Source organism: Chanos chanos, chromosome 6, assembly GCF_902362185.1.
Source record: "Chanos chanos chromosome 6, fChaCha1.1, whole genome shotgun sequence".
NCBI classification, from domain to species: Eukaryota; Metazoa; Chordata; class Actinopteri; order Gonorynchiformes; family Chanidae; genus Chanos; species Chanos chanos.
The window spans coordinates 41,062,581-41,206,759 of NC_044500.1; the positions used below are offsets into that span (position 1 = coordinate 41,062,581).

At 41.0% G+C, this 144,179-nt stretch overlaps 5 protein-coding genes across 8 annotated transcripts in view; 4 read left to right on the forward strand and 1 right to left on the reverse strand.

Moving 5' to 3' along the window:
- Positions 1–18,479: 18,479 nt before the first annotated feature.
- uba3 (ubiquitin-like modifier activating enzyme 3) lies at positions 18,480–23,794 on the forward strand. 3 transcript variants are annotated; one of them, XM_030776990.1, is made up of 18 exons: positions 18,480–18,499; positions 18,635–18,673; positions 19,158–19,278; positions 19,377–19,457; positions 19,662–19,744; positions 20,235–20,315; positions 20,581–20,624; positions 20,885–20,949; positions 21,055–21,210; positions 21,363–21,465; positions 21,617–21,730; positions 22,064–22,117; positions 22,327–22,363; positions 22,466–22,547; positions 22,650–22,750; positions 22,938–23,001; positions 23,228–23,282; positions 23,422–23,794. In XM_030776990.1, the coding sequence occupies exons 1-18, from the start codon at positions 18,480–18,482 to the stop codon at positions 23,517–23,519; spliced, it is 1,398 nt and encodes a 465-aa protein (XP_030632850.1). In that variant the 3' UTR covers positions 23,520–23,794. The 3 variants fall into 3 exon arrangements, with proteins under 3 accessions (XP_030632850.1, XP_030632851.1, XP_030632852.1); XM_030776991.1 differs by lacking the exon at positions 18,635–18,673; XM_030776992.1 differs by lacking the exons at positions 18,635–18,673; positions 19,377–19,457.
- Positions 23,795–24,093: 299 nt separating this feature from the next.
- Positions 24,094–31,601, forward strand: tmf1 (TATA element modulatory factor 1). 2 transcript variants are annotated; one of them, XM_030777188.1, is made up of 17 exons: positions 24,094–24,602; positions 24,940–26,258; positions 26,439–26,542; positions 26,765–26,891; positions 27,054–27,159; positions 27,259–27,401; positions 27,510–27,676; positions 27,940–28,096; positions 28,198–28,290; positions 28,411–28,567; positions 28,765–28,957; positions 29,307–29,376; positions 29,488–29,580; positions 29,820–29,939; positions 30,084–30,242; positions 30,447–30,572; positions 30,666–31,601. In XM_030777188.1, exons 1-17 carry the CDS (start codon positions 24,467–24,469, stop codon positions 30,804–30,806), a joined length of 3,411 nt encoding a protein of 1,136 aa, XP_030633048.1. In that variant the 5' UTR covers positions 24,094–24,466; the 3' UTR covers positions 30,807–31,601. The 2 variants fall into 2 exon arrangements, with proteins under 2 accessions (XP_030633048.1, XP_030633047.1); XM_030777187.1 differs by having other exon boundaries at positions 30,087–30,242.
- A 1,490-nt stretch (positions 31,602–33,091) lies between these two features.
- Positions 33,092–40,275, forward strand: eogt (EGF domain-specific O-linked N-acetylglucosamine (GlcNAc) transferase). The gene is made up of 15 exons (XM_030777891.1): positions 33,092–33,286; positions 33,617–33,717; positions 33,914–34,022; positions 34,124–34,218; positions 34,374–34,478; positions 35,350–35,456; positions 35,575–35,678; positions 36,533–36,625; positions 36,731–36,802; positions 37,354–37,440; positions 38,610–38,678; positions 38,862–38,923; positions 39,070–39,189; positions 39,609–39,711; positions 40,129–40,275. Exons 1-15 carry the CDS (start codon positions 33,092–33,094, stop codon positions 40,273–40,275), a joined length of 1,569 nt encoding a protein of 522 aa, XP_030633751.1.
- Positions 40,276–58,260: 17,985 nt separating this feature from the next.
- Positions 58,261–74,265, forward strand: tafa4b (TAFA chemokine like family member 4b). The gene is made up of 4 exons (XM_030778378.1): positions 58,261–58,369; positions 65,765–65,920; positions 72,433–72,557; positions 74,254–74,265. The coding sequence occupies exons 1-4, from the start codon at positions 58,261–58,263 to the stop codon at positions 74,263–74,265; spliced, it is 402 nt and encodes a 133-aa protein (XP_030634238.1).
- A 29,332-nt stretch (positions 74,266–103,597) lies between these two features.
- tafa1b (TAFA chemokine like family member 1b) overlaps positions 103,598–144,179 on the reverse strand; it is an 82,589-nt gene continuing 42,007 nt past the window's right edge. The window contains exons 2-4 of the mRNA XM_030777791.1: positions 114,747–114,887; positions 105,075–105,199; positions 103,598–103,624 (exon numbers count right to left, since the gene is read on the reverse strand). Coding sequence (XP_030633651.1) covers positions 103,598–103,624; positions 105,075–105,199; positions 114,747–114,887 — 293 coding nt within the window. The remainder of the gene's footprint in view (positions 103,625–105,074; positions 105,200–114,746; positions 114,888–144,179) is intronic.

A 144,179-nucleotide genomic window follows, 5' to 3' on the forward strand; every position in this document is an offset into this window, starting at 1 on the left:
GACTCCTGCACTTAAATAAGTGTTAATGTTTTACTGTGACACCTCATGACACTGAAAAAGTGTCAAAGGGACATAGAGCATCAGCAGTCCCTAACTAATATCCAAGAACAAACAGAGGAACGCTGTTCACACCTTCCCCTGGTAGCAAAGCCAGAGGCTCCAAGCTGCAGTAAACAGGTGAAGCTGAGAAGTCAGCACTTCATCAAAAAAAAAAAAAAAAAAAGAAAAAAAAAAAAGAAAGAAAAGAAACAGCAAATAAAGACTTTTCCCACAGGGACCAAGGACCTCTGAAGCCAATCAATGCAACTGGCCTATATCACAGCAGTGTCCACTTTGGTCCCCGAAAGCACATGTAGCAATAAAGATGCACGCATTGCACTTAGTGAGGTAAGCCTCCATCCATATTTTCTGCCGGACTTTTCACGCGCTTGTATGGTCATGAGCTCTTTTATTAGTTTGTCTTGGGTGAACTAAAGAAATTAGTTCAATATGAATATTAAGTGCTCATTTGTGCCTTGTTAACAGTGAGAAATTGTTACTCTCTGGAAGAGAAAAAATGACTAAAGTGATTGTCAATGCACTTTTAATTAGAGTGAGATCATCTAGACTAGTATAATACACTATACTGTAGCGTGGGAAGGTGCAGATAATGATAACTAGCTTCTTAATTGTGCTTTTATTATCAGTTCATGGAGAGACAATCCTCATAGCTCTGCTATAATAACAGCAATTTACCAGCAAATTTCAAGGAAAGATCGTAAAAAGGTTGTACAAAGAGTAGTGCCTTTAAAATTCAGTACAATAGAGCAGTCGAACAGAGGCTGATAGCCTTTAGTGTAGTAGATTTATGAGCAGCTGTAGGAAAATGCTATGCATAGCTTCATCACCCTTTCCACACCAATTCATTTTCACATTCTGTTTGGCCTACTTTTGTTTACCATTACAATAAACCCCATAAACCCCATCATTTGAGGGGCTGAGTCCTTGTAAGCAGGTTAGCTGGACCCAGTAGCAGATCCTTCTCGTTTTTGGTCCTGAGGGAGGCAGCACGACTTGAGCAAAAGCCTTAACCTGAATTTACTGTGTCCTGTGACTGTTTTCACATCTTTCACACCAATGAGACCAAGGACGATGCAGATCGTGATAAATATCTTTATAAATATCTCCTTTTTCTCTAACCCCGTCATACCTCCATCTCCGCCTCTTTCTGACTCGGCCAACCAAAGCTCAGCTTCGTCGGCTTACTAATCACCGGTTCAAGCAGCTCACTCTCTAATTATCATGTGCACTTGTTCCGTGTTCACAGACTTATTTAGACATTAGTATTTATATGCCTTGTGCTCTCTCAGTTCTTTGTTAAATCTTTCAGTTCTTGAGGTTACTGAGCCTTGTTCATCCTGATTTGATCGTGTTCCTTTCCTGTGTTTGACCCTGCATTGGAACTTGTTTCTGATTCTAGCCTGTTCATGCTATTTGATTTTGAAGAACGTCTTAAATTAAGTTTTCTTAAGTTCTCTCAGCACACACGTCCTGGTTCTTCGTGGTCGTGAAAACCCCCTAATGGCATTTACTACTGACTGGCCATTTCATGTTTCGAAAGGTTTTGCTTTTAATGAATTCATTTCATGATAAAACCATACTCATACAATTAGAATAACATTTCTGCCCATATGCATTAAATATATAAGCACTCTTACTGCTGTAAGAGGTCATCTTGATTGTCACTAATGTCAAATGAACCATCCACCAGCCTGACACAGTGGTGAAATCCATACATGTGTCAGAACAGCTTAATCGGGTCTCTTTGGTGCTCCTGTAGCAGCAACACTGTGGTGTCAGCTGCCATTAGCCTCTGAGCCCAGGTTAAACTCAGCAGTGAAGAGGAATACACAGATGGCTGTTGTTTTTTGGGTCTTTTATCAAACCTGCTTGACCTTTACTCAAGCTTATAGAGCCAGTTCTTTATTTTCCCCCTTCCCATAAACAGAGTTCTTGGCAGTCTTAAAAGATCTCTTCCTGGGTGCTACAGAGAGCCTGATATGCAGTTGTTAGGAGTTTTGTTTTGTCCCTGGGTTTGCGTTCATTAATTATGTAGCTTTTAATCAAAGCAATGCACCAGCGGTCACAAAATTAAGGAATCTACGCTCAAACAGCAGTAGATAATAACAAGCAGTGGTTTAAATGCACCCAGTCATTGAGCTTTCCGGTGAGTAATCAAATGCTATGTGGCCTGCATTGCTGCTCCATACAGTAATATGTGGGTGTACCCAATAATATCAGTGAAATCTATAATAAGTGGCATTTCATGTAGAGATGTGCAGATTGCATGTAGAGGTTTTATAAACTGTGTTTTATTGTGCCGCACAGATCCAAGGTGCATGCTCTTCTTCAGGTTCTCCAGGCTTATCTACAGTATCAGGCTTTTATATACACAGCCGTCCAGTCTGCCTTCTATCTGCTCCCTACACAGATAAATGATGATATTGAAGAATGGGTTATACCACTCTCCAGCTGCAAAGAGCAAGACAACAGTGGTTCATTCTTACCAGTGGAAAACTTCAATATAGAAATCATGTTATGAGTCATTCCAATAACCCTGCCTTCTCCGTGAGTAATGCCATTATTTTTCTCTCTTGTTGTGTATCTTTCCACCTCTTTGCTGTCATTTCTGCTCCTTCTGAACAGTACGGGCCAGTTCCATCCTACTGGAGCAGGACACTCCATATTCATGTCACAGCATAAGGTCACTCCCCGTCTAAAGGAGATTCCTCACCTCCTGTGGGATTTCCCTAAGAATAAATGATAAGAGCCGTATGTCATCTCTGATTTGATCTTTCACATGTCTCTCCGGGCAGAAATGTGAGATAGGGACAATGTATGCTGAGGTCGTCTAAAAAAAAAAAAAAGAAAAAAAAAGAAAAAAGAAGAAAAAAAAAGAAATATGCTTCATTCACATGCAAGCAAACCCTTCAAGGATAAACAGCAAACAATTACAGATTGTCCGCTATGCACACACAGTGGCCAGATCAGCAAAATCATTGGGTTCAACTTTGTTCTATTATCAGGTGGTATCCAAGCAAATTCTAGCACAATTAACAACACTGGAAAATAACATCCAACCTTTCCGTTGGTATAACTTTCATCGGTGGAATTTTGCAGTAACCTGACATCATATTTCCGTCTCCCTCTGTGACTGGTTTCCTGCAGAACCTCACATCATCCACTGTCCATCACCTGTCACCTGGACAATGATGGATGTGTTAGGTTCAAGCCCTGTTGCTATGGCAACACGAAGTCATAAGTCAGCTCCTTCCAACAGTAGTCCTGTTCGGGGTTTTCATCATGTCTTAATAATAGATATAAGCTTAAACTTATTGCTGTTGGCATGCTTGTCTCCACACACACACACACACACACACACACACACCTTGACATGTGTAAAATTTAAGGATTCCTGTCCTCTAGCCCTTACTTCCATAACCTGACTCCGACCACAGGCTCTCCCATTATAGTCCACACTCTGGACAAATTGCAAGACCTCGGCTTTATTATGTCATTCATCTTCACAGAGTGTATTCCCACAGTGAAAGCATTCATGCAATAAACAGGATATTTAAACTTGGACAGACTGGGAAGCTTTTTCCTTGGCCAGCTATTAAAAAGTTTATATGATTACATTTGCTGAGAGTGCTTGCTGAAAAGTGCATGTATGGCACTTATGTGTATATTGTATGTATGCAAGTATGTATGTGTGCGTGTGTGTGTATGTGTGTGAGTGTGCACATACCACATACATGTAAGGAGGAGGTTCTCTCTCTCTCTCTCTTTCTTTCTCTCTCTCCATATATACACACACACATACACACATATATATATATACTGTATATCTATATCTATATCTATATCTATCTATCAATCTATCTATCTATCTATCTATCTATCTATCTATCTATCTATCTATCTATATATATATATGTGTGTGTGTGTGTGTGTATGTGTGTGTGTGTGTGTGTGTGTACATACGTGTAAGGAAATTCTCTCTCTATATATACATATGTGTGTGTGTGTGTGTGTGTGTGTGTATGAGTGTACTCTAACTGATTCTACATTGCTTTGTGATGATGTTTAGAGGCAAACAGAGGTGAAGGAGAATGTCCTGACCCAGGAGACTGAGCTAAAGCAGTGGAGCAAAGCTGTTTATCCATTTAGCTCCATTTGGCATTTTCTTTTGTTTTCATTCACTGAGCTATTTATTCATCTTCCTCTACAGCCTAATTCATTTAGGCCCCTTTGCATTATTAAAAGATGTGTGTGAAAGGGCAAGAACAATTTTCACAAATTTGATCAAGTATGGATGATTAGATGAGATGGATATAAATAAGGGGCATTTTGCACCCTGAAGTGAAATATTTTGTCATAAAGCTCAATTAGGATAGCCGCTGCCTCTCTCTGTTTGTGGGTCTTGTTTTCAGGCCATGTGATATAACATTCTCCGTTACGGCTTTGTCTAACCCAGTCTGACCTTTAAAAGCTGTATCTTTATACGACTGGGCACTGGTGAAATAAGAGATCACTATCTTAAAAACCAAAAAAAAAAAGAAATGAAACTGTAAATGAATGCTGCGTGTGTATTACACTGAATCACAAAATGAAGACCAGTTCATTCTCTCACATGAAACAGTGTTGCATGAATCAATAAATGAACTGTTCTGAAGGACAGTTTTCAATTTTACTGGCTAGACAAACTTACAGTAAAACATTTGCTCTTAATCGACTATCACAATCAATTTTCATTATGTGTCACCTCCCTAATAAAAATGATTGATTTCAAATACATTCCACAGCTAATTGAGTTGTTCATCCATGATTATATATGTGCTTGCTAAACAAAAAAGCATAGGATTAAGATAATGTGTTGGTCTGTCTTTGAAGCAGATGGATGTCAAGCACAGCAAGAAACAGAAAAACATCTCAGCTTTAACGAGAAAATTAATTATACCAAACTAAGTGGCTGATTGAAAATGACACGTATATGCAAACAGGCGTACATCAAATTTGAAATGAAGGACGTAAGGATTTCGGCATAGACGAGCCCGAACGGAATTTTACAACATTAAAAGAGCGACGGTGTGGATACTCTTTGTTGCTATATGTACAACATGCAAACAGCTTTTATTCCTCTGATGAAGTTCTCCTCAGTTCGGAATTGTCTACAAAATCAATACTTAAAGGTTAATAAACCAGCAGTTCAATATGGAGAGTCACAGAAAGTCATTATCAAATCATTCCCGTGTACCATGTTGTTAGTGCACAGGTCGTCCGCGTTGAGTCGCCCTATAAGCTATTCATGAGCTGAAAAATGTGTGAGTCTCTCAGTCGAAAGGTAATATAATTGAAAGCCAATCATTTACACACTCTCTATTGCCCTGCGCTCAGGGGAAATGCTCAGTGAACAGTTGGACTTCATCTCACATATGTTCCAGCAGGTTGCTGCAATGTTTTGAACTCCATTATTTTTCAACCTCTCCCCAACCTAAAATGTGTCTGCCTTTGATTTATGGGGCAGCTTTAACACTCAACCACTGGATGCTTATTCTCGGAGTAACTGCAATCCTAAAGTAATCTCACAGCATTGTGTGGTCGCGCGCGCGCGCGCGCGCGTGTGTGTGTGGCTGTGGTCGTGTGGTTGTGTGGTCATGTGGTTGTGTATCTTTGTGTCCCACACCAAACACAGCCTCTTCCAGCAGCTATAATGAAGTGAAATTATGCCTGATTGTAAGATCTGTATTCATCAGAATTATTCATAGAGGTAGTATATTCTCCCACAGTCCACCAACCACAAGCAAAATGTCGAGGACAAAAAAACATATGCCCAATACTTTATCTCAGTATTATCACAACATTATTAGTGCATTGAAAGACATTTTCCAGAGATATTTATTGTATTGATTTTGGGCAAAGATTCCTCAAAAGGATATTTTTGCAGTCCCAATAAATCCTTCTGACTGCTCTTTATGCGCAATATGACCAGAGAGCATCACCATATTTTGACAGCATATCAGAACTTTAAAAAAAAAAACCCATCATGTTTTGCAGATCGGAGGTCATTAAAAAGAGTAGGGGAGAAGAGGCATCAGGCAAAGTGTTGACTGCTATAGGTTTTCGCAGTGGGGAACTTCACCATTTTACAACAATAGATTTTATGAGTCTCATCATGTGTTTGTGCCACCACAGAGGGGAATGCACCATAAAATCTGATACATCATCCTGAGGGCACACCTTCCTTTGAAATCCTATTTTCTTCAGCTTGGACACACGTTTATCCTGCCATAAAAAAAATAAAAAAAAAACTCGCCCTGATCACATTTCACATATCAGCCATTATTTTCTTATTGCTGATGGTTTTGTTCGTATTAACGTCTGACTGTTTACACAATCATTTCTGTGTTATCTTCAGGTCAGGAGGATGACGCCACTGCAAACGAAGGAGTTAAATGCTACTATAGAACTAGCTGATCCAAAATGAAAAAAAAAAAAAAGAAGAAGTAGTAATAATATTCTAGCAAGCTTTTATCAAAACTCCTTATACGAATCAGAATGTCTAAAGGAGGAAATGAAAGCCTCAGCGGCTGAGGAGGAGAACAGGAGATGTCTCAGGGAGATACTGTAGCTTTAATTAAGTCCTCAAAGGGGAGAGAGAGCACAGGAACCTTCGAGGTGCTTCTGCAGTTTCAGACTAAAGAACCAAGGGCCTCATTGCCTCACTTTATTCTCTATAAACTCTAGCTAATGAATCTGGGATCATAACTCAATAAAACAGGTTTCAGAGGGAGAGAGGATATTATTAATAAACTGAGATGACTGTCCAGAGGCCAAAGTTAATGATGACCCCGCTTTGCACCAAAAGTCATAACTTATACTTTCTGTACTTGTTGACACTTGAATCAGATTCAATTAAAAATTGGTTTTAAATGAAATTATTATTATTATTATTTTTTTGGAAGTGAACTGCAGTTGACACTAACAATCATAAGAGGTGGAACATGACCAAACTGGAAGCGACTACACAGAGAGCTGTCTGGATGCGTGTGGACAATATGTGACCTTTATTGATCATAAAAAGACAGGTTCATCATCATTCTAAGCACACTCTCCTTCAGGACTGCAACCGGAGGAATTACAACCACCTGCCTCAAAAAAAAAAAAAGAAAAAAGAAAAAAAAAAAGGAGCTCGTAAAGCTAATCTATTATTGGTAAAATGTTTAGATATATGCGTTCCCGACATGCCATAAGTATTTACCTGGTTTTTTTTTTTTTTATGTCTTTACATTAACAAAGTAACATTATCCAAGTATAATAATATGTCACTGCTTCTGAATCTGAGATACTGAGCTATGAGGACAGACCAGAGTCTTTAAATCAGTGGATCTCTGCGGAGTGTCAGAATATTTCACATCCCTATCTCACACACCGCTCATAACTATAGCATGCCCAACCGTGATAACGCGGCAGCTTTTAATATTTAAAATGAAATAAAAATAAAGAAACATCTGAAAGGTCGCGACATTATTGATTATGCCATTAAAAGGCTAAGAAAATATGAGCTGCATTATGACTTAGTGTGTGATCAAGGGAGCATGTCAAACTGTGTGTGTACACAGTGTCAGTGGGGACTGGGTTCACCTCACAGTAATCTGCTGAGAACGGCGTTGATTCATATTCTGCTGTGATTAGCATTTCTTTTCTATTTTCACCTCTCGTATATGAGCAACTTCTCCTCTTCAATAAAATCCCCCCTTTTTTTCCCCTCTCTTTCTTAATACTGTCATCACCCTCTCTTCACCTACGGGGCTTTACAGTGTGTTTGCTTAAGCTGCTGCTGCTGTGTACTGTGGTCTTCCCCTGAAAATGAACAAAATCAAATGTCTCATAATACACTGCAGGGAAAAAAAAAAAAAAAGCACTCCTGTGAGAGACGATGTGTATACCGTTGCTTGCCTGACCTAATTGCTGACCATAGTGATAAAGCTTAGGGCAGCATGGTTTTTATTGCAAAAAGTTGATAGGTTTTGGTCAGTAGACCCTTCACTTCGTTTGTGTTGAGATCAATAGAGAATACCCGAGACGGAGCGGGCTCAAAGAATGAAGGAGTGGATGAAGTCTGTCAGACACTAATCAATCTGAAGTGGGACCCAGTGGATGACATTGACACTGGGGATCTGATACTACCGCCAGAGTTAAATCCACCAACTCTCTTCTCAACACAGTCGTGTCGCATGAATCATCCATTACAGGACTTATGGGACATTGCTTAAATCTAACTGCCTTAGAAAAGCCATACGTCTTTCCAAGGCGCATAAAGGAAACACAAAAATATTTGTACAGTTTCAGATTTATCACGTCCTGCACTTTTAAAAAGACCTTTTTGTAGCATAAAAGAATCTTGGATACTGAATAGCACAACAATATCCCACAGGCGTTGTTGGCTTGAAAATGAAGAACTGCATAATATTACAGATGAGATTTCTTTCCCATGTATATGGGATGAATATCTTTTCTTTTAAGCTGTAGCCTGTAATCATACACATCCCCGTCTGAAAGCTTACAGACAATATATCTAGAATTTTCCATGTGCATTTGAGGAATGGATTGAGAAGGCAAAACTGGGATTTGTATGAAGATTTAGTCTATGTTATGCGGTATGGCTGGCATATAGCTATATTTAACTACTGCAGTGGAACATGAAATATAATTTGAGATCATATACATTCACACACACATTATTTTAAATAATAGTTTTTCTGCTTGGAATTTCATCATCATCATCATCATCATCATCATCATCATCATCATTTTCAACCACTTATCTGGGACCGGGTTGTAGCGGTAGCAGGCTGAGGAGGTCAACCCAGACAGTCCTTTCCCTGGCAACATCCACCAGCTCCTCCTGGGGGATCCCCAGGCGTTCCCAGACCAGCCGAGATATATAATCCTCCCAGCGTGTCCTGGGTCTGCCCCGGGGTCTCCTCCCAGTTGGTCGTGCCCGGAACACCTCCGTAGGGAGGCGCCTAGGAGGCATCCTGACTAGATGCCCGAACCCCCTCAATTGCCTCCTTTCAATGCGCAAACTTGGAATTTGTTAAACTAAATATCAAGTAGTGTGTGGGCTGACCCACAGACAAATGGGACAGTCTCCACCATGAGTGGAAAAAATGAAGCTTGACATTTTTTCTATGAAAAGGATTATAGATAGGACTAAGGTACCAGTTGATTGTAAGATCCTAAAAAGCCTGTGAAGATTAAAATTCTGGATTGATCCAGTCCGTGCAGTGCCACATTATTTTTGAATGATGTGAAGATGTCCAGGGATCAAGAGTCCAACAACGTGTTGACGGCTCATCAGGAAACAACAGAGACTTTGGCAGCCTACAGTAGCTTCATCTTTGCACTGTCTCTGCACACATACAGATAATCTCTGTTGGCCAGGAAAAAATAAATTATACACAATATTTCACATCGAGGTCAATTTTCAGACATACACAGGCAACTTACACTGAAAATAAAAAGACAATGATTTGTGTTGTATTGTCAAACTGGGAGACAAACAAAGAATATAGAGGATGCCAGATGTCCCTGGCAAAACTGTACCACCTGAGTGCTGTTCAAGATGGTGGTATTTAAATACTTCTATTATTTCTCAAGATAGAAAGCTTTAGTGACATTAACTGCTTCAAAATATGAATTTTTGAGTAGTTACTTCATAAATGCTGCATTTTAAATGTTGCTTTGTGTTGTTAGTTCTTATTTTGTGAGCCATTATTTATCCCCAGAAATTGAAAATAGAAGAAATCCTGCCTGATTGGGTCTCTCATCCCATTATTTATTCATATAGCAACATCAGCATGAGAAGTATGCTAAGCATTTTTTTTTGTCAAATCAGTATAATTGTTACAGAAACAGTGCTGAGCTGTAGGACCATGGTCAGGATCCAATACTGCAGTAATTTCAATTTAACTGTTAACTAAAGCCCTGTTCTCTGATTTGTAATCTCTAAAGGCAAATTTTTGCACAAATTTCCTCTTAGCTCAAATCATTTTAAGCACAAAGAAAAAAAATACATTTTAGCAAATTTTTAACGACATTTCAATTCATACTTTCAACATTCACTTTCATTCTGTAGACAAAATGACACGGCTTCAGACATTCATGGGGAAGACTAAAATTAATGCTCTCATTGTAATACTTCTTGAATGGGTCCTCACTGAATGGGAATGGCAAGAGATTTTTTTAATGTGACTCTCCCACATGCACTGAGGAAAAGCCCCCCGCCCCCCCCCCCCCCCCCCCCCCCCCCAAGCTAATGAACAAGGCTGAAGAACATCTTTTGTATGGATAACACTGAAGTTTATTAGCCACATGCTAAAGTGTGGCTTTTCACCCCTCGTTCCTCGAACATTGTCTGAGTGTGTTCCACAGACAGACTGTTAACAGTTCTGAGCCAGTGATCTATGATTACAACCCATTAGTGGAGTATCTCTCCGTATTCCTGGGAGCTATCATATTTTACGGCTTTCTTTCCGAGTCCTTACCACTACAGACTACAGCCATTATTATTGGTATATTGGTGTATTTTATGATTTCATATTCCAGGATGAGAAAATTGATGTGGCCAGCTACAAAATTCAGAGTGAAGAGATCTACGATCATCTCTTCTCACCGACAGAGCTATATCATGTCTCACAAACACTGTGGAGGTGATTTAATGGGTATTGTAGTTTTCTCAAGTTAGTGATCTGTCAAGTCACAGCCTACATGTAGAAAGAAGCTAATGGAGAAGTGTGTGCTGTTAAATGGATGGCCTTGGGAACATCAGCAGCTATGTGTGTAATGGTATGTCATGATGCCAGTACATGGAGTGTGAAAAGCAATCTTCCTCTGCTGGATCATTAGTAAGCTCAATGGAGCCAATTGTAGGAAAAGCTTTAAATGTTGTCCAAATCACATCTGGTTTTAGTCAACAGGCACTGAGTTGTACAGGATGTTAACCCTGCCTGACCTTAGCAATGACTCCATAATTACACATTTGTGAGATGTAATAGATGACTGGAAGGCAAAAACTCCACCAAACCTGAGTGTGGCCCACAGTGAATCATACCCAGTATTTGCAGATGACATTAGAGTACTATGAAGTGTTAATGAAGATGAATATAAAGAGCTTAGAGTTCTTGAAAGAGCAATGTAGCTTTTGCAATACAAGTAAACAGTTCTTTTCATTTCTCTCTTTCATTTCTCTGTCCCTGACCTAAAACGTGGCTGGTGGCTGGTGTGACTTATGAGAGGGAGATTCAGCAGAGAGGACTGACAAATTGATAGAGCAAATGAACAATTGCTGATTTTCAAGTGAGTGGTCATGCTTTTGGCAAGAAAGAAAGGGTGTGTGTGTGTGAGAGAGGGAGAGAGAGAGGGAGGGAGAGAGAGAGAGAGAGAGAGAGAGAGAGAGAGAGAACTGACTTACTGGCCTTGGTGCTGCATCTTCAACAAGCGTGGAGGAAAGGCAATTTTTTACATCTGTTTAAACCCACAAGTTCTTTGTTTTGCATTAGACCATTGCAGTCAAGCTCAAGTGGCACCAAGGCAGTTTTTCCTACGCAGCACTGCAATTGCCAACAAATGCATGTTCTACTTTTCTCCTCAGTTAAGAAATTCAGACCTGCGCACTAATTCTACGACTCTACAGCATAGATTGTATGGTATTAAATAATGCACTGCATAGCACAGGGCTGCTGAGACTCTTTCTCCTCTGTCAAAGATAATATGGAGATAGCCATCTCTCTTTCCACCCCCTCAGTGGCCACAAGCTTGGGATTTACTCCCTTTATTACCTCAGTGGAGTGTTTAATTTCCTGGGCATTTAGGTGTTAGTGCTACACGCTGGCGTGTGTCAGCTCTGGCAATCACTCAAAGCAATGCCGCAAGACAGAGACACACGGCTGCATCATTAAGTCAGCCAGGACTCTCCTCGTGCTTCATTTGATCACAGCTGGACTGTTTAGCCTTGGTAACATGGTGTAAATAGGTTTGGCTGCACCGGTGTGTTGGTATGTATGAGCATAAATGTAAACAACATCTTGTGTGTGTGTGTGTGTGTGTGTGTGTGTATGTGTGTGTGTGTGTGTGTGAGCGCACGTGTGTGTGTGTGCATGTGTATGTGTGTGTCTGTGTGTGCATGTGTGTGTGTGTTTTAATCAAATTTTTCACACCTGTTCTGTAAGAAATAGTACATTATGTACTGCTGAGGAAATCCTCGACATTGAGTCTGTATTTATTCTTGACCCCAGGGGAGCCTGTGCAGATGATGTCTCTTTATACTGCTAATGACAAGTTGAATGGAGCCCTGCACGTATTAACTGATGGCACTGTGAATGATGGTATTGTATATTCTTTCCCATATTATCATACATAATATGAGATGAATTGAAAGTATGTGGCCCTTACATCTCAGCATCCAGATCAATTGCATGTCCCTACCCTATTAATTTGTTTCCATGCATGTTTAGACAGATTCATAGCACCATGACTCAGTTCCAGCTATTACTTATGTTGTGCTTGCTGTATATCATACATTTCCTGTTTGTTTTAGTTTCTTTTGAGCTGCATTTGTTTGTGTTTACAAATCACTGGTGAAAAGGTGTCATGGTTGGATAGTGGGAGAAGAGGAAGACCAGTAGTAAATAATGGATTCAGCTTGAATTTCTTCTGTAGTAATGAAAGTAGTTTGATTATGGAAACAGCCATTAAATAACTCAGCCACTCCCTTAGCTGAGTACATAAACAGCACCAGAACGCAGGTTAGCAACTAATGCAACTAAGCTAAAACTGAAATAATTCAAAAGCTCATTGCCGGCAGCCTGGACAACATCTTTTATACCTGCATGCTTGTAGGTCATGATCAGGCTATTGGACAATCACTCCACCCAAACTAAGATTTAAAAGCATTACCGGTGACTGTTGAATAATGGCTCTCAGCCACCTATTGAAGCTCCAACTGAAGTAAAATTCGGGTGGTTCATAGCAGAGCCCACTGTCTCAACTTCCATCACAAACTCAGGACCCAAACCCACCCATGCCCCCCCCCCACACACACACTCCCCCTCTGACATGTCCTCATCAGGGAGGAAGGATATACCCCACTTCCCAGGGCTCCACCCTGCCAAGCACAGGCAAAGGAAAGAGGAGAGAATGAAACCCCTGGCTCAAAGAGTCCCACAGGGACCAACCTAAGGGTGGGAACAGTAACTACTGACAACGCTGTGGATCCACCAGGTCCACATTCCTTCCAAACCCACCATATACATTCTCAGTGGTGTCAGCCTTCTCTGCCATGTGATGCTGCTGTTGAGTCATTAAACTTCCACTTAAGTCTCAGGTGTTACATTGTTTCTTTGTTTGGTTTTTTTCTTTTCTTTTTTTTTTTCTTCAAGTAGCTCTTATCTGTATCATGGAATGGAACACGTGCAGGAAAACTCAGGCTTAACTCAAGCTTTCACAATCCACATAGGCGCTTGGTCACAAAAAAAAAAAAACAAAAAACGAATGAGCATATTTTAAATGTAAAAATGCAAAAATGGGCAGTTTTTACTTTGGATATGAAAAGGAATGAATTACTGTACAGGGTTTTCAGGAATTCACACTGCCATAAGCAATGAAAATAATATGACCACAGCTGCCTTGGACAGGCAAGTGGGATGCAATAACAGGCTGTATAACTGCATGAACTCCAATGAGAATACCAGTAAATGCATGAGAAATTATTTTCTTAATCTTATTAGATTTGCAAGCACATATGAAGCTCGCGGTTTTAATTAAGCAGCGATATGTAATGTACAAATAAATCTAATGAATTGTCATGAAAATTTACCTCATGAACTGAAAATTTCCCCTTAAAGAGAACTGCATTACTCTTACAGGGCTAATAATTTCTGGGAAACAAACAAAGCTCAAAATTAAAGATGATATAAAGAATGTTAGTGATAAAACGGTGATTTTTCATATGATTTTCTTGGACTCAGACCCTTCGGATGCCAAACGTTCATATAATAGCATGGGCATTCCTAACAGCAAACAGGAAAGCAAAGAAAGGAGGGAGACAGGAGAATTCTCTATCCCCTGATAACACATGAACAGGGAGCTGCCCCTGAATAACACAGTAGTCTACAATGGAGAACATCCTGGGACTTACCACCTCTGATTCAGATGGTCCCATGTAAGGCTATAGATTCCTCTCAAAATTTAAAAAAGTGATGAGAAATATTGTCATTTAATAAATAGAAGTAAAAATGAGAATTTTTATTCACTAAGTGTAACACATCTATTTCATATTCTAAACTATAAACTATTAGCAGATCATTTTCTATTTGGGCATGATTTTCTCAAGATATAAATAGCTCATTTAAATAAATTCTGGACAAAATTTAGCAAAAAGAAAGTATCAGTCAAAATATGTGCACAGACATACTTCTGGTCCTTATCACTCACAGATTTTGTGAGATCAGTTTCTGGCTCAGAAAACACTGATGAATAGTGAAATGTTTCTTGTATTGTCCTTAAACACATATTCAACTAAATCTGGATATATGTGTGATTTGCGCATAAGGCCCAGTGTGTTATCCACAATCAGGATACATTTGTATGAGAACGGAAAGAAACCTGCCCCAAACCTCATTTTCTGCTTGCTGAACTTTTTGCGCCAGTTTATTCAAAATACTTAAGGAAAAGTAAAATAACTAACTTCTAAAAATACCCAAAAATACAATTGCATTAAATAGTTTCTCAGTTACTATAAGGACGACAAGCGTGCCTTACTACAGCCTGTGTGTAAACTGAACTTGTTGAGACGACCCTTGATTACAACAAGGCAGATATCCAGAAAAGCAAGAACCCAAGTCCAGGATATTAAACGCCAAAACAATTCATTACATGCAACTCTTTCTATTTCTTTAGGTTTCCTTCAATGTAAGAATGTTAACATGAGAAACGTCATTTTTGATTTGATCGGTGATGGCAGGGGAGGAAGAGTACAGAGAGAGACAGGAAGCAGGAGAAACAAGCAGGAATAAACGAGAGCTGAAATAGCCAAAGGGGAAATTTCCCCTCTTCAGTCAAGAGGTCTTCTAGAAGGAATAACACTAATGTGTCCTTGAAAGACACAGCAGGGGCCTCTCTCTGGGTTGAATGAAATTGATCGACAGGTTTCAAGGGATAGTACGTACAGCATCTGCTGTAATCATATCAAATATTTCTTTCATTTGTGAATCAATATCTTCCTCCGGAAAAACACAGAAATTTGATCTGCGGAGAGCACATCACATGTGAGTCTGTATTCCTGTATTTCTGTAGCACACTGAGAACCTCTGAGATCTTTCCCATTTGTAAAAGCCAGTGTCCTCAGCTATAATACACTAGGCATTTGAAGGCCTAAATGAACTCATCAGGTGTGTTCCACGTGATTGTTCCGTTAAACTTCAAGGGAATCTGGACCTCTTACGAGTCTATGAAGAGCGGGTTGTAATTAGCTGCTCCTCTGTTATCATATTGCGAGAGCGTTTGTCTGGTTCTGCTTTGGCCAAACTTTACGATGTCCCTTGTCCCCCCCCCCCACATCTTTTCCCCTTTTCCCGTGTGGACCGTGATCCACCTGGCTGTGAAGTGCTCCAGCCTCCATCTTAGAAAAGCTCCAGGGGAACAGACGAGTGGGAAAAACATGTGAGGCAAGGTCAGTATGCGCCCTCCACCCCTCTAAGCAGGAAGTACAGAGCACAAACTGCCTGTGGGGCCCTGCCCATCAGAGACAGGAAGTACAAAGTGCAAACCAGCAACAACGCCCCACCCCTCCAACCAGGAAGAATACGGCAATCTTACACCCAATCACATGCCAGAACAGGTCTTCCATAAAAAGCTTTAGGCTTGAGGTTCTGAAACAGAATGCATTTTGTTTAAATGTTTTATCATTACATTTTAGTGGCATGATGACACCATCACATAGCTTCGAGAGTAACTCACTCGATGGATTCAATAATAACATTGTGCGAATAAATTTTAAGCCAAAAGAGAGTTAACTACGTTTAAAATAATTAATATTGAAATACATAATGATTTGTTTAGGTTTGATAAACATAATAAATATGTTTGTAAATAATTAAATTATTTTTCTATTGAACTAAAAATCAAATCATAAACTAAAACTCAAGGAGTTTATAGTGTTTTACAATTTTATTTATTTTTTTTTGATAATGATATTGCTAACTATTTCAGAAAAAAAGAAAAAAGCAGAAAAACAGCATTAAAACTGCACTCAGCAGATTACAATGATGAAAAGCAGGGCCACCAGTAAAAATGCTGGGCCACGGATTACAAATATACTATGACCTTTCAGCCTGCCCTTTACACTGCTTTTCAGCACAAGGTGAGAGAAAAGCAATGTGAAAACAGAGTTCTGCTCTTCCTAAAACGCATATTAAAAGCACAAAAGCATTTTTGCCACTGATAAGAACATTTAGTGAGGTTCAATGAATACACCCCAGGGAATATCTGCTTTAAAGTAAACACATCCATCAAACATTAAATAATTTAATAAGTGTCTAATGCTCAACAGGGGATGATTCTTTTTTTAATACAAAGTGTCAGTGTAGCAAAAGTGTGTTTCTAATGTTATTTATTCTAAGACACTTGGCAGTCCTGGAGGTTTTACCTCAGCATTATGGACAAGATTCATTACACCTTTAAATAAACAGAGAGAGAGAGAGAGAGAGAGAGAGAGAGAGAGAGATACAGATATATATATAGGGAATTCTGTGTAGGGAGGAAACACATAGTTTAATGATACTCTGAGCAGGACAGATAAATCATACATGCTTTAATCAAACCACAAAGACAGAAGAGAATAATCAATCACTCAGTGCAGAGCATTCTGGGTAATCTGTCTCTTCCTCCCTTCACTGTAGGCATCACTGAGTGCACTCTATGGGTATTGGCAGTGTCATATCATTACTGAATTACCATAATCATTATACATTTGGCAGATTTTTAAATTAAACCATATCAACAGACTGAGTCATGAATAAAATCAATTTTAGAAAAATACATAACATTTTTTACATACAATATTGCCCTGGAAATGGAGAGTTGCCCTTCCCATATCTCGGACAAGTTTCTCAATTAGGTGCCTGACAGCTAAGGTTTTCTTCTCCTTTTTTTCCAAATTAACATTCTTCAAAAATACTTGAGAGTTACGCTTGTCCCACAGACTCATCCTTTACGTCAAGATAACATCCTCATAGCACCATCGAATGATGAAATTTTCCAGAAAAAAGTATGATTTTATTCCAGTCACAGTGGGCCCCCTGTTGTACAGTGTAAGATTGTGCTATGATGAATGACAAGAGGAAAGGTCATTTGAAAGGCAGTACATAACATTCACTGGGATCTTAGGAAGGAGAGTGTTTAAAATACTACCATCTGAGAAAAGAGTCGACACATTTTTGTAAAAAAAAAAAAAAGAAAAAAAAGAAGATGCATTTTGTTACAGCTGATTTGTTTGTGTTTGTTAAAATTTGTCATTTTGCATGCCCATTGCCCTGAAAACTATACAGTGCTACACCTTTTGGAAGAAACTGTAACAATAATAATAATAATAATAATAATAATAATAATAATAATAAAGTAAAAAATGCTGTGGCCTATTGTGAGGTTGTTAATTGCTGAGGGGCATCGAGGGTTAAAATGAGGGTCAAATTAGGATTTTGCAACAGCATGTTTTCCTGCTCTGAAATGTATCAGTCTTTGTATAGGCCTTGTTAAGAAACCATTACCACAGGATGTTCCCATTAAGTGCAAAAGTGAGAGACTCTCATAATAACAAGGAAATGGAAACGACATAATAGTTTAAAAAAAAAAATCAGCTCTGCATATCGTGATATTGATTAACCTTTCAGCCTTGAACAGTTCACCGTTGAGCAAGCCTTCAGCGCAAAGTGTGCACGCCATCTATTGGCAAAAAAGTGTAAGTTTTGACCGTTGCTTGCAGTTGGTTAAGAGGGCAGACAACTGCTTACAATTGGCTGAGAATGCTGATATAAGAAACTATTCCTTAAAGAGTGATAATGAAAATTAGAATCATTCGGGCATTTCGCCTGCTTTACATCTGGACTAACAAGCCCCATTTCAGGTCTTATTTCCAGTGGTAACGTTAATTTCTCCTATTTTGCGTTTAACTGATGAACTGAAGAATTGCTGACGAAACTTTATTTCCTTATTTTATCCAGGAACAGCTTAACTGAGACTTGCGTGCTTTTAAGTGCATTATTTTACAGCATCGATATATGAAAATAACTCGGTACTTTGACATCACTCATGATCCTTTTGATTGGGCTGGGACCTCTCGCTGTGCATTGTGGGACACTGTTCTCCATGCTCATAACAACATGGCGGAATTAGCAGAACCGTAAGTGAAATTTCCCCTGTTAATGTAGAATTCCTTCTCCCTTAACATTACTTTGAGGCCCATCAATCAGTGACGTTAACGGTAACTTACTGGTAGCCAAGCATGTATGAACCTTCTTTTATTCTCTCTTTTTAGGGAGAAGAAAAGAAGGAGAATAGAGGAGCTGACTAAGAAGTTAGTGAAGTGAATACGATGGGTGTCTAGAAGTGGCAGCAGGTTTGAGAGGTTACAAAGTCAGAGCAGGGAGAAACAGATTTGCAAGCAAACGATCACTGAAATTTTGTTATAGCTCAACATAAACATGACGGACGTGTAACCAAATATTGGCTACAATAATAGAGCTTATGAAGTAAACTAGCCCGCAGCTGTAACAATCTGACTTGAAAGTATTCTACGTCTAACCTGATAACGTGACATTCACGAACGCCTGTGGGCTAGTTTGCAACTAAGCTTGCTTACTAGGTCATAGATATTTCATCAACTTATTCACACGTATGATCAGTTAAGTATTTTATCAAACAGATATCCTTTAGGGTTTGTTACTAGTTCAGATTGCTCCTTGTAGGCAGTTGCATAAAATTTGACATATTTTGAAATACGTGTAATTGAATGACACACCCTGCTGAACTGATTTCTTTTTTTTTTTTTTTTTTCTCAGCATGGTTGTGGACGGAGGGAGTGGAGACCGGGGAACCTGGCAGGGACGATGGGACCATGTCAAGAAGTTTTTGGAGAGAGCTGGACCTTTCACACATCCTGACTTTGAACCTAGTACTGAGGTAATTGATGTAACCCGCACCTAAATAATCCCAGTTAAGTGTCTTACTATGGTGTTATGATCGTATTTCCATCGCTGTAAATGTGTATCTTTCCTCAGTCTCTTCAGTTTTTATTGGACACATGTAAAATTCTAGTCATTGGAGCAGGCGGACTTGGATGTGAACTTCTTAAAGATTTGGTAAGTTGTCTTTTCTGAATTATGACAGATATAGGTAATATTGATAAATTTGTGTCAGGCTGCATAAATTGTTAAGGATGTTCATTTTAACGATTTTCTCATCCCTTGTGCTTTCTTTTTTGTGCTTGATGATAATGAAAATCAGATGGCGTTGTTAATATTGTCAATGGAAATCATTCTCTTTGTTACTTCTCTTATGTTCAGGCTCTGTCAGGTTTTCGACATATACACGTGGTTGACATGGACGTTATTGATGTTTCCAACCTCAACAGGCAGTTTCTGTTCAGGTCAGTGCTCACTGATGAACACTCTGCGATTTCTCCTGATTCTTTAATGTCTACATTAGTCTACTTAAACTGGCCTGTGTGTTAGAACAGACATTACTTTTGTCCCTTTTTACTTCCATGTTTCAGGGGGTTTTATTGGCCTTATCTGAAAAGAGTGAAGGGTAACATAAGTGTCGTGCTAAAAAAAATATCAGGGAATTAAATGTGGAAGCATAACTTTATTTTGCTTAGGGCGCAAATGTAACTGTCCCTAAAAACTGAGACAGATAGAGTGTTTTGAGTGCAGTAAACTTTATCTTAAACATGGATCTTGATTCTGGAAGTAGATATTTAAAAAATCTAGGCATAAAGGACACAAAATTTTCTTCTCTGCGGTACTGTCTTTATAATTTCACTGTTTTGCTCTGTTACACATTTGCTGGTTTTTAAAAGTTTATGGATTTTTATGTCTTGCCAAGTTTTGCCTGATTCAGTGTTTTTGTGTGTGAAGACCAAAAGATGTGGGGCGGCCAAAGGCAGATGTCGCTGCAGATTTTGTGAACAGTCGGGTCCCTGGATGCCACGTTGTCCCGTATCCTTTGACAGAGGAAAACCTTTTTTTCCCCCCGCTCCATCATGATTTGTTTCTGTTTTTGTAAAGAGGTTAGGTCACACTATGATCATTTCAGCTATAACTAGAAACAGAAGCATCGTAGTTGCCATGGTGATGAGTGTGTTGGTGTGCTGGAATAGCATCTTCCTGTGCTTTTGTGTTCAGTAGGAACTGAACTCAAGATACCTTGTTATTCAAGACGTTAGATCGGCGTAATTCTTTTTGTCCTTAATTTCTTAACCAGACATTTCAAGAAAATCCAGGACTTGGACGAGACGTTTTATAGACGTAAATGTCACGATTTCATTATTTGTTTCTTTGTTAGTCAGATCATCAGCTGACTGTCAATTTATGATGTTTATTTTATACTTAATTTATTTTTATGTCACAGATTATTGTTTTAAGAAATGTTCCTTTAGCTCAGACACAAACAGTATTTTGTTACTGCTTAAATGACATATCTGATATGAGTGATAAAAATCATGTTTACCCTGTGCTGATATTTTCTGGATGTATCTTGATGGCTCCCCTTCTCTGTCACCACCCAGAGTTCCACATAGTAGTTTGCGGACTGGACTCAGTCATTGCCAGAAGATGGATGAATGGAATGCTAGTATGTGATTTTTTGTGACATCACAGATAATCTGACCACTGCTACAATGCTGTCATACCCAGTTCCCGAACACCCATATCTTACTGTTCTGTGTTCCTTTGTCAGCTGTCTCTTTTGATCTATGAGGATGGGATCTTGGACCCCAGTTCCATCATTCCCCTGATTGACGGCGGCACAGAGGGCTTTAAGGGCAACGCTCGTGTCATCTTACCTGGTATGACAGCCTGCATTGACTGCACCCTGGAGCTCTATCCGCCGCAGGTTCGAAACATTCCCCCGGCTTAAATGTGCTGCATGGAATTGTAACACCCATAAAGAAATACATCTTCTACCCATGAACTGAAAATAATTAAGATTAATTAAATAATTAATTTATTTCTCCCCTCTCTCTCTCTCTCTCTCTCTCTCTCTAGATAAATTTCCCTATGTGTACCATTGCCTCAATGCCAAGACTGCCAGAGCATTGCGTTGAGTATGTACGCATGCTGCTTTGGCCCAAAGAGAAGCCCTTTGGAGGTAAATCTGCACAGTTCACATAAGCTGTGGAGACCTGGCAGTATGGTTCTGACAGTGGTAGTGGAGTCAAATTAGGATATAGTAGTGCACTTGGTCTTAAGCATTAATGTTTCTCAATAATTCTCTTCTTGGTGTTGCTTGTTGCCCTCAGACGGCGTGGCTCTGGATGGGGACGATCCCGAGCACATTCAGTGGGTGTACCAGAAGTCTTTGGAGAGAGCGTCCGAATTTAACATTACGGGAGTGACCTACAGACTTACTCAAGGTGAGCTGAGACCTCCTTCGCTCACAGCAGTTGTTATATGGAACGGTTATTTTATTCTCATTCAGCATCCGTAGGGCTCTGACCTAGAAACGCAACCATGAGCTTGGAAGCTTATCTAACATACTTTATTACCACAGGCATCAATTATTTATGCATAGGGAGAAGAAGAACTTTATTACAATATGATGGACGAAGTAACCTTTAATTCCTTTTTTATTTTACTTTCCGTAGGACCCATATATATCTATATCTATGTATGTATGTATATATATTAGGAATATTTGTCTTTTGATGGAACAGTGATTGTTATATCTATTTTTGTTTGTGCTTTAGGTGTTGTGAAAAGAATCATCCCTGCTGTGGCCTCTACAAATGCTGTCATTGCTGGTATGCTGAGAGACAAAAGGCTACATGTGTTGATCTAAAAATGACAGCATGGCTTTAAAAATGTTTAATAACTCAACAAATCTAAATTAATAACCGAAATTGTGCACATTCAGCCGTCGCAAAAGAGATTAATAATAAATACTTCCTCTTTTTGGGGGCATATGGGGTTCGGCAGATCCGATCATATTTTTGTTGTATGTGTTTTTCAGCTGCTTGTGCCACAGAGGTTTTCAAAATTGCCTCGAGGTATGTTGAAAGTACAAGTGTGAATATATAAAGAGTATCTCTCGGATATGAAACAAAGCATTAGAGTCTCATAGAATGTACTTTTTTTTCCTGTCATGACAGTGCCTACCTTCCCCTGAACAACTACTTAGTGTTCAATGACGTTGATGGATTGTATACTTACACTTTTGAAGCAGAGCGGAAGGTCAGCCCTGAATACAACTCAGTCGTGACACATTTTCGTAATAAATACATGTGACATTCACTAACGTGTTCCTTCTTTGCCTATATGATTGTGTTTCTGCAGGAAAACTGCCCCGCCTGTAGTCAGATCCCTCAAGATCTCCACTTTTCTCCTTCTGCCAAACTGCAGGAGGTGCTGGATTACCTGAAAGAAAGTGCCTCTTTGTAAGTTGACCTGCTCAGCCTTTTCACGGCAGTGGAGAATGGTGGTAGACCGTGGTGTCTCTATAGCAGTATGCTTATCCTGCCAGCATTAAAATGGAAGTTCTTATATTTTGTATGATCAAAACGTAGGTTATAGGTTAATGCTAAAGGTTAATGCTAAAATGATATCCTCTCTTTATTTTACTAGACAAATGAAATCTCCTGCTATCACAACAACACTGGACGGGAAGAATAAAACACTCTACTTGCAGGTGAAGAACAGTGTTGTAATGTTTACATATTGTTTCCATTGTAGCTACATTTAGATTGCTTACGTTACAAATTAAACCTGTCTTACTGAAAGGTTTTTTTTTTTCAAGTTCTTTTTTTAATGTTAGATTAAGTCTCTAACATTAAAATTTGAAAAAACGCAGTACTTTCGAATTAATTAATGATCGGGTGACGTCTTTGATTTAATCTGTTCGGATTGCTTTTCAGACTGTTGCCTCTATTGAAGAAAGAACACGTCCGAATCTTTCCAAAACGCTGAAAGGTTAAGATATAACCATCTTCTAAATAAAGAGTATCATGCACCAGTACCAAAACATTTTGCTGCCGGTCATTTTTAGCCATACTCAAAGGCTGAATGTCATCTGCTGTCTTGTGTTATTGTTTGTTTGTTTTTTTTATAGAGCTTGGATTATCGGACGGCCAGGAGTTGGCAGTGGCTGATGTCACCACTCCACAGACAGTGCTTTTCAAACTCAACCTTACATCACAAGGCAGCTGATTTACTCAGACGTGATATCAGGTGTCCGTCTAACGCTGTGGCAGCATTATTGTCATCGGTGAAAATAATGAAAGTCATGGTTTTTTTCCGTGTCATGGGCCTTAAAGGCCATAGACTGTAGGTTTATGACGGTGGTTTTACTTTGTCTTCATGCACTGTAACTTGATCAGATCTGCATATGGGAAGAGGAGGCACTTACTCCTTGATAATGTCTTGTTTTGTGAATCTTTGGTAATTTATTTTATTATTAGTGTTATGTTGTGGCCTAATTCCTTGGATTTTTCATAAAAGCATATGTATATTGCCAGTAAATAAAAATATTGTTTTACCAAAAGAAGGGGCGTACCTTTTGTCTACATGTATTATATTAAAATTTACTATGTTAATTTAACTTTTTCTTTTCTAGTTCAATACAATATACAACAACTTACATACTCGAATCATTAATCAAGTATCATAATCAAAGTAGGTCATATGTGCTAGACGAGATCGTGACGTCAAACGTGGGGCTGGTTTGTGCTACGTGGAAAGGAAGTAACTTGGTAGTTGGGGCTTGAACGCTGGGAACATATTTGCCAAGTACCAAAACAAAACAGCATCTTTAGAGGCAGTTTATAGTAAAGTGAGGACTGTGCCAACCATGCCGTGAGGCAGTCCCGCTCTTCACTTGCCCGTCAGAAGACGGTATATAATTTTAGCACCAGATGACATCAACGTTTTAAACTGGCGACAGTGCTTTTCTGTGTTTCTCAGAGTTAGCTAGTCAGTGGCCTAGCAGGCTGGCTAACAGGCTAACTGACTCTGGCTAACATATTATAGCTTAAATTGAATGGCTGCGCAGGTTTATTAGCTATATTATGTTAGAAGTGAGCGCTAGATGTTTGTTATAAATATTTAACTTAATGACATCTAGATAACTGAATTATAGAACGAGAACGCGGAGCGCCATGAGTTGGTTTAATGCGTCCCAGTTGTCGAGTTTTGCTAAGCAAGCTTTGACAACTGCCCAGAAATCTATCGACCGAGTTTTGGACATTAAAGAAGAGGATCAATGGGGTGACACTGTTACACCTACTTACAATGGTAAGTTAAAAGGACCTCTCTTGTCAAAGTGTTCTAATGAGTCACGCTCAGTGTCTAATATGCAAATTCGACGACTGAGCAAATATGTAATGTATGCCTGTCAATGTTGACGGCTCGACAACTTGCTTGTGAATTAATCTCACAGTTAGCTAGTCAGGCCGATGCTTGTTTCATCCTTGTGGCATATGCATGACTATATTACGTTGCTGTGGTTGTACTCAGCACTTTGAATGTTTAACTTGACGAGCTTGCACTGAAGCGCCCATGTTTCAGAGTTATTTCTTTGCACGTGCAAGTGGCATTTTGTCTCATGAATAGCTTATGGTTTATGTCGTAGATTTACCGGGAAAGTCAGTATCAACAGGAGGATGGGGCATGAACCAGTGGGACGCCCCCTCAGAGGAATCCCCAAAGACCCTGCCCCCTTCCTCAGAGGCTATCACAAAACCTGTAACCCGGACTGTGGTGGATGAATCTGAGACTTTTTTCAGTGCCTTCCTGCCACCGGGAGAGTTGCAAGGCGTGAAGAAATCCCAGGTGGTGTCTGTGGCACCATCGAAGTCCTACCGAAGGCCACAGGAGAAAGATAAAAAGGAGGATGAGGTGAAGTCTAATGTGGACGTTCAAATACATGTTCAGAAAGACAGAGGGAGCAGTAAAAGTGCTGTGGAGAGTGAGCCTGATGTGGCTGAACCATCAAAACAGGACGTCACAGCACCTAGCATCCTGCTGCAACAAGAACCTGTGCCTCCTGATTCTTTAACCTTGCCAGAGCAAACAGTAGAACAAAAGGCTAGTGAAAGCAACACAGAGCCCGAAGGTTCAACAGACGTATCACAAATAACAGCAGCCGACAAACCCGAGGCCAGTTTAGAAGCTCAAGCAGTGGATGCTGTTGATAGCTCTGAACCTAAAAGTCCTTCAAAACCTCTGGCTGCTCCTCCTAAAGACATCCTTTTAGAATCCAAAGATGCAAAAACAGAGGACAGACAAAGTGATACTCCCTCCCCTCCTGTTAGCGCCTTCTCCTCTGGGACCTCCACCACCAGTGACATTGAGGTTCTGGATCATGAGAGTGTGCTGAGTGAGAGCTCGGCCAGCTCCAGGCAGGAGACGGCCGACGCCAAGGCAGGCCTCCACCTGATGCAGGGTTCCTTCCAGCTGCTCTCTGCTTCCACCTGTGGGGATTTCCCTCGCCTTGATGACTACCCAAAGTTGACCGAGAGCTGTGGCTCTTCTTCGGACGCCTTTGAGCGCATTGACTCTTTTAGCGTCCAGTCGCTCGACAGCCGTAGCGTTAGCGAAGTCAACTCGGACGACGAGATTCCGGGCAACCGGACGCTAGCCTCCGTCACTGCCGGACCCGCTCCCACCCCCGCCCTTCCAAAATCCCACACGGGAGACGAGGAAGAGGATGAGGGGTTGACTGACACCATGAAGGACCAATCTCTTGATGATAACGAAATGGAGGAAAGTGGGCGCAGTGCCACACCGGTAAACTGTGAACAGCCAGAAGAGCTGGCGGAGGTGGAACAAGAAGCTGAATCGCACCTTATGTTATCCAATCTAAAGACTGATGCTGATGAACCAGTACATCCACCCGTCACGGAGGAGAAAAGAGGAGCTTCAACCTTTCAGATCCTGGAGCTTCAGGAGGTTTGGAAGTTCTGCCATTTCAAAACTTTGAAACTATACATCAACAAAGCGTTCATTTAGTAAACTATTTTAGGGATCTGTTCAAGACAGCTAACTGGGCAAGAAAACATGAAATGCAAGAAGTGACAAATGTTTTCACAGGATTCTCCGTTTTGTAACTATCCCTGCACTTTTTTTCAGATTATCGATGAGCTCACGAGCAAACTTGAGAAGAGAGAAACGCAACTGTTAGTTGTCAGTAAAGACAAGGCCAGGCTTGAAGAGGAGTGTGATAATCTGAAAGAGTAAGTCCAAAAAAAAAAAACAGCACTGGAAGATGCATTTATCCGTTTGGTGCATGTCTACATGGGAAATTACGAAAATGGAATAGGTGGTGTAACCCTCTATTTTGTACAGTGAAAAAAAAAACACCAGTTATAGACTGGCAGTAGCCCTATGGTAACCTGTTTGTCAGGATTTGTGAGATGTCACTAAACAATGATGTGTTAATATAATGTGTCTCACAGCGAGGTAATAAGCCTAAAGGAGGAAAGTTCTAGTGTTCAGTCTCTGAAAGAAGAGTTTACCCAGCGTATTGCAGATGCCGAGAGGAAGGCTCAACTCGCCTGCAAGGAGAGGGACATCGCCAAGAAGGTAAGCCATGTAAACAGCACCACCTGTTTAATAATTTACTACCTTCTGTTCCAGAAGCAGCACATGCTTTTCTAAAGCAGATGTTTTATGAGGTTATTATGATCCATAAAAGTTGGTAAACACTGCATGCTGTGATTTTTTTTTTTTATGTTGTTGCCTTAGGAAATTAAGGGCTTAAGAGAGGAACTATCTATGAGGTTCAACTCAAATGAAACGCTGGAACTGATCAGAGAAAAGGAGGAACAGATCCGAGGTCTTCTGGAAGAAGGTGAGACTCTTGTCTACGGGTGTTGGCTTTCTAACACCTCCAACTTGTTAATGAAGTGAAAAGAGCAGCGGTTAACTGAGAGTTTTCTACCGCTCTTAGGTGAGAAACTATCCAAACAGCAGTTGCAACATTCCAACATCATCAAAAAGCTGCGTGCAAAGGAGAAGGAAAGTGATAACATGATCAGTAAACAAAGCAAGAAACTAAAGGAGCAAGAAGAGGAGCTCAAACATCTACAGCAGGTCTGTTAGTTTAACATACCTGAAATGTGATGACCAAAATGAAATCGACGCAGGTTTGGGGACGGCATTATCTCAAAGCTGTTAGTGAGAGAATCTCTCTGATTGAAGGTTCTTGATGGGAAAGAGGAGTTGGAGAAGCAACACAGAGAGAACATTAAGAAGCTGAATGCGGTTGTGGAAAGACAGGAGAAGGAGCTGACCACGCTACAGAGCGATGTGGAGGAGCTTCAGGAGAAGAACCGCAGCTTGCAGGCAGCCCTGGACAGCTCTTACAAGTACGCACATTTATTGAAAAAGAATCGCAGAACAGCACTAACAGTCTCCCTATGGGAATACACCCTAGGGACCCTCTCTTATTTGCAGTTACAGGATAACATATGGTTGGTTTGCTGTAACCTTTGGTTATGCTCCAGTGAACAATTTACCAAAACAAAGGAATGTGCTATTGCTATTAGAGAGGATTTATGGTTTCTGTATTAATCCCAAATGTGTGATAGAGTAAACCTGGCGTGGATTAAAAATCGGGCTGTTTGTTCAGGGAGCTGGCAGAGCTGCACAAGGCCAATGCCACCAAGGACAGCGAGGCCCAGGAAGCCGCTCTGAGCCGGGAGGTGCAGGCCAAGGAGGAGCTGAGCCTGGCCCTGGAGAAAGCCCAGGAGGAGGCTCGCATGCAGCAGGAGGCCCTGGCCAATCAGGCAAGTTTCAGTAGTCAACATGGCCTCATGACTTGAGTTCATCCGTCGTGTCCACAACGAACTGTTCATGTAGTCCTGTTAAGTAATCATGTTCTTTACAGGTCACGGATCTGAGACTGGCCTTACAGAGAGCTGAGCAGCAGCAGGCCAGGAAAGAGGACTACCTTAGAGAGGAGATCGGTGAACTCCAGCAGGTAAGACCTGTATTGTTAAGCCACAGAATGCTGTCCTCGTGAAGTGTTTGGAGACGTATGTGAGATATTGATTATGAAAAGGATCAAGGTACCAGCGATACATATTCGGCTCCCCTACAGAGACTGCAGGCGGCAGAGACTAGAAACCAGGAGCTGAGTCAGAGCGTGACCTCTGCCACACGACCTCTGCTCCGTCAGATAGAAAACCTGCAGGCCACACTGGGCGGTCAGACTGCATCATGGGAGAAGCTTGAAAAGAGCATCTCTGATCGATTAGGTGAGGACCGCATGAGAGTGTATCTCTTTTTTTTTTTTTTAACATTTCAGTGTGTATCAAGGAACTCCTCGTTGTGCTAGAGTTGCTTTGATTGTTCAAAGAACTATTATGCTCCCCAGCCAACCTTATTATTCTCCTGCAATAACCCCCCCCCCCCCCCCCCCCTCTCTGTCTCTACCTCCTCTCTGCTGGAACAGTGGAGGCGCAGGCCCAGCTTGCTGTTGCTGTTGAGAAGGAGCGGGCAGCCACAGAGGAGCTGCACACTATCAAGGCTCAGCTGGCATCGTTAGAGTCCCAGAATTCCCTGCTACGGCAGGAGAAGGGCCGTGTGCAGGGACAGCTGGAGGCTGAGAGGACTCGACGGGAGAAACTAGAGGACGACAGCAGCAGGTAGCAGAGTTTACTGGAAGAGTTTTCTGGAAGATATTAAAGCAAAGTCAACTTCCTTCTTCCTGTTTTCCAAGGTTACTTAGCACAGCAGAGACAAAGCCATCGAGGATGAGTGCCTTTAGGGCATGGTCTCGCTTGCTGTGAACATGTTTACATAATTTTTTTTTTTTATATTTTACAATCTCCTTTCTCAAAAAACCTGGACCTTTGCTCTGGGCATAATGTAGTAATAAAAGATTGCCTGCTGTCACTAGCTGTAAGTTCTCATTTATGAGAATCAAAGATGTGTGTGTGTGTGTGTTTGTGTGTATTACATGCATGTGGTTTGCCTGTTGCTGATTTTGTTTAGGGAACGTGTGGAGCTGGAGAATCTGAGACAGGAACATTCCCGAACTCTGGAGGAAGCCAGGAAGGAGAAGGTAGTGTGTGTGTGTGTGTGTGTGTGTGTGTGTGCTCCCTAACCACCATGCCACTGCCACAGGAATGTCAGTCAACAAATTAAAATGTCCTCTCTGTCTGTCCTCATCTAGCTGCTACTCACCAATCAGCTGGAGATGGAAAAAGTCAAGGTGGAACAAGAAAAGAAGAAATGCTACCTTGCTCAAGAGGCCTTAAAAGAGAAGGTAGGACCTCGCCTTGTACAAAACACAAAGACCCTTGTTGACCTACCGGGTTCCCTAAAATGTTTATTTCAGGCTGTGTTGGGTCTGTCTGAAATTTGTTACTCTCCAGTAATCTGAGGATCTTGCTGATAATGGTTATACAGTTAGTCATAATGAGTGCTGAAGGTCCGGTAGTATGTTATGAGTAGTATCTAAGTTGTAGTCCAACTAAAATGATAGATATTTGTGTTTGTCATTAGGAAAGGAAGGCGCTTAGCCTGTCTGTAAGTGAACCCCCTGCCTCCTCCACCCCAACCCTCTCCCGCTCAAGCTCCATCAGCGGAGCGGACCACGCGGGCCTGCACGCGTCTTTTTCACAGGTATGTCTACCAATTCTTTACCTCGTCAGTTCCTTATCTCACACAGTCTGTTCTACTTCTGCCTGCTTTCTGCCCAGTAAAATGGAAGAATTGCAGTACTAATGTTTTTTTTTTGTTTGTTTGTTTTTTCCCTTAACTGTTGAGCAGCAGGAGGATTCTCCGGATCACTCCTTTGGCACAATGACCATGTCTATCAGTGGGACCAACTTATACGAGGCCGCGCGCGTAGGGGGCGGCTCCAGCATTATTGAAAACCTCCAGTCTCAACTCAAACTCAGAGAAGGAGAGATCGCACAGCTACAGGTATCAGGCATTTTTACCATCCCGTCAACTAACAGCATTGCATACTCCTCATTGACATTTTGATTTGCCAAAGTATTCATGCTAGTGTTGCATGGTAACTCACTCACATATTTATTCTGGTGAGATTTGAGTTCATATCCGAAACACGGCGTTTTCAGCGTTATATAACGCTTCTGTCCGTCTCTGATTTTTCCATCCCTTCAGCTCGAGATCTCAAACCTAGAGAGGAGTCGCTCTGTCATGGCCGAGGAGTTAGTCCGACTGACCAATCAGAACGATGAGATGGAAGCCAAGGTTAAGGAGATTCCCAGGCTGAGAGTACAGCTCAAGGTGAGTCGTTCATCAGCGTGTCCTGTTAACACAGTCGCTTTGGTATTTGGCCGTGGTTACATCACTTTTGTATGGTTTTTTTTTTTGTCTCAGGACCTGGAACAGAGACACAACACTATTCTGCAGATGTACGGAGAGAAGGCGGAGGAGGCAGAGGAGCTGAGACTGGATCTCGAGGACGTGAAGAATATGTACAAAACGCAAATCGACGAGCTGCTGAAAAATCAAAAATAGACTCTGGCAATATGCTTGAAATAAACAGGCTTACAAGTGCATTTACTGTACAAGAGTACAAAATGGCAAATTTTCAGATTGCAGAACCTTGGTAATTTGAGAAAATCTTACCATGCTTTACAGAAGTAATTTTTTTTTTTTTTTATATATATTTTATTGATCCTGTCATATAGCTATTTAAGACTACTTTGGGAAGAGTGGGTTACAACATTTTAAACGTGATCTTATTGGTCTAATCAGTCTATTTAAATCTATTCAGATTTTATTAGTTCATTTGTGCAGGTTAAGGTATTCTAGGTTAATTAACACAATTTAAAAAAAAAAAAAATCTTACAACATTGCCTCTCATAAGCCTGGACAATGTAATAGACATCCCGTAAGTTAGGACCTCTCTCACTCAAGGAATCAATCTTGTGATTAAGAAAATATTTATTCCAGATAAATTTGTAGAATTTAATGGTTGTTCACTTGAAGGGTTACTTCTCAGTAATCCAGAAGAATGAGACACACGTGACGCATCCGAGGACATTTTACGCATCATTGGACTTGCAGTTTAATCAAAGCTGGATATTCAAGGCTAATTGTGACACCTGCACTATGATACCTTTTTGTTTGTTACATATGTAGATTGACTTTTGAGTTATTTAAGTAAATTACAGAACATTGCACAGTTCTTTTGTTTGTCATGAATTCATCACGTTGTTTGTCCAAATTTATCCTTGATACGAAGTAAACAGTATCTCCCGCTATTCTGGAATTGGGGAAAAAATGGATAAAATTGGGATGGTATGTATGTATAAATGTATAGATAACAAAATAAACATACTATTGAACGGAAAAAAAAATATATTGTTTTCAGTGGTGTCTTTCAAATGTTACATCATGCTAGAAGTTATTTCTTAATTTTTTGAACATTTGTGAACCATTTCTTGACCGTTTCGTTGTTTGGAATTTGTAACAAAGGAACACAACATAGATGAACAACTCCATCTTGTGACTAATAATATATTGCATGCCGGCTATTTGTTTCCGGTAGTATGGCGACTCGGACACCTAGTTCTTTTTAGTTTGTGCAAAGAGGTAAGTACTGATTAAGTAATTAGCTATCATGCGGTTTGTAAAAAGCTTGATGATTGTTGGGACGTTGTTTTTGCTATTATATCAGCTAGCCTAAGGTGCTCTTTCCAGGCGCCACGAAATGTTCCCAGAGAGCCATATGCAATGCTGTAGGCGTTTACTTTTAAGACTATGCGAGCAATGCAGCTGGCATCTTACCAAATCTCTCTTGCGCACTGCTATTCTCTCGCTAGTATCGTCAGTTCTTTCTTTCTTTTTTTTTTAATCATTATAGTTTAAACTACGCAAATGTTGTCATACGGAAACTACAAACCGTAAGCTACCTTTACTATGTGCACAATTCCAATACACCCACAAACACTATAATCACTTTATACTGCATTGCGATCCAACGGATAATTCCACGTTTACGGTTAATACATTAAACTACTAATATTTTGTAGGGCGCATAGAAAATGAGCCTATCAGGAATGTATACTGTCTGTAAAATAACTGCTGAAGCACAGTGCATTCTTTTGTTGAATAACTTCCACTATGTCTAGACCGACATCGCTCCAAACAGCGAAAGTCGGTAAGGAGAAGCTGGCAAAGGATTTCTGCTAAATACACTTTAGCACTAATTTGTTAGATTCAGTGTAAACAACAATGTTATGTTTTCCAGCACAACACAATTCTGTAATTAACCAAATTACAGCACTGTCTTATGCAAGTTGTTAAAGCGGATTTTTAGTCACTAAAAAGCTAGTGCTGTGACTTGTGATCAATTTACAGAACATTACAGCCACAAGCTGGCTACATTCCGTTCACCGCCCTGTGTAGTAAACTGCATGGGAGCGCAATGTAAGGTATGCGGTGTCATATTGTCTGTTGTGGTTTTACTGTGACTCCTGTGGGAAGCGATGTTCTCACGAGTCCAGCTCACTCCTGCTTCTCACTGAATGAACACTTGTTTTGATGACAGTTTCCCATATTCCAGTCCTGATTGCTTAAACAATAGTAGGAAAAAGGTCACTAATATTTCCTGCAACAGGAGCTCTATATGGAGTCAAATCCGTTCAGAGGCAGGTTCCCACACTATGTCCAGTCTCAGCATTGGTCTCTGTCTTGACATCTTACACTGGATTCATATGCCTTTGGCTCTCCCTCCGCAGTTTCTGGTTTGTGCTGTGAACAAGGGTGGCTGTCCCATGTGTTATGAATGAAGGACTATGCTGCTGTTGGTTGCACTGGGCATGGTCTTTACTTACACTGTGGTCACCACCGAGGAGGCTAAGAACATCAGCCACAAGCCACAAGTCAACTACAGCAGCCTTGGGCTGCCAGAAGAGCATATTCCCTACTTTCTACACAACAACAGAAAAGTAGCCAAACTGTGCAAAGAGGATCCGCTTTGCCCTTTTAAAGTAAGATATTTTACTCTTATTATTGACGTATTGCCTTTGGAATGTAGTGGGGTAAATGAAATGGATTTTTTTTTTTTTTAGGACATAGAGGTTGGGTTTTAGATCTACGTTTGGCCTTTAGCCTATCTTTGAATAATACAAGCTGATGTAATGTAATGCTACACTTTTTTTTTCTTTTGGTTATATTCAAACAAATGTAGATAAACGTTAGTAACGGCATTTTTATTTACACTGATAAAATGATAACGATGAACTAATATGGAGATGACCTCTGAGATTAAGTGTCTCTTGCTGCTGGATACTCCTGAATGCTGTTGTGCTCTGTGACAGGATGCTCTGCTGCATAAAGAGGCCTGCTGGGGCTATGAGAAGAACTGCTCTCCTGAACACCGGTACGGCTTCCCTGTCTGCACCTCCGTGGACTCTGGATGGTACGATCCCTCTGTGTCTTGTTTTTTTTTTTTTTTGGATGTGAGACTATGAGGAAAGCAAGAGAAATAAACATTCTGGTGAAATATTCTGCCCGGTCAGATCAATGGCCTGTTAAATTCACAGCCGTTTCAGCAGAAGTTGTAGGTGAATATCGATTGGATCTTTTCTTCTCTCCCTCCCTCTCCGCTTTCTCAGGGCGAGTTCACTGCAGACGGCTCAAGAGCTGTTTTGGAAGCAGGCCGACTTTGGCTACGTGAAGGAGCGTCGGAGTGAGATGAAGACACTCTGTAAGCCTTTAAGTCCAGTAAGCTTATCTTTTCCCCCTTCAGCGTCTCTTGGCACATTCACGTAGTCCTCGGTCTAAAATTAGTTTCAGATGAATAATCTTTCCTCATCTTTCTTTAGGGCGGCTCGTCCCTTAAATGTACCAGCCACACACGCTTTTGCAAAGCCACCGATCTTTATTTGGACCTGAGAAAGCCACGTAGAGGTCACGAGAGGTCAGTGCTGGTGGCCAACGTAAGGTTGGGAAAGGGTTAGGAAATGCTGAATGCCGCAGGGGGGTAGGAAATGCTTCATTATGTGGAATGGTGTCTTTTGATGCATAGTTGTGTCGCGGGTGCTTCCTGTTTAGCATTTGCGATTGTCTCTGCAGGTACAAAGAGGACTTCCTCCTGGAGGGTGAGATAGGTGGACACTGCAGGTTAAACAGCAAAGCACTGGCTGCAGAGGGACAGCATAAGAGTCCTCTACAGTCCTGGTAAGAGTCTTTGCATGAAGACTCAAAGATTTAAAACAAGCTACGAAGGACTCACAAGTTCCTTGCGTAGTTATAGTCTCATAGCATGATGCATTTTCAAGCTCTCAGAGTGCAATTCTGCTATTCTCGCTCTCATAAGAAAATGTGAAAAGGAGATGCCGCAACTTCAGGAATGATGTTCTCTCTGTTATGAATATGGAAGAAGTATGAAATCTTCAAGCAGTAGCGTAGTGAGTGTTCCCACATCCCATAGAGGTAAAATTGTTTACTTACGCTGATAAACAAAATAATTCTTTTCTCATAATGAATCCAAAACGGAATCACATTCAGCAACATCCCTTTAAAAAATTAATGTAGTGTCTTCTTTTGTCGACTGGTTGATTTTGTTTATTTAATTGTCTGTTAGATTTCTTTTTAGCCTGCAGTAATCAAATCAAATCCTAGATTAATTTCTTACAATTTCTGCTTGTCACTTGAAGTCATTTTAACAAAATTAATGACTTGACAAGTGTTTGAGCTGTGTTCGTGTATCAATTTGGGAACAAAAACATTGCATAATCATAGGAGTCACAGTCTAGCGCTTACTAAGAAAACTATAATCCTCTTTTATCTTTTAATCTTTATTTATTGTGTATTGCTCCTCTTCATATTTAATCTTTTACCTTCGATTTTCCCTTTAACCCTTCATTCCTTTAACTGTTGTTGGAAAAAGAAGATTCTCTGATCACGCACATTGCTCTTAAACCGTGCTAAACATTTGCCGTCCGGAATAAACCAATATGAAGGCGGATTCAATGAAACGCAATACATAGTCCTAAGATCTTTCAACACCGACCAACCCCTCGGAATTGGTTTTTTTTTTTCGTTCAAGGTTTGCGGAGTTGCAAACGTACACTGAGCTGGATTTCCACCCTGTGGATGATGGACACTGTGACCTCATCATTGAGAGACCCACCGTGTTTATGAAGCTGGATGCAGGTAAAGATCATCCTTCCCTAAACATCTCTTTTTTTTTTTTTTCTGAGCTTCTTTACTCATACAGAGCCCTTTATCTGACACAAAAACTGTTTTTTTTTTTTTTTTGTTTACCTTTCAGGGGTGAATATGTACCATCATTTCTGTGACTTTGTCAACCTTTACGTTTCCCAGCACCTGAACAACTCTTTCAGCACGGACATTAACATCGTCATGTGGGACACTGTAGGTATTCCTTTGTCACTTTGTCGCACTCAGTAATGAATCTTTCTTTTCTAGAGCTGACACCGCCCGATAATCGAGGCAGTGTGTGCTACCAAATTGAATTTTAATGAGAAACGAAGTCTGCGGCCAACCCTGGCTTCGCGGCGCTGGCTTCCACAGGCAAGCGCTTGTGATGAGACACGCCGTTTCTTGTCTGCAGACAAAACAAAAAAAAAAAAACGAAGCTTGGCATTTTAATCTGTGCCAAAACTCTCAGGTCAATGCCTCACAGCCCGTGGTGAACGGTGCCTCGTGTGTGCCCGCCGAAAAGATCAAGAATAAACACAGGGGCAAGAACCACAATGATTTCTGGGAAACCTTATCCTGTCCATTGTTCCTTCATCTGTTTTTCAAGGATTAGGAAGACGGGGAAGAACGAGAGGGTGTGGAGATGGAGGGAACTTTTTTTTTTTAATCGGGCAAACAATGAGAGACTGGGGTATGCCCAGTGGAAAAAAAAAACAAAAAAAAACATGGCAAAAATAGTATTCGTTTTTTTTTTTTTTTTTCTGGTCTTCTATGGTTTCATGTTATGAAAACAATCACAAAGAGGGGGATTTTGGAAATTAAAGACTGAGTGCTGAGTCTAAAGTTTGGTTAGAAAACCCCCTGCTGTTTTGGAGTTTCTGTAAAAAGATACCTTTATGTCTTTTGTGTCTGTTTTCTCTCTCTCTCTCTCTCTCTCTCTTTTTTTTTTTTAAATTGAATGAGAAACTGTTTTGACTACAAGCGCATAGCTAAGTAAAGATCGTGAAGCTGGTCTCATCTGTTCATCTGTTCTTTAATGTTTCTTTTTTTTTTCTTCTTCTCAAAAGAGTTTTTATGGCTACGGTGACTTGTTCAGTGAAACCTGGAAGGCCTTCTCGGATTATGACATCATTCATCTGAAGACCTATGACTCGAAAAGGGTAAAAAAAACCCCCAAAAAACACCATCTTATCTTTTCACCGTTGTTTTTATACCGTCGTACTCATGGTTACCAAGCCCTTTTTATGACTGGTGTATTTGAACAGGTGTGCTTCAGAGATGCCTTCTTCTCGTTACTGCCCAGAATGAGGTATGGCCTTTTCTACAACACTCCTTTGGTGAGTAATCCCTGAACCACAGTGGTTATATGAAGCCTGAGAAATACAGCATGACTCAAGAACATTGAATCTGAATTTCTGTCTGTGTATATTCCCTATCTGCTGCATTCCGGTATGATTCAACTGTTCCCTGTTTGTTTTTTCCGTATTCCGTTTGTGTCAATCTTGTTCGATATGTTCAATATATAAACATAGGCTCATAGAATTATTCTGTAAAATGACACTGGTATGTAGTTACAGGACGCCTTGATGTGAGAAATACTGATGTGTGTCCTTGGTATCTGATACCTTTGATTACTTTACTGCCTCTGAGACTTCAATACGCACCTCTACCTGCCACTCTTATCACTGTTATATTCATGTCCCCTGTGATCTCACTAACATGTGCAAAACAACCAGCTGCAGTATATTGCTCTGTCTATGTGCTTTCTGTGTGTATGCGTGTTCTATGTGTGTGTATGTATGTGTGTGTCTGTGTGTGTGGTGTGTGTACATATTTGTGTGTGAGAGAGCGATGTAACTGACAGATTCATACGGTGTGTAATCGACAGATCTCTGGCTGCCACAGTGAAGGGATGTTCAGAGCGTTCTCCCAGCACGTCCTTCATCGACTGAACATCCCACAGGAGGGACCTAAAGTAGATATCCCCACGCACACACACACGCACACGCACACACATACACACATGCGTACACACACGTACAGGTACACACACACACACACACACACACATGCGTACACACACGCACAGGTACACACACACACACATGCGTACACACACGCACACACACACACACACACACAGACACATGAGGGGAGGGAGAGATATTTAATTCTGGTAGTTCTTGCAGGCTGTTTTTATGGTCACTGTGGACAGTTGGGTAGGCCTGACTGATTTAATTTGGGGAGCGGCTGGTGGTAATATGCTAAGAACAGCTGGAGTTTTAGGATAGTGCGAACGCTAGCTCTCACCCCCTCACAGCCGATCACATTACGAGGCACTTCCAGTCTCTCATACTCTTACAGAACTACTTTCCACTCTACTGACAGCCTGCTTTACATCCTGGTGCCGTTTTCTCTGTATCTCTCCTGACTGTACTTAAAGTCAAAATGTTAATCACTGTTCTAGCTTTGGCATCTTCATTTTATTGGGCCGTTATAAGTGCAGATTATTTGGCCACTGAAGAGTGGACAAAGAGGAACTTCATTATTAGTTTTTTGTTCCTCTCCTGAAATATCACAAAGCCAGTCCTCTCAGTGAGTCAGTGCTCTCAGTGAGTCAGTGCTAAGTGTAGTCCTGGGCGCTATCTGATCAGAGTATCTGATGAAGTATCTGATCCAAACAGACACTAGATGGTGCTGTTGTGTAACTGATCTCTGTACATTTGTGCTTGTGACTCGCTTCAAAAAGATTCTTTTTTTATCACATTAAAAGCAAACAAACTAACTGAATATTTATGTGTGTGTGTCTACACACACACACACACACACACACACACACACACACACACAATTATTCAGTTACTTTGTTTGCTTTTAATGTGTGTATGTGTATGTGTATATACAGTGTATAAATATAAAATTTTCCAAGCAATAGTATATTCATCACAAAAACACATTTTAACAGCAATTTTATTTGAGCTCTCTTTAGGAAATATGTCACTTGATCAATGAGCCATTAAAACAGCACATCGGTGCATTAATTAAACAAACAAATTGCCCTAAGCGTAATATCTGTCTTTTTTTTCTTTTTTTTTGACACCGTCCTTTCTTTGGGCTTCCGCTGAGCGTGTGCTCTGATTACAGGAGGGCAAAATCCGTGTCACGGTCCTGGCGCGGAGCACAGAGTACCGTAGGATATTAAACCAGCAGGAGGTGAGTGTAGCTCTGCACACTCTCTTTTATTCTATTGATTTATCGCTTGGCTTTCTTAACTGGCTGTTTAAAATCTTATTTGCTCTAAACTCCTGTGAAGTAAAGAGTTGTGATTTATGCCGGTCTCCGTCCGTGTTTGTTTGAGCTCTCGTTAATCAAGGCTCTCTCCCGCACCGTTTGCAGCTTTTAAACGCTCTGAAGACGGTTCCCATGTTCGAGGTCAAACTGGTGGATTACAAATACAAGTGGGTGAACGCGTCTTTTGTGCGTAGTTGAACCGGGGCTCTGGAGATAAGTGCTGTTAAATGGTGCTTTGAGCTTTGTGTTTTAGGTTAGCGAAAACTTAACAGGAGTGTGCGTTTGTGTGTTGTGTGTGTGTGTGTGTGTGCAGGGAGGTCCCGTTTCTGGAGCAGCTCAGGGTGACCCATAACTCTGACATATTCATTGGAATGCATGGAGCTGGCCTCACACACCTGCTCTTCTTACCTGACTGGGCCGTCATCTTTGAACTGTATGTAAAACATTGTGTGTGTGTGTGTGTGTGTGTGTGTGTGTGTGTGTGTGTGTGCGTGCGTGTGTGTGTGTGTGTTTCGTGTCTGTCAGCATATTATTTATTTGGAAGTTTTCTACAAAGTATTACCTATACTATCTCATTTTCCAAAAGTCTCAACTGGTACATAAGATGAAGCCTTAAAGTGACCTGAACTTACTTTTGTATATGTGTGAAAAAGAGAACTGAACCCACTTTGTTCTGTGGTGCCATGTGTTTCCTTCTGTTGTATGTGTGTGTGTGTATATTTATGTGTGTGTGGGAAGTGACAGTGAAGTATGGTGTAATTAAATAGGCATGTATCAGGCCAGCACTCCTCAGACTGTGAGCCCTTGGTCACTGGGAACAGGAGATAAAGTGTTTGGCTCTGTTTTCCACAGATATAACTGTCAGGATGAGAGCTGCTATCGAGATCTGGCCCGCCTGCGGGGAATTCATTACATGACTTGGCAGAAAAGGGACAAAGTGCTCCCACAGGATAAGGTAGAGAAGGAGTCAGTGCCTCACATTACTCACTCTCACCTGTGAATTGGGGAACTTAAGTTCAACAGCTATTGATCAGCACCCCCTCATAAACAACTAAATTCGACTCAAAACAAATGTTATTCTGCACTCCCCAAATACCCACACAGGGAATGATTCACTCTCACTCTCTCTCTCTCTCTCTCTCTCTCTCTCTCTCTCTCTCTCTCTCTGCCCTCTTCCTCTCTCAGACACATACACGGTCACACTGTTATTTCCTGACATCCACTCCCTAAGATAATTATTTCTCTCATGTATTGAACTGAAATTGAAATACACTCCAGTAATCCCGTGATCTAACTTGCGGGAGGGCAGTGTGTTTTTTTCGCTAGGTCTCCTATTTTCGGAAAATGACCTATTTGCTCTCTCCGTCCACAGGGTCATCACCCTACTCTGGGTGACCATCCTAAATTTACTAACTACTCTTTTGACGTGGAAGAGTTTATGAGGATGGTCGTGCTGGCCGCTGACTATGTGCAACAGCATAGAAAGTGGCGATTAAAACAAAGACGCGATGAGCTTTGAGTCAAGAGGAAGAGAAAAAACGCTTCACGCGAGACAAACGTGTCACTCCTCTTTACCCAACTACTGAAAACACTCCATCAAACCGTCGGCACGCTGATGATGTCACGTGCGCGTAAGCTCACATCTGATCTGGTCAAAACGCGCACATTAACCCTCTGTAGAAATGAGAGGAAATCAATAGAGATTAGCGATCTCTGGTCTTGTTAGCTTGCCGTTTATTCTGCTGTTCCGTTGCACAGAGGTACTGTGTAGCCTTTTTGAATTTGACAATGCTTTAAGTATCTGATTGCTGAGGAGCTATCATGGGGTTATCCCTTGGCTTTTTTTTTTTTTTCTTCTGTTCATCGGCACGCTAGGGTGAGCTCTCCCTGCCCAATCACTCCAGGCTTTTATTAGAGCTTAATCAACAGTGAGAATCAACGTCACAGTTACTCCCTTTGTCCAGATGTTTATCAGGATCTGATGTGTTAACACGTTCATTTACTAGACATCCAGAAGGACTGATCCTCCTCTACACTTAACTCACACTCCTCACAGAATTGTGCTCGCTCGCATTTCACCAATGTGTGTGTGTGTGTGTGTGTGTGTGTGTGTGTGTGTGTGTGTGTGTGTGTGTGTGTGTGTGTCACATAAATAATCTTTTACCAAGCCATGTTTTTTTTTCATTGCGTGTAGGGAAATTACAGAGAAACACTAAGTCACCAATGTACTGTATTTATTGAGATGCCATGCTTTTTAATGTTTTTGCCTTTGATTGAAAAAGGAAAAAAAAAATCTTTCAGAGGAATATTGTATGAGTACTCTTATTGAATGTTATGAAACTTTTATTTCAACTGTATTTTTTTTAAATAAGATTTGGTTATATTAAATTGATTAAATAGAGTACTTTGGATGATACTGTCTCAGATGGTGAACCTATTCTAAAATAGTTGTTCCTAATCTCTGCATCAGTGCCCATAATAGTATTTGGTGGTCTAAACACCAATATTCATAATGTCTGTTTTTTTTAAGACAATGGATATGAAAGATCATATGAGCTTTGTTTTATTTAATACTGTACTCATTGTTTTTGTCTTACACTCCTGGGACCTTGCTTTGTATCTGTAAGAGAAAGATATTTTAAGGAATGTAATTTGGTGGGGGGCGATTTTTGCACGACTTTTTGTATTGGAGCAGCTTTGGAAAGAGAAATGAAATCACTTTAAAGGAATATTCTGTGTGCAAGTCTTTGTTCTGTCTGCTTGAGCACTTTTTTTGCAGTCATAGGCCATATGAACTACTTACAGGGAAATTTTTGAAAGTTGACCTTGAACCAAAAAAAAAAAAAAGAAAGAAAGAAAAAATCTCTTTGCCAAATTTCTGCTGAGATAAGACTTGGTCTTTTTTCTTAGAGTTCCATTACTTTAGCTGGATGTTGACTTTAAAAGTATTACTCCACACAAAAGGGCACTAGATCAGTTTTCACTGTCTCAACCATAAATCTGTTTGACCTCAAACCCCTCCAAATCCCTGGCTGTGCTGGCATATTTTATCCACTAGATGGCAGTACGGTACTATGCATATGAAGTCATTCTCCAGTAAAGGTCCGCAGTTCAAGTTCACACTAAAGCCATTATTCTTGATTCTTTGCGAGTATTTTGTCCGATGATATACACTGACTTCATCTTCCTCGTCGAATTTCATCGCCATTGATGTGTATGGTTGCTTTTTGTGCAACTATTTTGCTTGTGTTGTTTTATAACATGACATTTGGATGATTATAATGTATTTTTCTGTCAAAACACGAATGCCCCTAAATTGGACGACATATTTGAACACTTGGTTAGAAATGTGTTCAGTAAACCACTTTTCTTTACCGTGAACACTGAGTGTAAAAACAATCCTTCTGACTGAAAAACTCAGTGTGTAATATTCTGTTGGTCATACACACGCATAGAAGGTTCCATTATTAGTGATAAGGTTATTAGTGATACGTCCTGCTCTCTCTCTCTCTCTCTCTCTCTCTCTCTCTCTCTCTCTCTCTCTCTCTCTCTCTCTCTCTCTCTCTCTCTCTCTGTGTGGTGTATATGTTTGCCCTTATGTGGTGGGGGGGGGGGGGAGTGAGGGAACGGTAAGAACTCCTTTTCTTGTTTGGTAGAAGTAAATGAGTATGTGCTTGAGCACAGAGACAGTTTATTACTGGCGTCAGGAGCTCCACGCGGTGGGCAGTTTTGAGCTGCATTTGCCTCGTAATTGCCGCCTGTAATAGAAGAGTTATGGCAGTGCAGTGTATGCGAGATCGCGCGCTCTCATTCTTATTTAATGATGAGCCGCATGTACTGCTAATGATGACAACTTTTGAGTTCTTTCCCTGAATGTCTTATTCGGTGAATTAAAGCAACGTCTGTGGGTGGCCTTATTTTGTCACGTTAAAAGTAATGGGATACCTACCATGATAGTGTTGGGTAGAGTGCAATTACTCTCTCAATTTTGTGAAAAAAAAACAAAGCACACGCGTGTTCCTAAATCCTCACAATGCACTCAATCATTTAAATAAGCGCCTGTGGTGTGATAAATGTGCATGCTCGGAAAGACAGTAATAATGCTGGTTTCAGAATTTACATTTTAAGGTCCTGTCATTGCTGAGGCGCAATGTCATCTAGAGCGCATGCCCGTCAACTGCCAGTATCACACAATGTGCCTTTTCTGCCCCGAAACTGCAATGTGTCAGAAGTGGAGTACATGCATCTTCGCTCTTTTCTGATATTAGATGCTCAGGCACGCAATAATCTCAGCACTTTTTCACTTAGCTTTGTTTTCCGTGCTTGGCTCAGAATCTAGATTTAATTTTTTTTTCTCCCCCATCATCTACCACAGCATTGCTTTCGTCTTCATTTGTCTTTTTGTATAATATCCAACATCTCGTGAATCAACGTGGCCTAATCTAATTCATCTTGTAAAGAAAATATTTCTCACCGCCGAACAGAAATAAATCAATTACAACGAGCTCATCTTACATACTCACTACTTCAGGCGTCCCACAAAGCTAGAAAACATTCTCTTTCGGAGGATAAATGTGGAAATATTGATTGAGTTGGAAGAAATATTCCTCAAGTTATGAGCTGATATTTTCATAATGCTTTTTCTCTCAGAGGAAAAAAAATCACCGAGGGAAGTAGTCCCAATAGGGATAATATAACGCACGCTCTCTGATACATAAGACATCTTTGCCCTTTACTCAAATTCTACACCATCAGCAATAATATGTCTGCCCCCCCACACTATATACTAAGTGTTTTAAGATCATACATGGACCTCGTTGAAACTTCTGGAAACTTGAAGGCAATGGGCAAATTCTATACCATAGCTTTCTCAGAAAATGACCGTGCCAAACGTCTTTTAGTAGTCCAAATTTGATCATGTCATACAGATTCTATCAGTAGCCATAAAAGAAACAATTTGCTGAGAAATTACACTGTCAAAGCCTTCAAATACAGTATACCACATTTTACATTGGCAAAGGTCAGCTACACTGAACCTCCTACGAGCTCTCCAAGGTCCTGAAACGTTATTTCAGTGGCTGTGTTCGAAAGCCTGTTATACGGAAAGGTGTGTCTTCCATAAAATTACATCTCTCCAACCAAATAAATGTTCCGTATCTACTATTGCTTCCCCATTCCATTAATAGAGTTCATAGTGACTGTCCGTCACTTACAACCGCTATCAGAAATTACTGGCGTCACTGAAAGTGCAGACGTATCTAGACCTTTCCATTTTATGAACACATTACATTCATCCGTACGGTTCGCAGGAGAAATATAACTCATAGCTACACGATCAGTGTTCCATTTGTTTGAGTCTGAATAGTCGAGACGTTGCGCCGTTAGACATGATATGGCCTGATATATTCCGGATGAAAAGTACAATTATTGGCCAGCATTTTCGCCGTCGATGCCCTGAAAACAAGTAGGTGATGTCTAGCAGAGCTTCACAAGGTTGTTCATAGTTAATATTTTATTAGCTAAATGTCTGGGGCTAGGAAAATATTCAATGCTGAAAATAAAACACACAGGAATACTGAATGCACTGGTTGGTTTTAAATGGAGCATTCGAATTAACTTCATTGCAAGATTTTTTTCCTCTTCTTTTTCCTGAGGAAAATAAAATGCTAATGTATTTTGTAGTCTCTTAGATTTTCTTAAACTGATTTCAGTGTCCTCCTCCTCCTCCATGTTGGGTCTACATCTTCCCTCCTTCATTTACTTGTTCTTCATTCTATAAAACACGGCGTGTATTCAAATCTTTTTAACTGGGGTAAGCCTTTGGTCTTCTGTGCTATCAATTCATAGCCTTCAACTCGATAGAACATATTCAGATAAAACAATTAAACATCACTGAGTTTGTAAGCCACTCGTTTAAACCAATCTCAAACTTGAAGAGAAAAGGAATGAGAACACTCCACTCTTCTAGTCGTGGATAGGTTTAGAGCGGGCCTCGAGACAACATGCAACCAGCCTAAGGCGTTACTCAGTGATCAAATAACTGATAATCAAATACCTCTTAGGATTCTCTTCACTGCCATTTACACCTATCAGTGTCATAGCTGAAGGTTAGTGATTGAGTATCGATACCACCATTTGTAACATGATAGAAAAATTATTACTTAATTCAACTAGGCACCAAATGCGATCCCAAATTTAATCGACGACATCGATCTGCAATGGAAGACCCGTCAATTGGAACAAAGGATTAAAACTCATTGCATTGAGAGATAGGTACGCCCGAGTGACAGTCAGACAAATATAAATGACTGCAAATTGTCCATTCTCTTGTAGCTTTTATGTTGGGCCATCAATACAGTAAAGCACTCACTCAGATACTTGTAAACTATGACATCAGTAAGCGTGGCTACTTGAAAAATTGCAAGCAGGGAGGGAGCAGCACACGTGTTCGGAATAGGGAAGGCAAGTTCGCAATTCTCTTGTCAAATCGATCGCAGCTCGGGAGGAGTACGGGGAGCACAACTATCATCTCAAACATCACCATCAGTCATACATTTCTCCAGCGGTTACAGGACCCGTGTGACGCTCATTGTGAAAGGAGAATCGTCAATAACAATACGCACAGGTCCGGGTCATTAGAAGCCCATCAGTCTTTTATCTTTCTGGATTTACGCACTTTTTGCATCTTGAAACGCGCGAAGTACCTTTTTATATGTCCAGGTTGTTTCTCATTTCATTTTGTCGGTGATGGAAAGCCGTAAAATAACCAAAAGACGGGCAAGATTTACATATGAACTCAGATGAGCTCTTGTGAGGTGGCATCTCCGCTGCGTACTTGCCAGCTCAGGCGCTGCGAGATGGACAGGCGGCTTTTGAGATTGACCTGCTGTTGGAAACAGGGATCATTGAAGTGAAGAGAAAGTCGGCTAATTCATTGCAACTGTGTCCTGGACACTCATACTTCGTAAACGTTAAGAATGTCTTCATCCTTATAGACACAGGTACGTTCATTTACACAAAATACGTTGCGTTTATTGACTTGAATGTTTTGACAAGCCTTTTCAGAATCTTACGCAGCATCTGGATGGAATTCACGCTGTCGGTTCTATTATATTCAAAGGTCGAGGGAATAAGAAACTTTCGGCATTTGGATATCAAACCCACTATGCCAACAGCAGCGGAGAAGAGTGTGGGAATGCTAATAAATGGTTACACTAATTAATGCAATAATAATGACAGGTGAGCTTAATTAAAGAGACGAATAGGATGTGGTCCCGGGTATTTTACCATAAAATCGCTCTAGTTGCATTTTACCCTTCTGTATCACTACTTCGTCTTAATCTTTGAGTTACGAGAGTCGATAGATTTCTATGATGTTTAAAGGCAATGATCTTAGTGGAGGTTGCTTCAGAACCAGAGCAGACGAGTAGGTTAGAAACCACGGAGTCTCTCTCTCTCCGTGTGTGTGTGTGTGTGTGTGTGAGAGAGAGAGAGAGAGAGAGAGAGAGAGAATATGAGTGAGTAAGTGAGTGAGAAGCGATTGATGCAATGCTCACTGCGAGGTTAAATAAGCGATCGGTCGGCGTTCTGTACTGCTTAGCACCTATTGAGTGGTCCGCAACACTGATCCGCTGATCTGGCTGTTTTCACAGGGCTTTTAATCGTTTCGCATGGATTTCCATCATAGGGGAATAGAGCAGAGCCGGTGAGCTTGAGCGCAATTTCTGAGAATTTGCTGGTTGACCCTTTAGGACGCTTTATCCCGCACAGCAAAACTGCACAATGCTATAATAGTTTGCGAGAACCCAATATTTATGTAACTACCAGGACTATAGATGATTTTTTGCATACACACGTATGTATGTATGTATGCATGCACGCATGCAGGAATGCGTGCGCCCACACACACACACACACACACACACTTTTTGGCTTTTGTGTGGCACAGAAAATAACTTGATGCATTTTAATTGGAGCAGTAATGAGATCCACCCCGTATCGTGGTGTAATTGCGGTTCATTTTGGTCTCCACCCCTTTCACCACCTTGTTTTTGCTTTCTGTTCTCCAATTTGTTATCCCCAATAAGTACTGAGAGAGTGTAATTATGTCCCTTTTATTTTTCTGACCCGGCCGTTGCGATAGCAAAGACACCCTTGTTATTAGTTTAGCTCTGGGAGGCAGCGACGACGCGAGAGAGGACCCAAGTGAGAGAAGATGTTTAGGGACTTAATTCTCATTGACAGTCACATTAAGAGTCAAGCAGCACAGTTAATCCCAAGGAGATTACTCTCTCTAACCTGACCCTTTCTATATCCAAGCTGGAACTCAGATATGTGCGCCCATTGTCTTCACCCCCCTCCCGCTCAAACACACACACACACACACACACACTCACACACACAAACATATGAAGAGAGGGAAAGCGTAACCGAGCGAGAGAGCGAGAAGGAGATCATTCCTTTCATTTAGGCATGGTACAGTGCTCCTTCTCAGAGAAAAAGCAAGAGGAAAAGAGAGAGAGAGAGAGAGAGAGAGAGAGAGAGAGAGAGAGAGGGACAGAAAGAGAGAATGTGAGGCGTTTTTCAGTATATCTGGGGGCTACCTGGCTGACCAAGAGCAGTCGATTGACTCTGTTTCCGTGTATATCAGTTCTCTGTTTCCCTCCATTCCCGTGTTAAATCCTCATCTGACTCTTTAACTATTCTCAGCCTGCTGATGCATCTTCCACTGCAAACAATCTGCTCCTCACAAGAGTCTCCCTGCAACACATTCTCACCACAGCTGCTCCTTACGGCACCTCCTGGACACAATACATCATCAACCTGTGATTATTCTCTCCTTTACTTTGCATTGGTTTGGATAAGAAGAAAGGGATGGAGTGAGGGGGATGAGTGAGGTTGACGTGAATGATGTCTCTCATAAGTAGTGCATGGGGCTTTGGGCCGGTTAGCTCAATGGTCTTTTTTTTTTTTTTTTCCCTTCGTGCAGAAATTAGCAGCTCTGTTCTGTAGCCCTGTGGTAAATGCCGCAGGATCAGGACAGAGAAGAAAAAAAGAGAGAGAGAGAGAGAGAGAGAGAGAGAGAGAGAGAGAAAGAGAAAGAAAGAGAGCAAGAAAGAAAAGAAAGAGAAAAGAATGAGTTCTAAAAAGAGAAGTCTCTCATCTGTAAATGAGATTGTCCCTATGGTCATTTTTTTTTCCCTCTCCGAAGATCTCTGCCATCCTTCACCCCTTCATCACCACACCCTTCGCTGCTTGACTGGGTGGAACGCTGCTCGCAGGAAGCAGCTGGAGCTGACGCATTCTGATAGATCCTGCTGAAGCAGTAGATCTCTAACGGGCTCCGGCACCACGCAGACAGGCAGAGGCCAAAGGAGCCAAGTTAAGATAGAAACCGCCTTTGTAATCCCTCTCACGGCACGCTGGCACTCTCCGTTCATCAACAATATCAAATATTTGGAGTTCAGTCTGTACCTCCTTTCACTCCATCTTTCATAATTCACATTTGAGATGCGAGTGTTTTTTTTATTGTGTGAGTATGTGTGCCTGTGTGTGTGTCTGTCTGTGCGAGTGTGCACGTGCGTGTTTGCGTGCGTGCGTGTGTGTGCGCGCGCGTGCTTGTGTGTGTGTATGTACCAAGGCCTTTCTGCAGATTTTGATAGGAGCATAAACGAGAGAGAGAGAATCAGCGGTGTGTAGCAGTGCAGAAGAAATGTAAGAGTGAGACAGCAGACGGAAGGGTGAAAAAGCAGATGAGTACCGCTGCTTTTATATGAAAAAACCCCCCCCCAAAAAAAACAGATGAGTACCAATGCTTTCATCAGAGCCTCCATTGTTTTTTAGTGTTCTGGGGTTTGAACTGAGCTCTGAGGCCTCCGCTGTCTTCCCTCTCACTGTTTAATTGAGTTCAACCCTCCTTTGTCTATGGCCAGTGGGACTGACTTTCTTCATTACACCCTTGTTTTTTTTTTATATAATCTTATTCAACAGGACTTGTGTTGATAGACAGGTTGGGAGAAAATATATCGCTTCACCTTGGAGAACTCACTGTATCCCAGAAGACAAAAAGAATGCATTCCAGGCCTACGTAGATCTTGCATTTTGTGTTCACTCAGTATGCATGGATAGCTTACTCCAGAGTGATTCAGGGGTTTCTCTATCTACCTTTTTTTCTTTTCATTCTTTTTTTTTTTTTAAGATTCTCTATTTTATGATATTCCATTTAGTGGGTTGTGTTGCCACAATTGTAGGCAGGGGCAGGGAGATTCATACCATATTTCAGTTACATATCTCAAAGTAAATCTTCAAGCTTATCTGATGTATGTTTTTGTGGGATATTTTAAGTGCTTTGCGGCTTGAAGAGATGGAAGCAGCAAGTTCTCTATTAAACTGTAAGAGATTGGAAACAGATTGATAACGGTGATTTCGATCGAAGGTTTGAATTTTATGGTTAAAATCAGATACTTTGCTGTTGAGGGAGCAGTGAGGAAACAGGATTCAGTTTTCCAGCTATGCTGCAGAATGTAAATGTAGGACTTTTTAGGTGGAGACAGCTTACGTTAGCTAAGTCTCTCCGTGTGTGTTGGCAGCTGGCAGATGGACAGGTTAGTGAGTGTGCCAGTGTGAGTCTGACTGATTGCAAAACATTTTTTCTACAACAATAGGATGCTGTATTATGAAAGAATGTCTACCAGCTGTCCTTAGTGCACACTGAGCAGAAACAAAGAACGTACAAGCTGGCAAAGTAGTATGGGACAGTGGGGGGTGGGAAGGCTGCTGGTTTGGAGATGGGACAGTTGATTTGGAAGAGTGTCAAAAGACTACTCTGCTATGAAAAGGAGTTGAAGTGACAAGGGTAGTCAGGTCAGAAAATGAGATATGGCAGTTCAAAAGAAAAAGTTGGAGAAACTGTGGCCCTCTCAGTTTGGTTTATTTCTCCGTTTCTCTGTCTGTGTGTGGAGTATTGGTCAAAAGCTCCGCTGACAGTGACCTACGGAGGCATATCTGGACAAGGATGTACGTATTACCCAATAGAGCGTGTTTTGTGTGTGTGTGTGTGTGTGTGTGTGTGTAGCACACGCATGAATGAGAGAGGTTAGAGGCCTGTGATCCAGAGGGAGCAAACCGATACAAAGTCATGCGCGGGAGACTCACAGACAAATTAATTCACTTATTGACAGTGCTGACACGTCTCAGTGACTTTGTAAAATGAACAATTGATCAAGTCTTCCTTGCTCTCTCATGCTCTCTCTCTCTCTCTCTCTCTCTCTCTCTCTCTCTCTCTCTCTCTCTCTCTCCGTATTGCCCTCTCTCTCTCTGTGTCCCCTTTCACTTTCTACTTCGGGCCGTCTTTAAGCAGGCTTGGCACGTTTGGTCATTAATATAATTACAGGCAGCAGGCATCAGCCTGGTCATTAGGAGTGGAGGGGCCTAAAATAATCAACATGTTAGCTGTGTTTTCGCTGCTTTGGTGGCCGTTCTTGGGTGAGAGCTCAGTGAGGGAGCTGAGCCCCTTGCTTCATCAGAAGATTCAATTGATTATCCTCATCCATATACAAACAACGCCGAGCCAGGTTGGAGAGAGAGAGTCAATGAGTCCTGTGCGTTCGTCACTCCTACCAATGAAGCAGGATTAGGACTTCACAAGTCGAGCTCTTATAGAAAATCAAATCGAATTTCACATCAAGGCTGTTTATGTTCAGTTAATCATAATTTGAACACTAAGCACGATTAACTGGAGTTGCGGTGGAGTGGCGTGCCTTTGCTTTGGTTTCTTTGTTAAACAGTTCAATATGCTTTGGGAGGCCGATCCAGTCCAGGAGAAGGGAGAGATTGAATTGTGAGCTCATCGTCGAATAGCTTCAGTGAACTTTCATCACTCTGAGTGTAATTACTGCACAAGATACCTTTGCTTTAGAGAGCCTGTTATACCACATTTCTAACCCTCTAATCCTTTACCTCTGTCAGATTGAAAAATGAATGAAGGGATAAAAACAGGTTGCATGATACTGAGGAGAAAAAAGTAAGGGAAAAAGAGAGAGAGAGAGAGAGAGAGAGAGAGAGAGAGAGAGAAAGAGAGAGAGAGACTTAGCCAGTGAAGAGTTCATCTGTTAAGCGCCTCTGAGAAAAGAGGAATGATGTTTCTCTGTTTTCCCATAACCACCATTACAGACACAACGCTTGGTCTTGGTGACAGACAAACTGGATGGGTCTGTATTCATACTGCTCTTTTCAACGAAATCAGGCCCTTGGCATAAGTCAGACACTGTTCATTATGGGTACATAAAGCGTATGTCTGTTCAGTACACTTTCCTCGTGGAAAAATGAATGGACATGGGGTATTCATTTTTCGCTCACAATGAAATGAATTAAAGGGAAAGTAAACAAGAGCTAGCCAGCAAGGTTAGAGTCAGATGTCTGATGTATGAGCATTCACGCTGGTGTCTGAGTGCTGAACATGCTCGTAAAGCACAGAGACTGGAAGTCTATGTGGTCTGTTTTTGTCTAGGTTTGCTTCTTCTGTTTGGGAGATCTTTATGAGCCTGTTTACACTGGTGTGCGTGTGAGCGTGTGAGCGTGTGTGTGTGTGTGTGTGCGCGTGTGTATGACCATTTATGTGCGTTCTCATAAAACACAGTGAAGTCTGGCCCCAGTAGAAGCTCTCTTCACCCATCACTTTAATGAACCCTTTGTCTCTTTTAAAGAAGCTTCAATAACATGGCCTGTCCGACACACATACACACACACACACACACACACACACACACACACACACACACACATACACACACACACACACACACACACACACACACACACACACACACACACACACACACACACACTCCCTTAACTGTTAATCCCATAGCAAAAAGCAGAGCAGAAACACAAATGGCACAGTGTGGAAAGCGCTAGAATGGGATGAAAACGCTATGAAGATGACTGAGTGGCCTGGTTTTGTCTTTAGATGATCTAATGTTACTCTTTATCTCTTAGGCTGTTTACTCAAGAGAGGATTCTGACCAAAGCCAGTGCATAAAACATTTCAGCAGACCAGTAGAAGACTGGTTTTATTTTTTCCCCTCTACCAGATGGAAACTGCCACATATTACACAGTTAACACTAGTGTTGGGCTGTTACTTGAAAATGTTACATTTTAATTGTAATTCAATGAATAAACAATGTAGTGTATTCAGATATACTTTGTGTGAACTATATTACATCATAGATTGATTTTTTAAAGTTTTTTGAATAATTCTTACCATTAACTTGTGCATATAAGGACAAATATAGTTTAATACAAGACTGAAAACACAAGACTTTTTAATTCCATCATTGTCTCTTGAATTTCTCTACACTGGTGTGACCAGTTGAGGTGCTATTTTTTTTTTTTTTAGAGGTAATATCAATTACAGTGCTATTTTTTCACGAGCGCTCTGATTAACTGAACATAAAGCACGCAGATGAATACTACAAGTCATATTGATGAATCCAACTTGCTCTGTGATTACCTTACCGCTGTATGATTAATCCTGATTACTGTATACTGACAGAGTGTCATATAACCATTGTGGAAATAATTTTACTTCTGTGAGTATGATGCCATCCAATGAATAGATCTTTGATAATACAACATAGTAAGTATCTAATTAGACATGATTATTATAATAGCATTATTCATTTAAAAAAAAAAAAATCGACCAATTATGTCACTTAAAATGCAAAAGATGCAGTTGTCCAAGTTTAAAATGTTCAAAACCAAGCTTAGATGTTTAACAGTACAAATATCAGTCTTGATGTGTGTGTGTGTGTGTGTGTGTGTGTGTTTGAGATGAAGTTTTGATGAGACAAATTATTTTGAATCTGCAGACATCTAATATAACACCTTAAGGGAAAAAAGAAAGAGAAAGAAAGAAAGAAAGAAAGAAAGAAAGAAAGAAAGAAAGAAAGAAAGAAAGAAAGAAAGAAAGAAAAAAAACCAACAACAGATAAAGAAAAGTCATCTGCTGGAGTCATTGGATCTTAGGTCTGAGCCTCTGTTCTGATCAACAGGCTCCGAAAAGGACTTAAGTGCAGGAAGGATCAATTATGCTGAAATGCAACCTTACTGCTTTTACCATTCTCCTAGCTCTCCAGTCAATACTGGCTAAAAAGGCCTCTGTCTGTACAGGTAATGGCTTTGGAGATAGGCAGTGGTCTGACAATCTATCCCACTCATTTGAAAAAGCCCTGTCTGCTCTTTCTGACCATATGCATACATGCATGGATATATGGTTAAGGTTAGGGTCATGGGTAAGGTTGGGAGCAGATTACAGTTCGTTTTAATTTAAAGAAATGGTTAAGGGTTGGGATTAAGGGTTGGGATTAAGGTAATGGTTAACTTTTTAAACGCTATTGTCGCGAAATCTGAAGGGGAAAAATACAGAACTCCAGTTCTCTTTCTGTTTTGAAACATTTCCCTTGAGCCTTGGTCAGAGCTTAATTAATATTTTGAGTGTGAAGACATTTCAAAGACATTTTCCTAAATTATTCTGCATATTTTAACAAACCTTGAATCACAAAAAACTTATTAAAACTTTTCTTGTCATCCGCAAAAATTTTATGTCCTCACCAAACTTTGGAGGAAAATAATGTTTGGTTAAAAAAAAAAATTCAGTGGCTTGCCTCCTGCTGTTCATGCACCCGGACACACATACACACTGACGCACGCACACACACACACACACACACACACACACACACACACACACACACACACACACACACACACACACCCTGACACAGACACACACACAGTATATATTCAAATGAGAGCGTCTCTCTAGGACAGGGGGTGAAATTGCCTGGTTATTATCAGTATTATCAGTGGAGTGAGGAACCTGGTCCTCTCATCTGTAAACAGACAGATAGGACTGGATCAGTAGCTCCGAAATTCCCCATGTGTTGATATGCATCCCCCCCCCCCCCCCCATCTCTACCCAGAGATCCTGGGCAAATGGAGGAAAAGCAGCAGGCCGTAAGGGCTTCAATGAAACGCAGGATAAATGCCCAGGACCACGAGCCCTCCCACTGCATTTTAATATTGTGCATTTTTGTGGAAATCTGCGACGCTTTTAAGAAATTTTCATGCTTCCCCTAATATGGCCCACATCTCATTTTCCCTCTCGCCGTAGTCACAGAGATAGAGTTGTTTTGCAGAGATGGATTTTTCCGCTCAGTTTGTATCCAGGAGCATGAAATGGTCTATTGAAGCTGCTGCAGGCTGATGTGCCCTCCGTGTGTGAGTGAGTGTGAGTGAGTGTGTGTGTGTGTGAGTGAGTGTGAGTGAGTGTGTGTGAGTGTGTGTGCGTGTGTGTGTGTGTGTGTGTGTGTGCGTGTGTGCGTGTGTGTTTGGTTGGAGGCCGATCTCCAGCGATGGGACCGGCCGAAGCAGCGGGAGGGTAATGGCTTTCTGATGCATGGTTATCCAGGTGCGTTAGGGGAGGGTGCTGTGAGGCACCCGCTTTTTCCTCAAACACATGGAGATGAGGACTATGAGAGCTTAATGAAGGAAGAGGGCGAAGGGTGAAGTCTCCTCCAAAAATACACCGACGCTTCTAACCCATCAAGCCCAGCGGCCGCGGGCGTTCTTCTACACCCTCCTGTCAGGTTTATGCGCCGCGTGTGACGGATTTGGTCAACGCAACAGGTCCCTTAACACTGACCTGACAAACAGGGCACGCAAGCGGGTGGAGTGTGAAACTCAACGTTAGAGTAGAAGAAAGACATGACCAAGATGCAGGGTTTGGATGACTTTGATCCTGAAATGTATTTTAACTCTATTATGCCCCACAAGTTGCAGTCATTTTAAAATTTTGTTTGTCTTTTTTTTGTTGTTGTTGAAAAACTTGAAATTCAAAGCAGCAATTTTGTCTGTTCCTCCACTACATTTTCTTTCTGGTGTTATTTTATTCCCCCCCCCCCCCAGACATTCCCTAAGAGTCAGAATGTTTGCTTAGATATTCAGTCTTCCATTTGGCAACATTGCAGATAACCTCTTTTTATTTTTCTGTATAGAATCCATATTTTTATGGCAGCGTGAAATATCATTTTTGTGGTTGGTTGTAATAATCTGACATTATGTTCCGTGAAGGTGCGGTGCAAAGCTGAGACGATGGCCTTTTGAATTCGGGGCACTGCTCTTGTGTATGTCAAGTAGTGTGAGTGGGATTTTATATCAGGTGCATGTCAATAAGATGCTTCAGTCACTGTGTGTGTGCTGCTGTGATTAAGGTTAAGGCCAGTACAATCAAAGCTCCACCATGCCACCGGTCTGTAACATGTCACATAATCATCAGCTCAGCCATATGCTGGCTCACAGCAGTCTCAAGACTCTTCACACCAATGCACTGACGGTCATGACATGCTCGCCAATACACACACACACACACACACACACACACACACACACACACACACACACACGCATGCATACACACACACACACACACATGCATATACACGCACATACATACACACATGCATATACACACACACATGCAAAGATTCTTCACAAAAATGCACTGATGGTCAGAACACACCCATACACATACACACGTGCATGCACATGCACACGTACACATACAAATAAACACACATGCGTGTACATGCACACACGCGCGCGCACACACACACACACACACACACACACACACACACACACAATTCAGGCTCCATCATGCTGCCACCCACACACTCGTAAGCACACATCTGCACCTCTTCAGGCGTACTTTAATTTAATGGAATTTAGAGAACAATTGGATAATAGTTTAAAGGAGGAATAGGGAGAAATGGCAGAAAGCAGCTAGATGAAGGTTGGTTCCATCTCTCTCTGTGTTTGTGTGTGTGTGTGTGAGTGTGTGTGTACGTGCGTGTCTTTGTGTGCATCTGTGTGTGTGTGTGTTTGTATGTACATGTGTATGTGTGTGTGTGTGTGTGTTTGTGTATGTTTGTGAGAGAGAGAGAGAGAGAGAGAGAGAGCGTGTCTTCTGAGAAGATTCACTGTGTAGGCAGCTCGCAGATCCATGAGCAGGTGAACACACTTGGCCATTGTGCTCTTTTAATGAATGTGTCAGTGAACAAAGCTGATAAGAATGCATAGTGTGGACCTGCCTGTATAAAGAGAATGGGAAATGTGCTACTGCATCATGCTGCAGAATACTTAATCACCAGTCCAATACAGAACCTACTCTATATACATGCTACACACATTTGACATAGACACCATAGAGACGCACACAGAGGCACAAACACACGCTCGCCGCGCATACACACACAAACACACGCACACACACACACACAAGCACACAGTATATAAAAATCACTATGATACATATATTTATCCTCCACAGCACAGTACCTGCACTGAATGTGTTTTCTAAACATACACACGCACATGCACACAAACAGAGCCCACTAGAAGGATAAACACACAGCACGCAGTATTCCCAAATACTCCCATAAATATTTTAATTTAGGCTTGACATGGGCAGAGTACCTAAAAACCACATTATAATCAATCATTGATCATGTTCACAGGCAGCTTCCCTAAGCCAAACTCTTTTATTATTCCCCAATGCCTCATCTCCCTCTCTATTGTGCTTCTTCCCATCTTTTTACTCCCTGCACTGGCATAAGGCTGGGTGTCTGACCCTTGGCAGCTGTCATTGAGCTGTGTTTGGTCTGTCTCGCTGCATTACTCTCTCCTTTGTCAGGACCTCTGTCCAAACAGGCAAACACGCACACACAGAGAAACATTCACACACGCGCGCACACGCACACACACACACACACACACACACACACAAAGACGCACGCAAAGACATGCACGTACACACACACGCACACACACGCACGCATACAAAGACACGCACACACACACACACACACACACACACACACTGACTGTCAAAGTCACAGCGCCACTGAAGGTCACTCCTTCTACCACATCTGACACACTGTTCAAGAGCTGATCCACTTTAACAGATAGTATTTTATGAAGATTTTAAGCCTTTTCTGTCTTTTCAAAAACAAGATATCCAAAGCAATCCATAAATCAGATGAACATGGCATGCTGTCTTGTTTGGGGGGTTATTTACATCTGCACACCACAAGGGGGCAGACTGACTGCACTTCTAAATTTCACAGTTGCCTGAAGAACATACGAGCTTCACCTTTGCTGGGATATAATTAGATGGTTCTTTATAAAAACAAGATTAATCAGTGGTTATTCCTTTATTTATTTATGCGTTATACGAAAATGTTTCATTAAACTGTCATTAGTGGTGTGAGACATTATTAAATAAAAAAGAACATAAGACATTGGTTCAGGCTGTCCTGGGCATTACTTCATCTCTCAGCCTGTGGCGGCCGTTTTTACCATTCTGTGTGTTCATAATTCTCCTAATACGACAACATTAACATTATAGCCAAGTCCTCTCCATCAAGGTAGAAAAGTCAAAAGGAATTTGACCCAACGACTAACATTTGGCCTTATGGTTGTTTGCCAAAGGCAGTGCTGAGATATATGTGTGTGTTCCGGTGTGTACGTGTGTGTGTGTGTGTGTGTGTGTGTGTCTTTGAGGCTCTGTGGATCTCAGCTGGAGATCTCTCACTCATGTAGGCTGTGATGTTGTGGGGAGAGCACTTTGTGCCTGGGGGTAGGTGAACCAAGAGTAAACAATAAATCAGTCAGTAGTCTGCTGCTTGCTGCCTGTTGCTATGGCAAGGGGGGGCTGGGGGGTTGGGGGGCTGGGGGCTGGGGGCTGGGGGGGGTGTGTATCAGTGAAAAGAGGGGCTGTGTTTGGCCCTCAGGACACAAGCTCCTCTCTGAAGGTCTCGCTCTCTCTCTCTCTCTCGCTCTCTCTCTCTCTCTCTCTCTCTCTCTTTCTCTTCCTCCTCTTTCTTCTACCTCTTGTCCTCTCTTTTATTCCCCTCTCTCCCTCTCTATCCTTCTCTCCTTTACCGGTTCCACACTTTCTCTTCGCTTCTTTTCCCTCTCCCTCTCCCATGCTTATCCTCCTTCCCTCCACTCCTCTCCTCTCCTCTCCTCTCCTCTCCTCTCCTCTCCTCTCCTCTCCTCTCCTCTCCTCTCCTCTCCTCTCCTCTCTTCTCCTCTCCTCAGGTAGTGTGCTGTGAGAGAGGAGGAGGATACGGGTCAGTCATGACCATCTCTGGCAGCTCACAGGAGAGAGACTGATCTCACTGGAACAGAATAGAGAGGACAGAGAAGGTACAGGGAGCTCTGGAGACACACTGACATGTTCTTTTTCTCAAATGAACATGACCTTTGAAAAAACTTTGCAGAGCTACCCCTCACATGTTGCTCTCACACGATACAATACATCGCAAACTGAAAAACTTTCTCAGCGTACTCTTAACTTCACTTTGCCAATTTTTTTTTTTAAGCATCTTCAACGCACACTGCTTCTCTATGTTCCTCTTCTCTTCTCTCGTCTCTTTTAGAATGAAGCTGAGAGCCAGGTCAACGTGGCAGGTCACCCTCTTGATTGCCGTGGTGATGTTCTGCTGGTGCCCAGTGTCCGCTGGCAACCGTAACCTACGGGGACAGACAGGTAAGTTGTGTTCTTCTCACCCACACCACCCTGGAGCTTAATTAGAGTGTAATTATGGACACGGGTCGGCCTTGATTCTGTCATTAGTGCTTATTATTCAGAGGGCATGTCATTTCACATTATCTTACATGCACAACAGTAGGTTGTGTTTTTGACTTGACTGTGAATACAGCCTGTGAATACTAAACTGTAACATGAAAACAAAGACGAAAGTCATCAATTCCCACTAAGTCATTTCTTACGCTGCACTGAACAGACAAAAAAAATGATGAATACTTTAAATTAAAGTCCCATTATTTTTTTTTTACATACCTCAGTGGACACGCTTAGCCGTTCTTCAAATAGTTACATTATTAAAAGGTGTGCAAAGATTTGATTGTCTTATTATACTATTATACAATTAAGGGATGAAATTTTGACATTTACCACACCTTGGTCACAATGTGGTTACTGAGATATGATTTTTGTAAACTTTTCAGAGTTTAAAGGTTCTGTGTATAACACGATGTAAAATGTAATTCTGAAGGGCGAGGACTTTGTTCCTTCGACAGTGAGGGTCCGTTAGTAAGGGCAGGGTCGTGGCAGGTCATTGGAGTGAAGCCGTGGTTCTGTTCGGGCTGATGACATGTGCAACTCTAAGCGTTGTTAAAGGAAAGACTTTTAAAGCCTCCGGTATATTCAGGGTTCATGTCCTTATACTGAACTGTATCAGGGCACAAAAAAAAAAAAAAGACTTTTGGTAATGGCTGCATTAATATGTATGGCTTTTATGGTCAGTTAATAAGCCTTGCACATTTTCTCCCTGTTCCTCACAACAGTCTCCACCCATTCAAAAAAAAAAAAAAAAGGGAGGGAAAAAAAAAGCCACTAAAATAATGTCCACTTCCCAACGTTAATTGACACCCACGAGCTAACTAATTCTGATTTGCATAATTTATAAAATCTCCCCTCGTGGCAATGGACTGACCAGAGTTACATACATATTTTAGAATGGCGAAAGGTCAACCTGAGAGGCTTTTGCTGAATCATTCATATCAGGCAAAGCCCTTCCCCAATGTCAGCATTCGTCCTACTTAATTAGCAGTGTTTCTTTTAATTATCTTTTCGCCCTGTTTTGTCATTTCTAATGCAAGGTGACCTTTTTTTTTTTTTTTTTTGCTGGTGTAGAAATGCCACGAGAGCTCTGCAATACCGAGTGATCATGTTGCTATTTCATTTTTATTCAGAGAGAGAGAGAGAGAGAGAAAGAAACTTTTTCGTGTGGGGGCATGTTTTCGTTGGGGTGCGGCGCTAATTGCTGACCCAGGTTGTTGCGAAAGCTGAGCAAGGCACTCCAACACTCGGATACCACCAGCTGCTTACAAAGATATTATGACTCACACTCAACACCTTGTCAACAAGTAACACCTGCATATTAGCCAATCAGTGCTTCTCTTTTTATCTCTGAATTCACACTAATTAGGAAAATAACTGTGTTGTGAAGCTGAACATTTATAGTAAATGAAAACAAAACACTTTCTTTGCAAGTAAATAAGGCAACACTCACCTAAAGAAAGGGACCGTCTTCAAATATGTGCAGTCTGAGTTCTTCTCTCAGTCTCTTTATGAACCTTCTCCTTTCCCTCATGTCTTTGGGGTGAAAAATAATGCGATACCAGTCTTAACCACAAGGTGGCTCTGTGGGTCTAAAAATACGTTTTTCCTTTTTTTTTTTCCTTTTTTTTTTTTTGTCCCCCTCATCTGCCATGTGTCATTCTCAGTGCTGTTCCATCATTCTTACAACTCCACCTAGGAAAGAGTAACATTAATGGGAACAGATGGACTGGTTCCCATCCGAACAAGGCAAGAAAACGTGACGTGGCTGCCGTTGAGACAAGACAATAAAACAAGTGTTGTTTTCCTCTACGTTCTCGAGAAATGAAAGTTTGTCTTTCGCGATATTCTGCTCATGTTCCTGCCCTCTGTCAGAGGACCTCATTTACGCGCCATGTTAAACAATGATGTGACGCGTTGTGATTTTGTACATAGCAATGTAAAACTCATACAGACGGGCAAAGCTGATTCTGTCACCTCTCATACACAAATCCCATTGTACCTACAGGCCATGGCTGGCCATTAGCGGCCTATCAGACCGAGTATCTGTGATTGTGTGTCACAGTATGTTTGGACAGGGCAGGGAGAGGACACGCTGAAAGCTCATTGGTGCTGTTTGAACTTGAGTTTGGTGCTGTTCTCCTAAGCATCACCCTTTCAACACTGACACAGAGGCTGTCCACACAGGGTCAAAAGTCAAAAGAAAAGTCTCTCTTGCCTGTGCTTCAGCACATACCTAATTAAACGGCGCCACACGCTGTACCTGTAAAACAGGAGAAAGATGCTTCACTTCCTTATTTAACTGTTTTGTGTTGTTGCTGCCATAGTGGCACATCTTTACAGCGTGTTCATTATGCAGGGCTTGTTAGTACGATTTTTCGGTCAGTTTAGCGCCGTGCGGCTGAGTTTGTCTCCTGCTTGTTAGCGCTGTAGCCTTTTTACGCAAACACTCAGTGTAGCTGAAGACACATTTGCACATGTCTCTTCAAGGTCAACCCTCTCCAGACACAAGTAGTCCCTTTGTTAAGTCTCCTGCTTTACTTTCCACAAAACAGCTCAAAGACTCTTATCTTCAGTCCTATTTATGCACCTTGTGGCTCTAGAATTGCCAGGAGCTGAGTAATGAACAGCTGATATTTGGCAATGGCGACTGTAGCAGGTATGACTGTCGTATCAGTTCCCTGACTGAACTCAAATGGGCAGCTTTGACGGTCTCTCTCTCTCTCTCTTCAAAGAAGATTTCTTTTTTCTTTTTTTTTTCTTTTTCATAGTGAGTACTTAGGTTGAATGAGAGCTGTTTTGTATGTGCGTTTACTCTCCTACTTGACAAACAGGGCTTTGCGGTCACACACAATGAGTTTTATTGGAGATAGATTTGCGTATAGATGAGGTGCCTCAGCCAGGACACTGAGGCGTACAAACAACCTGTTAGATTTGCATAAATCTACTGATTTGGCTGGACTGGAGGCTGTTAAATTGAGATAATGTCAGTCTGATTGATGAAGTGTGCAGGACATAGCTGTTCAGAGAAGAGATAGAGGGATGTAGGAAGTGGAGTGGAGGAGCAAGGGAAAGAGAAAGAGGGAGGGAGAGAAAAGAAAAGTCAATGCAGCCAAAGGAAGGCTCCTTATAGAACTGAACCTAAAGACTGGGAGCTGAAAACAATCCAGCAAAACTTACATGATCTCCCCCTTTGTCATTTAAAACATCTGTTCCCGGGTTGATACGAACTGAAACCTATTTTCATCCTTAATGCCCCATGCTTCTTAATGTTCATTATGTCTGTCTGTCATACTGTCCCCAGAATTGACTGTGTTCTTCTCAGACAGACATGCTAAATGTCTGGCCTTTCAGAGCAGACACAGCAGTCGGCTATTGACAGAAGAAAGACACGCTTTTTGATAAATTGCACAATAGCTTGGCCGCCTCTCACTGTCAGAATGCATCAGTCGCTTGGCTGCCTCATCTGCTCAAGGTAACGCAGCTTAGTTCACCACACAAGAGATGCTCGCTGCAGGAATAGAGACAGTTAGCCATGCTTGAAATCTCATTTTATTTCAGTCTGATGTGAGATTTATTACTTTAAGACCATCAGAACAGCAGTTTAAGATTCCAGAACAAGATGGCTTCAGCAGAACACAAAGCTCTAGTCTAGCTCAGCAGAGCACAGAGGCTTTAGTAAAATATGATATTGCTCCACAGGCTTGTCGCTCACAAATAGAATAAAGCATTTTACAAATTGCTTCAAATAACCTCCTTATTTTTAAATGTGGAGTTCTCTCCTAATGTAATCTATCTATCTATCTATCTATCTATCTATCTATCTATCTATCTATCTATCTATCTATCTATCTATCTATCTATCTATCTGTCTGTCTATTTAAATACACACACACACACACACACACACACACACACACACACACACACTGTATTTTAACTTTCTTCAAATAACACACATAATTTAAGAAACAGCACACATTAACTATATTGTATAATGTATTGTACACATACAATGTAGTTACAGTATTATATAATACATGTAATATTTATATAATATATAAATAAAATATGTATATTCTTACTATATGTTTGTTGTTATGCAATTCATTACTCTATATCAATTAATGAATCAAGAGTTGATTATAGTTATATGTACATTATCATGAATAACACTGACACTTCAATGACACTGCACCATCTCTAAGAGTTGGGGTTATTCCTCTCCACCCTTGTGGGGTGTGAGCGTAAGTGAGTGTTCATATGTGACTGGAGAGACTGGTGCTGTGTTGTGAATTGGTGATGTTGGTAGTGATGGTGTATGGGGGGGGGGGGTGTCATAGGAAGATATGAAGAAAGAGGAGAGGTACATGCTCTCTCTGCTTCACCACAGCCTTTAGCCATCTATTCTGCTCCACTGCATCCTTAACTGGTTTTAATAGACTCCTGTTTGATCAGATGTAGGACAGAGGAACTGGGGCTAGTCATTCAGACTTGGGGATAATGAGCCCTGTGAATCATACAGCGCACTGAAAATGTTTTTTTTTTTTCTTCTTCCTGCTCAGTCTTAACAATATCCTGTTTTTCAACCGACTCCTCTACCTCTCCGTTTCTCAGTGCAGAGGCTTTTGTTGATTTGAGAGCTGATTTTGGAGATGTTGTTGTGAGGAACAGATGTAGTTTGGTCTAATGCCATTAGGGTTATCTCTTGGTAATGGAGTGTGAAGTACGGTGTACAGAAGAGTGAGATAGACAGTGATCAAAGAAAATGGAAAGCGTCAAATGGAAACAGACTGTGTGTGTGTGTGTGTGTGTGTTAAAATTTGTGAGAAAGAGAGAGACTGAGAGAGGGAGAGAGAGAGAGAGAGAGAGAGAGAGAGAGGGAGAGAGAGAGAGAGAGAGAATTAGGGAGAAGAAGGCAAAGAAAAGAGAGGTGGGGGCCGCGTGAGTCTTTTTGCCCTTGCGATCTCATTATGCCAGTAGGAGGCAGTGTAGTCTTTGTTCTCGGTGTTGGATGTGACAGAGGTATCCGCCCTCTGTGCTCTGCCCGTGGCTGCAGCTCTACCATCATTGTTTTCCCTTCACACTAACAAGGTTTCCCCTTCCTCAGCCCTGCCTCTCCCACCTGCCTCTGCATCAGCTGAGACAAACAGATAGACCAACTGGGGAAGCAAGTTTGGGAATGATTATGATTATTGTTGTTATTATTTTTTAAACACTTTGGCAGTAGGGGGGATATGGCACAGATGTTTTGAGCCTGAAGGGCATCTTTAACACGGGGTATGGTAGAAAAATACAGAAATCTCCATTAGAGGGTTGTCAGACAGAACCATGTCAAGACTAGATGCTTTGACTTTTAAACAACCCACCTGGAAGTCAGGCGATTTCTGCCTGACAGTATCCCACACCCTTCATTGCCATCCTGGGGCCTCCAAACTATTCTGAGGAAAATTCAAAATTCCTGACTTTCCCAGGCTCTCTCAGAAGGAAGAATCCCTCCACACTTCTCTTTTCACTGAGGCAAGAAACATATTCTCTCTTCCCTTCTTTCACAATCTGAATCCCCTCGCCCTATCTCTTTCCGAGTCCTGGGTTGTCAATCAAACTATGGGTTAGAGAGAAAGAGTGAGAGCGAGAGCTCGATACCTACGTGTTGTTTATTCAGTGATACGGATCCTGGCTCCGGCGTGACGTGACACAATGCCACCCAACGCTTCAAAAGCTATCGCCCATGGGACCCAGCCGGGCTTTTATTTAAGCCCCATCCAGAGGCTGCTCGGACAGGCATGGTAATCCGCCAGCGTGGGGTGCCTCTGGGGAGAAGGTTACGGTAAAGTAAGAGGGAAATGAAAACAGGGGACGTTGATAGAGTGGTCTCCCAGAGTCCAGCAACGCTGAGTCCTCTCCCTGGAGGTCTGGCCAAACAAACTTTAAATCACGGAGGACGAGAGAGGCCGCGACCCTGCTGAAATGGAAACCTACAAAGATGTGCTTGCGTGCGAAAAGTTGAAAGATAAGGAAAGAAAGACTGGACATGTCTGCATGTTTTGTATGTCGTAGCTTGAGAGCGTACAGTTTAACTCTCTATTGTAAAGCTCTCTCTATGAGTAGATACGACTAAAAGAAGTCTGAAAAAAATCAAACGCTCTGCAAAGCTTTAAAGTCTCTCTAAATCCCAGGTTATGGCTAAAGTCACATGAAGATTAGTTCTGAAAACCAATCCCCTCTCTGTGTCTATACAACATTCCGCTCCTGAAGAAACCTCCGCAAACATACTACCTCAGTCTCTCCTATCAGTAAGGTTTCCAACAGTGTCAGAAACATTTGGAGCAGCTCATCATCAGTATTAATAAATTACACTATTACTATTACTCCTGTTTAAAGCATTTGAGTCCATTTCTCTGTCAGAGATGACAGTTACGCCCCATCCCTCGGGAAAGCTTTCTCAAAGCTGGGTCTCAGCTTAAAAGCAACAACAACAAAACAACAACAACAACAAAAAACTCAAACAAAAAATGCCTCATTGAAGCCCACTCATGTACAGCGTATAAGTAGAGATATTTAGCTCTACATTCATAATGACTATGGCTGTACATGTGCCAGAGAAGGGAGTGAGGGGTGCCAGCGAAGAGGCTGTGTCTGGCAACCCTCCAGCTGCTTGTTAAACGCTGCCATTCTCATCAAATATGCATGCTTTTCTAAGAGCTTTCAGCTTGTTTATTATGACTAAGAGAAATCCAAGGGATACCGAGTTCTTGTTATTTAAAAAGGGGGAAAAAAAACCTGTCATTTTATTCCTCTCTGTTTGTCTGTCTGTCTGTCTGTCTGTTTCTCTCTCTCTCTCTCTCTCTCTCTCTGTCTCTCTCCCTAACAGTGACAGGTGATTAATGGTCAGAGGTGTGCGTGCATGCGTGCATGTGCGTGTGTGTGTGTGTGTGTATGTCTGTTTTCTTTTTTTTTCATCTTAATGATGGCGTCTTGCACACACGAACGAAGCATCAGCATACATTTTAAGGTTTTTTTTTAATTTTTGAAAAACAACAACAACAACAGCATAAAACACAGCTTCATTTGATACCAATATACTGTGGAAGGTTTGTATTGTCTCCTCGCAGAGGTCCTAAAGAATTCATCGGATTGTTAATGGGAAAACAGTGATACTTCCCTGTGTTAACAGCATCATTCCTGCGCTACTCTTTCACGGGCTTTGCACAGATAAATGAAAGCGATTGAAAAGGTTTTCAGTTTCACATGGTTTCATCTCTCCTCTCTTCTCCTCTCTTCTCTTCTCTCTCTGGCCAGCCTCATACCAGGTGAAACAGGGTACTTGTGAGGTGGTGGCTATTCATCGTTGCTGTAATAAGAATAAAATTGAGGAACGCTCTCAAACTGTCAAGTGCTCCTGCTTCCCAGGTCAGGTCGCCGGGACAACCCGCGCCCAGCCATCCTGTGTGGAAGGTAAACATACACCTCACCTTGTTCTACGGATATATATGCATGGATATTTGTATGTATGTGTGGGTGGACTAGTGTATGTGTTTCTTGTAAAGATATGCATGTATCATATGATGTTAAAGATTTTGTTCCTACAGATGAGCACAGGAAATGGGGACTTGTTCCAGAATGTTCTCTTTGAAAAATTGGTCAAGGAATGAGGCTTTGGCTGGATCTTCCTGCCTAATGTTTGAATATAAAAGCCATAGTCTAGAGTGGAATTGTTATATTTGGTGAAAAAAAAAATGCCTTTAACAGCTATTCAAACTTTGACAAAACAGAATATTCCTCTCTCTGGTTATTTTTTTTTAAACATTTGTACCTGTCCTGCTCTAGTATTATGGCATCAAATTCACTTTTTTTGTTGTCGTTGAATAAAGAGAAGTATAGAAACGCTGACAGTGAAGAGAGCATATATGGAACTGTATTTTTCCATTTGGGAAAGAGACACTGAAGAGTTCATGTGACAGGCTGGCGTGGAGCTGCCTCCCAATTTGCTAGGTTCAGCTCAGTTTGAATGTGAGTGTGAGTGTGAGTGTGTGTGTGTGTGTGTGTACATGCACACGCGTGTGTTTGTGAAAGCGTTTCAGGTTATATTGGCTTTGCGCCGACAGACAAAGAAAGTGAAAGGATCATTTTCATCAACCTCTGTCTCTCTCACTCAGACAGAGGAGCTTTCTCTTTACAGAGAAACAGAGAAGTGTTAGGGTCACCGACCCCAATCAGGAGCACTGTACACTCCAGCTCTCTCTCTCTGCAAACTCAATGCTCTCTCAACACATCCATGCTCCCCACACACAAACATATACACACATACACCAAGGTCATGTGCTGCCTCCACCACCCACTTCCACTGTAAAACACAGAGATATGCCTGTTTGACAAAGAGAGGAACATCTCAAACAGAGAGATGAATGGAGAATACATGGGCAGGGGATGGTCAGCTTGCCTTAGGCATTTGTTATTAATGTGTCAGTGGCTGCAGTCTGATGTTTCCCAACTGATGCTGTTCTCAGGCAGGGTCGGCTAACTTTCACAGCTTACCAAACCTGCTCCCAGCCTGTGGCTCTCCTGTCTCTCAGTCTGGGGATTTGCTAACACCACCATCCAGATCACACCACGGTTGGCTTGCACTTTATGTAAAACATTTTTCTGTGTAAGATTGATCTGACTTGTGTGTTGGTTTTACGTGCAATAATGGTTGTAGAAACTACAATGTAGACATTCACGGCTTTTATAACTGTGCATTCAAAGACATATGTTCAGGTTCAGGGTTATGTCTTCACAGTCTTCTAGTATCATAATCTGTCACTGTTTACATTCAAGACATGTTTGATGCTATTCCAATCTGTGGCCATTGGAGGGCGCTTTACTCACTCATATGCACTAGGTGAGCAATAGTCTGACCTAGGGTGAGTGAATGAACGGTAGTCAAACTTGTAGTGTATAAGGTATGTACCAACAAATTACCTTTATTTTTTTGTCAGTTGTTAGACTAAAAATAATGAAATAATTCTGATTAGGCACTTAAATGTGTTTATATTATATATCCTCTGTTTTTAACTGGGCTATCCTGTCTCGTCTCTCCCTCTTGGCCTGAGACAGCCCAGAGACACTGCAGTTCTCCAATGACTAAGCCATTAAAAGCTCATTACCTTCCGTGTCGACTGGAGTGAGAGAGAGAGAGAGAGAGAGAGAGAAAGAGAGGAAAATGCAAGAAAGAAAAGAAGAGCGGGGACCCAGGGGCCTGCCATCTCTCCTCTACTTTTAGGGCTCTGAGACCAGTGAGGGGTCCCTTGCATTTGTTCTGGCCTGTCTGTGGGGACTCCTGTCTAGTTAACTCTCCTCAGTTCTCCTTCCAGTGGAACGGTCCCTGAGCTCGGGCCCGTGTAGGGTTGGCTGTCTGTATGGAGGATTAAGGCCGGCTCCTCTGGGTGTTGTCTGTGATGTGGGTTTGGCTCCCTCGTTTCAGCCAAAACACACAACCACCCTCAGGCCCAACTCAATACATCTGGGTTCCTGGTTGATCCTGACCCTAGACGACAGGGACCTGCCATGCTCTGTACTTCAGTCCTTCTCCTCACTGTCCCTTGTTTTTCCTCCACTGACCTGCTCTGATGCAAAATAGCCAGGTCATCCACCTGTTTGGTGACCACATATTATGTTTTAAGAATGGTTGAATTCTTCATATTTCTCAGAAACCAAACAGCGTTATAAGTGTTGTAAGTTAGCGTCAAGTTTTATGACTTCACACACTAAAGTAGTGGATCCTTTGCCATAGTAAATGTAGAAATTATGTACTCAGTTGTATTTAAGAAGTTTCTAGTTTCTTGGGAAGAAAGCACCTCATATTGTTTCAGGTGAAGAGTAGATCGCTACATGGTAGTCAATACAACTTGCCATGACTCTTGTGTGATACTCAAACCCAGACATTCAAACATTCCATGTACATTTCCCGGTATGCTTAGATTCTGTCTGTCCTTACAAAATGTTCAATTTGGAGCAGTTCATGAAAAAAGGTAGACAATAGCTTGATTATTGACGGTCTGCGAAAGAGAAATGTAAAAGGCTTTTTCCTTCAGTGGGGCTGAGCAATTCTGACTGGACATCATTAACTGTGCGTGTGATAAAAGCTATCAGACTATTTTCTGACTAAAGGCACCATTTTACTCTTCTTTCTTTCTTTCTTTCTTTCTTCCTTTCTTTCTTTCTTTCTTTCTTTCTTTCTTTCTTTCTTTCTTTCTCTCTTTCTTTCTTTTCTCTCTCTCTGTCTCTGTCTCTGTCTCTCTCTCTCTCTCTCTGTCTCTCTCTCTCTCTCTGCTAAAAGTATATTCCCACCACTTTTTCCTTGAGACTCAAGCATGGAATTATTTGCCTTGCCTTTCTTTTAAAGATGTGCGTAAATGAACTGCCTGGGTTATATTTAAGCAGCCAGTGCAGGTGGGAAATCCTTTGATGACTTCATCTTCACTCTGCTGTTCTTATATTGGCTTCGTGTGATGGAATTGCTAATGCCTAATAACTGAGAGTCACACGGGTCAGCTCGATTTAGTGCGGCACTCCTTGGTCTTCTCCTTACGGGGGCCCCGGCACCTCACACCGGCTATGGATGATACTCAATTATTAGTTAGCATTACCTCATGTCAAACTCGGCATTACATATCTGCATCAATCCCTGTCTAAATCAGGTCGTTTTTCGCTTTTCGCCGCAGGCATGGGGAGGCAGCCCTAATCTATTGTGACGGTATAAATGGATTTAGATTGTTATCAGTGAGCTTTGGCTCTCTGACAGGAGGAACTCAGCATGAAGTGTGTTGCTGAACTCTCTCACAAACCTGCTGTTCACCACTCCCACTATTCTCAGACCTGTTCATACAGTTTGTGTGTGTGGGGGTGTGTGTGTGTGTGTGTGTTGGTATGCATGTCCATATGTATTTGTGTGACACATGCACATCACGTGTGTAGTTTCATCATTAGCGATAAAGTGTGCTATATGATCTTACATCTATGTCTGTGCTTCTCTGTGCATGTTCAGCACATGCTCTATAGTAGCCTGGAAAGAACATACTCCAAGACTCCAGCATACACACTCACACGCATACACACACATTCCACACAACTCTCATGATACAGAAAATTGAGTTTCACAAGTTTTATAGTCAGGTTCTCCAAGCACGCAAGCAGAGTTTGGTTTTAACTTCAAAAATGATGACAATGGCAGCCTTACCCAACAGTACATTTGTAGCGTTAAATATCAAACATCTGTCTTTGTTCTGAAACAAATATGATTTATTTTAGTTTTGTTATTATGAATCTTAGAACGTGTTGCATGTATTGCACAACCCCGCAGTTACACACAGAATACATAATTGTCTCTTGGTAGAGACCTGCTACGAGGTGTCAGTGAAAATAGATTTTGTGTGTGTTAAAACAAGCATCTCTGGTGAACTAGTTTATCAGTTTATCATTGACTTACTGTATATTTGATTGGAAATCACAACAAACTATGATACAGACAGTGTACAGAAACAAATACAGACAGTTAGTGCAAAGCACATTTATGTAATTTTGTGTCTGCATGAAAATGTAGAATTTGCAGTTACCACAATGACCACTTGGGGTCAGAAACATATCAAACTCCAATCAAGCGTCACCATCGCACAAACAAGAAAACAGAAATACGCCACACAAACATTTTGTAACAAATGCTTTTGACTTTATTCCGAAGAAAGAGATTGCTTTTTTCTGTCCGAGAACGAGAAGACATTTTCTGGTGTTTTTTTTTTTTATGTTCCACTTTTACAGGGAGGGATTACCCACAATTCCTGAGGGAGGGCCAGTGGTCAGGTGTCCAAGGATCATCAAAAGCTTCTCAGCCTAAAACTAGAGAGCCAAATTCGGTGCCAGCAACCAAAGTTCTATCCAATTAAACACCTTAACTGTCAAGACTGAGTGAGCACAAGCTGAGAGACAGTTCCCCACAACTCTGTCACTTCTGTCAAGATAGAACCTATTGAGCTCCAGGACAGTCGCTATAGTCCACTTTATATCATTGTCAAAGAGCGGTGACCTCAATCTTTCACAAAGTAAATGTGATTGCTTATGTTAAAATCTATGAAATCTGCGTGGATTATGCCAACTCAGATCTAACTATATCATATCATCATTTTCTGCCGCTTATCCAGGACCGGGTCACGGTCAGATCTAACTATTAAATGACAAATCATTAGTAGACTCTGGTCTGTCTCATTTACAGAGCAGGTTCATTTCACACACCTCAGCTAGCCATACCACGTACGTGCTTCCTTCACATAACTGACTGAACTGGACTGGTTGAGGTGCTTGGAAAGACATGACCCCAGTATGTCTACCCAGTCTGTGTATCAAGTCCTTTGTTGGGCAAGGAGAGATTGGCCCACTGAATGAATAAGATGTAAGATAAAGGTTTGTTTGTCATGTTCTCCAATCTCAGTGGCGTATGTTCACTAGTGTGAATGCAGAGGTCATTCATTCTCACCACAAACAGCACTTTAACATTTGAAACGGTATAAAAAAAAAAAGGGTAAAAAAAGAAAAAAGTGCTGTGTATTAGTCATTATGATGAACACATCTATACATCTTTAATAGTACTATGTCGTTACAGCGTGAATCTTTGACTGAGCGTTAGAGTAGTGTGTAACTGGTCATTTTGCTTGCTGACGAATGACGTCAGGACAGCCGGATGACTGGTGCCGCAGAGAGAGAGAGGGACAGAGTCTGAGTCAACTCCTTCAGTCATGTCTGCCGCTCATCCCATGCTTCTCCTGCGCACTCGAGAGGATTTGCTCATGTTGTTTTGCATAATTCCATTTAAAGCCCATTCTGCCACAGATTTCACCCCCCCCCCCCCCCACTCCTCCTCCTTTCTGCCCCCCCCCCCCCCCACCCGCACCCCATCCCATTGTGTGAAACAATACACTGTAAAGCAGCACTCATTGGGAGACTCTCTATAATTGAGGATCATTTAGGGGCTTTAATTGATTGGCTTATCGAAGAAGGATTTGGGGCGTGGCATCCCGGTTCATGGCGTGGGTAGGGCGAGAGAGAGATGGTGAAAACCTCCTCTTTGCCTTGTTTCTGCTAAGTCTAGACAGACAGTCTGAAGGGAACTGTTATACAGATGTAAAGAGGTCAGAAACAGGCTTTGAGAAATGAAATACAAAATAGTTAAGTCGGAGCTGAAAAGAGGTGACCTTGCACAGGACCATTGTTACATTTAAAATGCTCATTCAGACAGACAGAGCCCGTATCCTTGTACATCTGTATTCAGGTAACCAGTTGCTTCAGTATTTATAAAATGGTTTGATGTGGTATTTAATGTTGAGGAAGCGCTACAGAAATAACGTTATGAAATGATGACAGGCCTGCTTTTGTTGATAGACAGACTCTTCCCCCGACACTATCCGTGAAGGTTCTTTGCTGCCCTATTTAACAAACATATTCTCATTTTCTCTCAGCCTGTGTTTTGACACTTCAGGTTACTCTTGTAAAATTGCCTGTGGCGTTTTTTTGTATTTTCTCATCAGTGGACAAAAATGTTGATTATTTGCATAAGTGCTTGTGACTGTCGCTCTTCTGCCATTTCTTCTTTTTTTCTTTCTTTTTTTTTTTTTTTCTCAGGAAGGGCTTTCAGAGTTTTTCTCTCTCTATACGAAGTTGTTATCTAACTGGCTCTAATTATCCCTGTTATAGGGGAAGGAAAACGGACCTTCTGAAATCCTTTTCGTGTGGCTATGTGAGAGATTATATGATTTTGGTCGGTTCAGTAGCAAGATGATGTGCCACTGACACACTGCATCCAGTCTCTCTGTGGTGTAAGATAAGTTCTGATAATCTACTCTCTCTCTCTCTCTCTCTCTCTCTCTCTCTCTCTGTCTCTCTCTCTCTCTCTTTCTCTTCCTCGCTGTCTCGGCCTCACTGGTTGCCGTGCCATCCAGCCTCCATTGTACTGCAGAAATGGTGGTGTCAGATGCACCCCTGCCTGGACGGAGAGGAGTGTAAAGTGCTTCCCGACCTAACTGGTTGGTCCTGTAGCACTGGGAACAAAGTCAAAACCACCAAGGTGAGGACGCAAACTCAGCTGGGGTCGGGAGCACGCTGGTCGGCTGGGAAAAGCCCGACACGAAGCACAGTGCAGGAGTGGGACTATGAGTGTTTTAGTGGCAAAGAACTTATGTGGAGTCTGTGCAGTGATGGTACCTTTCATGTTTATGAAAACATCATTGTTACAGTTGTTAATGTTGTTTTGTGCATATCACATCGGCTATTTCTCATAAGGTTTGCGTATGAAAACATTTTGAAAAAAAGAAAAAAAAAAGACAAGAAAAGCATCTAGTCAATTATTTCATTAATGTCTTCTTGAATGTATACCTTGTGGTTAAGCAATAAATTAGACATTTATGATTCCTTTAAATCATATAAATTACAGTGGAAATACAGCCCTGAGATGAAGAAACAGAGGATGAAAACAAAACAAATAATAGGAGAATATTCACCAAAGGCTCCCCTGGGGCTGTCAGTGAAAGAAGAACCCAAGTGACTGGCATCTCTGCTTTGTTACAAAACATCAATTATTCTCAGAAAAATATTCTAAGGACAAGGATATTGCTCTTGTTAATCAAATATTTCAAGACTTAGTAAGGATGAATGAGATCACAAAGTACATAAAAATGGAATTTAATCTATTAAATATGAAATTACTTTGATCATAAAAGATATGATAACTAAGTACCTTCTTCTGAGACATCTGTTGGCAGCCTCCTCAAAGTACACATTCTCAAAAAATGACGGGATGACTTGAAGCCTGGAAAGAAAATTGTTTGCAAACGGCATCAAGGTTGGGTTTCAAAATCAGAAAAAAAAAAAAAAAAAAAAAAATGGGAGATGAAAAATAATCCTTATGTATGCAGTGAGGTGCCCAACATTTTAAATGAACTCCTTCATATGCAAGACAGACTGATTTAAATGGAAGCTCTTTTCCAAGCCTTTGTAATCTGGCGATCTGTGAAAGTTAATTTGCAGATTGGGGTAGTTCAAGCTGATCGGAGCAGGTGTGGTTTACTCACAGGTGAGATATTAAAAGAAAAACAGTTGTGCAGAGCACAAAAACGCCATAAGAGTAATTGCTTGGAGAGACGGAATAACAGCAGAACATCTGTCGTGTTCATTAGAATGCATTATGGCTATGGGTTCCATGGAGGGTTTCAAATTAAGAGTCCTAATTAAATTGGTAAGAGGAATAGACAGGGAATGAATGACGGCCGTAACAGCATTGTTTGAATTAATGACCCAGGCTGTGCGGAGCCTGATAGGTGAAACCGTTGTGTCTGTCTTCCCCTCCCCGCCTCCCTTGACTGAAGAACCAATGAGCTGCAATGATTGGAGGGCAGAGGAAGGAACTCATGGCTTGCTGCTTCAGTGAACATTAATCCTGCATTTGCTCACTATAGAATTGGAACAGAGTTACCAGGAGGTTCTGCTCCACATGTCACTGGAGATTGCTGCAGTGGAGCAGACTGCGAATTGACTCCTCTCTTAGCTATGCTGTTTCCCTTTCCATCTTTCATCCTGTTACGTCTGTTTCTCTCTGGCTGTATATCTGCTTATGATTTCACGTCAACCTTAACTTCCCATTTATAAAGAGAACATAAAAGAAGTAATTACATTCATCTATGTTCAAAAGGCTTTTACCAATTTAAGTGTGAATTACCACATCTTCTTTATCAGATAACCAGGTCTCTTGTTTCTGTCTTTTGTAGGTCACACGATAGCAAGAAAATGGCTCCAGCTGAAAAACCTGAGACTTACAGCCATTTACTTTCCTTCCGACAAAAGGAAAAAAAAAAGAAAAAAAAAAAAAGAAAGCAAAACGGGAGAGGAAATGACTGAGATTTGATGAACGTTGATGTAGTTAACCGTTCCATCCAAACCCTTTAGGAGTGGGCTAAACTCAAGACACACCGAAAGATGGACTGAAAAGCGGACCATTACTGCACATGTGAGAGGCGCCGTTTGCGGTTTTAATAAACATGCTGGATATTACGGCCACCGCTCAATACACAGAACATTCGTAAAACTGCATCTGTGGACTCCAGAGCCTGTGATCTGACCTGACTGGAGTTCAGAGGACAATTTTTTTTTTTTTTTGGCAGTAGACAACCTTGACTGTGCGTGTCGCTTGTGGGACCGAGCAGCTCCATACGCGTGTGTTTATTGGTGCTCATGAATGTCATTCTGAACTGTGAGGGACTGGATTCGCTGTTTTACTGTCGCCCAACCACCGTCACTTAATATTCATGATTAGGGAGGGAAGCACTCAGAAAGCATAAATTCCAAATTATTGTCAAATTGCTCTTGTGGGGTCAAGTCAAAACCATGAAAATGTTTTCTCAAAGTCATTTTGCAGTTCTAATTAGGGTTGCTGAATAGGATCATAACAAGTTATTAAAAATTCATGTAAGATATTTGCACTAGCAGAAACCGTTTTGAGAATTTTTGTTTTCTAGTTATTTCCCATCTTTTGCTGTTGATGTTCTATGAAATTAAAGAGATAAACATTTTACCAGATTTCTGTCTCTGATGTTTAAGTAGGAATGCTGTTACCTTGTGGTGTAGTTGTTGTTCTTTGAGTCCTTGTAAAGCACAAGTCCTGTTAAACTCCACTAAAAGATAGAGTACTCGAAAAGTGATGCTCTAACACTGTCAGGTCTTCACCAACCCTTTCCCACCACATACATTTTGAAGCTAACAGTCAGACAAAATGGTCAATGTCATTGTCTAAAGAGGCCTATAAACCGTTGAAACAGGTGTCTGTTTGTCTTGTGTTTCAGTTTTACAAGCAACACAGATGGTCTTTGAAAGCGCTCTCCCTGAAAATGTGCTGATCTAAAATAGTTTCTTAGAATCAATATCTATCTATCTATCTATCTATCTATCTATCTATCTATCTATCTATCTATCTATCTATCTATCTATCTATCTATCTATCTATCTATCTATCTATCTATCTATCTATCTATCTATCTATCCACCTTGTTCAAACCGAGAAACTGCCAGTATAATTGTTGATTCTACTGAGTGCTGTGAGGTTTGTCCTTGTAAAGTTGATGGTTGTGATTGATCCTATAGATTTTACTGGAGGAACATAGTGTTTTCTTCTCTCTCTCTCTCTCTTTCTCTCTCTCGACTGTAGACTCCAGCGGTCTGTGAAGTGTGTTGAATAAGGTTTCTGTCTAAGTCGACCCTGCTCTGTCAGCAGACCCTGGGCCAAACCCAGAGTACTGCCTTTTACTGGGTGAGAGGCCTTTCAAACAGTGTGTTTTGTAGACTATGATAAATCTATCGGAGTTGGTGCATTTCCAGTGTTCAGCCCCAGACCGCTGGGGACAATGGGGCTAGTGGCAGCTCCAAACTCTCATTACTGAAGCCTGCATTCTACTGGCTCTCTCCTGGGGAGAGCTACGAGTATTTTTAGGCTCTGTACAGTCAGGAGCTTTTGCAGCTGAACACCCCTCTGTCTTCTCTTCTGGTTCTCCAAAGTACCCTAAAACTCACACACACACAGTCATAAATGCAAGCTCACACACACATCTACACACACACACACACACACACACACACACACACACACTTAACAATCCTCCCCCATCTTTTTTGTTAGTGTGCATGAATAGATTTATCTCTACCTCTGGAAGAAACTGATTAGGTTGCATTGTCTCTGGAGTACTGGCAGCAAGCAAACCCTCGTTGATGGAAAATGGGAGACGCCTCACTCTTTGGAGCGACAGTCCCGTTCTCGAGGGAAGCGGTGTGTTCCACAGATGAACCTGATGCCTTGGTCTGTCCTACATGGTCCTTTGCCACACAATCAATATTTGAAGACAATTTCACACTGCTCCCTTGTGGCTGACGCCTGCCGTTGCGGCTCCGGCCGTGCTTGGAGAGGAAAAAATGAGAACTTGCCAAGTTGTTAAGCACATCTCAGAGAACCTTTAGTTACAGGAAAACTGCATAGTAAACAATGTATACCATTACCAGTGCTGGGGTCTTGGAACAGCTTTACGGCAAAATTTGCACAGCCTCTGAAGTGGAACAGCAAGACAACAGATCCTTAAAGGGGAGATGGGTACAACCCTGTGATATCCCTCTGCTTATGAGTTTGCTAAAGTAAAGGATTCAGTTTAATCATTAGCCACATCCACTGCATTAATTATTACATAAGCTGCTAGCCTTTACCTTATGTTGCCTCTGAGTCAAGCTGGTTGTTCAGTATTTGCAGTGCAGACATGAAGATATGCTGTAGTGTTTTTTTAAATATTTATCTGATGTGATTTTTTGATTGGTAGAACTTGTATTTCGTTGGTTTAGAGTTTAGAGAAGTCATCTTACATGCAAATACAATGCGACACTGTCAGAAAAAAAGAAATTCTGTGAGGCCAGGAAAGGGAGGCAAAGACAGGAGGGAAGAATACGTGAACCAGAGAGAGAGGGAGAGAGAGAGAGAGAGAGAGAGAGAGAGAGAAAGGGGGGTGGGGGGGGGGGGTGAGGTTGGGGGTGGGGGGGGAGTTGGAACTGTGAGGAGATTTCATAAGAGACTTATTGTTTGTGTTTAAATCCTTTTCCATCCCAAGAGGCCACTTAGGTTGGCAAACTCTTCAGCACTGTGCCTTCCCATCATGCTCTTCTACCACTACAACCTACAGAAAAGCTGCACAGAATTAACAAAGCTATTTTTGCTCTCTTGTCATCACATGTTGTATCTAATTTGTTGTTTGCCCTGAGCGAAATCTTTAAAATACGAGGCATGTATGAATTAAAGGTGAACATACATTTTCTTATGAATAACTGACTATTGTATATGTTTATGTATGTAAGCGTAATGTGCACAGTTTGAGAAACAGGCCGTTCTCAGATTGAAAGTTAAGTTAGAAGGCTGTGCTCACATGGACTCAGTACCCTGTGGAGTTTCTAGAAAAAAAAACACCTTTCTAGTATTGCAGCGCACTGACAGAAGCTGGAGTAGAGCTGCGGAGATGATGCAGGTATGCAGTTTGGTTGTGTTATCCATAAACGAATACCACCTCATTCTCGCCGGTGCATCACGTTCTGGTTTCAAGGATGGATTTGGACTTTTATCATATTAAACATGTTTTCCTTTTCTGAATAGATGAGAACACAAAACAAAACAATTGTCAGAGTTGAGACAATGTAATAAAGAAAAAAAAAACCCCAAGTAATCAAAAGCCTTAACTCAAATGCGTGCTGTCTGAGTAAGAGCGATACTGATTCAGTATTCATTAACTTCCTCTGCTGGCCTCTTCACGATGGCAGTGGAAAAAGTCTGTTATCTCCCAAAAGCAATTACTTGCTGTGGGCGCCATTGACCCACGTTTTGTTGAAGTGGCCAGAGACATTAGCATAGCCTGTTCCTTGGAAACCCTCCATGCCAGCGGAGATGCCAATGTGGCCAGTACTGATAAACAAGAGCTTGCAGCTGCCCATTCACCGACACTGGCGTGGCACCGAACACTACAGAAATATTAACCTGGCAAGACCGGCACGGCCAATAGGATGAAGACCACCAGAAAGGCTTTTATCACATCTGTCTGTCTGTTTGAACAAGATTCTCTCAAAACAAAACGAAAAAAAAAAAAAAAAAATACTACTTCAGTTATTCATCACTTCTAGCATAAGCAGCTCTCACAGAAGTGTGTGCATCCGCGGACATGTTTTTATTCATGTGCCTGAGAAAGCGTTGCGTGTCAGATTTGCACATGAATGTATGCTAGCCTTAAACAGCGGCCTGCGCCATGATGCAAGCAAAGTGTCTGCATTTTACCCCTTCTTTACTGAGTGAATGAAGCGCAGGACAGAAAGAGGCATCAGGAGGAATTGCTCACAGCTTTGATAAGGAGTAGCCTGTTTAGGTAATGCAAAACCTACAGAGCGCACAATACCAAGTGAACAACATACAGCGTGTCTTTTACGAGTTTACTAACAAATAACTTCCAGTTATGTGCTGATGTGTGGTGAGATATGAATGCCATGTTCCCAAACGTAACCTCAGGATCTGATATAATTTTAGAGCTATTTAAAGAATTTTGTAGAGGAATTTGTGGAAATGTAGTTCACTGCCATTCTCAATTACTGTCAAACAGGCAGCATGCAGCATTGCATTTAAACAGAGCAACAACAGAACGACCCAAGGCAAACAAACGGGTGGAACCGAAACAGCTAGCTCTGGCACAAAACAAGTGTTTGAATGTCTGTCGCTTCCACTGCAGAAAAAAAAAAAAAAGAGAGAAGAAGATATCTGAGTATCATGCATAATTCATAATTCATGCCCAGAATACAGGATTTGTTTCCATGTAAAAGAAGATTAATAGCTTGTTTACTTGATAAATTGTGTCTAATTTTGTTTGTGGGAGAAAAATGGGTCTTGGATCAAACGAGACAAGAGCGAGAGAAAGTGTGGTATCTCTATAGTCTGTGTATCATTTATGGTTGTATGGGTTATGTTTTAAAAAGTTGACTGACAGGTGGGGCTTGTATAGTATTTCCCACCCTATATAGCATCACCATGGAGACAATGTCAGGGACAGCATGGTCAGGCTACAGTAATAAATAGCTTTAGCTGATTGGTCCCTGAACAATCACATATGATTTTAAGTATGCCCACTGGATATAGGAAAAGGCTAGCCAAGATGAATACATCCAGATTAACCAACAATAATTTTCAGTCATTAATGTTATTACCACCATTTTTTTCCACTCATGCTAACTCCACTAGTTACCCGCATAATCCATTTTAGCATTGCTTTTAATTAAATTGGTATTAGTGAGTTTCTGGTACACAATTAACATGACCGACTTCTTGAACCTCAATTTTTCAACCCTCAGAATTACCAGTTGTGGTGGGTGAAGTCAAGCCTGAAGATTTTACTCTGTCCAGTTGTGATCCACTGTCTGATATCATGTTGCTGGTGACCAGTGCAGTCACCTCAGAATCCCCGCGCTGCACTTTTCAGATCAGGATGAATGCTTTGTCAAAACAAGTGTGTGTCAAAGACAGGTTGGTTAAACTCAATCCAATACAACTAAATGACAGGCATCAAAAGGATGGCAAACATTTTCAAATGGCAAAGGGGTCTTGTAAACAGGACTCACGGTACAAAAGTAGCAGGTAAATAATTGATAGTCTGTAAAAAGATCTGACTTTGGGGAGTTTTTGTGCATTGATTCTGGCTGTAGAATAGCAGAGGAGCAGGGCTTCTTAGAGCAACTACTACGAAATGCTTTTTCTCTTTCAAAATCTCACTTTGCCCCTGTCCATGTGTCTTACCTCAGCTCTGCTTTTTGGTTATGTTGGACTGTGCTATCCTCACTCTGTCCGAGTATGGCCAGAGAATGTCTAAACAGGGGAGAACTTCCACTCTCAGAACTTCCTGTTTCACAGGGGGCGTTCGCCAGTAAGTCCAGAATGATTTGGGGTCTATGGAGCTGTAACCCCCAAAATGTAACTTTCGCGGGGTAAAAATTTTCTTCTTGCAATATTCATTATGTTTTCAGTATAAGGGGTCGAGACAATAGAGATAATTCCATTTTTAGATTTTTTTTTATGGTTTTCAATTGTAGTAAAATACCTTTGTGTAAGTACTTGTGAGGCCATGCACCGCAAACCACTTTATGGCATTACAGCTTTATGGCATTTACGGCCATGTGTCGGATGCAGAATAACAACAACAAAATATACCTTAAACTCAGCTTTATTTTAATTCCATTTCCCAATTCATGTAGCATGTAGATATGCAAAGAACACGGCGCTCAAACCACGGCACACAAACCATTTTGATGACTGTGTGGAGCTGTCATTAATGCCACCATGACTAGTTAGCATACTATTGCATTCGCAATCAGTCGTAACCTCCTTAACCGACCAATCAGCATACGTTGGCAGAATGCTAGTGTTTCATGGGCAAAACTGCTGTCCCTGTAAGAAAAACGAAAGGACGTTAGCATTTTTTCACTTCATTTCTGATATATAATCAATACTATATTTGCAAAAATTAAAATATTTTTTTTTGTGTGTGTGTAGAGGCAGGCGTAAATAATTATTTTAGCTGTTCAGCTCCATTCACTCCCATTCACTGAGGACTCTCTTGCGAGCGCCCTCTAGGTGAATTGCAGCCAATTTCGGTACAACAGCATTAACAGGAAGTGGACACGCTCTATGTAGACAGGCTCTGGTACTGCTCTGTATCATCATACAGTTCCAAACAACAGATAGAGAAAGAGAGAGAGAGAGAGAAAGAGAGAGAGAGAGAGAGAGAGAAACACTTGAAATGTGGGAAGAAAGTTCCATTTAGCTTGTCAAAAAGTGTAATGAGTTAACTGTCAGTCTTTCAGTCTTGATTTTAAAAAAAAGAGGTAGCTGATTGAGGTAATATTGTCCTTACATTACCTTGTATAACTATATGTTCCTGTTTTCATGTCCATGATGTTGAGAACGATGAGGCTTTGGCAGCTGTCTCACTGCAGGTCTTTTGTTCTCCTGTCAGTCTTCTGATTTCAAATTACTTTCTGATTTCTGCCAAAAAGAGATTTGAAACAAAACACCTTAAAGCAGTGCCACTACTCATTTAAAAGCTCCAAAAAGTTCAGTTTGAAAGTTTGCCAGTTAAACTGCAAGTAGAAAGACAAACTAAAATGTCTCTTAAATATCATATAGTTCAGTAATGTGAACATGACATTTTTATCTCACTGACTTTTGGCATTCACAATGACAAGCTCACTAAGGATTGTTCAGTAATTTAGATTAAAGCAAAAAAACTAATGTCTTACATAAAAGAGCACAGAAAGACAATGAGTGTGTCAAAAACAAAATTCCATCATGGTTCCACAAGGCAGGTAATGTTTCTGTGTATATACTGGTTTCACTGACACATCCTATTTAAGACGATGTATTGATTGTGCTTTAATTATAATGGATGTTTATATCTACCCCATAAATGTGACTCTTGCTAATTGCTTCTGACATTTTATGTCTCATTTATTAGTCTTAGACGCAGTTTTATGGAGGATTCTGTCCTTGGCCTTAGCATGGCTATTTTGTCAGTAGTCCGGAACTCCGCTCCCTCGAATATGACAACAACCTGTCACAACTAATGTTTCATGACATCAGACTATCGCTGAAGATCACCATCCTGATGCATAGATCAGCAACCTGAAAGAGTTCCAGTTGCTTAAGACATCAAAAAAAAATCATTGGATGGCTCCCAGATAACAACAACAACACTCTTCAGGATTTGGACCATGCCTGCCTTGCATTACTTTAGGTATTAGACTTAGGTACCTTAGAAACCGAGGCACTGGGGCGTTGGGGCAGGGTCTGTGGAGAGGGTCATGTGGGTTTGGGTTCACAGTTACGTTAATGAGGCTATACTCGCTCCAGTTGCTTTTAAACCATCACAGTCTCTATTACCATGTAATGAGGAGTTGCCAAGACTGAGGGAAGGAAAAAAAGAAAAAAAAAGAAATACTGTAGTATTTTCACAATTCTCCCAGGGTAATTACATATGTATGCTGCATTTCTTTCAGTTGTACACTGTGAGATGTTTTGGGTCAGTGACTTTGAAAGCCTGAATAAGAAATCTGTAATAATAACGGTAAAACATTAGACTGTTGTTTTAGGCACGCAAAACCAGTGGAGGAGAATTACTTTTTACTTTCCACAATGATCAAGGATGTAGGGAGTAATTATGTCTCACAGGTTCAGGAATAGAATTCCTGAGTGACATTTTTAGCTGGGATAGACATTATTTATCAAAGGTCAAAAAGCCAAATATCATGCAAGGTCTACGTGAGGGAAAAATGAACTTTGCTGAGTAGAACAGATTGTCTCATGCACTATAAGAAAAATCTGAGGCAGAGAATGGAAGACAGTTTTTCCTTAAGGTTCAAGAAACTATATTATAATCCCACCAAAAATTAGAGTCTAATTATTCTTATAACCTAATGTAGCAGAAGGAGAGCAATCCTGTCTACTACTGCTATCATATGAGCTGGTGGAGGTGATATTTCTGCATGACAGAGACTACAGATAACAGATTCCCACCGAAGCAAACTGGCTTAAATATTTTTTAATGTATTTTCCCATCATGTTCGGTCTTGTATTGCAATGTATTTCATTACAAGTCATTTTAGTAACATGGTTGGAAGCACTCGTGTTTTAATAAATTCATGAAACAGTTCAAATGATGCCAGAAAAAAAAAAAAATGCTAATCAGAATTCTTTCCTCGGGCTTATGACCTCTGGACAACCTGTTTATTATCGATGCTTATTGCTTTCTCTTAATTACACCGAAGCTCAGCTATTTGATTTCCATTTGATCAAACTGATCTCGGCTGATCGTCAATTCATGTCTAGGTCAATAAAGAGGCGTGATTTGCATTATTCAGCTGAAAGTTGTTTTTGTCTCTCTGACACTTTCCGTGTTTAGATCTTTGCTGTTTTAGCAGCTGATTTTGGAATGACTTTCTTTTCTTGCATGTGATTCTGGCTATCTTTTGATAATTTCATTCTTGAGCTAAATTGTTTAGTCCCTTGAGCTTGATTATTCTTTTTTATTTAGACTGTCTTTTTGGACAGAACTATTGTTAATGTCTATGGTTAAACGATTTAACAACCCACATAGTTCTATTAAAAAAAAAAAAACAGTAACAAACAAAACAAAAAAGGTTTGCCATTAAAAATATATTTAGACGTGTAAAAATAAGGATGTGTGACAGAAACAGAAAACCATTCGTATTACTTTCTACATTTTGTCCTAATGCAAAGAATGCCTTTGGCTAGGATGACATACGGAGCACCCTGAATCTTGCAAATTCTCTTTAAAATGTGTTCTTTTAGTTTCTCACACCTACAACACTCCAAGAACCTTGCCCTCTACATAAATGATAGCTAATGGCCTTCCTGAAATCATCTGAGCTGGATTTCTGGCTCCGCTCACTTGTCATGGGCTGGTAGAATCCATACCCGAAGAGCTTTGCATATATTTTAGCATTGTTAAAAGACACCTGCCGTATTAGCTCAGTGCAGTTGTCCACACATGAACCCTAGCGGTGGCTTTGTCACCCTTTCCCTGCAATTATTCAGGTTTGAAAGAGTGCAAAAAATATATACAAGAAAAAAAAGAAAGAAAGAAAAGAAAAGAAAAAAAGTCTCCTCTGTGAAAGGTAAGTGCCAGTAGCTTTAATTAAGGCCTTGTCTGTTTCTCTTTCTTCAGCTTTTTCTTACGCTCCTGCATGAGGCGAGGGGAGGAGGGTTCAGTGAAACCTTGGACCCAGATGTAATTAGACTTGGTAATGATGGTGGCCTGTTTACTGGGTAAGCCACGACTAATGATGAATGCAGTTGACTCTCTCAGTTCAGACTGCACTTCAAGCGGAGTCGGTGGCTGTGCACCATATCAATTAGCATGTAAGGAGTAATACATCATTCACTTACATAGGACCATGCTAGCTTCTTCTCTGCAATGTTTATGTTACTTTTTCCTCTGCTTAACTCTTTTACAGGATATGGAGGCCATCCAAAGATGTAGATACCGTAGCAAATTAGATTCTTTTTCTGACAGTTACCATCAAAAATGAGATGCTCAGAGCTATATGTGACAAAAACAAAAACAAAAACAAAAACAACCACTTGGTAAATAATGAAATAGGGGGAAAAAAACCGATAATCATTAATCCTTTAGTTTCATTCCCTTTAAGAGAAAGCACATGCACATTATCAACGTTCAAGAGGCAAACACACAAACAAACAAACAAACAAACAAAAAATAAAACAGCAGAGCATGCAGGGGAAATGTCCTCATGGTTTTGCTGTGTAAATGACTTGTGTTTATTTACGGCATTCGTCTTTGTCATTTGTCTAGCAGATACTCGCATAATGACTCCGCTGTCATATTAACTGCAGAGTAGATCCCTCAGTACTAATCTATAAGGCTGGGTCGTAAATGTCTCGATGCAGTTAAATGTAATCCAACAGCGTCATATAAAACAATGCAAAAACGTTCCATTTTGTGCTGTGACATAATTAGTCCCTATATCCTTCATGCTTATGCACTAATATGTCCTGTTAATGACGTCCACAAGCAGATGAATACGTCTGTTGGCTGGGAGCCTGGGCATTGACATTCAGAGAGGGTATATGTCCATGCATGTCTGTGTCCTCCATGTTGACTCTGCCTGCCTCATAGCCACCTGCTTGTTGCCCCTGAATGCCAAGGTGCCTGTGGGCCTGCGTTGGGCACCGCGCTGAGTCGTGGGGCCAGGCCTGCAATCCTCTCATTAACACATTGCAGAAAGAGAGAGGAGGGAGGGAGGGAGGGAGGGAGGGAGGGAAGGTCTTTCCCCCCTGGGGGGCATTTACAGCTGTCCACACGCTGATATGACAGGGAGGAGGACTGCTGGTCCTGCTCCATCTGTTGGGTGCCTTCTGCTGCCACACACCATGACCTTTGACTGTCTTTAGGAATTACAAGGCAAGGGCATCCACACAGGGTCACACAGTGTTCTTTTGCAGGTCTGGCTGTTGCTGAGATGCTGTCCTCAATGGGGATTCTGGACGCGGATCATGTGTTCACATAGAAGAGCTCAGAGAAACAACTCCAAAGGAACAGCTCTGGAAGAACAGCCCTAAAACAAGAGTTCTAAAGGAACAGTTTTAGTGGAACAACTCTAAACGAACAGTTAAAAAACAGCATGGGCTACAGTTTCGAATCATTCAAAAGCACAGATATGTCTGTGAATTGTTCCTGGAGATTTCAGAAACGTTCAGTACTGTCCTTGCTGAAAGTAGCGCCCTATATACGCACAGATTTTAGTCTGAATGTCTTGATCATATGGTGAATGAGTTGCTACAAATTAAGAGTAGCCCTTTGTCATAACTGACATGCATATTAGAGTAAGTCACCAAGTATTCCGAGTATTTATCACGCACCATATTATGCAAATAAAAGTTGTTTCTTCATATCTCACCACACTAACCTGGTGCATCAAGATTCATCCAGTGGGTTTAGCATTGCAGCTCTTCAGTATATCCATGTCACTACTCCCTATCCAACCTGACATCCCTCAGACTTTGCCCTGCAATAATGCACAACAAAGCATTTTATGATTTGCAATAATCCCTCTCACATCTGAGAGGACTAAAATAATATTTGCCTCACTTTAAGAACTTTGTTTTTGTTTATCATAATATTTTTTTTCTTTTTTTTGCCAAAGACATTAAATTTGAGTATCTTTCATCCAGACTGACAATTACTGCAAAAAAAACATGGCTCCCAAAATCTCAGTGGTTGTTTACAGAGATGTCTGTGAGGAACTCTGTTGCTGCAAGTCATTCAGTCACCCACATGTCTGCTGCAGATGGCAAACTGAAGAGAGACAGAGAGAAAAAACAGAGAGAGAGAGAGCGAGAGAGAGAGCGAGAGAGAGAGAGAGAGCGAGCGAGAGAGAGTAATGCTAACTTACATCTGGTTTTGAACATACTCCATACATACATCCACCCTGCACCTCTCTCTCTTTGTCTGTGATGAAAATGAACACATTTCATAATTAACCTTTAAAGTAATTACGTTCACATGCCAGGTTTAAACAATGTCGCCGCCGTATTGTCAGGCGAATTAGATGACGCAGTAGCGGCAGTGGATTACGGGGCCGCTGTTAATGAAAACAGAGGCAGACTGTTTATCCAAGGGACAGTACAACAGGGAAGACGTCCATTGTTTGTGGAAAATAAAATAATCATTAAAAAAAGGTTTCAGATAAAGAGGTTAGACAGAGTTAGAGGAATCAATCAGGTTTGGGGGACGGTTTTAAGAATCATTAGTGACAGTTTAATTACAGAGGAACAATGGGTTGGTAATTACATTGCCAAAAATTAATACACTTAATATAACAAAGGGAACATTGAGAACACAATTATGAGCTAATAGGTTATTACTAACATGATATAATCAGCAATTTTGCTATATAAAAAGGTGCCAGGAAACTTCACTCAGCTCAAACAGTGATAGATATACATCTACTGGAAGAAAAAAAAAATTCACTTCAAATGTGGAACTCTCTAGAACAGTTTGGTAGATGATTCCAATTCCAAATTGCTGTCTGCTCAGAGATCTATATGCCCGGTTCAGTTTAACTTCTGCGTGTCTGAAATGGTCCACAACTAGTGAATTTCCATAACTGGTGAATTACCAGAACAGGAAAGTGCTATATGGCTGATTTTCAATAAGAGAGAGAAGATTACACTCTTGGGGTCCATTCATTCTTATTAAGTAAGGTAATGGCCTAGGTGACCGAGAGGGGAGTAATTCATTGAATTCTCATACACCTCCCATGTCATATAAAGACCACACTCTTCTGTAGTTCTCATTACCTTACTAAACAGCATGTCTCTGGTTACATCGTGGGCTTTTATGTGATGGTCATGGTGTTTCAAACATTTAGCTCCCGCAGACATTACTTGTGATTCTGACTTTAATCAGAGTCAAACTTCCCAAGACATATAACATACATCTAAGGATTTTTTTGTGTTCCCTTAATTTATGCAAAAAATGCAGATACATTAAATTATATTTTGTGTGCGTGTGCGTGTGTGTGTCTATGTGTGTGTGTGTGTGTGTGTGTGTGTGTGTGTGTATGAATGTATGTCTGTGTCTGAAAATGCATTTATCTCTCTATGCAGATAAAAATTGTGACACATTCTAGAGGAAAGCATCATGCTATATCTAATGTATGGAATATATCATTTCATGGCACCTTACAGGTGACAGACAGATGTCCATGCAGGACTGATGGCACAAATCCTTGGGAATATGAACCTCTGTGAGTTTCTCTTGCCAAGCCAGCCCTGTCACCACTCTATTAGCCTGATGCAGACAAATGTGGGTTTCAGGCAGGTGGTTAGTATTAATGAATTTAGACTAGAATTTTGGCTGTACTTCGCAGTGCAGAGGTGCTAAATTGCAGAGCCACATCTTTGGGTTTGTTTCATGCTGAAATGTCACCACATCTAAGGTATGTGTTCTTATTTTACTCTGAACACATTTGTCGTTTTATTTGAAACAACAACATGTGTGAGAACATAGCTGATGCTATGCCTTCTGGTCTCCAAAGCTCCACAGCCCCCCCCCCCCCCCAAATCAAGTAAAGAAGAGAAAGGAAGACTCAAGCCTGTCCAGTGCTAAATAATTCTCTTTAATTTGTATCGCAAAACTGTTTTAGGCAAAAACCCAAAAGTTCAAGAAAATCAAATAAAGTTTGACTGCAGTTTGTACCCTGACTTTGGTTACTGAACCAACTAGATCTAATGTCCATATTCCCTTGTTTGTTTGTTTGTTTTCTTTCTTTCTTTCTTTCTTTCTAGATAGTAGGAAGTAGAGATACAGCATTGTTGGGTTACAGTTTTCGCCTTGTTTTGAAAAGTAATAATATAGATAGCTGCGATGGACTGGCAACCTGTCCAGGGTGTTTCCCTGCCTTTCGCCCTATGAGTGCTGAGATAGGCTCCAACACCCCCCGCGACCCTAACCAGGTTAAGCGGCTTAGATAATGAGTGAGTGAGTGAGTGAGTAATATAGATAGAGCTAACACTTTCCTTTGACATAAGGGTGACTGTGTCATCAATTCAATATAACGCACAAGACATCATATCAAGTGAGAACCACTGGAGTAAGACATCATCCCATGGAAATGACACATGTCACGGTTCGAGTTATGACACATTTGTCATAAGAAAAATGTCATAACAGCCTTATTATGTCTTATTTGTCATAACACGGCGTTTAAAATGACAACAGAATAATTAGATCCGAGTGCACATCATATTGCACTCTCTCGCCAAACTACCACACAGGACTCCATGTACCAACCACTGTGCCATATTTCTCTTTGGCTACGCTGTGAAAGAAAAGAGACTAGGGAGATTCTAAAACACATCCTCTTTGGAGATCCTGAACAAAGACAGGCCACACTCATTCATGACTAAGCCAGTTATTCAAAAAGCTTTCGCCTTTAGCTTCATAGTAAACTCAGTGTTTGGTGACCTTTGTAATGGCCCATAGAGAATGGCCCACCATTGATGCAGTGTGAGAGTCTTGACTAATGCAGTTTTCAGTGACTTGGTGCTGCGCGGTTGAGCTATCCTCATGTCAAGCAGAGTGCTCACAGAAATCTTTCTCCTGCGCTAGTGCATTTTAAAGCTAATACCTACTGACCCTCCCAAGACATACTCTCATGCCTCATTCATTCACTGCAACATGATGAGATGAAATTCAAAGAGCATTGCTGCAACAAACATTTTTTATCATGAAAAGAGTCTCTCTTGTTAGTGCTATTATAAACAGTTTATACATTCATGACAGCAGAAATTCAGTCGCGTTAAGTTCTTTTGAGGAAATCGCTCCAGGTAAGTTATTTAAAATTATTCCCTAAATTACATGGAGGTGGGACCACACATGGGCTCATTTGGTTTTGGCTTTTTAAAGCTTATTCTTAAGAAGCGACATCCAGCAATGGTTGCCTAAACGTGTGAATTTTTCAGTTGCCTAGCAATGAATTTGGTCTCCACTTATGTTTGTTTGTTATGTTTGTAACAACCTGAGAGCACTGAGGTATTAATCATGATCTGAGTCCAGGTAAAATACTGCCACAAAATACATTCCTCATCATTCCAGGTGCCAATGCTCCATTATGCTTACACAGTCGTATCAACTCATGTTTTCACTGCTTTGCGCAATATTTAGCTATAAAAGTCTGTCATGCATACCAGTTATAAAATACTGTGGCGAGAAAGGAATTTCCTCTTTATTAACAGCGTTTGTATTTATTCATAATTTAAATTTAAATTGAGAACCCGCTCGTTAATTGTTAATTTTCACTTTCATGTCTGAAACGACTTCTCGATTTTATACATTTCCCCGGTGCAAGCGCTGAGAATAAATCCTCTGCATCTTAACAAAAGCAAAACTGTACATTCTGGTTTTGTGAATTCAAAATCGAAATTCAAAATTTATTAAAAGTGCTCATACTGAATAGTACTTTATGACAATTGTACTGAGCGATGATTGATGAAGACCATAGAAACATCACTCGGAATATTCTGTCTTTTTTTTTTTTAAACCAGTGCAACAACTCTCTACTCAGGAGTCATTGATAGAGACCCTCCACACTCTTGCAGTCAGGTGTAAGACAGTCATTTGGCTATTGTGTGTATGTGTGTGTGTGTGTGTGAGAGAGAGTAGAGAATTCCTTTCCTTTCCCTTGTGTCCCCCTCTTGTCCTTTTCATCTCTTATTAAGGTCTTACGCCTGTGGGTTTGGTCTTTCTCAGCTGACTTACCAGGTCGTCCCTTTCCTTGTCACAAATCAAATTAGCCCAGCACGCCATTAATCTTCTGTAGGAGCACCCTGTGAAAAAGATGCCGACACCTTATTAATTTTCTTAATTAGATCTCTTATTAGATGTCGGAATCGTCCCCTCTAATTATGTGTTCTTTGACACTTACACTTTCAAGTTGGTTACGCAAATTATTTGTGCAAAGAGAGGAATTTAAATGGATTCTTCTACCATGATGAGTTTGATTAATGCGCTTAAAGCTGTATGTGTGCGCGTGTCTGTAGGTGGATGTTCCCTGTGAGACGTCTTTCGGTGGGTGTAGCTGAGGTGGGGAGTGGAGCCAAGAAATGCAGGTAGTCATAGAATGTTCTGCAGAGCTGAACGTCCAACTGCGCAGGATTTTCTGCTGAATTCCTAATACGGGCGAGGAGAGTGTAGCTCCTTCTCTCTTACCTCTGCTCTAACCTTGGTGAGGAAGACGTTGTGGTGCAGCACCAAAGACAATAGGACAATAGGAATCCCAGAGCTCCAGCTGGGCCACTGCTTCAGCAGCAGTTTGACCTTTTACATCAGAAACTCAGCATGGCTTAATTTATCACCCAGATCTGCCTAATGTGGATGGATATAGAGAGATGGAAGTGATTCCACCGGGGCTCCTAGGAGCCTTCATTCAAACCGGCAGCTGCTCTCTCTCCCCTTAATAGCTCCATGAGGGAGCTTGTGACCATTTCAGTCAGAGACAACGTCCGCTCCTCCTATTGTAACAGAGATTTACAGGTTGGGCTAAGAGTCTCATCGTTGTGTTTATGAATGTTCTGCTGCATGCTACAGAATGCCTGATGGGAGTGAGGTCCAAATGTGTCCTTTTTTCTCCTTCCTTCTCATGTCACTGGACAGTAAAAACAACAACTGGTCCAAGATGTTTTTAACTGGGCATACCATGCATGCTTGAATAAGATACATGAGGTCCAATGAGGTTGTATGATCACGACCCACCGTAGTCTGGCCCACTGTCAGTATAAGCTGAATCATATAGACATAAACATATATGTCAAAAACAAAGTGTCTTTTAAATTCTAACAAAAACATTTCCAGCTTCCAGTTACCCTTAGCTTTCAGCTTTTTCACTATCCAGGAAAATAAGGGCAGAGCAGGGCATAAAATAACGCGGGTCCTTCGAAACCCTGACCTTTTCTTAAGTTCTACTGAAGCTATGGTGGTGCATTCATATTTACATGCGCCGTGTTATCATTTATTCCTCCTGTGAATAGCTCGCAAGTTCAAAAATCAGTTTTTGGCTTGGGAAAATGTCAATGTTACATCTGATCTGTGTTAGTTTTTGCACTGCTCTCCTCCACTGTCATTTCCTGACATTAAGAACTGGTGAAATGTGCAGATCTAATTTTAAAATCTTAAAAAAAAATTTAAAAAGAAAAATGACTCATCAAAAGAAAAGATATTCATAATATAAATAAAGAAAAAAAAACAAAACAGCAGAATATCTGCATGTCTGTCTTGCCTTCATTTAACCTTCCTAACCTTCCTCAGACACACACACGTGCACGCACACGCACCTGCACACGCACACACACACACACACGCACACACACACACACACTGACCACTTTATTAGAAACAGGTAACTCATAGGTTAGGGACTACGGCCAATCTGTTGCCATACACAAATTGTACTAGCACAACGTGTGTATGGCAACGTAGGGGGCCTTTATCTGTGGTTCGTTTGTGACCTCAGGACTGCTGTTCAGTGGATATTTTTGGGTGGCAGAACACTTTCAACCCAGCAGTGACACTGTTGTCTATTAAAACCCCAGCAACTCCGCTGTGTCTGACATACCCACATTGTACCATGTCACTACCAGGTCAGTGCCCCTGCTGTGTTGAGAATGGTCTGCAACCCAAATAACATCCAGTAAACAGCAATTCTATAGTCATATATAAAGGGATAACTCAAAATGTTCATGTTTGCAATGTTAGATCTATGATTTGTGGCAATGTTCTTATATACTAAAACAACGGATGGCAGAAGAAAGGACATCAATTTCATTGATGTGAATTGGTGTTATTATTTTTTGCTGAAAAGAATGTGCTGTCAGTCAACCAACATTGTTAAATCAATTACTGTCAGTGTTGTGCAGTAAACTTCAATGTTGCCATCAAAAAGACCACATCATGCTACAGGCTCTGACAATGCCTTGTAATGCTCATGAATCGATGGGAGTTGCCTACAACCATACTATAAATAAAAAAATCCTGCTTTGAAATGAAAAACTGGGGGAAAAAAACAAAAAAAAAACAAACAAGACGACACGCACAATTAAAAAAAAAAAAATCCATGTTAAAGTACACAATGTTGTATAACATCATCCAAACCCAGAATTAGTTGGTTAGCTCTCTCCATACCTGTAAGAGGAGATCTGATTCATAGCCTGTGCAGTGTTCTGAATTGGGTTTTCATTGATCTCAATGACTTGGTTTTGGAGGGGTTTGTGTCGTGGCGGGGTCTTTTGGCATGCTTTAAAAAGCTTCCACAAGAAGGAGGCAAATTTGTAATCCTAACTCATCGGAGCTCAGCGCAGAAAAAACTGAACGATTCATACAGATTGCAGTTGTCTGCATTGCCGAAGACAGCGACAGAAATGAAAGAATTTGACTCTTTGTTCCTTGGTGCGTGCTAAGAATACCACCTCTGAGAGAACACTCTGTGTTTGTTAGATATTATTTCTCCTGACTTCTCGTGACATCTGTTTGTGTCCTCTTGAGTGTACACATCTCTTCCCATGCTTCTGAGCAAGTGTCCTTCACGTTCTCCTGTGGGTGCAGCTCATTTGCATGCCATAAATAGACGTAGTGCTTCCCGTCTGTGGGGAACATGAAAATAATTTTGTTTTCTTTCTATGGTGCCAACACAGACCCAAACCCTTGAAGTCGTCATCCATCTATGTTGGCCACAACGTAATAGTCTCAATGTCACAAATGAGAGACTCTACTATGCCAAAAACATGATAAATAGTTTGAATTTGTCACTCTCTTGAAACCTTGCTTATAGACATACAGCATTACCGGTCTACTTTAAACATTTGGAATGCCGTCTTTGTTTTTAGAAGACACAGTAATCTGCCTGCTGTAACTGTGCGACGTTATTTGTTTAAGCTGATAGAGATAGCAGACTGATGTAAAGAATGAGGATTTTATAATGAACTACAGAGAGCCCTCTAGGCCTTTATGTCCTTAGCTACAGCTATCATGTGCATGATCAAATTAACCTTCTTCTTTTATGGACTATATACAGCTGCCACATGAAGCAAAGTCACCCAAAACGTAGCAATATTTACCCTGCCTGCGCTGGAAAAGGTCCGACTTGTTAATTGTTTGACAAGCTAATACAATATGGTCATTTCAGCCCGTGTGCAAGCTTTTCATTCACATTATCTTTTCCGTTTGTAATATCCTGAGTGAAATGACCAGCACATGCTGATTTAATTATTTTTCTGGTGCATGCTCATTTAAATCTGACTGAGAAGCGTATGCACATGATAGAAGACAGAGCTTGCTGGAACTGTTCAATCATTTAGATGACATTCAGTTGAAAAGTAGGAATACAAAGGAACACATGAAAATGCTTCAGTTGGCAAAAGTTGTTGGATTTTTTTAAAGTTTTAGATACGAAGCTCTGCCAGTAATTTTGTTTTTCTTACTGTGGTTTAAAGGCATTTTTTAAACCAATAATTACCCCTGTCATTTTTTAAATGGCATTGTGTGGCACGTTATATAGGGATCTAGGCCACTCAAGTAGCATTGTGGAAAAGAGGCTAGTCCACTGCCAAAGAGACCTGAGACTGTATCCCAGCAGTGATGCTTCTGACTTGGGGTAGATATCCACATGAACACCCACCTAAGCTACTATCTCCCTGTTGTGTCAGCAACTCCCACTGACTGTTCAAGAGTGCCAGATTAGCGATGAATGGCTCTGGGGACCATAGTGTGTGCTATGGGAATGCAGAGGTTGAGCTTAAATGCACATATTATTAAAAAAAAAAACTGACTTGGCTTTAACCAAACTTGTTTAGTTAAGTTGGTGATGTATTTTTGATAACTTGTTTATTAAAGTTTAGTCTGAGTTTTTGACAACTTCAGATTTTATGTTTATGCACAACTTCTCAGAGAGATTAACATAAAAAGGCTGTGCAGCTAGTTACTAGAACATCTTGAGTTGTTTCACCTTGAAATTTATTATATTGTAGATAGTTAGTTTTTGTTTAATTATTCTGAAGATATATGGACAATGCCTGCTGTCTTGCATTTAAGCATTAAGTAGTGCTCATAATTTTTTGAGGCACAATATCTTTAGTACAAAGTTCTTAAGAAGAGAGAATTTTGTGGAGTCGCAAGATTGAGTGTACAACAACATATTGCACTTTGCACTTCTGAAACATGCTTCAGTACTTCAGTTTTTACGTGCTGAAACACGCTTCAGTACTTCAGTTTGCATGTGCTAAAACACGCTTCAGTACTTCAGTTTGCATGTGCTAAAACATGCTTCAGTACTTCAGTTTGCATGTGCTGAAACACACTTCAGTTTGCATGTGCTAAAGCACGCTTCAGTACTTCAGTTTGTATGTGCTAAAACATGCTTCAGTACTTCAGTTTGCTCATGCTGAAACACGCTTGAGTACTTCAGTTTGCATGTGCTAAAACACGCTTCAGTACTTCAGTTTGCATGTGCTGAAACATGCTTCAGTACTTCAGTTTGCAGGAAAATGTGCATACTCTGTATGCCAAGCTATGAACGAAGTCTTGGGTGTGGTTTGTCAAATTCTGTAATGTGAAAGGCATTTTCAAAAAAGATTTGATCTGACGGAGGCGCAGAAAATCTGTGCAGAAAAGTGAATAAGGTGAATGAAAAAAGAGCTCAAAGACTTTAGTCACTAGAGGTTTTTTAAAAAATGAAAATTATATTGTCATGAAATTCATGAAGTAATTCCCATTGGAATGACAGCTTTTTTGATCAAAAGGTCTGTCATGGGAATTTATAACATAACTCTTCAAAACAGTGAACAGCACACATAAGACAAAGGGGGCTGCTATCCATGTTTACCTATTTACAAAAACCTTTATTTTGTGTTTGCCGTTTAGCTCCAGTTAAAAGGATTTTCTTCATACATAGATTTTCACTTTGAAATCTTTCAAGGGAAAGTCTGTGTAATCTCGAATGTTAAAACTTGTGTACTTGACTTGATGTAATGGATGATGACTTAATGCCTGGGGAATTTTGGAATATCTCTTTAAAAGAAAAAAAAACAAAAAACCTCTAAACCATTCACTTGGCTTAAACCGGGCATAGGGTAGTGTTAACAGGGTTGACTTGTACTTTAAATTATCCACATAAAGAAGATAGCATTAAATTGACGACTGCCTATTCAATATGTATCACTGAATATGGACTATGCCTCAGTCTCTCTTTTCACTGAATGTCTCCAAGCTGACACATCACCAATTTTATGAATACATCACGAAGAAAAATTTCCCCTGTTTAATGGCAAATTTGAAGTTTCAGCTCTCACAGGAGGCAAACACTGGAGATGTCTCCGGAGGAACAAGTCTTGTCATGCAGTCCCTAAAGTTATTCAAGAGGAAAATGATGGATTTTATTGCTAGAGTTTATCTTAGGGCTCTGAATTTTGAGTATGGTAAATTTGTTTTATAGAAACACTGCTACAACATGTGTGAAAATGTATGTATATCATAATCATAATGTTTGACAGTCATGAACCAATTAATCGTTAGGTTGTGAAGTGTGATTCTACACCGTGGGCAGTTGATGGTGTTGTGACAGAGAGACACTGATGTATAGGATTTCTGAAAGACAGGAAAATCATTTGTCTTGTGGAGTCAACCTGAAACCTTGCCGATGCCATGTAAGAACTGCACCTAGTTGGAGATTGCTGCCACATTAAAAATAACACAATAATTACATGTCTTAAAATATAAGGAATTTCAAGCTAGTCTACATTGTCAGGAGCACAAAACAGTATATTCAATGGTACAATGTTATCTGTAAACCATGTAAAATGAAGTTAAACTTTACTGATGCCTCTGGGTGGATTCTTCTTTACATCTAACCCATCGTAACTACTTAAGAGCAGTTGGCACCCAGGGGCTGACTCCAGATCTGGGCCAGTGCCTTCGTCAGGGGCACTGGTAGGAGAATCTGAGGTGTTTTATGCATGTCTTTGGTATATGAGCTCTGAAATACCCAGATGACACCTGTGTGGACATGGACGTGGAGCGTGCAAACTTCACACAAATAGGAGAGACTTAAATCCGAATCCTCTTGGTTACAAGGCAACAGCTAAACACTACACCATCATGCCACGATGGTGAATAAATCATGTGATTCATGCCCTGTAAAACCATAACAACATGATAGTTAAGCCTCTCTGTGATAGTCTAGGTTAGTTGGGTCTTCAGTTTGTATTTTGCCCTAGAGTAAGAAGCAGTTTGACGGACATTAAACGTAAGGTGACTTTTTACGTGAAGGACTTTGAACAACTGACCGTTTGAGTGTGCCAGTCGCATCTCCAGCAAGAGCAGATAGTAAAAAAGCAAGATTATTATCATCTTTTCATTACTGTCAACAGAGCAACATACTGATTTATACATATGTATTTTGAAAACATCATAGATATTTTCATCGTCTGTGGGAATGACAGTAGAGAGGTTTGAAAATAATCATCGTTAACTATTCAAGTGGATATTTTTGCTAGGTAAAACTCATTTGCGTCTTGTACAGAAACTTTGGATGATTCATGATATGAGTAAACTCACATTAACAAATGTTTGGAGACAGCGATGCAGCCTGTTTCACAGCGCTTAGACGTCTTAGGGGTTTGTTTGATGTTTCTGTAGTTAGATAATGATAATTCTCTGAGAGTGAGATGAGATACATTAACAACGGCAAAGGTAGAATTCTGTGTGTAAAACTGAACAGGTTCCCTATCACAGCCAGACTCCAGTGGGGTTTTTTTTTTTTTTTTTAGCGAGAAGAACAGCTGAATAAATGACAAGTAAACGTATATTCTCCAGACTTTTTCCCAAAGCACCTTTTAGAGCTGATCTACTTCAGAACCTCAGTAAATACAAAGCCCAAATCCCTTGATTTTACCTCCTTGTACATTTTAAGTCTAATCTCCTCATTCTGTCACAGCAGCCCCCTTCTAAGCTCCTGCGATAGAACCTCGAAATCTACACACGCCGTAGAACGCATTCAGTCTCTGCGCAGCTCTGTGTCCTATTCGATAAAAAAAAACAAACAACAACAACAACAAAAAAAAAACAAACAAAAAAAAAGCAAGGTGTTCTCCTTATTGAAGGAGAAACAACATGCATTTTTTTTTTGTCTTAGCATTTTTTGTTTTAAGTCCATGATTCTGAAAAAAAAAAGAAAGAAAGAAAGAAAAATTGCTTGGGAGATGGATGTGTCTGTCACTTTCATCCCCTCTGTGAGTATGTGGAGAGAAAGCCATTGTCACAAACGCCAGAGAGTTTTTAAATGATTAATAAAAGTGCAATTTTGTGAGATGAGACAAAACTGACATCAACAAATACAGCAGGGGGAGGGTTCATTTTGAGAATCATCTGGGATTTTCTTGGCATAACGGAGAGAATCGTTATTCTAACCGAATGAATTAAAGTGAATGGGTAACACTGATAAATCCATTCTGTTACTCGGGGAATTGAATAACTTACAGATTCATTGCTTGCTGTGTATGTGTGTTTCAAACAGTGCCCTGCAGTCATTTATATACTTGTTGCTATGGCGCAGATTGAACTTGTTCGAGAGCAGCCCAACTACGCTTACCCATTATGCCTTTGAACAACAGAAAACACACTTCCATCACAACTTCGAACCAATGATTGCTACCTATTTGAATAGCGGTGAAATTAAATTTTCAATTCTCCATTTATTCCAGGCAGTCTCATGGGACTAAATGTGACTAGCGCTACACAGCAGTGCTACAAATAGCAAACAATAAAGTCCAACATTAGAATCGGTATCATGTTACAATAAATAAAGGGAAACGAAAAAGTGTAGAAAAAAAAACCTTTTTAATTCAGACAAGATTCTGATAAGGCTGTATGTATATCTACCGGAATTAGTGTCACCGTATATCTGTTCAAAGTGACTGATTTACACATAATGCAGTTTTCATAATGTCTGCTTGCTCCATTATAATCTTCTCTAGTCTGGCAATATGAGACCTACACAGAAACAAGCATGGTCAAGTCTACATCTATTGTCAACATCAGATCAAACTGGAAAAAAAGAAAAAAGAAAAAAAAAGGATCAGAATAGAAAGGGGGATAACTCTGATTGTATGTGGCTGAGTTAGTACAATTTGTCACTGTAGTACAGTAATGGGGGGGGGGGCAGTCTGTTTTGCAGTTGATGGCAGTTTCTTTTTGTGTCGTCAATCTATATGGAGTACTTCCTCATTGATCCTTGTGGGTTTTTTTTTTGTTTGTTTGTTTTTGTTTTGTTTGTTTTTTTTTTACTTAAAGAAAATTTGAATGCAAGCATACACGGCAGAATGTCCTGTGCACAAAGAGGAGAGCCGTTGACCGAAGACTCATTTATACTTCATGAATGAAGGGGTGGGATCAAACTCATGAATGCAGTTTACAGATGTCTTCTCAGACCGTGTGAACATTTAAAGGGGCGTTTGAGGTCGCAAGATGTTTTCTTTGATATGCATCTATATGTATATATACATATTTACACAGAGTACTTTTAATACAAAGAAAGCTCCCACAAAATACATTAAGCATGCTGACAAATAAGGGTCTGAGACTGCAGGGTGTGACTTATAGGCTGGGAGTGGACTTGAAGAGGGATGTGGGGTTTGGGTTTTGCGTTGGTTCTGGAGGCGTGTAGCGGTTTCTCGAACGAGACTCTCTCCAGTTCTGCTCCTTACTGCTGAGGCTCGTAAAGTCTGAGAGGAGCCCGACATGCTGGGTGGGACGAAACCACCGTACCGGACAGCAAAGACAAAAATGGAAAGAATGCAAAAGAAAACAAAAAAAAAAGGAAAAAGAAAAGACAATTTCAAATTGATTTCCGCTTCGTTTTCCCCCGCAACGAGGTTCTGATCCGGTATGATTCGTCTTTCGGCGGTTCAGAGCATTAGCCGGGATAGTCCTGTTTACCTCAAAGGGAGCGTCTTCCAAATATTGTTTTACATCCTGTAAGTAGCCCCGCTAAGCTGTTTCAGTTACAAGGGGGGGGGGGGGGGGGGACATGTTGGGAATTTGATACGGTTGTTGTGGAGTACAGTCACCAGCGTGAGGCTCGTTGATCAAAAAGGATTAGCCTGCTTTCCAAATCCTTGGCACCACAAAAGCAAAGCTGTTTTATCTCAAAGGATATCCTTTATTTTATTTTATTTATTTCTTTTCTGGTCACAGGTAATCCAGTCAGTTGCCCTTGATGCAATGTTTTTAGTCCACATAGATACACTGAATCCACATTCACTGCCTGCGAGGGGAACTCTTTGTTAGGTCCTGGGATGAATCTGAAAAACAGAAAAAAAAAAAAAAAAAGGAGAGAAAAAACACACACATGCACTTAGATACAACAAAGGCATACAAGCTCATGAGGATTACACCCTGAGGAATTCCTGCATCCCACATTTCAAAACAGAGCTCTTTTGAACTGTGGAACTCACTGCATTTTTGTTGTTTTTGCTAAAACAGCTGTTTTTTTTTTTGCTCACTTATTTATTTATTTATTTATTACTTTTTTTTGGAGTGTCAACAAAGTATCTCAATCATGGTAGGCTGCGTAGTGTATCACAGATCTGAAAACATGCTGCTCATGTATGTATACTGTGTGTGCATTTTTAATGGCAAATCTGCTCTTCAGACAGTCTTGTCTCAGCATTGATTTCAGTCTCTGTGCTTTGAAAGGACTGAAAGACAACGCTGCCAAAGAGAAATCAGCCCCTGACTATATATACTCTCTCTCTCTCTTTCTCTCTCTCTCTCTCTCTCTCTCTTCCCCTCTCTCAGTTTCTCTAAGTTCAGGGACACCTATTTCGACTGGCAAGTAAATCTGTCTGGGCTTCAGTGTCATACTGTGCATCCCTCAATAGATAAAGGTATGTTAGATAATAAGGACACGGTGTATACCACAGATTATACAATGCCATGTCAATAGAGGCCTTTGTCTGACATGTCTGCAATGCCACATGACGGCGAGCTCAATATTACAGACTGCGTAAATGTTTCATTTTCATCTCAGTCGTGCCTGCAGATGAGGTGTTTTTCGATTTGTGGCACTGAACCATGCTTAGTCAGGATTGGGAAAGTGCTTCAGAGCGCAGAGGCACACCTGTATGAGGTAACCAAGGGCGTTGTACGCACAGTGGAGCTAATTAAAAGGCCAACCCCATGGCTTTGCCACGAGCACTCACAGCATATGCTGACATTTCCTCTGATTTGTGTGGAAGTTGGCCAAATGTGTGACACAGAACGAGGCAGGGGATGGGGACAATTCCCGTTCCTGCTGGGATACGCCCAGACTGACAGCTGTTAGACCGAAGAGTGTCGTTCTATGTTCCTATCAGCCTGGGCTGGATCTGCTCTTGGAGGAGGACCTGTCCATCACTTTGTTTATTTCTGCAGAGAGCACGACTCATCAATCACGCACACACTTACGTAAAGCGACGCTAGCAGAGAATTCATCGAAAAATGCATGTGACCCACATATGATTTACATGTATCATGCATGTATTCTTCACAAATACATATTGTTATGAAATAATTTGTCATCCATATTCAAATGAAGAATACTGAATATGTATACTGAGCATGAATATGTATCTTCCTACATCTTTCAAAAATGACTAAACTAGTTGTTAGAATATTACTCAGATAAGCTCTTTGTGTTGTGGAAAGTTTGTGAGTTTAGCATCACATCTAATCTGGACAGATGTTGTGTGGAAACCTCTGATTTTTGTTTTCACCCGTAAAAATCTTTTCAGAGTGTGTGTTTCTGCTTGGTGCGTGTGTTTGAACTAAGAAGAATTTCAACAATATCACATCTTTTTCCAGAACCGCCAAAAAAAAAAAAAAAACAACTGCCAGGAAAGTGACCCTCCAACAGACAAAAAACTCTTTTCTATTATGTATGGTTTCCTATGTCCTTCTTATGTTTGTTATACTCAGCTGAGTCAATATGCAAATTCTGTCATTTTCCACATCCATTCAGTTGTCCTCTAACACTCAATCTCTTTCTATGAACTGCACAGCTGTTCAACATAGAACATTAAGTCCTAAAGTCTCCTTACTCGCAGTGTTGCAGCTGCATTCTAATTTATGACTACATTAAAATGCATTTTTTTCCCCCCCTAAAACCCGAGAGAGGTAAAAAAAAAAACACAAGGACGAGTGTCTGTGAGAGAGCTAATAATTGAAAGATAATCGTTCAAAAATATTGCGGATCCATCACAATGTATAGCCTTTGAATTTGGCTTCAAAACAGAGGGGGGGGGGGGGGGACACACACGCACACACACAGAGAAAACTCCAGGCAGCAAAAATGTGCCAAGATGAATTTAATGACAGTGACAGAACATAAAAGAGGAGAGACAAATACAGGTGGTGCTCTGTGGAAAACCGAGTCCCTTGAGATGATGGCTCCCTGTAGAACAGTGCTTGTTGTTGGTTTGATTGACTGTTATATGATTTTGCTAATTAAACAAGGGATGCTTTGTTATGATTCATCAGCTGACGGGTCACTTTTGCTCTGAAAGACTCACAGATGGGTCTGCTTCCGTTGTGTGTCATCGGTCGATAAAATGCCTTCTGCTAGCTCTAATGGCGAGCATGTGCTTCCGAAGACAGTAAGACGCATATGTACTGACTGTTCCTGTCACTGGAAGATTAAAAAGTCTCTTGTAAAAGAGCATACTCTAATTACTGCATTTGTGTGTGTGTGTGTGTGTGAAATCATCCAAAAAAAGAATGTTGTCAGTATCTCCAGGGTCATTGTACATAATTACAGGTGACTCTAATTTTTAAAAGATAATCAGCTTTGGTCCATATAATTCAAATCTTTCAGAAGGAGTATTTTTTAAAGACTAATAATGACTGAATGTGTGGCCCTTACTTGGAATTTATCTCTGCACTCAAATGTTACAAGAGAGGGTAGACTGGAACGCACATTGAAAAAGAAAGCCAATTCATTTCGGTTGTACATTTCTCCCATGTTTTATTTAATAGTTTTGATGGTACAGAGTCTGACTGATCTATCTGGCCAGTTGAGTGAGTAGGGAGGATCTATGCTGGGCGACTGTTTGGAGGGTCCCCAGCCTCCTTCACTTTGCCTTCCACAAACAAAAGGCCTGCCTTGTCTGGAGCTACAGGCAAGGAGGGGTCCCTCTCTGAAAGACATAAAGAAAAAAAGAGAAAAAACAAGGGTGTCAGGAACTCACTTTGGCAGGGTCTTACTTACATGCCAAAAAAAAGAATGTGTGTGTGTGTGTGTGTGTGTGTGTGAGTGTGTGTTTGGTTGTATTAGAATGTGTTGATGTGGTAGTTGTTTACAAAGTTGTTTTTTTTTTCTTTTTCTTTTTTCAGAGCAAAATGAAAACCTGCAGGTGATGTTTTCAGCTTTTTGTGCTGTGTTCTTAGATAAATTGTGCTGAGGCGATTTGCCTTGGGAGATGCAGAAAGATTGAGGAGTGCTGTTGATTAAACGCCAGCACAGAACAAAGGGACATAGGCCTTTTTAGCAGGACTCTGCTGGTCACAGATAGCTGCTTAAAGTCCTGTGAGGCAGTTCAGGACACAAACAGCTCCTGCTATGGGCTCACACAACAGAGAGACACCCAGGGGCCTCAAACACACACGCACACGGAGGATGTTACAGATTAACGAGTAATGGCAAGTTCCCAAACCCAGAATTCAAATTCACACTGTGCCCCAGGAGGAAACATGATAGGAGAAGAAAGGAAGTCAATGAGGAGGAAGACACTGACACAAACATTAGACACTAATTACAAATGGTGTGGTTACAGATGAACCTCTCCCAGTGTGTATGTGTTAGTGCGTGTGTGTCTACGTATCTGGGCACACCTGCGTGTGTGTAAGCGCACAGGTGTGCATGTGAGTGTGCTTTGTTGTACCAGGACACAGTATGTGGAGTGCACATCGCTTTGTTCATGACATGGATGGCTTGCATGCATATTTACTTTTACGAAAGCAAGCTCAACAGTAAAATAATTACAGTGGAAGCTCGCATTTTTCATTGTTTAGCCATATTTGATATGTGTATGTGAGAATCAAATGTGTAGGAGGAACTGTTTTTTTTTTTTTTTTGTCTCCCTCTTTAATCACTCACTCACACACACACACACACACACACACACACACGCACACACAGACAATTTCAGTAATTACTATTTTTCACTGAGTTTGGAGGGTAATGAGCGATGATTAAAATAAGTAGCTAAGCAACTTCATACAGCTGAAAATATGAAAACACACACACACACACACACACACACACACACACCACACACACACACACACCACACACACACACATATATACATAAAGAGGCGAACTTACCTTTATGAAAGCAAATATGCAGCTTTGAGCCTGTTGGACCATTTTGTTGACAGAGCTAAAAAGGGGAGTATGGCTGGGTGTTCTGAAAAGAAAGGGTCAAGAGAAAAATGACAAGTGTTTATTGTAAATAACAACATTGTCATATATTTTCATCCTGCATTTCCATTTTGTTTAGAGAGAACAATCTTATGTTATTACCACAGTATGGGGCTGGGGAAGATTCAAAGAAATTCAGAGACTTTTTTGCATGACAACAACCTGGTCCATTTGTGTTTGGCATTTGGGAGCCATTTTAGGGAAAATTGTTCAGAAAAGATGAAGATGAGTTTTATTTAATTATTATGATAAAGAAATGCATTCGCTGATGCATTATTTAGGTTAGTAGAACTCTTACCTTGGAAACTTCGACAAAAAGCGTACCATCCGGGCCAACTTCTGTTTCACTTTAGCTGGACTTGGGATAGTGCATATAACCAAGAAGAGGAAAACCTTGAAAACCCCTGTGAGGTCTAACCTCTCTCAGCGCTGTATACCCTACATGAATCTTTGATTTTATTCATGGTCACATATGACCAACAGTGGTGAGTTTGACCTGAATGTTGAGAATCAACCGGCGGGAATTGAGAACGTGGTCATCAAGATTTCATGGTCTGCTTGATGTCTAGCTCTGTTCAGCTTATCTTTTGATTTAAAAAGAGAGGGTGTCTCATATTTTATAAATCTTATTTTGTCTCATTGGATAATACTGGGAATATATTCATTTTGAATAGTTTTCTCGTTCTGAACACATCTTAACATCCTCGTAGGGACACCTCCTGTGTGTCCATTTCGAAGACCATTCAACTGAAAAGCATTATATGATATTTTATCCTTTAAAGTGTATTTTTCCCCCTTCAGATTTGAGTCAAGCCCTGTGGAACACAGCTGTATACTTTTAGAGATATCTCGGCTTATGTAGACCCTTGAATCATGTATCTGGAGTTTCTTATCAGGAAATGATTGGTGTGGCTGCTATTTGCAGTTTCCGCATTCATCCTTGAGGCATGTTCACTCTAACAGTGCTAACTTCAGTTTCATATGTCAGACACACATACTGTTGAAATGTGCATATACTGGTTGTACAATGAACAGACTTATTCAACACTGATGACTTTAAGTTTTGAAAGTGAGATAAATAAGTAAGTAGATAAATGCTGCACTTACCATATTAACATGCTAGTAGTTAACTGGTCATCAAATTAGCTAGCTGGCCATTTTAAAACTTAGTACTACCATTAATTAACCAAACCTTTTCCCACTCAAACTAACTATAAGGCACACACACACACAAAAAATATTTATTTCTTCACGCAGCAGAAATATGTACTGGGTGTGTTACGTAAAATTGGTTAATATTTAATTTAACTAATTTAATTGCTTAAAAATAGCGTTTTGGAACCTGCAGTAGGCGTGTTGTGTGTGTATGTACAGTATATATGTGAGTGAGTGAGTGAATGTTCAGACTCTGCTATAGCACAGTGCGGGAGTCTCACCCTTGTGGTTTTGATCTTGTTTCCAGAGGAGCACATCCAGCCAGAGTTGTCAGGCAGCGTCTTACACTCCTCTCCCTCCAGGCAAGGCTCCATCTCACACCACCACTTCCCAATCACGATGGATGCTACAGGGGAAATGCACAGGGGCACACGTACATACAAACACGCGCGTGCGCGCACACACACACACACACACACACACACACACATACGCAGACACACGCGCACACACACACACGTGCACACACACACGCACACACACACACATACACACACAGGCAATCTTAGATTATAAACAGCATCACGAATATGCTGAACTCAGTAGAACCTTAGCAGGTTAGTAATTAGGCCATTAGATGTGTTCATTTACAAAGAGACAGAGAACAATGCAGAAATATATGCAGGAGAGTTTAGGAGCTGTCAGTTGCCACAGGGCCAGGCTGATTGTCTGAATAATGAATTTGGCAGTATGGTCTCATTTCCACGTCTCTAGAGAATTGCTATATTAAAAATGAATGTAATGACTGGCTTGTAATTGTGTATAGCTGCTCCAACAATCTTTAACTCCCTTTATGATTATTTGAGAGCCAATACATGATTCATTTTGGATTGTGTTTCATCAATTTGTTGCCCTGAAAACAATCTGTGAATTCTTAATATGTAATTCATTGGTTACAGTAATTTCTTGCCTAAACATTGGTTTAGATAGTTTGTTGAGTATCAGACATTATATTTTGAACTAAAAATAACTGCCTCTCATCATCAATTTCAAAAGGCTTCCTTTATGCCTTAGAACAAAAGAAACATTATATTTTGAAATCAACATAAATGTGTGTGTGTGTGTGTGTGTGTGTGTGTGTGTGTGTGTGTGTGTGTGCATGCGCACGTGCGTATTCGCTTGTACTCTCATTTGCAGAGATTATCTTGGTTGTCTCCCACTGTCACCATTCCCTGTGGAGTTAATGGCTATAAAACCAAACAGCCAATAATGTTCTGATTGTTATCATCCAAAATGAAGCAATATTAGTTTCCTGCTTAGTGTGTCTACGGATGCATGAGTTTGTACGGGAGATGATGAGAAACCTTCAGCTCAGGGAAGAGCGGCCTCGTCGATCAAGAACGAGTACACGTCCTGCATAGCAACGTGAAGTGGATTTCCAATCTATTGAGTCTACTAAATTAGAGTTTTCCCACTCATCTTTTCACCCAGACACAGACACATGCTTCCCCAAAAGCTCTGTATGCTGGCAAAGCCTTTCAAAGCTGCTTTTGTTTCAGCTATACTGACATTTGTTCTATGCAGATTACATAGAGAAATCAGACAGGTGCTGTTATTTGAGCACCGGTGTTCTACCCAAACTATATTCCAAAAATATATGGCATATAATGATTATCATTTTTCCTCAGAAAGAAATGTACAGATACAAATTTATGATTCCTAAAAACAAACAAACAAATAAATGAACCAAAACCTAATATAATCATGGGCACCTAACCAGTAATTTGGGGAGCAGTGAGGAACACATTTTAAAAAGATGCAAGAATGAAGAAACATCAAATTCTTTGTTAATTCTGCCCCCTGCTATCCTTCTCCTCTGTTGCCATGTTCGTAAAACTTTACCTGAACTACAGGTCCCGAATGAACAGAAAAGGTGAGTATTTTCATTTCTCTTTCTGTGATTTTGAACAAAACCTCTTCAACAACACAGGGTTAGGGTCAAAGTGTACTCCTGTCAGCCCCTGTTTCCTTCAGTACTTTTCTGAAGTAGAGCATTTTCGGTTTGAATAAAATAGTGTGTGATTTGAAGGTTAAATGTCTGTAACCCATTCCATTTCCTGCTGTATCTTTCTTTTCTTCTCCTGAGCCACAAATCTTATTTTATCCCTTTTTGTAAACATTCTCCCCAGTCTGTGTTACCAAGGTTACAGAGAAACAACTAATCAATATTAAGTCTGAAAATGTCTACTCTTCCTCTCTACAGAGAAGCTTGACGCTCTACACAGACTAGATCCTTCACTGCACTACCTTTTCAGACTGGCCAAACTCCGCTGAAATGAATGACTTCATACAACCTTGCAATGGTCTTAATAGCTACCACAGAGATTTCTACACTCAGACATTATCCATCCTATACTACCTCTTGCCTCCCACGGTCCCCAAAGAGAGTAAACTATGTGCTGGAGTGAGCAGTCCAGAGCACAGCGGCCTAAGGTTCATTACCCTCTGAGATCCCCACAAATCTGGATGGGATTTCGAATAATTACTGTGCTTTCTTTTTTTTTTTACCTGACTCCACTCAAGGCGCCGTGCCGGGATGCATCCCACCTTAATTATGCTGTAATTAGATACAGGTGAGGGGAAAAAAACAACAACAAAAAACAAAAAAAAAAAAACGAATGTTCCTACATTTTCTAGTGTCTAGACTGTTTTTGCTGTTGTTGTGGTTTTAATTTGAATGGGGTTGTTTTTTTGTTTTTTTTTTTGGTTTGGTTTTCTTTTTTGAGATTCAGATTACACTGTGAATGAGGTGGTCAAAGACTGCTGGTTATAAATATACAGCACTTGAGAGAAGGTGCTAAAGCCCAGTGAAGTGCATAAGACATGTCTGATCCCTTTCAAGAGAGGTTTTCTCTATTTACTGTTTCTCAGCAATGGGAGGGGAACCTGCTAACTTGTTTTTCATTTCAAGCCTTAGAAGGATTTACACTCAACACTCTGAATACAGAATCCATTCTAAATTGAAAATGGTAAAGTAATGCCTGCAAAGGAAAAAAAAAAAATCAATCCTTCGGAATAGGAAAAAGATAGAGCGAAGGGTAGAGCTCAGATTAAAAAACTGGCACACCAGAGATATTTGAAATATGAGTTATATTTTGCATGGGAGATGAATGGTATTTACTGGAGTGAGAGTTACACTGATTACAATCCTTCATAGTCTTGCAGAGTCAGAATATACATTAATGTTGACTAAAAGTCATGGGTTTATTCTTCATATGACTGCAAGCTGCTAATGTAAATGTGATTCATTTCATAAGATGGAAACATCCTTGAACTGATTCTGAACTCTCATTACAAATGGATTTTCAAAGGATGAGAATCTAAAGAAAGTCTTTGGAGTGAAGCCAAGCATGTTTTACAATAAGAAATTCTGACCAGACTTCCCTTATGTAATCAGTTATGCAATTCATTGTATAACTTCATATTAACCTGCTATTCTTTATGATGAATACAGACAGAAGTAATACTATGACAACTACAACCTACAGGTTCAGAAAGATGGTAGTTCAATAAATCGACAATTGATGTTTTTTTTTTCTTTTACTTCTTAATGAAAATGTGAAAAGTCAATAAGTTCATATCGGTGAAAAGTTTTCTCCGGATATGTGAAGCCAGCACAGACAGAGTGTAAAAAATGTGCTTCTTCAGGGGCAACACTTGACCTGACTGACAGATGGAATGTTCCTGGAATCTGCAACCTGGTGGGAGCTTTGAGGAGAGGACACGAGGTCAACGTGTTCTCCCAGAGCGAGTGAGCGGACTGGATCTTAGCCAGACCCGAAGAGTGACCTTAAGTACTGGAGAAGAGCCATTCTCTCGCCTCAGATTCACTCTTCCGTCTCCCTAGCCACTAAGCCCCCTGATCCCCCCCCCCCCCGACCAACACAAAGGTACGATCTCAGCAACTTTTCAGATTCGCAACCCCTCCTGAACACTCCCAAGAGCGCGAGATAGGGGGAAAACTGGATTATTGGAGCAGAGCAGGACCCCTGGGGCTTTCAACCCAACCTGTCCTGGTCATTACTCTCCTGGTGCTTCTCTGCTTGTCTGTCCTCCTGCTGTGCCTTAGGCCAAAGTTCTGACCTCCAGCCAGACACAGGTACAACACTCTGTCAGATAGCCCACAGTGCCAACCATCATTCGACCTTAAATAAATCAACCTGTCATAAGCCTGGCCATTGAATTTGTCACAGGCAAATGGCATCGCAGTCTCTTAGCTGTCATTGGATTAGGAATAAAGGTAGTGACACACGCACACATTTGCAAGTCACGGTTAAGGTCATCAAAAGGAGGATTGATCAGCTATGACACACTAGCTGCTAGATAACTAAGTGTGTGAACACTTTGAGTTGCGGGATGAATAATTAAACATTAATTCTAATGACTTTGTCTGAAGGGCTGACGAGTGACTGATGTTTTATAGAGGTGATTTGGCTTAGAAGAAAAAAAAAAACCTCTTTCAACATCTTCTTGGAATGCTTCCCTGGTTTTAAAATTCATCAAGACAAAATGATGCGTTTCCAATAAATTTGGTGGCCCAGAAGTGTCTCTCTTAGGCCACTCAATCGATTGCTTCCAGTTGAGATTAGGAGTGGAAAGCAATTACGCTTTAAATTTTCATGCTTTTCTGTAGGTGTTAATTTACAGTTGGGTGCAGGATCGATGCATCACACTTGATAATTTTGAACTCGCTCCACCTCTGCCTCATCCACTCCGTGCTCCTTTGCTTTACATCACTGTCGTAAAGGCCATCAAAGTAAAGAATTAACTCTCTATTGAAATCAAGTTCTATTCTAAGCCCCGGAACAGTGCCTGTGTGGCTGATGTACTCTGTCTCTGCCTCACCCTGATCTAACACATATCCACAGTTACTGATGGCCCACTCTTCTCACCTGGTCTTTGAGGCATTCCTGTAATGAGGCGATTGATTTAATAAGGCCACCGATTGGCTACTCATATGGAGAGCTGAGACGGACTGTTTTTGAAGTGAGAAATGGCAGCGCCTAATAGCAGTAATAAGATTGGATGAGGTCAATGCAGTGCACTACGGCCAGAATGAACCCTGGGTGTAATTAACATGGGCTGAGATCAGGCCCTTAGTCTGAGGTTGGACCCATAGACCTTGGTAAGCCCTGAAGACCATTATTCTGCATTAATCAGTTTGGTTCAGAGGACGAGCTGCCTCTTGATTAACCATTCAAACAGTGTCACTGAGCCTCTCAGTCTCGGCATAGCCTTAGTGTGCCATGACTAATGAATGGCAGGAAGTCACAGCTTTGACGGGAGAAGGAGGGGGAGGGGGGGGGGGTCTCTGCAACTTGATTAAACCTGAAGTGTATCACTTTAAATCTGAAAGTGACTCCATTGCATAAGTGTATTTTCTATTTGATTACGCTGGGCGTATCTGTCTAGTATAAATATTCTGTTTATTCTAAAGGATTAAGAGAACCTAACACTCTGTAACAGGGGTTTTCAACCTTTTTTGACATGCACCCCCCCTCACTTTGTCTTGGTTTGAACTCATCCACTGCCCCCCCCCCCCGCCCCCCCATCTCCTAAGGTTATATCCTAACCAGTTACTAATAACTGGTTAGTTCTTCAAGCAGACCAGAAAATTTAGCAAACTTCAAACTGACTGGTAGCCCTGGCAAATGACCATTTGTTTCACTGTTTAGAAAACAAGATGAAGCTAATCAGCTAACAGATGACAACTACTTGACCGAGGGGCCTCATTCGCCATAAATCTAAATACATAAATATATATTTTAAACACAGTTTAGCCCAGTGAATGAAACAATGTGAGTATAAATCAGTCCAATCTATGTGGAACTAATGATCAAAGGGAAACACCGGCATTGCTTATAAGTAAACATCTCTCACATCTGAGATGCTTTGAACCTGGTGACATATTGCTTTTGCCTTTTTTTTTTTTTCCCAGGTTTTATTTGCCAGCGTGAGGGTCTTGTTCCTGAACGCACAGGCGGGCGCTTTGCTCAGGCGAGGGAAAGGGTCTTTCTGAAGGTAAAACTGTCTGTGACAGATAACGCTCTCTAAGCATCTGCGTTGCAGGTGGAGGAGTGACAACACTGGACTACACAGATGGAGCTGAAGCTGTGGGGAAAACACGCAGACACTGTATAGACAAGAGACGCACTTTCCCTATGGGGAGAGAATTTGATGTACACGTGGTGTGACTTTCATTAAATGCTTGGCAGTTGAACTGCAATGTTTTATTTTTGCGGATATGCATTTATTGCCACATCAAAGACTAAAAATGTTGATGAGCAGAAAGAGAGTCTGACAAAGACCAGCAGATGGATCTTAAAATTCAGCCAAACTTTGACTGGACTGGAACGGACATAAGCAAAATACATAAAGGGACTGCTAGAGGGACGTCATGTCTTTGTGATAACATCATTTCACTTATGAGAACTTGTAATCTATAGTGTCTTTGTTATTTTTCAAAGGACAATGTCCGTTACCTGTTTTGCTGGACTGTGAACAGGAAACTTGTAATGTCCAGGTAGGTATGTGTTCAAGAAAATTGGCATCCTTTGAGTCCAAACGTGGACAAATGTGGGCATGACTCAGTGTTCCCTTAGTATGTAGTTACATGATTCTTTTTAATTTGACCAGTATTTGAGAAATCTCCCTCTTCTGTGTAAGTCCCTCTGGATATTTATCAAATGCACAATGACAACCTGTCAAAGCCTGTGTTAGCAGCCTCCAGCCAAACAGAAGGGTGTGTTCCCCATCAATGACAATCAGGAGACTTCAAATAGGGGGCGAGAGAGAGAGAGAGAGAGAGAGAGAGAGAGAGAGAGCAAGCATGTATCTGTCTTTGTAAAAGAGGGTGTATGTATCTGTGTGTACATAAGGCAGAGTGCGAGTGTGTGTGTGTGTGTGTGTATGCCTGTACATGTGCATGTGTTTTCATTTTACAAGCTTTTGCATGTGTGGTTCTTTGAACATGCATAATGTCTGAGAGGTTTCTGAGTATCACAGATATTCATGTGTATATGGTCACCATAAAGCTAACCATTAATCTGGTTGTATGTGATTGGGCCAGCATGTGCTAGGAGAAAGAAGCAGCAACATTTGACTTGTTAAAAGGGATGTTCTTCACTACGCGTCTTGTTGGCCTTGACATAACTGGGACATAGTTCTCCTTGTCAAAGCTAATAATCAATTCCCATGCTGTGATAATCTGACAGCACTCTGCCACTGACTGTGTGACTCTCCATACAAAAGCCACATCTCCAAACATTAATAAATCCTAATCATTTCCAAATTTCACACAAAATAACCTCTTCCTTTAACATCTGCTTAAATGCAACGATTTCTAAATGTATTATGAGTTTTATTCGACACTGCTCCATATGAATGGACGTGTCTTCTCTGGAGATCGAGTAAAGATGATGAAAATGACACTGAGTATAAAGGTAACTTTGTCCAAAAGACTTTTAAAAAGTCATTCGGCAGGAGGGTGGACACTCCCCAAATTTAGCAGCTTGCTCTTCACTGCGTGTGAAAAATGTGAACCCCCTTCTGACAGGTTTTAGTAGGGCGGCACAATGAGAGAGTGTGTGTGTTTGTGTGTGTGTGTGTGTGTCTGCATGTGTGCGTGTGTGTGTGTGTGCATGTGTGTGTGTCTGTGTGTGTGCGTGCGTGTGTGTGTGTGTGTGTGTGTGTGTGTGTGGATGCATCTGTTTGGGACAGAGCCCGCATGTATTCTTATGGGATTGCGTAAGGTTGTGAAAGCAGCATCGTTATTCAGAAAGACAGCTTTAATACCTGTAGACTAGAGGATGGGTATTCATCTGGGCCATGGCAGTGCTGGGGGGGAGAGACTCTGTGTCCACAAAATTATAATCCCTTACATGTCCTGACCCCAGTCAGCAGGGACAGGGCAGACTACACTGTTTACTAATTCAGTAAACACACTTCAATTTGCAGAATTACTTATGTGTAAACAAACCTTCTGAAAATGCCAAAAAAACACATTTGTTGTCATAAAAGCACTAGCTAGTGTCCTTCACCTAAAAAATTAAATTCTACTGTACTTAAAAGACAACTCAAACGCACACACGCACACATGCACACACACACACACACACACACACACACACACACACACACACACACACACACACACACACACACACACACACACACACACAGAGTCCCCTCTGGTTTAGTTTGTTTTTCTGATAGGAGTAGGACAGTGTGATGAGGCTTCAACCTGCTGTGCAACAGTGGGCTAATCCAAGCAGTGTCTGCTAGTGTTGACTTGTCACAGGTTGCTACATGACTCACACTGCCTCCTCCATGGCAACTAGAGTGACTAGGACACAGTGCAAGAGAGACAGAGGGAAAACAGTGTATCTGTGACAGCGTATTTCTTATAAATACACAGAAATATTGTCACCAGCATACTCTCCCCGCATTGTGAACGGGGCTTTTAATCATGAGGCCATTTGAGGTGGGTGTAACCATGTTCCTGACATGTCTCTTTGCCCAGATTTCATTGGACGTAGACGCCCGACTCGCCGGCATCATTGCTCACTGACTTGTCATTTTCATTTTCATCTCACCTGCTCACATATAACAAACTTCTCGATCTGATCAATACAGTAACAAGGCCGGGGAGTTCTCTCCTCTCAGCAGGAGCTTGATGCAGGGACGCATGAAGTGTGAACTTTTCTTTCTTTCTTTCTTTCTTTCTTTCTTTTTTTTTTTGGCTTTCGTACGTGTCATGTCAGTGCTTTGTAAAGTGATGGATGGCTTAGCTTTTGGGGGGGGGGGTGCGCTGTACAGTTCTCAGTATTCATGTTGCATACATAGAGGAATGTAAAAGAGGTATTGCACTCTTCCAAAGGGCATGATCCAGCCCAAAAAAAAAAAAAAATGAGAGCCTGTTTGGTGCAGAGGAGGAGAGAAATTTTGTTTGGTCTTTCTGCATCTTGAGAAATAGAAATTTCATCTGTGGCTCAGCAGAATCATGTCTTTCCTAATCTTTTTTTTTTTTTTTTTTTTTTTTTTTCGTGTTTGGTCCAGAAAAGCTTTCCCTCTTTGGAACATATCTTGAGAAACATGTATGACTGAACATTCTCTTTTTGTTCAGGAAATACTATTTTGAACTATTTGAACTGTTTTAATGGTGTGCGGTAGTACATTGTTTTTTTGCCAAAAATGTTATTTAAGACTGCAATAAATAAACTACCTGTGCCAACCCATTAAGCCTCCATATCAGAGTGTTGCTTTGATTATCACAAAAAAGAACCATTGACACAGTGTTGTGAAAAGAAACCAAATGTCTAAGAAAACATTTCCATATCCTGGCATCTCTTCATCAATTCACAGAGAAAAAAAACAAAAAAACAAAAAAGCAAGGACATTCACAACTAAAATGTAAGCTTTGGTGAGCAAAAACGATGTTAAAACTCCGAGAGAAGTGTCACTCAATGAGATTTAAAATATACCTTCCTGTTAATTAAAAACATGGCTGCTAGTTGCATAGTCAAAAAAATTGCACAGTCTAAGACTGCAAATCTGAGGTTTCAGGAGATCACAAATCCTGTTAACAATATTCCCCGTAAACACTCTTTAAAAGTTATCACATGCTACCGAAACATTGTGTTTACACACAGCCAGGAATACATATTTGTGCTTGTTGTCACATTCATAGTTTAATCCCCATATGTGATGACTTCATAAAATGACATATTTCATATCTTGTGTACACACATTAAGATGCGACACTTTCTACTGTGCCAACATCAGAAAGAAAAACAGAGGGAGAGAGAGTGAGTGAGAGAGAGAGAAAGAGAGAGAGAGAGGGAGAGAGAGAGAGAGAGAGAGAGAGAGTGAGAGAGAGAGAAGCCTGTTCTCACCATCCACACAGGAAGGTTTGTTGCGTGTTGTCCCAGCTACTTTCCCCGGTAGACAAGAGCACTTCACTGTCTGGGACCGCTCCTCGATCCTGTTCTTATTACAACACCGATGGGCTGCGATGACCTCACACGTGCCTCCCTCTGCAGAAAGAGATTAACGCAAATTTACGACTCGCTCTAAAGTCATTTAGCAGGTCTTCTGAAGAGAAGCTCATAGAACACACCACAAAGAAGGAGGTCAGAAAACGAACTGAATGAATGACAATGAATGATAGTATTTCACCTTTTTCTCATATATACAAGTCCTTTAGCCTCACTTTCGCTATTAGAATGGCGTAATCAAAACTAAGATATTCCTGCACTAAGAGCTCCTTCACCTTAATCCAATTAACATACGTGGCCAAGTCATCTGTTAATGTTACATTAGTGTAAAAGGCGCTTGTAAAATGCATCTACAGAGAAAATTGCTGACATTCCATTGAACTTCACTGTAAGGTATTGCATGTAATTACTGTGCATTCTCTCACACTTTGCGCTGCAAATTACCCTTGAAGCATGTTGATTATCTTATCTAAACGACACAGTTTTTTTGGGGTTTTTTTCAGTTGCAAATCACGCCTTGATTTAAGGAGGGGGGAAAAAAATCCAAAGATGGTTTGTAATGTGCCTCCATTTGCATCCATGAAGGGGCGCATATGGCACTGATATGAGTGACTAAGTGGGACATGCTCCCTGGGTTCTGTAATAAAAGCCTAGAGACAGAGCAATTACAGACCCTCACACTCATTACCACGCTCGCTGCTCTTCAATCAGCTCCCTTTCAATGCCCCTGCAAAAAAGAAAGGTGGGGACAATGAACACTGCGGCAGAACCCTCCTTATTGTGGACCATAAAAAAGAAAAAAAAAAAATTGAGGGGAGGTAAAAACCTTGGATGAAAAACGCAGTAGAATACACAGCTAGTGGTCCAAAATAACAATAGAGAGCACCTTAGGGAGTGGTGGGCGATGGTTGGACCCTCTTGAAACGGCACGATCCGCACAGGGTACCGCGATGGGAGCGGGGAGGCCGCGAGGCTGCCAGTGCCCAAGCTGGGGACGTTGAGTAATGACAGAGCCACTGGAAGTGCCCCTTTCACACAATTATAAAGCGGCCAGCTAATTCAGCCAGCAGGGCTGCTGGAGAGAGAGGCCCTCGATCAGCGGGCTTGCCGTCCAGACGCCCAGGGAAAGACTCTTTATCTTCCCATGACAGCCATCGCCGGCCGTGCTACCGTCCAACAATTAAACTGGAACTCGTTGGAGGACATGGAAGATAGGGCTAGAACGATACTCCTCGGCACCGAGCGAAAAGGCCCAATAAGTAAAAGGCGATGGAAGTGCGAGTTCTTTAGATTTCGGTCTGTTTCTAAACTCCGCTTCCGAAGAGGAGGCGAATGTTATCGCAGCTGGTCGCCGAACGTGGCGAAGAGAGAGAGAGAGAGAGAGCTCTTACGTGATGAATGAAGAAAGGCGCTGGCTAGACCGGACAGGTGCGGAAACACGTTTTTGACTCGCTCGTTTCACCCTCAACTAAAACGTCCAGCCTTGATGAGGGGATGACTGGACTGAGATTAAAATGAAAACCGTCCCCATCTTGTCTGACCTAGGGCCTCTGTAGTATTCCTGTCGCTCTGTAAAAACTTCCACAATGATGGATCCGAGTGTTCAGCACTCCAAAATCCATAAAAATGAAGAAGCACTTCCCCCCTCAAGGCCACTACATATGAAAAACCCTCCCAACTACTGTGCAGTGTTATTGAGTATTTTTTACTATTCATTTCCTTTACTTTAGCCGTTGCTTCCCGTCGGTGGTCGAGGCTATGAGTGTAAATACGCACCTTTACGACAAATCTATACAGTCAGTGTAATTCATAACTCCCTGTGGCCTCTTTCTGGATGCGTTTGTCTGAAACCACAGCTATTTGATCTGGCTCATTATTGTAATATGGATCTCCATAACAACGGGACGGCATGTCATGTGCAATCAGCTTTCCCGCCCACAGAGAATTAGAGGGCGAGGTCCTAAGCAGGTATGGAAATCTAATCTGTGTTATAAGTCTGTAAGGACAACCTAAAGACAGCCACAGGCTTGACCCTGTTGTTTATTCGTTTGTTCAGTCTGGCTTGGTATGTAAGCTACGCAGAGTCCAACACATTTTAAGTTCACTCTCAATGCCCTGTTTTGCAAAAACCACAGTATGAAGAAGGATATGCATGACACAAAACATGAGAGTTATTAAGAGTAAGAAGAAAAATGTTTTATCATCAACTGACAGCATAGTTATTATCAAATTTATGCTCATATCAATGATCACACAAATTGCATTGGAGTATTTGTTCTAAGTTTAGATTTCATTTTTAAAACACTACACAACATGTTTTTAAAAAGAGATGGAAAGATTTTCAGCAGCAGGGAGTGAGTACAGTGTGGTACAGTCAAATCTATCTAATGGAGTTTAATGGAGCCTAATGGCTAGTAATAATAGGGTTCTACTGAGCAGGCAAATGGGACAGTTTTCCAATTGTGTTTTAACATGATAATTGTTTATGTGCCGTAGTGACATGTTTGTATGCGGAGAGAGGGCTGGAGATATGGAGAGGGGGAAGGAGGGAGAGTGAAAGAAAGAAAGAGAGAGAGAGAGAGAGAGAGAGAGAGAGAGGAAGAGAGAGAGAGGGAAAGAAAGAAAGAAAGACAGACAGAGTGTCTGCGTATGGTGCCACCTGTATTTCTCAAAGGTCAGGTAAGCAACACTTTGTTCAGCCATCAGACAGGCGGACGTTAAACCATCTTGTTCTCATACCATCTGTGAGCCGAGCATTCTGGGACGTGGCCTGCATGGGCGGACCATAATGTAGAGCTACCCGGAGGACAAATAGCCACTTGGTCCCCTCTATAACATATCAGCTCATTCACATTGTATTTTCTGCTAGCTAAAGGTAATCATCGGCCCATTACCTTACATGTGTCTGTGTGTGCATGCCTGTCTGTGTATGGGTTTGTATGAAAGGGGATGTGCGTGTGTGTGTGTGGTAGAATTACTTCAATATACAGTTAAGTATCACACTGGGGCAATGATGTAGTTCCACTAGGGAGCATGATATGACCTGCAGGTGTAGGGGTTGATAGGAGAGCTGGGGAGGGGGTGGAAACAGGGGATACGTGGGGAGGAGGCCGCCTCCTCGCCTGGTCGTGAAAGACAGTGAGTAGTGTCTGTGAAAGCAGCGCCTGTGACTTCTCAAACCTCCCTAAGAAAGGGGTCATTACATTCCTGGATGAAGTAATTACGTTTAAGGAAATCAATGCTTCATTGTTTTCAGTTCAGACCAACAGCCAATTAAAAGGACATTAATGAGACAGCGTAATGTGATGAGGAGATGTTTGAGGTGAAGAAAATAGTGCAATCAGTCACACACTCACAGAAACACTCTCATTTACTTATCATGGAAAAGTCAATTGTTTAGTTGTTCATTTTTTCATTATGGATGAGTGCTTCAGAAATTCATCTCTAATGAAAGAGGATTCACAGTCTCTCTGAGCGCAGTAACACTATTAAATCACTCTCAACAGCTTACATTACACACTATATGAATATATATTGCCCTAATATAGCATAACATACGTGCCCTCAAAAAAACGAACACCTCTATGTGTTTGATCCTGCATGCTTCATATTTCACAGCCATACACTCGGGACTGCCTGTTTTGTGTGCATAGCGATCCATTAATAGCAAAGCTAGACTGGAGGTTAATTCAGTCAAGGAAAAGAAGAGACTGTCGTGTTTTTTTTTTGCTGACAGCTAACAGCGTGGCTGACAGCAACACACTCCTTATGTATCTGCATTTTTGACAAGGAGACAATTGCGTTGCTTTCTTTGTTGTCACCGCTGTGTTAACAGTCAGCTCTCGATGCTTGGGCCCCAACAGCATTAACATAAGCGTAATCTATGCAGAGAGAATGTGTGTACTTTGATGGGTAATTACTGAGTGACTCTGCTGGCAACTTTGAGAGGCTCTCATGCTCGAACAGCTGCTATTAAACTGTAATGTTTTGCAATGGTAACGCAGACAACAGTTAAATGACTTAAGGAGAGCTTTTCATCAACAACATCTTAATTGCAATGCAGTCAGGTGAAAACCAGCGATTCGGTTTCCTGTATGCTTCTCTCACACATAAGTGCAGCAAAACAGGCCTTTTGCCTCACGTGTATCATATATATCAACTCAACAGCCAGAGCAAAGAGAGAGATACTCTCAGAAGCGGTTTGAACAAAGGGGTTAATGAAAAAATATCTATCTATCTATCTATCTATCTATCTATCTATCTATCTATCTATCTATCTATCTATCTATCTATCTATCTACCTACCTATCTATCTCTTATTTGGAAATATATAAATGATAGATATGAAATTGATGACATATGATTACTTGTTACTTTAGATGTAAATGAACATAAATGTCACTGAACATGCTTGTGTTTCTATCATTTGAGTGACGGAGCTGTAAATGAACACAGAATTAAAAAAGAAACGCTTATTTGGTATCTGATCTAGCATTTTTCTTCCCACTGCATTGACAGGCAGAAATATCAGATGCTTTTAATTGTAGGAAAGAAAAAATTTTTTAATTCCAATTAAATCTGCCCCACTCTGTTTGTAGCTTCATCTTCAGAGCTGTTATTTATTGAGTGTGCATCAGAAATTAAATGGAAATAAAAATCTTAAAGACTTGTTTCAAGAGACACAGGCATCAAAGTGAATAAGGAGCAGCTGTCATAAAGCATGTATCTTTAATAGTGCCCTGACATGCAAAGGAATTTAGCTCAGTATTACTTAAACATCAAGGAGGATCCTCAGACAGCCTCCCCTGATTACTCTAGCTAACATTTAAACGTACTACAAAGCAAGATCATATGGATTCCAAATGAGCCAAAAACCAGAAGTCAGGCTCTTGGGGCCCCCAGTGAAAAAGCGAAACATTATCCTCATCGGAGCGCTGCTCACTTCTCCCACAGTTCAAACACTTAAAAAAAAAAAAAAAAGTCCCATATTTTTTCTCTTAGCATTAAGAATCACATCATCTAAACAGTTTTCCCTTCACGTTCAGCTGTGCCATGACTTGTGCAGACTGTCGCCCTTTACCTGATGGGCTTGTATTTATACTTACCGCACAAACAGTTTTATGTGAGAACATGGCTGTGTCGGCAGTGCACGGACATGCTTAGACTACTCACTGTGACCAGGTCATATGCCAGAGCACTGTGCCACCGAACCTGTCACTGTTCATCTCGCTCCGGTGGCAATAATGTTGCCTGACTCACACCTTGCCTTTTTGTAAGAGAACCCTGTGTGAGACAGAGAGCGGGGATTTGCTTGCCTTTTAAAGACTAAACGTTATACCGTGGCACGCTGCCCAAGTTCGCACTCAAAATAATCTGAAACAGCACCAGTAATGCCGCGAGCCCCGCGAGTGAGTCACTGGCAAGGAATTGACTCTCAGCCAGACAGCCCAAGAACAACGGTGCCCTCAGACAAATGATTCAAGCCAACATGGATGAACAACAAACACAGTTGTCTGTAAACCAAGCATTGCAGAGTGTCAGCCCCGGCTAAATATATTTCACAGTTCCAGTAGAGGATTGTGGAGGATTCAGATAGTTGCTGTTGTTGTTGAAATTGTAGAATTTCTACAATATCAGTGAATCTGAAGAACTTAGAGGGCATCTCAGGTCTGAACTGAAATGGTCAGTAGGAAAACAAGACCATATGAGTTGATTTAGATAAAAAAACATAATTTAATCGTATGAATGTTTTTCATCCATTAATGTATTGGTGTGAGTTTATTGTACTCTCTCCTCTCTCTGTCTCTCTTTCTCTGTCTTCCTCTCTCTCTCTCTCTCTCTCTCTCTCTCTCTCTCTCTCACACACACACACACACACACACACATGCACACACACACACACACACACACACACACACAAACACACACACAAACACACATACTCTGTAAAGCATAGCCTGCAGCAAACAGACTGCTAACTGAGCACTGGGAGATGAGAATATGTTTTAGATAAACCCACACAGACCAGCTGACCTTGCTGGAGCTGAGTCTACAGAACCCTACAGCGCTTTCCCCCACTTATCTGACCACACAATGGGATCTGACCACGTTTTCAGTGTTTCAACATTTTTAAATGCTTTCTGCAAAGTCTCCTCGATTTTCTGAAGGACTGGGCACCATCTGGACAAACTTAACACCTGTACCACTTAAATACAAAAATAAAAATACAAATAAAAAATAAAGTTATGGAAATATAGTTATGTAAATGACATAATAAAATGCTTTTTGACAAAACACACACTGTAGGTCTGATCTGCATGCAAGTAGGAAAGAAGTTTTTGCAGTTTCTAAGGAAAAATTGATTCAAGTTATTCTCCGAGACATGTAGCACACAATCCGTATTTCGAAATGCGAAACTCAAAGTACTTAAAGCAATACGAGATTTTGTAATGATGCATCTCACGTTGCACCTGTTCATTGTGCTTTCCAAATGCTACTCTGTGGGTACATACAGTGCTCTTGTAGCCGGTTCAGTCATAAAAGTAATGGAAGTGGTAATTACAGTGAAATAAATGGCCTCTATCAATCCTTAATGAGCGTCACAAAATACCACCACAAGAGCACCTGACGGTGAGGTCAGCTGTTTCTCCGCCTGCCTCATTCTCCACAGTATCAATACTTCCACTAGCATGAAATTACCTCAGTCCACAGGGAAGACTGTGACAAGGCTTATTAAGAAAGCTGCAGAAAAACCCAGAAAAGTAATGTTCATGTACTACCTTTCCGCACGCCAACATGGCAATGCAGTGCCTTTACGACCCGTTTTATTCATATTTCCGGACCCTGAGGCCCAATACCTAAAAAAGGCAATTCCCAATAAAAACAAATCCTTCGATCCTATTCATATCCGACAAATTCCTTCATATAGGGCAATAAGTGAGAGCCTACAAAATAAGTTAGAGCCTAAAAAAATTGTGTCGTGGAAATGGACTATCTTTAAAGACAACAAGAGAGCACATGATTATTGTAAAATTATGCAGGAAGTAACCTACTTTTGTATGGATTTTAGCTTCAAGGATGTGGGTCTCTTATTCTGTGCCAAAAATCGCGTGGAGCAGGTATGTTGTTATGTCAGGTTCAGTGCATGTTGCATTTGTTAGTTAGATGAAATTCAAAGAACAAAGCTAAATGTATTTTTCTGGTCCTTTAAATTTACGTCGGTGAGTGTGTGTGTGTGTGTGTGTGTGTGTGTGTGTCTGTCTGTCACCCCCATCACTGACCCTACCGTTGCCAAAATAGCACAGGTCACAGAGCGTTCTCAAAATGGCAAACTCAGAATGAGAACAGGATGGTGAAATGTGTCACTAGATTGTCAATTCAAGTCACACAGTGCTACTGAACTTTTGGGCCAATTTCGCAGTGTGGGAGAGCGATAAAATTCAAAATAGGGGCATACTCTAGCTAAAAGCATAAGATTCCATTTTAATTTCAATATGCGGTAGGTAATTTTAATCTACAATACATTTTGTGTCTGAAATGCACCATATTTCTGATCAGCTTTGAGGTTTCCTCTTACCACATAGGTTTTTGCTATACAATTCAGAATGTTTATCTTTTTGAGGCAGTCAAGTTGAGGTGACAGCTAAAATTTAACAAGTAGCAACTGACATGTTTTTGCATTCATGGGAATATTGTGTTGCACAGTAGGCACTGAAGTGAAAGCCCAGCCCTCAGACACAGGGCCTGGATTTTCATCCGTAAGGACAGATATCTGATGACTAATTAAAAAAAAAAAAAAAAAAAAAAAATCCAATGGGATTTAATACTGCTGACTGTATATCGCATTTAGTTTCAGATATTTAAATCTTTCAGGTACTGAGTGCTGTTCACTTATTAATAGGCATTATGCATCAGTTGCTGCTTATGTGACTGAAATTATGTATGTATGCAGAAACGTTAGGAAAAAAAGGTTCCTGTATATGTATAGGGAAAAGAGCCCTACAGTGTAAATAACCTGCCCACTCATTAAAGTGGACTCGCATGAGTGTGCAGAACAGAGCCTAATTTGCAGTGGAAGGTAGTGAGCGCATATCCCTTTTTTCCATTTCTTCAGCATATTTTATAGATTTAAATAGTTCAATGACCGAATCTAATAATGCAGCTAAGCCCTTCGGTCGCTCCATCTCTGCGTCCTACAGTTTCCATTGCTAGAGCCACGAGAGCACCGTCAAAGAGGCTTTCATTTGTCGGGCTTTGTGTGAAATTGATAGTGACAGTCATATCTGTGGTCTATCAAACATAAAGAGATGTATCATATAAAAAGTTTCTCACATCACCGAAAGCTTCCATAACCAATGTTAAAGTCTAGCCATTGGAGTCCTATTGTAGGAAACATATTTGATTTCATGAAGGGGGTGAGAAAAAAAAAAAAAAAGAATGTTTATTATGTAGATGATACCGCCCTGACAACTCAGAGTGAATGCAATACCATGTAACATTTTGTTCAATAATGCTCACGGTTTTCAATCATAAGCTTTAATGCATCGGCACAAAACAAATTTATGAAATGATGATTGTGCGTTTACAGTAGAGTAGCACATTTGTCAGTCCCTTTTCAGATACATTTTGAGACGATGATCAATCTTAAGCAACACAATCACAGTGAAAATCAATGCCATCCTAATGAGCAAGCCGCCGAAGCGTGACAATTTCTGTACAACAAAAACACTTGTCTTTAAAGAACCGAGTCGCAAATAAGGGGATCCTAACGACTGTAAAAAAAAAAAGAAAAAAAAAAGCTCCCCGTAAAGCTTGATGACAGAACAATGTCATTTTTTTTTTTAATTTCTTTGTCCATGTCCCCCCCCCCCCCCCCCCCCCTCCTTAATTCACTTATGCTTCACATTTCAGGGGTAATTGTGCATGCACTTTCAACCTGACAGAGGATCTGCTTCTGAGGAGACTTATTGACAGGCCTGTGAAAAGCCGTGGAAGTGGATGGACCAAAGAACAATGAAAACATTCATCCAACATGAAGTAAAGACTAAACATTGCTTCTCAGGCAACAATCAACACCCAAGTATAGTTATACAACGTACAAATCATTACTATAGATACAAATCATTTATTCACCTGAGAATACCATTTTTGTCACACCCGTCGTAACAGAAAAGCATCTCTTTCGTCCGTGGTAAATATTTGCTCAACTTTCAGAAATCATAATAGATTGTACATTTGTTTGAGGCCGACGGCCAGAGGTTCTATACAATGCTGAAAAATCTCCTCTGGATGTGTAGTAAAATGCAAAAAGTAATAAAGGTCTCTGAGTGCTTCAGCCTGCCTTGACATTTTGCTTTTGCTTTACTGTGTATTGAATGTGTGAGTGCAACAAAGGTTCCTTCAAGTCAGTGTTACTGTGCCCTCTCCCACGCTTTCAACTAATGATTCACAGTATCACTGCAGAAAACTCACATTCATTCACTGTGGAACACTCACATTCATTCTGTTCCTTAATTCTCCAGCCCAAAGAAGGGAACAAAGAGCTGCTATTTGAATGTGTCTGGTAAGAGTAAAAAATGATAGTAAACTGTGGCCACCCTGTCCCTGGCCGCTACATCAGTGACCACAGAACATTAAAGCTCTGACTTCTTCCCTAAGGGGATATTGTCTCGAATGTACAGTTCCTATCAATTTAAAGCATTTTTTTTTGGAATGTGCTACACAATGAAACGTGGAAAATGTCTGTGGTTGTTATTTAACTGCTCTTATCACTTGTGTTCATGGGAAATGATATGTTCACCTCACCTCTTTTTTTTTTTGTTTTTGGTTAAATCCCGTTGGGAGAAAGTGTTTTAATTGTCATAATTTGGGGAAATGGTCTTTTTATGTTGAGCCAAAAGCTGATTTTTTCTTTTTACAGTGTTCTTAGAACCAAACAGAAGAGTGGAAAAAAGTTATAAATAAGAGCACAATACACAGAAAATTAACCCAGGCCCAAAGGAGCTGTGGGCAGAACTAATCTATTCTTTGTCAGTGAACTCTGAAATTACTTTTTCAATATTACCTCCTTTTTGAGAGAGTAGTGGCCTTGACAAATGACCACACACACAGACACACTTACACACACAGACAGAGAGAGAGAGAGAGAGAGAGAGAGAGAGAGAGAGAGAGAGCAACAGATATACAGGCCAAAAGGCCTCAGTGATAGTAGAGTGGCTTTAGGATTGAAAGCCATAAAGTAGCCATGGCAACAAATTGTATGTACATCGGCTTACGAATCCATAGAGGTAATATGACTTAAAATAATGCAGACAGCTGCTTTCCAAGTAATGTTAAGTCACCAGGTTTTGAGGTATGCCTAAAACATATCAGAGTGACTTCACATAGGGTGGGGGGAAAAAAAAATCTGTTACGCTGTACTTTTTCTCATTCAAGCACAGTTCCTAATAAATTCATCAAGACTGTTGTAATCCGGGATGATAATGAGACGTGTAAAAAAAAAAAAAGAAAAAAAAAAAGATGAAAGGATGCAATAAAGTAAATGAATTAATAATGTCACATTTATATGATCAGTGACAAATTCCGATATGCAAATGACCTTGTTAATGATGATGAAGGTCAGAGATATCGTGCTATCGGAGAGCAAACATGGGTGGCACATTAATTAGGAAATGTAAGATCATTAGTGAGGAAGGTTTGTGCAATACAACACTCTACCTTGAATAACATTTAAGTCCTCTGCTTGATAATCTTTATGTAACGCTGTGCCACAATTAATATTATACCACCAATGACATTTCTCTCATTGAGGGAGTAGATAAAAGAAGTCAGTTAAAAATCCAGAGCAATTTGAAGTAATATATAAACATTAAAAACAAACAAAGAAACAAATGAAATTCCAAAATTAACATCTACAATGATACAATCTGGCTTTATATGCTTTCATTGCTGTGACATCCAGCAATTATACAACTGACAAACTAATGGTTGGAGATTATTGGACTTGCTCGTAAGAAGAGTTGATTGACTGCTTATAGAGGCTTTGGCAAGTAAAGGATATTCTCTGTCCACATTACGCATTTCAATTCATTCCATTTTAATGTCAGTTCAGCTTGCCTGAGTACAGATTAAATGTGAACTTCAGTCTCCTAATCGGTTTCGGCTACACACACCTTTAAATTTGATCTCTGGCATCATCGTGGACTGTGAAATCGTGCGGCTGCACATCAAAGTGTGACAGGATTCAGGGTGCATGCTAATGGTGGATGGTTGCATGCCCTCTGATGCTCCTGAGAAGGGTGACTTGCTTCTTATCGAGTTGTTGCTCCCCTTGCAGAGTAAATATATGAACATGAACAGTGTATCAGCATTACTAAGCTCTATTACTGTTAAAACTCTGTCTGCCACTGCAACAACTAACCACCGCTACGCTAATGAGTAGCCTGGAATACTCGACATGTCATTCTTTATTACATCCTGGACGTGCTGCCTCTGTGTCATGAAGAGCCCAAAAACTCTGGAGTGCTGGCAGGTAAAGCAATTGTCTCTGCAGACGTGTATGACGATACCTGCGAGAACCGCATCAATTCCTCATTTGGCCTGGCTCTGCCTTTTTTTTTTTCTCTCTCTTCTTCTTCTTTCTTTCTTTCTTTTTTTTTTTTCCTCTTTTTTAGGTAGGTCAAAAGAGAGATCCTCTCTGTCAGCTCATTCCTCACGCTGATGAAGTTGCTTGTTAGCGGGACTCATTTCTTTTCCTCTTTACTACCCCTACCTCCCAGCCCCCACCCCCCCCCCCCCCCACCTCTCACCCCACTTCCTCCACCCCTCCTCATTAGACGAGGCTCTGGCAGAGAGACGCGGGGCAGAAGATAACTGACCGGCATGAACCCTGTCATGTACGAGCACTCTGCGGATGGACTCTCATTACTCAAGGTCACTATCCACATGTAGCCTCAGCATAAGGAACCAGGAATGGTCCAATACAGTACCTGCCACAACCAAGTGCTCATCTTGTGCCCTAAAAGAACACAGACCAAGGAGAGCTGGCTTTTTTGGCAAACAAGGTGAAAGTATGAATCTATGTGTTTACGGTGCTTTTCTAACATCTCAGCTTAGTAGTAAGCTGCAGATGCCTGGTTAATAAAAGTATTCATAGCTTAATGATTAATGTATTAGTCTGATTTAGTTTGTTTAGTTATTATTTATTAAAATGGAGTATTTATTTATGGTATTCCAGTATCTGTCTGGTACTGCTAAAGTATTAATGATATCACCAATGCTTTGAAACATGACTAAACATTACACATAAAGCAGTAATACAGTAATTAGTATCAGTAAAACAATGATTGTCATGAAAGACTTATCTTCCATAGAGAAATTCGAAACCAGATAATGTATCATTGGATAAACAACAAAAATTTGACCTGGCTAATGATCGCACTCTGTACGAATACAGAACCGTACAATCAGGTTAATCACACGGCAATTTGTACATTAATGTTTCCATTACAACCTTGAATTGACAACACTTATGTGCATTAAACACAAGAAACCAAAATAATGACATTAATTTGCCAGCTGTTGCATACCTGTAATTCCATTTAAAAATCTGCTCTGACGATACAGCCCCATTAGGGCCAGATGGTTTCCTGATCTGCTAGTGGAACAGTCAAAGTCAGTAGCCCTTTCTCTGTATCTTATGTGAATAGCTGTTTTTTCTCATGACAACTGGTAACCACAGAGCTGAAAATCCTTGTCTGGAGACACATTCATTTAAATCACACTATAATGACTTCAGAAAAGAGAAAAGGTTTCGTATCATGGAGATCCAGATTGTTGTTGTTGTTGTCATCGTTGTCATTTCTGATTGAACAAGAGACGTTTGACTTTTTTTTTTTTTTTTTTTTGTGGGCCCAAATGTCTAGCCTTTCTGAAGTTTAATTAATCAAGCTCCTGTCGTCTGCTCACAAAGCAGTGCTCTCTCACAGGGTGTCCCTGTTTTGTTTCTCCTTTCATTCCTGTCTTTACCAGTCCTCCCTTTCCCCCCCTGTGCAGAAGCATCTGGGGTGTCTGTCATTTTAACCAATCAGAAATGCTGGATGCTGCTGTGGAGGTGGTGCAACTGTCCTATCCCTTCATCAGGAGCCTTTATCAGCCCAAATACAAAAGCACACGCTGTCCTCTTGTCTGTCTGTCTGTCTGCCTGTCCGTCTGTCTCCATCTCATATAACCAGTTGCCTTCTGCGTATTTAAACAGCCACTGAGCCGCAGATAAATGCAGAAAAAAACAACAGTCCAAGGAGCCAAACAACCACGCGTTCTAAAGAACCCATTAATGAAGCAATGCACTCAATACAAACCAGACAGCAGATGACATCACAAATAATACCCAACTAACATGCGACGTTTCACCAAGGGAACGATCCAGTTTAACAGGCAGTAAAGTGAAAAGATCCTATCTTGGTAGCAAAATGATCAAGAATGCTTTAGCATCAGTGGACTTTTCAGGCATTTGTTTTTCTTCATATCATAAAGGTAGCCTACCGAGCCAAAACACTGAGCAATTTACACACTGTGGTAATTAGAAACAGGTACATGTAAGTAATACTTTAATGTATGCTTTTCATTTAGAACGTCTAAATTTCGCATTAGAAATTGACCACAAGGTGTAAATTTCAAGTCACAGTCTGATGGGAAAAAAAAAAAAAAGGTACTCAGTATTCTTTACTCGTTCATGCAATACTGGTCAATAACACTGCAATACTGTATCTGTGAGTCTTAATCACAAAATCATTGATGAAACCCAGTCCCCAATGAAGATGCAGGTCACTCCACAAGCTATCGAAAAACTTTAATTAAACTGTGGTCCTGAATCAAAACATTACTGGAGCATTTGGGTTGTTCTAATCAAATCATGTATGTAAATTCGCATCAACTGTCTTTGCAGAATTGAAACAACATGCGGGTGTTAAGATCTGTGACAAAACATCTAAAATTACACTGAAATCAACTGAAATTTTTCACCTCGTTAATGAATATGTCCCCGGTCGCAGTTAAATTACAAGAGAAGGGAACAAAAACAGGTAAATGCCACTTCTAATCTGGTTCTTGATTGATATACTATGAAAGAATCAAATGAGAGAACACCTGGAAAGAACAGATAGAGAAAAAGAAAAATAAGCATTTCTGCTGAAGAACCAAAGAACGATGGCAATCAGAATAAATCAAAGGTGTACGAGCATCATGTTTCTAACTTTGGAGCGGGCCACAATGTTCACTGGATCCAGCGCCATAACTCATTTGAGTTGTTTGGGGAAAAGCATACGTATGTTCTCATTAGGAACTCCATGTTCACTGCCACAGGGCATCGGCTCCTAGCAACTCCATTTGGTAGCTAATGAGGTGCAGTGGTAAGCCTTAAACCACAGCGAGACATGGCCAAGGTTAGGCCTTGGACTCCAGTGTATTATAGAGTCAACGCTCCTAAAACAAGGTAACGTTCAGTTCATGCTAATGAATCAATCAATTCAAGTAGATAAATCACGCCGAAACACGGCTCTATGACGGATTGTCACGATGATGAATCCCTTTATTCTCCGTAATAAGCTCGGCCAATAGTATCTTTTTCCCTCTCATGTGTTAGACGTAATGTCCGTGGACAGAGTATGAAGAGAAAATTGATTCTGCGAGGTGAAACAATGCTGAAACACACACTTGCACGCTCTGTTTCTTTGCGTTTGTGAATTGCTATGGCATGGCTGGCTGAGTGTATTCAGATCCTGTGGTGGAGAGTTGGCATGTAGCAGAGTGATGAAGTGTTGCTGTGCAGCGGTTCCAGTAGAAGGAAAGCAGGAGATAACAGAGACTAAGAGGCACGTTCTAATGGTATTGATTGCTTTTGCCCTGCCCCACTTTTAGAGGAAGATTAAGCTGTTCCTGATTTTAATGCAGACCGCTCTCACCATGCAAACTTACTATAACTGATTAGCACAGACTACTTTGACACATTTGAGGTCAAGTACCACCATCTTTATGCAATTTTAAATAATAATAATAATAAAAAAAATAGACCATTATACTTGTTTTATTGCTATATGATTGTGTGGTACAGTCTCTGTGAAAAACTTGTCTGGAGTTATTGCAAGGCAACTATGACTTGAGATGCTGACAAAGGCATCTTATTACTGTTCTACAGTTTTCATACTATTCTTTACTATTTTGCTTTAGTACATTATATTATATTACTATTTCGACTTCATTAACTGAACGATTTTTTGCCTTTATCATTTTGACGTCTAACATTTTGCGTTGCGTACTTTCAAAGTACAGCATTAGAACGACTTTGTAGTACCTTAACAATTCTGATCTAAAAACATTTACATGTTCAGAGCCGACTATCATGTCAGAATACAAGTCGTGTAAACAAGCTCTTCAAACACTGAATCAGCTCCATATAAAATAACTGTTGCAGAGAAATTAAGAATGTATTCTTATTGGAATGTGCCCATTTGATGCTTCCTGTCTCTCCCACTACTGCTGATCCCTGTTGCTGGCCCATTAAGCCTGGAGTAATAACTCGCTTAATTATTTTTTACGCACAGCACAAAGTTCACAAATGAGCATTAAAACTAGCCGTGGAAGCACCTGGCCCCCTTCTTTTTACAGCTTTATCTGATAATTAATTAAAAGCAGATGAGATATTCCTTTGACTTATGTGCTGAGGAAATGATCATGATATTGGAGGCATTCTTTAACGACTTGGGCAGGGCTCTAATTAAGGACCTGTCAGGTTGTGTTACGTTCTCACGTCGACATGTGGGGTTTGAGTCCTGAAGCCAACACCGAGACACTCCGCAAAGTTATTATGCAGTCTAAGTCTCCAACAGGTTCAAAGGGTAGCATTTAATTATAGCACGGTAAATTCTTAATATTCAATTATAATGGCACAGGGGAGCTGACCTTGTGGGAAGGACGCACTGAAGATAAGTTGCATCTAGAAGGAGGAGGATTGTTTTAAACCGTTTTATCTGATCAGATGTTGGTACAACTGTTCAAACTGATAATCAGGAGAAGACTTTGGTGACCTTTTGTTAACCATGAACAGGAGAACTTGCATCTTTATCTGCTTCTTAAAAGGCTTCAAGTTTAAAGAACTTTTGTGATTGTAGGTGGTATTTTTGCTCAACAGTTACAATTGTTTGTCAGGGAAGGAGAAGTGAGGTAAATGGCCTTACAGAATCATAGCTGGGACATTTTGACCTTGATTATAATAGTATGTTGAGAAGTCACCTAGTTCAAATGTAATCAAATCATGTAAATAGAATATTTCATGTCTGGTAAAATCCTCTTCGAGTGACAGCGTAAAGCGAGTGCATAGCATGCTCTTTTCTTCAGGTGTTTGATGCTGCTGTGTTTGAACAGCAGGGCAGTCTGGCACTCACTGTGGGATAAAATGGGCTTGGTTCCCTCCGACTCTGAAAGCTCTCTTCAGTAAAATAGCAGCTCTCCACTGCACCACTCACAACCATCATAAGCCTCAGCCCAGCGGGAAGAACACACCCAGATTGGCTTTCTTTCAATTTAAACCACTCACATATTTGGCACTTTCTATTTTCTTTCCAACCAACCCCCCCCCCCCACACACACACACACACACCCACCTCACCTCTTTTCTCTTCTCGGATGGCACCTGTTGTATTCAATGTATTCAAAATGTCTGTTTAAATTGTACATACCACATGTGCATAATGATCTACAAATCTTCTCAAATCCACTCCTCTGTTAATTCTCCAAACATGACATATTTTTTTTGCCGCCGCCGTTGGAGACTGAGTTTTGAACAGCAGCCGGCAGAGAGGCAGAAGAATGTCGCACCGCTGACTCCAATTTCCTCGGCTCTGTTTGTTCAACTCAAATGCAACTCATTTATCAGCACAACCACCTGCCGGTGGCAAAAATCCCTCATGAAAACAGAGGAAGAATCCAAACTAACTCTGCATATCAGGGACATTTTTGCTTCTTGTGACCAGAGCAGGGGGAATTCAGAGACAGATACATGCCCATATGACACCTTGGCAAGTCAGCAGAGAGAAAAGCTGTCAGTGACTGTCTCCCGCTCCAGTTACAAGCGGTTACATTGAGACTTGGCTGAAAGATAGTGTTCACATCAATCCTGTGAACACAACCTGCTGAGCAGATTGGGAAACGAGGCAGGTCAATCGGAGCGAACATCGCCCCAATACATTAATGTGAGATTGTTGCCTCCTTTAACGTTGGCTGATATTTCTAGTGTGAGCACACGCAGGAGGAGGCATGAGTAAAAAAGGCGTGCTTTAAGTGAGAAGATAAAAACGTGCGTGGCTTTCTACAATTTTCTGCAATCAGAATTCTTCAGTAATTCTTTGTACGTCACTTCTGGGTCAAATTAGAAATAAGTAGCTAAGATAAATGCCTAATTTATTTGTCTGTGTACTTCAAGATTACCTTGTATTCTTTCGTTTTTTTCCCTTTTTTCGGGGGGGGGGGTGTTTATTCGAAAGACTAGACTTTCAGGACTAAAGCACCACACTGGCTCTATCCAAAACAAAAGAGGACCGCTGAGGAAAACAACATCTTGCATAGAATGCTAAAAATGTCAGATAGGTGTCTTAAATATTTCAGTGTTCTCCTGGCAGGGATAAATTTGAACTTGTGAAAGGGATGTGCATTTGATGCACTGCTGTTTTCTTTTCATTTATTGATCACTCACATCTAAATGTTTCCACTGAAGTCAGAGACATGAGCAACACAGCCCATGTCCTGACCTAGCCTGTGTCGATAACTTCACACATGTCTAAAGAGGCTTCATTAGTGTGGGAAGGCGCCATACGGATAAAGAGAATTTCTAGATACTGCATTTCAGCGTAGTGACTTGGAGTTAACTTTTAGTCGGTGACATGTACATAAAAACACCATTTTCCAACATACCACCAAAAAGCACCACTATAACCTGCAGTGATACACATCCTATAAATATATAACAATATATACTTATTTTCACTCCAATCCACACATAGGGTTAATATGTAAATGAACACATACTAGGAACACAAACGAAAAACGCATTCTAATTTCTGAGACTGGCGTGTGAGGGCGGCCCATGTTGGAAAGAGAGAGCGAGGAGGAGCGCTTGAATGCCCTGGGGTGTCCCCTCGGTCAGCGGGTGTAATTAGAGGCCCTCCTGAGCTCGAAGATGCATGGACTTTTGGACGGATCCCTCTTGCGACTCCCCCACTGAGCCGACAGTAGTTAGGGCATGTTTATACAGCGTTAATCATGGCGCATTCAAGCTAAGCTCAAAAAAAAAAAAAAGAAAAAGAGAAAGAAAAAGAGAGAGAGAATATTCTCTCGGCTGCGAGCGCGTGTAAGGCGAGCGTGCACGTGTGATTCTCCGCAGCTCTAATAACAATAGCGGTCAACAAATCAGTTAAACCACATGTGGTTACTTCTTGATGGGTCATTCTAAATATACTTCCACGGTCCAGGTCCATTTATCTGTATGAATCCAATTCCCGGTACATCAGACTTATGCAAGAGTTTTTTTTTTCTCGGGTCGGAGCGGCACCGTAGGTTACAGGTAACGTCCCGAATGGTTTCTATGCATGCACAACATGTGTTCACCATTTCTCTGCCATCATAGACTCCCTTCTTGCTGTCCTGAGGCAAACCCAAATTGCCTCCACAAGCACTCTCTATTATCTCACGCGTGGTCTCCGCTCACCAATGATTGATGCGGGATGCTCCGAGCCAACCACTCATTGTTTTAAGACCACATACCTCACTTATAAATCTTTCATAGGCTGTGAGGGGGCTAAATATGGAGTGCCATGCTGAATTTACCCCCCAGCATATGGACAGAAACACTGGAATGCTAATAACTCTCTTCCCTTTTTCAAACTATTCGTCGCCGTGAGACGCTGAGTGAAGGAAAGACATTAATGAAAACTGACTCCTCTATCTCAGCATCATGACTTTCTCCCTCTCTCTCTTTCTTTCTTTTGTTCTCTCTCTCTCTCTCTCTCTCTCACTTTTCCCCCTGTCTCCTCCTCCTTCTCTGCTCTGTCTTTCTGTCACCTCGAACCCACGTTAGTTAAAAAAAAAAAAAAAAAAAGGTATCAGGAAACCATTGACTAAGGGGCAAACTAAATAAATCCATCTTAGTGACGGGAGAGAGATGGGGAATATGTGAACTGCAGAGCCACACCCGTTTTCCTCTGTCTCTGCTGAGGGAGAGATTTATCAATATAACATGTGCTGCAGTGTCGGCTGACAAGCACCAGGAATCCCACAGTTCTCTCACAGATAGGGGGTCTACTGGGAGTGTATGACAGTGTCACTGTGAGATGCCCCCTCCTCATTGATCTGTCTCCTCACTGCAGTGTCTGAATGCATGTATGTCTTTGCTCCTTGGGCAGAGCTGTGAGACAGTATGTCTGTGACACAATTAGTTCTGTCGTCTGAAAGTAGAACGGTGCTTTTTACGTCAAAAGGGAAAGAAGTAAGTAATCTTTACTGGTCTCCTCATGCTTATGTCAGTGCACACGCATAATTTCAAATGCACGCGCACACACACACACACGCACGCACACACACACACACACACACACACAGAGAGAGAGAGAGAGTTCTGGTCACTATTCACCATCCAGACTTGACTTCAGAGAACATCAGTCTCGAATGGTCTGTCACCATCTGAGCACAGCGAAATACAGTGAGAATTATGATTTGTGGGGAATTGAAGCACACTAGCTGCTTAATAGACTTGAAAGGAAGCCATGAGGGACGAATCAAGTTCCATTTTCCCATGATATTATAGAACCGAGGGTCAGTTAAATGACAGCGTTTGGCCTCCCTCATAAGTCGTATGGAAACACTGAACCTCAGACAGTCCTGAGTGAAGCTGAACACACGCTTGGTGATTCATAAGGAGAGGCTGCGACTGTGGTAAATCACCGAGTACGTGTGGGCAGACAGTAGACACGTCCATATTTAGATTCATATCAGTTTCATATTCCCAAATGTAAACCTAGACTACCACAAATTGAGAACTGGAAATAGTCAGGCAAATGAGAATGTTACGGTTTCTGGAATCAAGTAAGTTCTTAAATTTGCACAGTAGTCAGCTATTTTTATTTACAGTATACTCATCCAAACGGTATTGTTGGATTACTGCAAATAGGATTGAACAGATTATGTGGCAATGGGAGTTTGCCACGTCTGATTCAAATGAAAACAAACAGATCCATTTATACTTTATGAGAGAGCCTGTGAGGTATTCATGGGCTATATTCATTATGTATACCTTAATGGAACATACGCACTATGCTTTAGACCCTTGGTTTCATCATATAGACAGTAATAAGCATTATCTCATCCAAAAAGAGATCAAATATACACCTCAACACATTCGTCTATATGACCTGTGTCCGTGCCATTTATAAACTATTTATGGGTTGAGGAAAGTTTGACATGTTCTGGGGCAAAACTCACAAACAGCACAAAAAAACAAAGGTGAAAATAACTTGAAACTTGAAAACATGTTGACAGGAATATGGCTGAAATGCTGTGGGTATATGATGTAATGTGAGATGGAGAACAGTGTGGGTACATTATCCAGATGTTACAGTAATAAGCCAGACCTTATTTTTTGACAGATGTTTGAATCATAAACCAAGGTTTGTACAGAGGCCAAGTTCTCTCATTACATACACCACCTGAAACTTTGACAGAAAATGCTGAATATCTAAATGGACTTCGACGGTGTCATTTTTTTTTTTCATTTCTTAAGCTCATAAGCAAAATATATAACATTGGAACTGGCATAACTGTGAAAACTAAACTAAGAAGTGGCATTGTCTTAGTTAAAAATTAGTTTTTGAGAGAAGAATTCCAGCAGACTGATTACCCCAAACATACCAGAAGAGATTAAATTCATCAATAGCAATCCCACTCCAATAGCCTTCTATCTCTATCCATCCTCTATCTCTTCACTGTCTGTCCAAACTTTGGTTGCCAGTTCTTGGCGGATGTATGTGGAGGATGTCTGGTGATCAAGGTTGGCTGGAATCCTAAGTGGTTGGGTTGCCATTACTACATAGAAATGCATTTCTGAACACAAGTTTGGTTGAATCAGCCCCAACAAACAAACACACACACACACACACACACACACACACACACAAATAAACAAAAAGAAACAAACAAATAAAGCCAGACCTTTTATCAGCTTGGATGCCTTTTTAAACCTTAAATGTAAAGAATGAAAAGGCTTAAAAAATGCCACAGGATTTGAAAGTGTTTTTAATATGTGTGTCCATTCTCACTGCATGCAGGCAATGTGTGTATGCATTAAAACGACATAGTCTACAGACAGAGCACAAAGAAAGCACCTCCTGTAGGTATGTATAGAGTGAGGGCTGGTCAGGGTGTTTGTACTTTGAATGGTGCACTTTTGTTTAGTGTGAGGTTCAGGAGGTTTATCCCCATTTTAGGGTTAGATACTGTGTATAGCATCCTGTTGGGCAGATGAAATATAACAAGAAAAACTGTCTGTTACTGGAACGGAATTTTAACCTTTACTAAAGCAATTTCTCCTATCAGTAGTTGAAGCCATCATCAGGCTAAAAATGAGACTCTCATTCATTCATTCTCAGAAACAGAATGAATGAAGATAATACCCCTGCTGTTACCCCAAACAAATTAGCACACAACTTTCAACACTGTGCGTGTCCATCAAACAAACAAACAACAAACCTGTACTGATTCTTCTTTTCTTTTTCTTTTCTTTTTTTTTTTTTTAAAGAGAAAAACATTAAAAAGGTTTTCTCTTGTATATTCTTGTGGACTGATACATAGCAGCATTGTATTCTAAGGCACAGTGTGTTGATTGTATCTGTGTGCTGCATGTCTAACACAAGGTCTGAACTGTCAGACAGAGAAAAGAACAGTTCTCCACTCCAGCTGAATATTTCTGCAGCTCTGCTTGGCTGGGTAGCCCGGGGGAATCAATTTAGGAGGTAAGGGCTGGCCTCTGGAGACTACTTTAGTGCACCACTGACCTATTGATTGACAGGGTACAGTGCTGCCTAAAGAATGTATGTGGATAAGGACACATACACATACACATACACATGCTCACAGTCAAGTACAAAATCATGACTGAAAGTATTTGCACATTCTCTCTCTCTCTTTCTCTCTCTCTCTCTCTCACACACACACACAACACATGCTAGCAATTGCTCAAACTCACCAACAAACACATGCACACACCACACTGACATATATACAAATACATCCACAACCATGATCACACGCACACAAATGCAAGTGCATGTGCGTGTGTGAGCACGCACGCGTGCACACACACACACACACACACACACACACACACACACACACACACACACAGAGAGAGAAAGCAAAGAGCATACAGACTGACAGATCACATTATATGTACAAACACGGGGAAGCAAGGTTTATAAAATTTGATGAATCTCATTAAGTTCAAAACTTGCTGTCTGTCCTGACCTCTCTCGTCTCCAGTGCCCCATAGACAAGCTGATGTATGAGTCGAGCTCCACTCAGCTGCACTGTCAAATCAGAGCTCAGACTCCAGCTTAGTTTCCCAGAGGGCCAGCCATTTCCCAGATGTACAGGTTAAATTCTACTAACCCAGGTGTATGGCCTTCAGGCTGGTATGCATCTGATGTTTTCCAGAAATCCACAAATATTACAGTCTGAAAACAAAACACGGTGAAAAATAAAATGCCCAGAGTTATTTTCTCCCATTTTACCTGCACCTTAAAAGCCTCATATATATATATAAAGCCTCACATATGTATAAACTTATATCAACTCCCTCTTCTGTGGCGTATATTCATAAAGCATCTTATTATCAAAATGTCTGTCATTTACAAAAATAAACAGCTACTCACATCAATACCTGCCCAGAAGGTTTTCAGTTTAGGTCAATCATTTTAGTCTGTTAAGGGTCCCCAACCAACAGGGCTAATTCATCACAGAAGCTAATCACATTGTCGGAGTTGACATATCGTGCAGAAGAATAACAGTAACTACATTGGTGCACTGTTGCAATAATATGCCATGATTTCCTTCACTGTGTCAGCCTTGATCGATGGAGAGGACAAATATTAAATAATTCAAGGGAGCAGACGTTAACCCTTTCCCTGTTTCCCCCGTCTACTTCTGTTTCACTTAGTGCATTTCAGTAAAAGTGTGTTTCACTCTAAACGAAGAAAAATAGAAAACAAAGCGAAAATACAGCTCTGTCTGGTAAAAAAAAAAAAAAGAGGTTATCCTATTATATTTCAGAACCAGATTTTTTTTTTTTTTTTACTTCTAGCCAAAAAAAAAAAATAAACTCATAATTTTTTAAACATGGATGAAAATTGCCACTATGGGGTTCAACTGATTCAATTAACCTTTCTGGGGAGAAAAAAAAAAATCATCATTCGGAGATATCTTTTAAAAGTCCACAGCTCACATTACAAAGTAAACTGGGCTATGTTAATAGACGCTGAAAAGATTTGCATTCAAGTCTGGAGACAATAAAGTCAGCCCCCCCTGTGGAAATAAATGTTGGGTTCGCTGAGGGGCGGGATTTAGAGGAGCTCTGATCAGCTTGTGTGAGAGATGAACACACACTTTGCCTTTTTTGTGAAATGAAACCCTAATTATGTGGTCTTAAATTGCCAGCCGTGTAGAAACATATGAGATTTACAGTGATGCAGGTTTTGCAGAATCATAACAAAACTAAGGATTGTGTTATTAAAATAATAATAATAATAATAAAAAAATCTTTCACTCATCACTCATGATTATTTCTTCATTCAAAGACTGTGTAAATCATTTGCAGCATGCTAGTTTTTAAATGATGTATTTTTCAGCATGCTGTCTTGGGCTCAGGGTTTATGGTCAATTATTTCTAAAAAATATCTATCAGTCTTCACTTACCAACTATTTCAATTCGAGGTAAGTAATGTGAAGACAGGTAGACATGGCAGAAATGGAACAAGATGACTTCTGTTACACATAAGACAAAGGAACTAAGGCAACGTTGCTGCTTGTCCATCAAGCTGGAGATAAAATACAGGACCAGAGCCTGGAGACTGGATGGCAGTTGGTCAAAAGGTTTTCATTGTCCACACTCACTCTTAAAAAAAAAAAGCCCTCAGTTACCCAAACAAAAACTACAAATCCCCGAAAGAAACTATCCCAATGCTTGTGTATTCTCCTTGCACACACACACACACACACACACATACACACACACACACACACACACACACACACACACACACACACACACACACATGAAGAACCTAGAAAAGGTTGAGGCCTAACAGAGATCCTACAAGTATAGTACCTCAAGCGCAAACTGAAGACAGTTCCAGCGGGTTAGAAAAAAAAACTCACTCACTCATAAGCACATACAGGAGTCTGAGTATGGCATGTGTGTGAGTGTGTGTGTGTGTGTGTGTGGTTAGAGGTGTTACAGCACTGCAATGCAGAGCAGAGGTGGGGGAAAGAGTCAGCAGAGCAGAAATGGAAAGTCAAAAAAAAAAAAATGGAGTTGGGGCACCAGGGCAAGAGGAAAAGCTAATTCCATCAGAAACTCACTAAACTCTTTAGAACACCTTCTTCCTCAGGCTGAATAGCCTGAGCACACACACACACACACACACACACACACACTATTCACACAGAGAAGCTTTGAGTGAGTGTTCAGTGGAGTCTGAATGGGAGGGCTGTGCACAGAGCCATGGCTTTCTGCTCTACTGTTTCTCAGCCAGAAGAACACCATTCTGGTGGATCCAGTTTCTTCGGTTCCTCCTCAGTGTCCACATTCATATTCAAAACCCCCACTGTCGCGGTGCTTTTCGCCCTGTTGAGCTGAGATCACACCTCAACAGAGAAGCCGTGTGAGGAGCTGGCAAAGCTGGAGAGAGACAAAGACCAGCGAGTGCTGCCATTTATCCACGCGCTGAAAGCTCGCCAGATGACTCCAAAATACTGGCCGTGTCGAGGAGAGAAAACGAACGCCTTCAAAAAAAAAAAAAAATACAAAACCTTCAAAGGGCAGAGAAAGGAAATGAAAAGGGATGATTTGATTGACTCGAGGAAGAATCAGAGAAAACGGTCGAGGAAAACGCAGATGAGACGAGAGAAAGCAGAAGAGTTACAGCTTTACGCGACGTTTTCTGTATTATGTTTACATAGGTTACATAGGTTAGATATGTTTACTTCTCTAGTTGTCACTTAATCCCAGTTATTCAAATAAATTGCTCTTATATGTTTACGGTAAGACAAAAGCCTTTTTTTTTTTTTTCCCAGCTGAGGTTTCACCGCACAAGGTCGGAATAATCAGTCTGGCCATCCGTCTGTCTGATCAGTCTGATGTTCAGAACCGCGTGACGTGAGCTTCTCCTGCACTGGGTGCGAGATGGAGGCACTGGTCCGTTGGAATCGCGGAGCAGGTTTAGCCAGCAGTTCTGGCTTGCGTCCAGCTGCAGTCATTTGGCAAAGTCTGATCAATCACACCATCTCATTACCCAGCAGTCTCGGCTCTGTCATAGATTGGCAAGTTCAGACAGGCCACAGGGAACAGGTAACCGCCTCTAGGTCACCTTGAACCACACAAAGGCTTAAAAAAAAAAACAAAAACCCTTTTGCCAAAAGTTGATTCTCTCTGAGTTGGGCACTAAGGTAGCCTGTCTCATCTGTGGAGGTATCTGGACCAGACGTACATGGCAGGTAAATTATTGCTTTGGCCCTTCTTCGTGTTCACAGATGGAGAGCCGCTCATAGATTTACACCAAGCAGACCCACAGAGTAATTGTCATAACTGTTGGAATAGCGAGAGCAGAGGTATTTCACTCCTAATCCACCTCTGATTGTGGTCCAAGGAACTGTCAGCCTGTCCAGGGCCCCCTGTTGTGGAAATGCCAACGAATTTCACCGTGGCAGTTTGGCATGGCCATCTATCAGCCATGAGGTGTGTGTGTATGTGTTTGTGTGTGTGTGTGTGTGTGATAGGGAGGGGAGAAGAGAAGTGGAGAGGGGAGATGGATGTTGCCGTGTTCAGCTGTTTGAAGCAGCTGTGCTTTTTCTCCCAGTGCAGGGAGAGCATGTGAGTAAACATGTGTGAATAGGCTGAATTCTGGTCAACGTGTCTATGAAATGTACCCTGTCAATCAAAAGCTTATCTGTGGGTACCCCATATGGTGAGCATTTCTGTGGAACTGTATGAATGAATGCGTGTGTGTGTGTGTACGTGTGTGTGAGTGTGTGTGTGTGTGTGTGTGTGTGTGTGTGCGTGCGTTTGTGTGTGTGTGAGTGTGTGTGCGTGTGCCAGCATAGTTTATGTTGTATTTTCCAAACAGCCATTTCATATCTGTCCTTGGCTAGCTAGTCCATTAAACGCATGCTGTTATAGCTCAGTGAGTACATTTAAAAGCTGAAGATGCTTTGCTGAGAAGAGGCACTGTAGATCTGAGAGCGTGCTAAGACTCCTGGTCTTCACCTATCCTCCAGTGGCACCCTTAGATCCTCTGCATGTCAATAGCCCAGTTATTAATAAAGCCTTTAAGAGTGTATCTCTCTGAGCTTTACTCTCTATGAAACAATCAAATGCTTCTCCATCAGATGCCTGACAGGAACATCAGCTAATACACATGCATACAAACACACACACATACACATAGACACACACACACACATACACACACGTATGTATGAAAACATTCTAAGCACTTTCGCTATTATGAGGTCACACGAGCACTTGTGGCTACATTTTTCTGTTCAGTTGAAATATTAATCTATCTGTCTCTCAGTGTGACAGGAACACTCACCGTCTATGTGTCACCACCCGTCCCCCACAAACCCTAAGGCTGCTTTGAATGTCTTCCATAACCTTTTCTAAGGACGGATAAAAAATCATCCAATGAGGTCCTTTCAGATTTATTTAGTCTGAACATGATTCTTACAGTGCTCCGCTTACCCAAAAAGGAATAATTACAGAAATAATAAGAATAATAATAAAAAAAAACCCCTTCTAACTGTAAATTCCTACTGTTTTTATACAGAAAATGGATTTCGTAACAGCTGAGGCCTTCCCAAGCAAAAGCAGCCCGCTAACGTCTGAACGTGGAGCATACATTCAGATTGTGTTATTTGAGTTGATCTCAGTCTTTCTTTTCTGAAGATGTTGTTGACGCTAACACTGTTCTACCGCTCATTTTGGAATACATAACCCTCGGGAGTACAAAAAAGAAAGAGAGAAATGATCAAGTTGGATATTTTCTCAACAAACATTGTCTGCATTTACTGCCCCGAGGCATGACAATAACCTTCCATGACGCAATATCAGAGACTCTCTCGTCTGAAGCGGAGCTGGAGCTCGCGTGTCACATTGCCTAAATGCACATGGACAGCTCCACTGTTTTATGGGGAATCAAAGCTTCAGATCATTTATAAATGAGCTGGCTAGGGCGTCTCCATCAGAAGACGTGCTTCGACAGTGTAATCTCCTCTGCTTCAGCTGCTTTCTGCTTTCCACCAGCACGTCTCCTAACATGGTGCAATCATGTTAAAAAAAAAAAAAAGAAAGAAAGAAACAAAGAAAGAAAAAGAAAAAGAAAACCCACCAGCAATTGACATTTCATTTCCTCAAATCACATCACGCATGCAGATGAGTAGACAGAAGGCTTCAAAATGGTGAGATGTTTCCTGATAATAAACTGTGACTCTTATCTGAAGAGAAAAAAAAAAGGGGAGAGAGAGAGAGAGAGAGAGAGAGAGAGAGAGAGAGAGCAGAAAGTGACATCTTGTGTGTGGCTGACTCAGAGAACATGGTTCCTGAGGAAGACGAGTTGACTGTGGCCCACAGGAGTGAGGGATTATGGGAGCACCCATGGTGAGGACCTGCAGAGCTGAGGAGAAGTGATCTTCCTCTGACACCTCTGAGAGGCTTGTCTGCCAGTGCCCACACAAGGTCAGCTCACTGAAACCAAACAAGCTCAGAAGAGTCACCAAGTCTCTGGGAACACTAGTAAATCTGCAAAGGTGGGCTGAAAAAGTGCTCATCATCAGCAGAGTGGCGGGGGGGGGGACTGGGGGGGGGGGGCGGTTTCCACAGCTGGGAGAACACGCAAGCTGCTCGATAAAGGACTCTGAGAGACTGGGGGTCACTGGGAAGGCGTCACAGTGAAGGGCATGGAGGAACTGGCTCTCAAAGTCACTAAGTGCCTATAGGTATTAAGCTCTAAACACCTGTGTGCTCACTGGAAACTCCTGAATGACAAACCAGATTAAGAAATCAGTAACATTTTCACAAAATACCTGAATACTTTTAAAAATCATTCACCGCCCCCCCCCCCCTTTTTTTTTAAAAAACACCCTGAACTTATCGCCACTAACTCAAGCCTTCATCACTTATTCAAATATTTTTCTATTAAAAATGAGCGGTTTCTGGTCTGTGGCCATGCTTTGGGCAAATGTATTTGGACCCTGAAGTTGTACTCTCTTCAGTCTGACACTGCCCTGCAGGATCCTCATGGCCACTCCACATAATCTTTAACCCACAGCATCTCCATTATTTACTCTCTACGGCTGAAGACATCCCAAACCGCTCCTGTTTTATCCATCAACGCAGGCAGACAACTTTATGGAGTTCAGTGGAACTTTTAAAAACGCAGTATTTTGCAGTTCTGTGTTGAAGCTGTGGATGAAAGTGCATATAATATTATTTTCAGCTGTACCACTGTACAACTACGCAAAGACCTATGCCTTGAACTCTAGTTGATTTATCCATAACGTAACCACAAGTTAGCTTCCTTGGGTTAAGAAGTACTATGTATAATCAACACAAGGGGCGATGACATTTTCCATTTTGTAGTCTCTTTGGCTCATGTTGAAAAGTGGTTGAAATACAACATGAAGCCCAATCCGGTCCATATTTTCTGCTAGATGTCTCTTCCACTTGCAAATGAAAGATATCGATGATCAATGAGAAATCTGAAAAGGATGACTTGTCTAAATGTTAGGGAAAAGAATCTCACTGAGAAAATTGCCAATAAATACTCTGACCACTCAGAGAGGGGATAATGGTGTTTTGACACTTCAGACCAAACCAGAGCCTCCTCATCCACACGAAAGGCGCAAAACAAACACATTTTATCTCGTGCTTTAGATCAGACTCCGCGGCTGAGAGGACGGTAGTGTGCTTTGGAGAGCCCCCTTCTTCTCCCTGGTTCTTGCTTTTTCTCTATTCAGAAC

What these genes read in the sequence shown, in the direction of transcription:
- uba3 (XM_030776990.1), top strand. Translation starts at nt 18,480, where the DNA reads ATGGCGGAATTAGCAGAACC. An exon ending in ACTTTGAACCTAGTACTGAG is followed by an intron (nt 19,279 to 19,376) that starts GTAATTGATGTA and finishes ATCTTTCCTCAG; the next exon opens with TCTCTTCAGTTTTTATTGGA. An exon ending in AACAGGCAGTTTCTGTTCAG is followed by an intron (nt 19,745 to 20,234) that starts GTCAGTGCTCAC and finishes TTGTGTGTGAAG; the next exon opens with ACCAAAAGATGTGGGGCGGC.
- tmf1 (XM_030777188.1), top strand. Translation starts at nt 24,467, where the DNA reads ATGAGTTGGTTTAATGCGTCCCAGTTGTCGAGTTTTGCTAAGCAAGCT. An exon ending in GCCCTGGACAGCTCTTACAA is followed by an intron (nt 27,677 to 27,939) that starts GTACGCACATTT and finishes CTGTTTGTTCAG; the next exon opens with GGAGCTGGCAGAGCTGCACA. An exon ending in CTAGAGGACGACAGCAGCAG is followed by an intron (nt 28,958 to 29,306) that starts GTAGCAGAGTTT and finishes GATTTTGTTTAG; the next exon opens with GGAACGTGTGGAGCTGGAGA.
- tafa4b (XM_030778378.1), top strand. Translation starts at nt 58,261, where the DNA reads ATGAAGCTGAGAGCCAGGTCAACGTGGCAGGTCACCCTCTTGATTGCC. An exon ending in TAACCTACGGGGACAGACAG is followed by an intron (nt 58,370 to 65,764) that starts GTAAGTTGTGTT and finishes CTCTCTGGCCAG; the next exon opens with CCTCATACCAGGTGAAACAG. An exon ending in CCAGCCATCCTGTGTGGAAG is followed by an intron (nt 65,921 to 72,432) that starts GTAAACATACAC and finishes CGTGCCATCCAG; the next exon opens with CCTCCATTGTACTGCAGAAA.
- eogt (XM_030777891.1), top strand. Translation starts at nt 33,092, where the DNA reads ATGCTGCTGTTGGTTGCACTGGGCATGGTCTTTACTTACACTGTGGTC. An exon ending in ACATCGTCATGTGGGACACT is followed by an intron (nt 35,679 to 36,532) that starts GTAGGTATTCCT and finishes TCTTCTCAAAAG; the next exon opens with AGTTTTTATGGCTACGGTGA. An exon ending in TGGGCCGTCATCTTTGAACT is followed by an intron (nt 39,190 to 39,608) that starts GTATGTAAAACA and finishes TGTTTTCCACAG; the next exon opens with ATATAACTGTCAGGATGAGA.